Here is a 144179-nt window from a genome sequence, read left to right on the forward strand (position 1 = left end):
TTCCTGTCCCTCTTCCCTGTCATCCTCCCAAACTGTCCCATGGTTATATTCAGAATCTCTTTCTCTACTCTATGTATCTCTCTATATATCTATATACTATTATATACACAAATATACAATCTATCTCTTTATATATGTCATATATTTCTATATATGTATACACACATGTGTGTGTATTAGAGTGATATCTAGAGTATAAAGCTCAAGGATACTGTAAAACATCATATAATGTATGGCAACCCCGTCATAATAAAAATGAAAATTCTTGGGGCCCCAATATAAATGATGCCAAAGCTAGGAAACCTGATCTAAACTAACTAATAAAAGCAAGAAGACATGACTCCTAAAATCAGGAATAAAAGAAGAAATATAACTGCTAATTTATTTATTGTCAAAGTGATGTACAGAGAGGTTAGAGTTTCATACATAAGGCACTGAGTACATTTCTTTTCAAACTTGTTTCCTCCTCCCTCATTTTTCCTCCTTCTTCCCCCTCTTCAGCCCCTCCTCCCCATGAGTCGTACCGTTGGTTTACGGCCTACAGTTTTGTAAGTACTGCTGTTGCATTGGTTCATCTTTTATCCTTCTCTCTCCACTTTGATGTTCCCCTTCCCTTCTCTAGTTCAATAAATGTATATACAATGCCTAGGGTACCGAAATCAGTAACAGTGACATCAGGGGTAAAACCCTGGGGGAAAAAGACAAAAGAAAGTGGCATAATTTCAGATGGTACATTGAAAATAACGACGACAATGGTCATTTTTTTCAGAGATTAAAAGGACTATAAGTAGATATATGCTATGAAAAAATGTATGTTAATAAATTAGATAAGGTAGAGGACACACAAAAATAGGTTATTAAAAATTAATGAAACCATGTAAAGAAATGAACAATCTGAATAGCCCATAAGTAAGTAAAGAATTTGATTAGTAATGGAAAAAATCTTCCCTTATGAAAAAGCTAAGGCACAGATGAATTCTATAAAACATCAATTTTTTCAAGAACTTTTCTGTTATGGTTTGAATATACAATGCCCTCCTAAACTCTTATGTTGAAGCCCTGATTCTTAGCTGGTGGCACTACTGTGGGAGGCAGTGGTGGAATGTTAGAAGGCAGGGTCTGTTGGGAGAAAACAGGTAATTGAGGGCATCCCTTTGAAGGGTGTATCCGAGCTCTGATACCTTGCTGTTATCCTATCTGCCCTCAGGCTGCCTTAAGGTCACTCATTAGCATGACCTCTTATTGCTATGACATTTTGCCTCCTCGCAGCACTAAAGCAGTGGATCCAGCCACGCTTGGATTGAAACCTCTGAAACTGTGAGTTAAAATAAATCCTTCCTCCCTTGAGTTGTTATCCAAGGTTATTGCTTTACAGCAACGAAGACCTACAAAGTATGGGAATAGAATTCTCCCTACATAGGAAAGAATTCTCTCAAACTTTCACAAGGCAGTTATTATGCCAAAAGCCAGAGCCAGAAAAAATATCATAAGAAAACTACATGTTAATATTGCTTGTAGATGTAAAAATCCTCAAGAAGCCATTAACATATTGAATCTAGAAAGGATTTTATACCCCAGCAATAGCAAGATTTCTAATAGTGTGAGCTTGGATTAATATCTAGTTTAATATCAAAACTTAATTAATATAATATTAATGTAACAATTTGAATAAAGGACAAAAGATACATCCTATTAATAGATGCACAGAAAAATAGGATACAATCTAACATTTATGATTAAAAAAAACCTTGGTAATCTCAAATGGAAAATAATTTTCTCAACTCCATAGAGAGATTCTATGAAAAATCTACAAGTAGCATCATGTTTATTTTTGAAAGACTATTTTTCCTTCCAATTCTGAAAGACTTCATGTTAGATGATTTCATTTATATGAAATGTCCTGAAGAATAAATGTCTAAAGACAGAAAGTAGATGGAGAGTCACTGAGGGGAAGGCAGGGACTGATGTGGGCAGACAAGAGGTGAAGAAAGGGTCGTCGAGTTGGATTGTGGTGATCATTTTACAACTCAGAGTGATTGGATTCTACAATTAAAACGGGTGGAAGGCTTTGTTCCAGCCTTTCAACTTGAGTAGATATAATTAGTTTATAAGTACAAAAGTAAATATTTTCAGTGGTATTCAAGTGTACACAATTGCATTAACTGAAATATAGTAGATTTAAGGGAGAACTCAAGCAATGTATTCCTTAGAAAGGATGGTGTTTATTCTTAAAGTGGCAGGATAGAGTCAAAGAGAGGGACAGACAACTGAAGAAAAAAAGGGGGAAGAATTCAGTCAAAAATTCAACATATATATCCCACACAATTCAGAAAAGTGAAAAAAGTGGTGTGTGAGAACATTGAAAGCGGTGACATTGATCAAGATGCATTTTATTCATAAGCTACTTTGTTGAGTGGCAAGTATTTTGTACAACTATTTTAAGATAATAAAAAATCAACGTAAAGGACTCAGAATATGGCCTAGACGTAGCCTGCTTGCCTCACATACAGGAAGCCCTGAGTTCAATTTCTCAGCTCCACATATACAGGAAAAAGCAAGAAGTGGCACTGTGGCTCAAGTGGTAGAATGCTAGCCATGAACAAAAAGAAGCCAGGGACAGTGCTCAGGCTCTGATTCCCAAGCCCCAGGACTGGCTAAACAAACAAACAAACAAACAAACAAACAAATAAATAAATAAATGGTGGAACAATGGGAGAAACAATATTGTTACTTTCGCGTCAAGATACTATGCTTTCCATACTGCCTAAACTAAATTCAACAATGTTCTTTAAAACATTAATCACCATATGTAGGATGTCTGTTGAGGTGTGTAAGTGTGTCTGTGTGTCTGTGTGTGTGTACATTTGTGCCTGCACATGTGGAAATAAGAATTTCTGAAGGTGTGGCCCTTAGTCCTAGCCTGCTCTCTAATTAACTAGCTATCCTTGAGAAAACTACTTGATTGTTTTTAGTCTATTTCTCTATCTATAAACTGAGGGAGAAGGACAACTTGATTTCCTAGATTTCTTGGAAATCAAAGTCCTTTCATATGAATTGTGGTTCATGGGCAAGGTAACTAAGCATTTGAAATTACACCTCAAAAAAAGCATTCTTCTTTGCTTTAGAGATGAAGAGATTCATAGGGTAGGAGATGATCTAGAAGATAAATTAGGGCTTTGTTATCCTCCTCGTCAAGTGGGTTAGGACACTGTTTAGGTACTTATGTAGCCCCCAGCTGGGCCTGGGTGTATTTATCTTGACCCCTGCCAACATCCTTCTCCAGAGGAAAGTTCTCTCTGTGGAGGAATTTATAGAGTGTAAGCTTGGGGGAAATGAGGCAAGAAAGCACTCTTAGGTATCCAGGTGTGGCCATACCTTCATGCACAATGCTGTGAGGTTGAGTTGGCAGTAGTTGGGGCTGGGTGGGAAGGCCAAGGCTGTGCGCATGTCCAGGATTTACCTTCCACGACTGTAGCACATGCTTCTCATTCTCACTATATTTTCCCACTCATCTCTTCCATGAAATAATGTCAACATAAGCATCGACTTTCAGGAAAATGCCTATGTATTCTCCAGACATTTTATTCTTAAAATGCCACAGAAAGTGACTATGACAGAGGCCTCTTGTGTCAGTCTCTGGCCTGACTTCCCCATCCTACCCTGATTTTTTTTCTGGCCCTGAGCACATGGGACCAGAACCACTTAATTCTCCCCTTTCACAGTTCTTTGCTTCCTTGCTACTTCCTCCAAGCCAAGTGACAATCCATCTGCTATTGTGTGATTAGAAGCCTCACTATTGTATCAGAACATCCTTGAATCTAGACTGTTTTTTTTTTAAAAAAACTTTATTAATTAAATTTTGTTGACAAGGTGTTGTGCAAAAGGGGTACAGTTATATAATAAGGCAGTGAGTACATTTCTTGTGATATCTTATACCCTCATTTTTCTTTCCCTTCCTTAGATCAGGTAGGCATATATACAATATCCAGTGTACCGAAATCATATACAGTACCCACATAGGGTATGCCAAAGGAAATTCACCTAGAACATTACACATAACGACAACAATAGAATCCCCCTGTGTCCTTCTCTTGGAGTTCTTTTTGCTTATCCTCATCTTATATGATCATGTGTGCATAGCTGTTGAGCTATTGTGATCCAAGAACATTTGGATAGTGTATGTTGGAGGTACCAGGATAATAAAGCTCTCAGTACTAATGATTAGTGGTAGGAAGGTTACTCATTAAGCCCTACATAGTAAGTTGAATGTGAGGCTCTCATTGATGCATTTAATTCTCAAAATATGAGTCAGGTGCTGTTAACTCCCATTCTCATTGAAGCAAGGGAAACTCAGGAAAAATGGAATGTTGAGTATCACATCTACAGACAAGGTGAAGTCTTGAATGATTCTCTTTCTAGATGCAAGTTCTTAAAGTACCCATTACCCAGCTCTGTCCCAAGTCCACCCCATCCCAGCCCCCTGTCACACAGTGCTTACACATCTCTCAGCCACTGTGAGGTGACTGGAGGTCTGTAATGTGCAGGGAACTCACCCTGAGGTACCCACTGAAGACTTGAGTGACTTTCTGCGGATTGTAACAGCACTTGTGTCAGAACTTCTACACAGGCAATGTAAGAAATCACATGACAATCTCTCTCCCCTCCCCCTTTAGCAGTACTGAGATTTGAACTGAGGGGCCTCAAGCTCTACCATTTGTCCCATATCCAAATTTTGGGCTTTATTTTTCACATAGAGACTTGCATTTTTTTTTGCCTGCAGTTGGCCTCAGACCACAATCCTTCAGTCTATGTTTCCTATGTAGCTGGAATTGCAAGTGTGAACCATTATGCTCAACTTGTTGGTTAAAGTAAGAATTCACCAACTGTCTGCCAGGTGTGAACTCAGAATTTTGTGCTTGCTTGACAGGTGCTCTGTACCTTAAGCCACAATGTTAGCCCTTTGTTCTCTGATTACATTTGAAATAGGGTATTGTTTTTTGCCCAGCCTGGCCTAGACAATGATACTCCTATGTATGTATTGCACCGTAGCTGCGATGACAGGCATTTACTACAATGACCAAACTTTTCTGTTGAGATAGGTTTGTAGCTTTTTTTTGTCTAGGCTTTCCATAATTTGTTAATTTGTAGTAGGAAGAGATCAACTTTCAAAGTAGGCCAAAAACAGATAGATGTGGTTCTGCCCTATCCCTACTAAGACATAATAATTTTCTAAATCTGCCTGGGGACTCAAATTAGTTCTGGATGCTTTCCTGTCAGTTGGGTCGAAGACTTGTTCCAGGAATTAATATTTCTGGAGACAGAACTTCTTGACTATCCAGTTTTTTTAAACCACCCTGTAAAGTTGAATTTTAAAGCCCTACAAAGATTAAAAAAAAGCAAAACAATAAAAAGAAAACAGAATTTTTTTCCCCTCTCAGATGACCTTAAATCATAAGAGCATTTCTCCACCAGCGCCATGTCCTGTAACTCTACCTGAAAGTCAGTTAATCTGTGTTTAAGGTTGTTGCTATCCTCCTAAGGACTAGTGTTCTGGGTGATTCAGCAAGATGAAATCCGAGCCCACCTGGCATGTCTGACTTTTTAACACATGTCTAAAGCACATATTTAGCTGTCACCAGGAGATCTGACAGTTTATGGGAGAGGTGCTCGGCACAAAGGCGCAGCAGTGGGCATTCCCAGCACACACCCACTTAGAGCATGGTGTGATGCCAGCGTACCCTTCTCCAGAGCCAAACACACAGGGTGGAAAGGTGTGTCCACCATAGCAATAAAAAATAAATAAATAAGAAACAATCCTTTACAAGTCACTAGAGGAAGCCAGGGCCCTGCTTTTCTTTTGGGGACACTCTGCAAAGGCATCAATGCAAGTAGAAACAAGCATCCACATGCAAGTTTGCTCAACAAAAATATACTTTCCTGTTTTGGCTTAAGAAAGAATAAGGAATGTTTGAGCCCAGCCATCATCACAGATCCTGGAAACTGAACTCCCTTACCACTAAGACTTCTCCTTCCATCACCAAACTCCTAAGCATCATCTAAACACAAAGCACTGCATTTTAGTATCTTATCCAGTATTTCTAAATATCATGCAAAGAGGACATGTTTAGCTCTCTTTTAAAAGCAGGATAAGTAAAGCTCAGATGGGAGAAGGCTCTGTATCACATCCAAACAACTAGTGATCAGCAATGCCTAGAAAAATCACTTAATAGGCAATGGATCTCAAGCTTGATCTCTAGAGCCCAAGTTCTATGTGCACGAATATTTCTGGGTTCCAGGAGCTGTCTATAAATTTATCGTTTGATCCTCCTTTAAATACTCAAGGAAAGCTTCACATTTCCCTATTTCACACACAGGAAAACTGAGTCAGAGAGCTTGTCATTTATGGGTGATTGCAAGATCCATGACTGGAACTTCAATCTAATTCTGTTGTTTGGTCTCTCTTCATTCATGGGGTCAGATCCACATAGTGAAACAATGCAACTTCACTGCTGATGTGAAAGCTACAGGGAGAGAGTCTTCGCTGCCTCCTCTGCCCCGCCCTGAGTCAAGGGTCTTTCTTTACTGTCTCTCCAAAAATTCATGATTATCATTGAACCAGGTATCTCCTGCATGAATAAGAGCCCCTGCTCTTTCTGTCCTCTCCTCTTATGTAGGTCCAGAATGTCTCATTCCTGTTTGTAGAGATATGAGTATCTTCTGGCTTTGCTACTTGGTGGGCCCTCATTTGGGGTGGGTGAATGGAATACCATCACATTTTCAGGTGTTTGGACATTCAGAGCAGAGTTCTAGCTGGCTCAGTCTCTTCCTTCACAGAGAAAACAGTGGTCTTAGAATATGAAGGTACTAATCCTTATAGTGCCACTAATCTCTCCACACTCCCACCCTACCACACACCTCTGAGAGGGGGTAGAAGTAGGCCAGGGAAGTGACTTGGAACTGCCTGATGCTGTGGCTAGAAAATTGACTTACCCTGGACACCATAATATCAGTGGTGCTGCTCATAAAATATTTTTGTTTATACTTCTTGGGCTCCTTATAGTATGGTGGGGCCATGGGACTTGTGTGAGCAATTAGCAAAACTAAACTGATTCAAATTAAACAGCTAAGTGTCTGGGCATCATTTTTCAGTGTGCTCTTTCCTCCCCCATAGCCATCAGCAATGATCCAGATGGCTGTGACAATTCCATTGTCTGTACTCTGGCAGCTGTCAGGTGCCTGAGGTACTCCATGATGTGCTACAGTTTTTCCACATTTTTATAGAAAATAGACAAATGAGTTGGGTTTTGTTTTGCTCATATTGTTTTGTTCGAGGTACTAGAGCTTCTGTAGTGTAGTACCTCCCAGTGAATTGCTTTAACTGGTCTCAGGCAGTTCTTGCTGAGAAAATTGCAGTCAGCATTTACCTGAACCTTCAAACTAGCAGCTCTCTGAGTAGGGAACTCTTTGTTCTTTCCTTATTTACTTTCTGTACATCTCTTGTCAAACCTCATTTTTTCCAGCTACCTACTCTCCGTCACCCTCTTCTTATAAATTATTGACATGTGATATGGTTTAACACATGTGTCTGCTCTCCTCTTTACTGGAATATGAACTCCAAGAGCATTGACATTTTCATTTATTTGCTCAGTGCTGTATTTCCAATGCTTCAGATAGGACTTGACTTAGTATGTATTTATTGAATGAATGAAGGAATGAACAAATGGGGTGAGTGAGTAAATGAGTGATATCTCTTCCCCATGAGAAGTAGTAATTCAGAGTGATCAAATTTCTTTTCTTTTTGGTGGCACTGAGGCTTGGAATCTGGGCCTTATGCTTGCTAGGCAGGATCTCTACCCTTGAGTCATTGGTGGTTTTAGCTGATTATTTTTGAGTTAGGGTCTTGTTTCTTTATTCTAGAGCTAGGTGGTGCATCTGAATCATGCTGTGACTGTTTTAGGCATGTCATCTCATTCAGCCATCCAGTTTCTCTTCACTGAGAGAGAGTTTCAATGACATTTTTGCTTGGGGCAGCCTTGAAATTCAGTTCTTCCACTCACAGCCTGCTCTGCAGTTTAGTATAATAGGTGTGGGCTGCTACCTCCAGATATAAGTTGAGAAGAGGCCTTGTCAACTTTTTGTGTGTATGTGCCAGCCCCCCAGCTTGAATTCATGGCATGGGCACTATCCCCAAGTTTTTGTGCTCAAGGCTAGTGCTCTACTTGAATCACAGCTCCACTTATGGTTTTATGGTGGCTAATTGGAGATAAACATCTCCCAGACTTTCCTGCTCCCTCTGGCTTAGAATCACTATCCTCAGATCTCAACCTTCTGGATAGCTAAGACTACAGATATCGCTACCTGCTCACAAGAAGTCTAGCCAGAAACATAGGGTTCAGTATTACCCATCCAATGTCTCTGAACGTATTTTGAGTCTCTGTTTTACTCTCACTTCAGATTCACATCTTGTTTCTCCAAGTTGTAGTTTTGACTTCCTGCTAATTTTCAAAATTTGATTGCCTCACCTCTATATCACTCTTCCCATTTTAGCCATAGGGCATTTCCAACACAAATCTGCTAATGGCACTTCCTGGCTTATAATATTTCAAAGCCCTATTCTCTCAGGTTTAATGCAGCCTCTTTTTTCAGAATTGATTTATTTATTGTCAAAGTGACATACAGAAGGGTTACAGTTTTATATCTAAGGCAGTGAGTACATTTATTATCCAACTTTTACCTCCTCTCTCATTTTTCTCCCACCTTCCCCCACCCCATGAGTTGTACAGTTGGTTTACAGCATATAGTTTTGTTAGTATTACTGAAGCATTGGTTCGTCTTTTATCCTTTGCAGCCTATTTTTCGGGACATTCCTTGTGCTTATGTCTGGCTTCACTGAAGTCTGTAGCCTCACCTGTAATAGCCTTTTCAGAGCTCCACCTTTATGTGGTTCAAGAAACAGGACATTCCAGAAACACAGAGGAGCCTAGGGTGGGAGGAACATTCAGAACTGAAAATCTTCATAGACTCCAAAACAAACAGTACACAGATCTGGCTTTGTCCCACCCCGTTCCCTTCTGCATTCACACAGGGGCCATGTGTTTCCCTTTGCCAACTGCATACTTATCACCCTGGGTTCTAATTGTCTGCTTAGTCATTTCTCTTACTCACCAAATTGAGCTCCAGTGAAAGCGCTCTTCTCAGGTTAGTTTACTTAGGGTCTCAATGGGAGACTGGTACAGGGTGGGTGTAGAGGAAATAATGGTTGAAATGATGATAAGTGAATATAATTTTATAATTTATATAATTTTATATAATATAATATAATATTAATGTCATTCACATTAATTGAAAGGAAAATCCAATCACCTTTTTTTCAAGGTGGAGTGAAAATCAAGATAACTCATCTTCCTAATAAAATAACTTTCATGTTTTAGACATAACTTTCTCTAGGCCATGTAATATTATGGGAAGTACTATTTTTGAATGTGTTTATCTACATGTCTTTGTTTTAATTTTTATTTATTTATTATTATTAATAAAGGGATTACAGTTACATAAGTCAGATAAAAGTATATTTCTTTTTGAACCATGTCCCCCCTTTGCTCTCTCCCATTTTTTCCCTCCTGTCCCCACCCACAAGTTATAGCTCATTTTCAACATAGTGACTAGTCAGTACCACTGCTGCCTTTGTTTACCCTTTGTCCCATTATTTCTATGCCTTCCCCTTCCCCTCTCAAAGACAGAGAAATGAGCAAACAATATACTAAGAAAAAGGAAATAAAAACAACAACAAAGAAAAAAAATCCTTGTTTTTATTTCATGGACTGTCTTCTAAAGTGAAGGTAATATATAACTTGAAAACAGCCATCCACATCGTGCTCAGGCATTTAATCCCTGGGCTTTGGACACTGCACTGTGTTTTGTGTTGCTGGCGCAGGTGTGGGGCAGCCCTTTCTCTGGGCCACCTCCTCAGCATCCCTTTGCAGCATCCTTCCTTCCTGCCCTGGGTGGACAGCACTGACAAACGGAAGTCTCCAAGGTCAACTTAATCCTTGGCCTACTTACTAAATTTGCCAAAAAGAAGGCCAATGAGCTCCAGGTGTGGTGCTGAGGGCTTGGAGGCAGAAGCTCCCCTTTGGGAAGTTGCCTAACACCTACCTACAGATGGCTCCCACATCTTTACCAAGCCTCCCTCTTGCTTTTAGGCTGGGAAGGAAACTTTGCTCACTTGTTTTGTTTCAAAGTCAGTGTCCCATGTCTCCTTGAGAGGGAAGAATGCATTTGGTAATGTTCCTTCCACCACGTGAGAATTCAGTGCTATTTAGGTCATATAAGTGAAGTGAAGAAACTATCCTCTGAAATGTTAAATCACAAAGCTTACTTTTATTGAAAAAAAAGTGTTTCCCCCCTTTTACTGGTTTAAAAAAGACATCTGGGTTGAAGCTGGTATTGCCCCTCATTCATAGTGTGGTTCTTTTTTGCCCAAATGGGTGATTTGTCCCCAGGGAGAATTATGTAACAATTTCTTTCTCTATGAAGGAGCTTAAAGCAAAGCCATGCTGAATTCCACGTACTGTAAAACCCCCTGCTTAATGCTTTCCAGCAGAGAATGCTCATCTCATACACCCTTGAAATGTTCCCAATTACACTGTTCCTTTTCCAGCCCCTGGGAAAACCAATTTTACTATTAGTTATACACACTTGTGGATCCATGTTTTCATTCTTAACCAAAAATCATGGCACATTCTCAGGAGCTGATGTATATGTGGAGCACTAACATTGTTCATTCTTTCAAAAGCTCCCTGTAGTATCAGATGTAATACAGAATTCATGGGGGCAAGAAGGCAGCCCCAACTCCCTAAATGCCTGTGGCTCACTTCGTTCATCCCCCCTACTCCTGCCAGGCCTTCAGTCCCTGTGGTTTAAACAGAGGCCTGTGACCTCAGACTTGAACTTTGGGGAGATTGTCCCCACCCAGATATAAAGAAAATCTGTGAGGAGAACATGAGGATTTGATTAGAAAATGTGTTCAAGAGGTTGGACGGCTATGGACCAGGAAATGTATTCTCATTCTTATGTAGTGTATAAAACCAGTGAACAATTTAAGATTGATTAAGAAAGATTGGATTTCTAGAGCATATGATGAGAATAATTTTCAAATGGACAAAGAGAAAATGCCTAAATTATAGCACCCAATTCTAAATTAAAAATTAGATAAATTTTAGGCTAGGCCACCAGTGAGTGGCTCACATCTAGAATCCTAGCTACTCAGGTGGTTGAGATCTGAAGATCATTCTTTAAAGCCAGCCAGAACAGACAAGTCCACAAGACTCTTATCTCCAATTAGCCATCAAGAATCTGAAAGTGGAACTATGACTGAAATGGTGGAGTACTATCCTTGAGCAAAAAAATCTCAAGAGTAGCCTGAGTTCAAGCCCCAGGACACACACACTCTCTCTCTCTCTCTCTCTCTCTCTCTCTCACACACACACACACACACACACACACACACAAATCAAACACATTTAAAAATAGAATCAGGTAGGTATGAGTTTTCTGCTTCACAAACATCACAATTCTTAACCAGGTACCAATTCATATATAAATATTGACATGAACTCTAAAGTTTGTATCCTTATTGAAGCTGAAGTTAATCTGTACTAATTTTATAAAGAATGTCATGATTAAGCCACACTCTTATAATCCCACTGTATTAATTTTGGATATCAGTTTTTTCCCCCTGTAATTGTCCAGGATTATTTTATTAAGCCTATTTCCAGTAAAGTAACTCTTAATCTTTAGAAAGGAAGAAAATATAGAACATAACATAGTAGGTTCTGGGAATGTGGCCTAGTGGTACAGTGCTTGCCTGTCATACATGAAGCCCTGGGCTCGATTCCTCAGCACTACATAAGCAGATGAAGCTGGAAGTAGTGCTGTAGCTCAAGTGGTAGAGTGGTAGCCTTGAGCAAAAAGAACCCAGGGACAGTGCTCAGGCCCTGAATTCAAGCCCTGGGACTGGCAAGAAAAGAAAAGAGAAAAAAAAAGAACATAACATAGTTAACATGGTACAATATTTGTGAGAGAAGAGCTCCCTGTAAAGCAACTTGCTCCTATAACAAAATACCATAGGCTGGTATAAATATTAGAAATGTGTTTCTCACAGTTCAGGAGGTTGAGATGTCAACAATCAAGGTGATCAGGTGCTTAAGTGTCTGCTAACAGCTTCTCTGCTTCCAAGGTGATATAAAGCTGCTGTACCCTCTGGAGTTGAGGAACACTGTGTCCTCACAGAAGGATCAGAGTACAAATCCCCTCATATGGGTACCCACACCATTGGTGATGGTGAGGGTGGATTCTTCATAGCCCTAATCACCTTCTTAGGTGATAATAGCTCTTTTTTGGTAGTAATTTACTCACTAAAATATATGAGCTCCTACTTCAATATAAATTTTATTTAGGAAAGTTAGAATTTGATGGTTTGTGAAGTTCTTTAATTGAACAACATAAATCTAAGTGCTTTACAATAAAAGACAACTTCTGAAAGATTAAGTACAGATGGTAAAATAAGAATTATTTAGCTTATCAGTGTAGCTCTTAACACATGGAAAATTCTGGAGGGAAAAGAGCAGAAATGATAGGGAGACAGTTGTTATGCAGTAGTTCTTACAAAGGCATTTGAAACAAATTCATTTGAAGGACTGGGAATGTAGGTTTAGAATGAGTATATACAAATCTAGGTTTGATGTACAAAACAGAAAGAAAGCTCAACAGTAAGATAACATTACAATATTGCCCTCTCTGACAACAGAATTCATTATTTAAATTAGTGGGTATTAGAGAATTTGGAAACTTGGTCTTTTGGTTGTGAATACCAAGGAAAACAGTGAGATGCAAATTAAATTCAATTACAATCACATCCATTGAGTATATCTCATGCATCAGATTATTTTGGAATGAGGTGGAATGTAAATACAGTTTAATAAATCTAATGTGTAATTGAGCACAGAGTTGTATTTCAAACATGTAAAATTAACTTTGGGAAGATATTTTTCCCCTGGTAACATTTCTAGATGTCTACTCATCTTAAGCTTTGCTTACTAGTGAGATTTTTTAAAACATTTTCCTTTTTGTAAAATTAGCAACAATACTTATTTGGGAAATGTGATAAATGGAGTGATTATCTATAGAAATTGAGAACGGTCCCAAGTATTTAAATTGGGAGATGTGTCATCTATGGTACAAGCTCTTCATGACATGGATTCTCATCTATTTTGAGGCTGAATGAGATGAGATATTCTCTTTGTTTTAACTGGCTCTATGCCTAGTGTGTATTTTTAGAGCAAAGGTGTTTTCAAAATTTTATGCGTGTGGAAGAAGTCATCTGAATACATCAAGTACATCACAAGAAGATGTGAAAAATACTTGATTTATCTTGCAATAACATGCAATAGTTGGTCATAAATATTTTTGTCAAGTTCAGATCTATAATTAACTTTCTTTTTAAAAAATCCCTACCACTTTCTAAATACATTTTCATTTCCCTTTACTGTTGCATTTCTTCCTTTAGCTTTCTCTCAGAGCAATAGTCTGTCAGGCTGTAGAATCCCACCAGCCATAAATCCTCTTATTGGCCTGCTTGGATATCCTGCTCACTCGTCTCTCCAATATTTCAGACCCTTCCTCAGCATTCTCTGGGTCAGCAGAACACGTCTCCTGTTGGAGAAGACAAAGTGTGTTTTTCTTTGTTTTGGAGGTCAGTGGAGAACAGTCTTCCAGCAATAACTCACTCTCAACCTCTTCATCATCTACTGTACAACTCCTTTCCAAAAGCAAAAGTAATTGTCCATAGCCTGGCAGGTACACAAGCATCTCACAGGTTTGTTGCTTCTTTTTATAAAGTTCAGAGTAATGTGGTAAAAAATACTTTGGAGTTGCCAACCAATGCGCTCTCCTACTTTCCTTTATGCAAGTTTCCCCCTTTTCCTTTGCTTCCTTCCATTCAACAAGTAGAGAGCCTTAGTCAAGGAATGCAATAGGACTTAAATCTTTCTTGGATCTGTAATATTAGTTGAAGATGTTCTCCAAAAAACATGTGTTGGGGATTTGGGTGCCAGCTGGATTAATCCTCCTTTATGAATGCGTATGCCAACAGTATTTATTGGATGGTGGTGGACAGGTGGAGGTGAGAGCGAGTTGGAGAAGTAGACCACTGGTGTTGGACCTTGGAAAGGTCCTGGGTCCTGCTTATTATCTGATTCCTGGTTTCCTTGAGGTGGTCATGATTGCTACATCCTCTCACTGTTTGACATTTTTACCTTGGAGCCAGCCTGTCATATACCGAAACCTCTGAAACCCTGAGTTCAATCTTTCCTCCCTTTAGGTTATTTGCTCAGATATTACTCACACTAATTAAAAAAAACAACTAACATACTCTGTGTTTCAGAGACACACAGAAAACATTGAAAATTTTGCTAGGATTCTCCAAAGAAAACTCAAAAGAGAAGGAGCCTCTTTCAGAGTCCTCCTTTGGCAAGTATGAAATCTTCGCTAAGAAGCAAGGTAACTTCCATCTTCCCAGTGTACGTAGGCTAGAAAATAAACCCAGGAAGTGGGGTGGAAGTGGCAACAAAAGGATGCTACTGTCAGAGATTTAGAGTTATCTGTGCTCAGGGCTGAGAGCAAGCAAGAGAAGAGTTGGGCCTTACATTATTGTTGGCCTGTGAGTAGTAATGTTTTTCCTCAGAGCATGCTGGGGATTTTCCATAGCGGATATGGCCAGGAGTAGAGTCCAAAGCAAAGTTCAAGGGAGCTGTTAAGAGAGCAGGAGGAATTGTTCCCTGCTGCATAGCGGCAGATGACAACAGGTGAGTCTCCCTGAGATCTGTGCCTCAAGTGAAGAGTGGGAGAGTAAAAACCACCAGACAACAGGGGCCAGACTCACATGACTGAAGGCTGTTGCCCTGGTCCAATTGTGCTGCTATAACCAAATCCCACAGCCTGTGTAATTTATAAAGAACAAAAATTTATTTCTACAGTCTGGAGCCTGGAAAGTCCAAGTTCAAGAGAGTCGTGGAGACAGCAAGGAGAAATTGCTCAGGATTCATTTTCTGGTGTAAACTCTGTGTCCAAGAGCTTCCTTGGGAAGATAATTAAGCAGTGGACCGCGGTTGGAAATCCTCGTGTATTATAAAGCCTTCTCCAGGGCTCTCATCTCATGACTTCCTAAAGTGCCCCTTCTTTTTTTCTAAATGGTGTTTCTTTGTTGCTGGGGCTGATCTCAAAGTTTTGGGCTCAAATAATCTGGTGTCAGCTTCCAGAATAGTTGAAACTACAGGCCTATCCTAGTGCACCTGCCTAGATCCCTCCTAATACTGTCATATTGGTGATTAAGTTTTAGCATGTGAGTTTTGAGGTACATTCAGACCATACAGCTATAGCAGGATGACCAATACACAAATGAGTTCAAGATGAAAAGTTCCATTTCATTGGAAATAACTCCTCTGTAATGATGATACATGATTCTGAGCGATTACGTTTTATTAATCAAACAAAATTGAAGTGGTATTTTTTTGGTGCTGGTACTGAGGCTTGAACTTATGGCCTCTTGCTCTCATTTGGCTGTTTTGCTCAAGTCTGGGGGCTCTATGACTTGGGACATACCTCCACTCTGGCTCTTTGATGGAGATAAAGGGTGATAGAGACTGTTCTACCTGGGCTAGCTTCTAACTTGGGTCCTCAGATATCAGCTTTCTGAGTGGCTAGAATCACAGGCATGTGCCACCAGAACTCAGCATTTTGTTTTATTTTTAATTTTGACATGTAATAAGAGGTTTCAGTATTATAACAGTGACTTCATTTCATTAGTAAAAGTGATCAATACTATCACTACCAGTAATAATAATAAAAAAGCAAGCAATAAGTCATACCAAATGTCAACATCTGAAAGTAACCTAGTTTTGATTTGGAATGCCCCTCAAAGAGAAAATATGATCTAGCCCTTGGTGTGATACATTGGGAGATTGTAGAACCCTTAGAAGACGGTGCCTATTGGAAGAAAATTAGGAGATTATAGGTATGTCATTGAAATAATTATTGAGATCATAGTCCCTTTCTGTGTGGGTTTTTATTCCCAGCTACATGAGGGAATATGTCGCCATCATTTTATTGTGTTGCCACAAGGCCTTTCCTCTATTATTAACTTGATTATCTGAGATATTTTGTCACACTGGGACACAGCTGTCTAACCCACCTATGTTGAAAGTTGTTGCCCCTAATTCTAGCTACTTAGGAGGCTGAAATCTGAAGATTGAAGTTCAAAGCCAGCCCAGGAAGGAAACATTGTGTGACTGACTCTTATCTCCAACTAACCACCAAAAAGCCAGAAATAAAGGCATGGTAGAAGTGGCAGAACACTAGCCTTGAGCAAACAAAGCTCAGGGACAGTGCCTAGGCTCTGAGTTCAAGGCTCAGGACTGGCACTAAAACAACAACAACAAAAGGTTGTTGAGCCTCATTCCAGATACATCTACATATGTCATAAAGTGTGTGTATGTGTGTGTGTGAATTTTATTAGAATCAACAATGCATGTGCTACTTTTTTTAATCAAAGGAACTGTGGTTAATTTTATTAGAATTAATATTTAATTCATAATAAAACCATACTGTAAGAAAACCCAAAAGGATTATTATATACACATAGTTGCTTTGTTACTACAAAATTATACTAGTTTATGTACATTATTTGAAGGTTAAGGGAGAAAAATATTAAAGGTCAAAACTATTACTTCTTTAATATTGACATCTTTGGACTTTACAATGTGTACCCCGATTCTCAATGATAAAGATGAGATTAATATTTTTGGATTTCTGGCCACTCTGCTTTGCCCATGTCTCCTGTTGAGTTGAAGTCTCATCACAATGACTGTAAGCCTATCATGTTGATTGTGTTTCTTTGGCCAGTTATGTGAACTAGGCATGTTTGCTGCTTCTAAACAAGAGGTTTTACTATGAATATGTGCTGGGTTAGCTTTGTACATTGAAAATAGCATGTTCTAAAGCGAGCTGTTCTTTCAGTCTGGATTCAACAAGGAGAAGGTATGTGAACATCAACCCAACAGAGCCACAGCTGATGCCAGGCATGGTGTCACATGAGCATGATAAAAATACTCCCCATTTTAATCCAGTAGGATAATGAGTAACATTTATACTTCAAATACATATATTTTGTTTCATCAACACAATTTCTCCAAGTGTTTAGTCTTATTTTTGTATTTAAATGGGTTTCATGTTTTGTATCGATCTTTTTTTTTCTTTTTCAGATCTGGGGCTTTAATTCAGAGCATGTGTTTGCTAGGCAGAAACTCTCACCAGAGCCATACAATTCCAGCTCTCTTGTACCTAATTTTTACTATAATTTTTTGGTTTCTGAATAATCTATTTGGAATCATCTCTAAATTAGTTGAATTTCATTATCACTTAGTTTTTCCCAGGAAGTATCTATGGTTAGAGAGTTTTTCAAATTTGTGGAATAATTTCTTGTGGCCCATTTCTATTTGTTAGGTGGATATAGTATTCCTGGGTTATAATTAAAAACTCTAAGATGGTTAGGGTTAGGTGATAGTTGAATTCTTAGTTTCTTAGTGGTAGAGTGGCTGCCGAGGATACATAAAACCCTGGGTTCAATCTTCAATAGCACACACACACACACACACACACACACACACACACACACACACAAACAGAGAGAGAGAACAATAGTTTTTGATGGTATAGACAACATGAGAGACCAGAATGATATGTTTTTTTTCTTATACATATTTTCCTTTGCTTAAATAAGTCTATACTATTTGCTTGCTTATTTGTTTAAACTTCAGCATAGAAGCTAGGTAATGTCTCTACATGAATCACTACATTCCTGGTCTTTTTTTTCCAAAATCTTTTCCATTTCTAATTTCTTCATTTCATGGAGTTCTTTTCATATGTCTGGTTATCTTTTTCTGTCTCATTTATTGGATTGTCTACTGAAACCAAAGTATCCGTATTTTTGACTCATTTTCTAAGAATTTTTATTCTAAAAAGTGGTAGTAAATAGAAAAATGATTTTATTATGTTTTAAGGATAGTTAGAAAAATTAAATATTTGCCCAGTTGTGAAATTTACCCGCTATCCAATTCCAGAACATTCTTGCAAAATGGCATTCTGTTCTTTAAACACTTCCTCATTCATCCCTCTACCCACCTCTGCCAGTCATCACTGTTTTCTATGAACTTGATTACTTTAGGGAAGGCCTGTAGATAAAATTGTATTTTGCTCCTGTCTTATTTCACTTTGCATATTTTCACATTTCTTCTATGTTATAACATGTGTCAGAATTTTCTTTTCAAGTTAAATAATATTCAGTTTCATAAATATGCCACATTTTGTCTGTCCCTTCCTTTGGTAATGGGTTACTTATGCATTTTGTCATTGTGAACAATGCTGCTTTGAACATGGGTAAACAAATGGAATCCCTATTACTTCCAGATCTTTTCATGTATATCCACATATGGAATTGCTAGGTAATATGGTAATCCTATCTTTACGTTTTTTTGAGAAACATTCATGCCAGTTTTTATAGCAGTTGTACCACCTTGTATTCTATTAACCAGCAATATAGAAGGATTCTAATTTTTTCATATTCTCACTAACCCTGATTTTCTGGATTTGTTTTTAAGTAACAGCTATCCCATGTTCCAAGAGAATTGCTGATCCGATCTATCAACACACCATTTCTTCTTTGTTATAATTACTTTATAATCCTTGTCTTCTTCCATTGGAATACATCATGTCTTTCAGGGGTTTGCTTGCCAAGATTTGGAGACTTTTCCCTGAGATCTGGCTTTCTATTAAGAGAGTAAATTGAAAAGAAATAGTGTCAGGAGAAAATTGGACCTGAGGAGACTGAACAGTTGGGGTAAAGAATAACAGATCAACAACTCCCAAGATGCTAGGTAAGGGGAGAGAAGCCATGAGAGAGAAGGCAGGGGGCTCTGGTTCATGATGAAGTAGTATTAAGCTAGATTCTATGCTTACTACACACCTACTTTGTCATCCTCTCACACTTGCATCATTGTTTTTATCCCTCTTCCTCTTCACTATTCCAGTTCTACCTCATCTACATCCAGCTATACCAGAAATCTTAACACCAAAATAGGTAATGTAGAAGTAGAGCCTTGTCCTCCCTTCTCCCTCTCTCCCCATTTCCCTCTCCCCATCTCTGTCTCTCTCTCTCTCTCTCTCTCTCTCTCTCTCTCTCTCTCTCTCGCCTGTGTCTTTTTCTCGCTCTCTACTCTGGATGGAACCTCCAGTGATACACTCTTGCTAGGCATGCTCCCTGCCTAGTCCAGAAACAGTCTTTGAACACCACTGCATCTTTTTCATTTGTATGCCACTATATATTTACTTCTGTCCAGTATTTTCCCCAGGTAACAGGCTTTATCTTAGTCTCCTAATTGATGATTGGATCTGGGTGGCTTATAAATGATAATACAAATGCCTGTAAAGAAGTATTTGTGGCTTCAAATTCTGTTTAGTAATGCTCATACACAAGTGCTAATAGTCACTCAAGTTTTTATACTGATCCAAAAGGGAAAGTTCTGATAAGTGAAAAAATATCCATACTATATCTAGGTGATTGATTCAGTAATGGCTTTTTGTTATATATATAATATCTGAATTATTAATGCCTTTTGATATCATAAATTTTAGACATACTGGAAAAGGTCTCAGGTCTTCAAAACCATGACAACTCTGCAATGTGAGCAACCCCAAGCAGATGGGCCTGGGATTGCTGGCCCTCTGCTTGGGATTGCTGGCCCTGATGGCTCTCACTGAGGCTGTTCAGATTGTTGCCTATCAGACCTGGCCTTTCAGGATGGCCTTCATCACTTCACTGCACTGCAGTGAGACTCTCCCCTGGACGACCTGCTGACTGCACGGGTAATATCAACCCAGATTTCCCTCTTAAATAATGATTTTCCCAAGAACACACACTTCAGTCCCTTTCTTATCGCAATACAATAGAGTCTGGGGAGCCCTGACTGGGGGTGAGAATCAGGAAGGTGTACCGTGGATTGTGTAACCACCCATCTATCCTGTGAGCTGGCTGAGATTTCTCAAGAAGATCTGGAGGCCAGGTGAGTTTTCCCAGGATTATCTGGTCAATAGATCCTTTCATTTGAGATTATTTTTTCCTCTTACACTATAAATTTGTGCCCTACAGGTACCAGTAATGTAATAATGCTTCCGAGTTTATGGTTTCTGAAAATGTCTGAACTTATGGGAGTCATTAGGTAAATATCTCATCCCATCATTGGCAATATGTCCAATAAAATGTATTTCACTTGAGAGGATTAGGTGAGATAAGGCCACGGCCAGAAATCTGAAGCTATTCTATGATTACATTGATAAAAATGTTTATTTTAATAATGTTAATTATTATTATTATAAAGCATACCACATAGGGCTATATGAGGGTTAAATTAAAATAATTTATGCAGGAGCACATAGCATAGCTCCTAGCTTAGAATGCATTCAATAACAAATACAAAGATTTTTGAACATCTCTGTAAAAGGTACATGTGTCTATAATTCAGTCTTATTTTAAATAGCTAAAAAGTTAACCAACAGCAAACATGTGGGAGAGATTTCCTGAACCTACTATGTAGGCTTACATCTTTCAATAATTCATAGCAAAGAAATATGGTATAGGGGTACACTTATTATATTATATGCTATAATATATAATTATTTTCTCATTTTGAATATATAAAGTACTATATATGTACATATATATATATAAATGAGACAGGCTGTGCTCACAAATTATTTAAAATTCTGCTGCTGATTTATGCAGCTCTGTGTCTATGCTAGGCTTTACAGAAACCATTTCAACAGTGTGATCTCATTTACTTCTACATTAGCTCTTCCAGACAAGTGCCACTGTTACTTTTGCTTTGTAGATGAGTTGTGTTTGGGAGTGGGAGTGGGGGTGGGGTAACACATGCTCTAAGTGGAAAAATCTGGACTTGAACTCAAGCGTGTGGGAGTCTAATCCCAGTGTCATGATTTCCTAAGCACCACAGTTTGTTCTCTCCCTCCCTCCCTCCTTCCTTCCCCCTCTCTTTTTTTCTTCCTTCCTTCCTTCCTTCCTTCCTTCCTTCCTTCCTTCCTTCCTTCCTTCCTTCCTTCCTTCCTTCCTTCCTTCGTCGGTCATGGGGCTTGAACTCTGGGCCTGGGCACTGTCCCTGAGCTCTTCAGCTCAAGGCTAGTGCTCTACCATTTGACTCAGTGTCACTTCTGGTTTTCTGGTGGTTAGTTTGAGATAAGAGTGTCAAGGCCTTTCCTGCCTAGGCTACCTTCGAACCCTGATCCTCAGATCTCAGCATCCTGAGTAGCTAGGATTACAGGCACTTGGCTTGATAACAGTTCCTGTTGGTAGATATTTATTTGTTGGGCTAATCTCCAGGCTACCTACCACTCACAACTCTCCACTTGTCCAAGGACTTTTGATGTTGACTATAATGCTAAGTGTTTGTTTTCTTTCTCTTATTTGCTTTGTGCACTATGACCAGGTCACTACTAACATTCTCATCTTAGATTTGGAGAAACAGGTTCAGTTCAGAAACAGATTCACAGATGTAGTTACACACACAGCTTGAAGTGGCCAGAGCAGAGCTGACCATGAATCCAGTTCTGAAGTCCTTCATTTTTTTCTCACGTCACCACACCCCCCACATTGGGAATCTCTCCTCTGGGTAAGGAAGCCAAGAAGAGGGAGGCCACCTTGCCAGTTCCAGTCTCCTAGTCACACATGTTCTGGGCTTTAAATGAAGAGGAAGAGGACCAACCAGTGAGTCAGAGGTGTGGGTCTTTGGGGATGTCTGCTTTTGACCTTCCACTGTAGCCCAGACTTCCTAAGCCCATTAGACCTGACAGCTTCACAGCTGGAGATGTGGCCAGCCTGCCAGTGGCCTGATGGATGATTTTTGTGAAAGTCCTAACACCGAGTATTATTGTTTTAGCACTTCATCTATTTTCCCTTTTGATACTGGTCATGGAGACTTTCTTCATTGTCTTTTGATTAGCCTCAAGTACAGAGGAAGTTAGAAGCACCCAGCATGTTTGGAAGGATACGTAATAAGAAATACAGAATAAATCATATCTAACATAAAACCAGGGACTAAATTTAGGATGGGATGTATAGTTTCTCAGCCTGCAGTCACAGGCTGCTTGTGTTGGCTAACTGTCCAGATGTGCATCGATATCCAGAAAGTTTTTCCCAATTGGACAATAAAGTGGGAATCACATTTGGGCTCAACCCTTTGTATACTAAAAGAGCTGAAAGGAGGTTATTTGTCCATTCTTTGGTATGCCAGCTGAGGCAGGAAACTCTTCAAGGCTCCATATCCAATTAGCCAGTACAAATGCCAAACTGGAGGCTTTGCTCGAGTAGGAGAGGCCAGCTGTGAGCAAGAGAGCTAAGCAAGAGCAGGAGGGTCTGAGTTCAAGTGGCACACACAAGTGTGCTACTTCCTTGAGAATAAAACCCCCATTGAAGTCTGCCCTCTTCCCATCTGAGCACAAGGTGCCTTCAGGTCACCAGGTAGAAGAGTATGTATCAATTCTGTGCATCTTGTTTATAGGCCAAACTGTTTGTCTTGTTTTCCCTTTAACCTAAGCTAGTTATGTAAAGCCACTAGTATGAAATAGCAAACTCAGCAGTTTCTGAAGGGCATTATTTTTTCCTTCACAAGGTTCCCATAAACAAAGTTGTGGTTTCACAGATCATCTACCATCACCAAAGTCTACTGGGCACCTAGTAGTTGAGAATGCTTGAAGCAATTTCGTTTTTGGCCAGTGTCAATTTTTATTTATATAATATCTACATTGAAAATCTGTTATTCAATTGATTCTTGTCAGCCTCTGTCTTGCCTATATGTCAATCACTTGCAGCTGCTGTTTTCTTCTTCTTCTTCTTCTTCTTCTTCTTCTTCTTCTTCTTCTTCTTCTTCTTCTTCTTCTTCTTCTTCTTCTTCTTCTCCTTTTTCTTCTTCTTTTTCTTCTTCTTCTTCTTCTTCTTCTTCTTCTTCTTCTTCTTCTTCTTCTTATTATTATTATTATTATTATTATTATTTTCCATCATGGGGCTTGAACTCTTGGCCTGGTTGCTACTCCTGAGCTCTTTTTTCTCAAAGTTAGCACTCTATGACTTTGAGCACCACTTTTGGTTTTCTGGTAGTTAATTGGAGTAAAATGTCTCATGAACTTTTTGCCCAGGCTGGTTTTGAACTGTGATCCTTAGATCTCAGCCTCCTGAGTAGCTAGGATTATAAGCATGAACTGCTAGTACCCAGCTACTTTTTTTTGTTTTATTACCTTATCTTCTTCAGTAGGTTTTTTTGCTACTTCCTGCCATCTCCTTCTCCTCCCCATTCATCTTCTCTTTGCCTTCCTCCTCCTCTCTTACCAAGGTTTGAAATCAGGACATTAAACCACACCCTCAGCCTTTTTTGTTTTAGTTATTTTGTAGACAGTTCTCAAGCTTTTTACCTGGGCTGACCTCAAACCAAGCACATCCCAAGAGTCATTGGGATTATTATAGGTATGTGCTCCTAGTGTCCTCCATGTCTTTCTACAGAGGATGAGACAAGTTTTTCTAAAAACTTCTTCTGGCTACAGTCATGAACAGTCAGTGTTCGCGTTCTCTGCATTAGTTTGTTTTGTTTATTCATTTGATAATATCCACCTCTACCCTGGCCAATTTCATATTTTCAAAGAACGGAAAGAGAGAACCATTGCTTTCCAAGACAAAATTTATAGCTTCTTTTTGATTGCATTTTTCAACTGAGCAGCTGGGTAGTGTCTTATCATGCAAAGCATGTATACCCGTTCTAAACTCTAAACTCTAGACCAAGCAATCTCAAATGCACCTGTCAGCAATCTCAAATGCACCTGTCATCTTCCTCTCCTTAACATGTTGACATTTATGAAAATCCTAGAAGCTCATAACCCCTAGTATACGCATCTCCCTGAGAAGTAACCTGCCTATTGTGATTTCCTGTATCTTCCATCTATTTTCTGGGAATTTCCATCTTCGACTGCTAATAGGAAAGAAATGTGAGCAGGAAGGAAAAGAAAACAAACAACGGAGCCAAGTCTCAAAGTGTATCTTCTACAGGGAAGCAGGAGTAGATCATGTGTTATGTTTTTAATTCCATTTTCCCAATCTTGTTTTGAATAAAAATTAAAGCTCTATTTTGAAGCTAAGTTCTTTCATTCCACTTTTGGTTCTGGTATAAGTTTCCATTGCTTTGTTGTTTGTTTCTTTATAGTCATTTTATTGGATTGTTGGGAGAGGCTGAATAAAAGACTTTTAAGTCAGATGCCATTTTAAGCCCAAATTCATTCTAGTCATCATTTCTTAAAAGCAGAGAGCTCTTTATTCCAAACTATAGTTATGTTGATATCCTTGAAGATAACACATCATGTACATGACAAGAAAGAAAGGCCTATTCAGCTGGGACTAGCTCTGTAAGGCAGACATCTAATGAGGAATAGGTTTCGTGTAACAAAGTTCCTCATTGTCTGGGGAGACTGCCTTGATAAAAAGAAAGCCTACATTGATGAAGCCATCTGACCTTTTAACAGATCCACCTTATGTGGAGAGATGGTGTACATTATAATGACCTAATAGCGCAGCTTGGGAACACCTGAATGAAAAAGCTTGCAGCCCTGAGAGCAGATCGTACTTTCCTCTGCTCAGGGGTCAGTTATGGTGGATGCGGACCAATTCCCCCATCCCTCCTGAGGAGCAGAGCTGCAGCTCATTTCAAGCTTGTACACTCAGCCCACTATGACTTCATTACCAGGGGACAAGTCCCACATGTGGGATGGGAGGCGGAGTGCCTTCCTCTAGTCACAGGGATGTGGACAGAGCTGAGTCTTTGCTGCAAGGGAACAGTGTGTGGACAAATGTTTGGCACTGGATCAGGGCTTGGGCTCCAACATTTGAGCTGCTGAAGCCCAGCAACATCCTTCAGCCAAAACCGCAGAATCCTAGCATCTTGCTTTACAAAACCTGAAGTTTACAAAGTGACAGTCCAGGCTGATTTGATGGACTGCCCTGCACTCCCTGGCGATTTCATGGCAAGGCCTCAGGTTGGGTGGAATGAAAGATTGCTTGTGCCTTTGCTTCCACTGTCCTGCTTCTCTCTAACCTAACCAGAACTTGAGGACGATGAGCCTGGTTTTCCATTATTCTCGGCTGAGAGGCAGGGTCAAAAAACTGGAAATATGTTTTAAAGTCCTTTTTTTTAAAAAAAATCCTGAGTCCACAAACTGACTGATGGTTTTGTTTGTGGTTTTGTTTTCTGGCACTAAGCATATAACATGCTGATTTTGCAATGTCTTCAAGTAATTAGCTGTCACCAAGGTGCTAGTGAGAAGTTGGTGGTGGTCTACCTACTCACTAATATTCCATTGTTGGCATAATTCTTAGCTGAGAATCACAAACGTGAGAATACTAGTTCGACCTTGTCAGGGCTGGCATTTATTGTGTAGCCAATAACTGAAACAAAGCTCTCATAGAAAGCATTCTTAAGAACATGAAAATAGAAATGCTTGTCTGTATATCTGAGGAGATTCTAACAGTACTGCATGCCTTTCTATTCAGATTCATTGTTAACTTTATGAGCAATCTAACTGCCTTTCCTTTTCCTGTATTTTTCTATTTTACATTCACACCAAGGATTGGGGAATAGAAGGAGAAACCTACAATCAAGTCAAAGTCTTAAGCATACTTCTTGTGATTACCATCAGACCAAGAATAAATCCTTCCTATGGCATTTAGTATTCTCTCCATCTCCCAAGAGGCAGAACCCTGTGTGGACAGGATGTGAAAAAAATCAGGCCAAAAAAATCCTGTCCCTGATTTGAAGCAACCAGTTTACTTCATGTTGGTTGTGGAACTTTCCCTGATGTTATTTGAGTTGCTCTGGTGAGACTTACATTCTTGGTTGGTCTCAAAATCTTGAGAGCATGCTTGACATACTATCACAAGTTAGGGTTTTCTGTAGTAACAACCAATCTCAAGCTGTCAACTACTTCCCATAATAATCACTTACATTTTACTCTGGGTTTGGTAAGTCAGAGTTAGTCCTCTAACTCAACTGGGTTTATCTGGAATGGCTCCTAGTCTGTCAGCTGGGTTCCATGTATCTTCTCATCCACTAACAAATCAGCCAGTGAGTGACTGGAGTGCACTGTAGTTGTAGAATACAGTTACAGGAGTGAGAGAACATCTCCTAAATATCACTGCTAAAAATGGCATACTGATATTTCTATAGTCTGTTGGTCCAAGTGGTTAATTCACAAGGCCAAGTTCAAGAACTAAGGGCATGGAGAAGTACACAATACCTCGTAGGAGGTATGGGAAAGTTCCTTGGAAATGGACAGAGAAGTATTTTCCTTGTATAGTGACAGATCAAAAGCTGGTAATAATCCTTCCCTATGTAATGAACTATAAAAACAGATTTACCATATTTTATACCTATCTTAATTAGATGTCCATATTTTTCAGGTGATATTATATTAATATAACAGCAAAAGAACATACTTATTTTAGCTTTTGTTAGATCACTAGAACAGAATTCTCTCTCTCTCTCTCTTTTTTGCCAGTCCTGGGCCTTGGACTCAGGGCCTGAGCACTGTCCCTGGCTTCTTTATGCTCAAGGCTAGCACTCTACCACTTGAGCCACCGTGCCACTTCTGGCCGTTTTCTATATATGTGGTGCTGGGGGATCGAACGAAGGGCTTAATGTATATGAGGCAAGCACTCTTGCCATTAGGCCATATTCCCAGCCCCACTAGAATAGAATTCTTATACTCACCCACACACACCATCTGAGAAGACACTTTGGAACTACTCATTCCTCTATAGAAGACTTTTGTTGCTCTTTAAAAAAAAATTTTTTTTCTGGTCTTGGGGTTTGAACTCTGTGCCTTTGTATTGTCCTTGAGTCTCTTTGTGCTCAAGGCTAGTGCTCTATCACTTGAGCCACAGCTGCAGTACCACTTCTGGCTTTTTCTGAGTAGTTTATTGGAGATAAGAATCTCAGTGACTTTCCTGCCAGGGCTGGCTTCAAACGATGATTCTCAGATCTCAGCCTCCTGAGTAGGTAGGATTACAGGCATGGGCCATGAGCTCCTGGCTATATATTACTCTTTTGTAATGAGATCTTTTTTTAATGCAGACATGTATTTCAATCCAAGGAATTAAATATTTAAGGAACCACTCCTTAACAGGAATTAAGACTTAAGAATAATATCTGGCCATTTGTTGCTCTTCCAAATTCACAGGACCTTTTTTTTTTTTTTTTTTTACAAAAGTGAGTTGCATATTAAGTGAGATGGCTTATATAAATTAACTGATTCAACTCTTACAGAAATCAATTTCATTTCTCTTTTCCTAAATACCCTCCACCATTCAAGGTGAACTGTATATCACAATAATTTTCCTAAGAAATTTCTTTATGTTTATGTGTGGCCTTCAAGAAGTTTATGTATTACCCTTTACCTCTTGGAGTGAATGTAAAATGTTGTATGAATGAACTATATGCATAAATCTGGGGAGAGATTATGTAAACTATATTTGAACTCAAAAGAGCTGCCAAGCTCAGGTTCTAAACTATTGGTCATGCATGGAAGAGCCTAACTCTTATATAACCTTGTGTGGAGGTATTGCTTCCTATTATTAACCCTCTTTTTATTTCTTCTTTTCTTTCATGGAACCCAAGGTATTACACCTGGTAGGCAAATGCTTTACAATTGAGCTACATCCTAGCACTCTTTATTAATTATGACTTTCTTGAGGGAAATATTTATTTCTTTTTTTTTTTTTTTGCCAGTCCTGGGGCTTGGACTCAGGGCCTGAGCACTGTCCCTGGCTTCTTTTTGCTCAAGGCTAGCACTCTGCCACTTGAGCCACAGCGCCACTTCCGGCCATTTTCTGTATATGTGGTGCTGGCGAATTGAACCCAGGGCCTCATGTATATGAGGCAGGCACTCTTGCCACTAGGCCATATCCCCAGCCCAAACATTTATTTCATGGCTTATGTATCACTTATAGTTTGTAGCCCAGCCTGGACACTTGGTGGGGATTTACAAAATGTTCAAGAATTATTCAGTAAGGCTTAAAAAATAGCATCATCATACCCATGAAGGGTAAATCCAACCATTTAACAAAAATGTGTAAAGCACACTGAGTCAATAACAATTAAAAACTAAAACAGCAAAATCTTCTGGCATTGACAGAGCTAGCCTCACCGATATTGGTGCAGAATGCGTCTTTACATTGTGATCCTGGCTAAATGTGCTAACAATCCTTTGTACCCTGTCACATAGTAAGTGATGTGATTGAAACTCGTGTCTCTACATATGTTCACTTCATTTCCTAAAAGAAATAGGGAATGTTTTAGTGTTTATGAATAGGACTGTAGATTGGAGCTAGGACCAGGAAGCTATTGGTAAAGGAAGATTTTAAAGTGCGTTAGATTATATCACAGACCTATTAGAAAAGCCTCTGCTTTTTCTTTTTTTTTTTTTTCAAATTTTTATTATCAAACTGATGTACAGAGAGGTTACAGTTTCATACGTTAGGCATTGGATACATTTCTTTTACTGTTTGTTACCTTGTCCCTCATACCCCCTCCCTCCTCCCCCTTACCCTTTCCCCCCCTGAGGTGTTCAGTTCACTTACACCAAACAGTTTGGCAAGTATTGCTATTGTAGTTGTTTGTCGTTTTTTACCCTGTGTCTCTCAATTTTGGTATTCCCTTTCAATTTCCTAGTTCCAATACCAGTATACACGGTTTCCAATATACTCAGATAAGATTACAGAGATAGTGTAGGTACAACCACAGGAAGGTGATACAAGAATATCATCAATAGTAGAAGCTACAGATACACATGGGACGTTGAAAGTAGTTACAACTGTGATATAACAATTGTCTCCATAACATGGAGTTCATTTCACTTAGCATCATCTTAGGTGTTCATAAGGGCATAGCTATTGGGCCTTGTGATGCTCTGCTATGACTTGCCTAAACCTGTACTAATTATTCCCAATAAGGGAGACCATAGAGTCCATGTTTCTTTGGGTCTGGCTCACTTCACTTAGTATAATTTTTTCCACATCCTTCCATTTCCTTACAAATGGGACAATGTCATTCTTTCTGATAGAGGCATAAAATTCCATTGTGTATATGTACCACATTTTCCTGATCCATTCGTCTAACTGAGGGGCATCTGGGTTGGTTCCAGATTCTCGCTATGACAAATTGTGCTGCGATGAACATTGTTGTGCTGGTGGCATTACTGTGATTTTGTTTGTGGTCTTTTAGATAGATACCCAAAAGTGGGGCTGCTGGGTCATAGGGGAGTTCTATGTTTAGCCTTCTGAGGAATCTCCATACTGCTTTCCAGAGTGGCTGAACCAGTTTACATTCCCACCAACAATGAAGTAGGGTTCCCTTTTGGCCACATCCCCTCCAGCAATTGTTATTGTTAGTTTTCTTGATATATGACATTCTTACTGGGGTGAAATGGAATCTCAATGTTGCTTTGATTTGCATTTCTTTTATGGCCAGTGATGTAGAGCATTTTTTCAAATGTCTCTTGGCCATTCTCATTTCCTCATCAGAGAAGTCTCTTTGTAAGTCTTTAGCCCAGTTGATGAGTGGGCTATTGGTTCTTTGCGGTTTTGTTTTGGAAAAGGGTAATTTTTTTAGTTCTGCATATATTTTAGAGATGAGGCCTTTGTCCGTTGAATGGCTGGTAAAGATCTTCTCCCAGTCTGTGGGCTTTCTGTTTATCTTGTGAGCTGAGAAATATCTTCTAATCCATAGGTTGATAATTGAGTCCAAACATAATAGGAAAGAATAAATAAAGATAAATGAACTTATTGGTGCCTTTTTCTTCCGTCTCTGGGCAACAAAACAAATATAAGGTTGACATCATGAACCATAATACACCCCACATAAAAATATATTTCAGAAAAGTAATTTTTCCTTTTTAAAAATATTGTAAAGTGGGGCTGGGAATATGGTCTAGAGGCAAGAGTGCTTGCCTCGTACACATGAAGCCCTGGGTTTGATTCCTCAGCACCATATATATAGAAAATGGCCAGAAGTGGTGCTGTGGCTCAAGTGGCAGAGTGCTAGCCTTGAGCAAAAAAGAAGCCAGGGACAGTGCTCAGGCCCTGAGTTCAAGGTCCAGGACTGGCCAAAAAAAATTATATATATATATTAAAGTTGATGAACAGAGGGGTTACAATTATATGAGCCAGGTAATGAGCACATTCCCTTTTGAACAGTGTGACCCCTACCTTCATTCTCTCCTAGATTTTTCCTTCCCAACTTCTCTTCCCTTAAACTTCTATAGGTTATTTCCAACATAGTTTCTTGTGGGTCCCACACTAGACTTGAACTTGTAAAGTCATTACCAATAACAAACAACCACAGCAACAACATGCTTACAGCTGCAGCATGTTATTGGAAGTTCTGGGTAGGTTTGGAGGAGAAAGGGAGGTCAGGAATCTGTGGAAGCTGTAAGAGTATCATCAACAATGACTGAGCTCTGATTGGTCCTGTGGTTCTTTATATGATTGGTGATGTCATTACAGGTTCAAGTCTATTCCGTAAGGTTTTCAAAATGATTTTAGAAAACGTCAGCATCAAATGCAGTGTGGCCAAAGGAGTCTTGACACATTCTCCACATAAACATTCACAAACTTTCCTATTTACCAGTCAATCCTCTAACACTTTTGGAGGGCCAGATTCCATGTGCCTAGTAGTGGTTCTATTTGTGTGTGCATGTGTGTGTGTGTGTGTGTGTGTGTGTGTGTGTGAGTGTTTTCTCCTTCTCTACTTCCGTGCTAGGCTTTAGGGAATTAGCAGGACTTACCACCAATTGGATTGCAGTGCTTTTTGGCCTGGAATGAGGCTTGCTGTCACCAGGTATGTAAAATCTTGCCCAGTGTAGTCAGAAGTTAAAATCAAGCCATCATAAACCTGAAGGACTTAGGACCCTGAAAGCCCCAGGGGTGTTTCCTGGACCAGACCTCAATGGATCGTTGCCCAAAACCCCAAATGGGAAATATATATATGAACTGATTCTATGCAGTTTGATGGCTGAGGCTGCAGCAGAATGCTTTTATAGACTGATACAGTGATAGATTAGCACACATTTAATCCAGGGCTGGGGGTTTATAGTCTCACTATTCCCAGGGCCTTCTCTCCTCTGACAATCACCCAGAGTGCTGGGTTTACTGGTAATGGCCATTTTTCCACTGTGACACCATTGTTCTATATTTAAGCCAGTTAGAAAGCCATTCCATAAGAAAGGAAATACCATTATGATACTAGTGTGATTGAACTTTGCTATAGTATTTTAATGTTGGAAAAATAAAAGGAGACAATGGGTCATTCAATAGTTGTTTAGTGGCAAAAATAAGTTATCACATTTTCAAGTGTTTAGATATTGACTTTATGAAAGTTTGCTCACATAAAAACATATAGAACAAATGAATTAAGGACTTACTTATAGTATCATTGTTTTTGCTAGTGAAAGGTAAGTATGCTACTTATATTTACTGCATATTAGATTTGCCAATATCCAATCATTGGATAGAAAGCAATATTTTGTGAGAAGCAAGCTACTCTGAAAAATTATTAAAACAAAAAAATTACATAGAAAAGACACTGTTAGAAGTACCAATTTCTTGGACACAGTTTATTGGTGAAGAAAAGAACTGTGGGCTGTCTTTAGAAAAGTGGGATTAAGTGTCTGAGTGTGTGTGTGTGTGGCTGTGTATGTCGATCTAAGTAATGAAATATTTTGATCTTGGAAATGAGATGGCCACATAACCTGAATAGAAAATCTATAAGTCACCAAAGCTGTACAGTTTAGATCCCTATAAGATTCTATGCCATATTCTATATTCTATAAAAATATAAGCAAATAGTAACAAAAGGACTAAATTATATATTCCAGAGGAGTATCAGAAACCTCTTGAGATACAGAATTTGTCTCTAACAATAGCAAGGTCTTTGCAGTTAATATCTCTCAACAAACCCTTACCTTGACTTCTGGGCTTCAAAGTATCAGACATGCAAATATCAGTTACAACCAAAGACTTCTATCTCCTATGCCCATATTAATGGAAAATGTGAGCAAATACACATGTATATATACACACATATATTAATAAGTGAATAGAAATATATAAATAAATATAAAAATATTATACACATAGTGGGTGTGCCAGGAGAACTAGAAGCAATGAACTTTTCCTTCCCGGTGAATTGGGGAATTGCCGAGGTATCTACCTAGAGGAAGAAGCTTGTCTGTTTCAAAGTCTTCAATCTGACTTTTTTTTCTTCTGGGGGTTTTCCTCTGCCTTGTAGAAATTCTCTGGGTTCACTAAGTGGAATGAAAATCCCTAGGATGAGAGCAATGCTGTTCTTAGAGGTAGATTGAGTGGTCAGGTGCTGGATTTAGAAGGAAGACTCGTATTTCAGTTCGTAGATGGGTCCAAGAGCTCTATTTTTACATCTAATTTTCTTCAAAAGATTAAGGTACTCTGAAAGATTAAGGAGCTCTGAAATACACAGTAGAGTATGTAAAGTCTTTCCTAACCATAATATCTGGAGGAGTTGATGATGATGGTGAACACGCTCTAAAGAAGGTGGTGATGGTGTGTATTTGGGATGAGAAGCTTTCTCTTAGGACTCTGACTCTTAATTCTTGCAGAGTTCTGTGACACACCACTTTTTCCCTTCTGTTCCTTCTAGCATAATCTTATCTCATTGAAGTGTTCCAAATTTCTTATGTTGTATGTTTGTGTGTGCATGTGCACCGGTAATAGAACTTGAACTCAGGATCTAGGCACTGTCCCTTAGGTTTTTTTGCTCAAAGCCGATGCTCTGCCACTTGACCTCCAGGTCTATTTCTGGCTTTTTCCTGGTTAATTGGAGATATGCATCTTCTGAACTTTCTTGTCCAGGCTGACTTTGAGCCATGATCCTCAGTTCTCAGTCTCCTGAGTAGTTAATATTATAACTGTGAGCCACTGCATCTGGCTCATAATCTTTTCCTATCCAAAGCATATTGGCTGTGTAGGGAAGCCACATTGTGGATTGGTAATCAGTATTGCACAGTAGAAAAACAGAAAATGGAAATGCCATCTCAGATGATATTTACAGAAATCAGGAATTTTTGTTGCCCTCTGTTCCTATCTCCAACTCATTCATTTTCTTCCCCTTTTCTCCAATTCACTTACCTTTCTCTTTGCCTCAAGTTATCATTTATTTTATATAGAGATCAGTTTAGCGAAGTCTGTGTTTCGCTTCAAGCCCATCTTAAATTGGTGAACATTTGCCAGGCATTCATAAGATCTTGCGGGTCGAGCCCCAGCACCACACAACCCAAACTGAAACATTGTAGTTGTTTTCCAGTACACACCCAGATAAATCCTTTAAGCCTAAACAAAGATGATTTTTTTCTCAAAGGAATTCTAATAAGCAAGAATTAAAAATTACACTAAATGGATTATCATTTCCAGCTTTGGTGCACAGCAATGACTGGATTTGTATTGTACTTTTCAACACCTCTATAAGCCAGAGTCCTGGGGCCCTTGAAACCCATGTTCCCTCTCTCTGTGGATGTGTAAAAGCAGAGGCTCATGTTCACTGAGTCATGTCAGCTCTGCAAAGTGCAATTATAGAGGCAGTAGGATTTCTCCTCTGCTAGGTCTATCTTTTTCTGACAAGAGTAAGGAGAAGTGGGTAGGGCACATAGAGTCTTCTCTTCAAGTTCCTTTCTCAAATATCCTTGTGGTTCCAAGAGACCCATGTGCCCTGAAGCCTCAGCCTTGTCAATTCTTAAGGTGGGAACCAAATATACAACTGAAAAATGTTGCTTTGTCATCTTAATTAGGAACTGACAGCAATCAGCAGTACAAGAGCCCATCCTTGACTGGGATGATAGCTCAGTGATCAGTACGTGTCCAACATTCAGGAGCCAAACCCTCATACCTTTATCAGAGTTCTACAAGGTGGCTTTAGTTCATCTCAAACACTTCTAGTTGCAAAAAAGGTACATTTTAATAACTCTTTGTAAGCCCATTTATTCTTAGATCCTTCTTGACTAAGAGTTTAAACTCCATTTTCCATGCTGTATGTTCTTTTTCTTTAAGGTCATAAGTTTTATTATATGAATTACAGCTTATTAAAATACAATATACAATATATTGTATATATATATATATATATGTAGTTATATTCCCACCCTTTGTTTTAAAGTAAGACAGTGTCCCCATGTTGAAAGTCTACTGTGGTTAAGTTCTTCAAAATGCTCATGGCCTGAGTTAACATTAGGCTATAAGGTTTTGATGTAAGGGTAAGTGCTCCATTTTAGAAACAATTTTCCTTTGTTCCTTTGCTTATTGCCTCTGGCTTAGCCTTGGAGATTTTCATGTTTCAGTATCATCTTCAGTACAGCAGCTCCTCAAGAATGATTCATCTCCTAAATCCTTGGACATTTGTCAGCTTCTTGGCACTTTAACTTTTAAATTTTGTTCCTAGTGCCATCATAGCTATTTTAAATAAGCCTTTCAAAATTCTCAATGACTTTGTGTTCATAAAAAAGTAACATTTATCGGAAACAACAGCATCACAGTGTGGGCTAACAAACCAAAGAATGGCGGGCTGGGGATATGCCCTAGTGGCAAGAGTGCTTGCCTCTTATACATGAGGCCCTGGGTTCAATTCCCCAGCATCACATATACAGAAAATGGCCAGAAGTGGCGCTGTTGGCTCAAGTGACAGAGTGCTAGCCTTGAGCAAAAAGAAGCCAGGGACAGTGCTCAGGCCCTGAGTCCAAGCCCCAAGACTGTCAAAAAACAAACAAAAAAAAACACCAAAGAATGGCTGAGTCCAAAACACTAATGACAGCAGCTGTGGTAGCTAGCTGAGTTCACAGTACTTTGCTTTGGTATTTCCTTTGTGTATGACCTTGAAACTATTTATGCTAGGTATCTGTAAGGAGATGATGTCTGTGTACCTACTTGCTATTGAGATCTGTTTAATCTCTTGCTATTCAGAAACTCTTATTGGCAGAGGAGAGTCTAGGTCATGCCATGTTGGCCTCTGATGCATAACTAGCTTTGGAAATTGAAGCTCCCTTCCAAGGTGAACTCATGAATCCTATGCTTTGGTGTAGTTCCTTTCTTTCCAAAGGATATCCTTCTCGGATGATGGCAATGGTTTATTCTACCTTTCTTTGTTCAAATGTCTTCTTTTGTGACTCACTGGAAATTGGAACCAGTTAGAGCAGGTACAGTAGTCATTCTTAGAACTTCTGTGGATGTTTCTTTTTCCTCTTTTCTAGGTGGCCTAGATGCTTTGTTCATGGAACACTCCTGGTGGTCACACTGTTTATCTCAGAGCACCCAAGAGCGATTTCCAGTTTAAACTCATCACAGTCATTGCTATAGTGACAGGAGTTGCTATCAGGGCCCAAAATGTTTTCCTCCATTTTTCTCTAGATCCCTGCTCTTCTATATATCTGTGTGTCCCAGAGGAGTCACAGAAAAGAAGTAGATGCAGCCCCAGATCAAATCTTGGCTTCAGATGTTTGATAACTCATGGAACTCAAAAGAGCTCTTTTCCACTATTTTTTAATAGAATTTTGCCCTATAACTTAACCCAAGAGATGCCAAGTCTTTACAATAAATGGTTACCCTGGAAACTCAGGAAAATCCAGGATAAACCTAGAGAATGAAATCATTGTTTAGAATGTCCCTGGCCTGTTCTTTCTGATTTCCAGTGAATACTTTTTGGACAGACTCTCTGTTAGGCTCCAGAGGAGGCCTGAAACTATACACTCTATAGACAGAGGAGAAGTTTAAATGTTTCAGAGGGTACCCAGCTTATCAGTCAATGATTCCTGCTTTGAACTTCATTAAAACACCTCACTTAGATTTCATTTCATACCAGGTAAAATGTAACCTCTCTCTCCTGTGTTCCCTCAGCCTTATTCCTACTAATATTCTGGGTTTTTTTTTTTGAGTGGTAAACCTTCTTGGGACCCATTTTGCTTGAGGAATTATTGCATAATATCACCCTCATATAAAAACAAAGAAATAATAAGAAGAAAAGTAGTTAATGGCATGATCATTGTTGTCATTTCTTGAAATAGTTGTCCATCCTTTTACTTTTAAGCTTCTATCTTTACATCGAGATTTATCTCTTGCCAGTCCATCTGTGTCTGGTTTGTGTGTGAGGGGGGGTATGTGGAGGCAACTGACTGAGACTCTCCTTAACCTCGGGTACTGCCTCTGGTCCTTGCCTCAGCATCCTGAGGGCAGTAGAGGTGTGGCCCATATGCCTGCATGTGTTTCCTTGCTGTGGGCACCCAAGAAAAGGGGAAGAAGAGGATATTTCCCTTGGAAAATTAGACTTATCTCCTTGTGGACAATATATAATTAATTTTGCTTATAATCATGAAAATCTCTGCCCTACTATAGCTTACATCATTCACAATTAAAATGATTATTCATCTGACTAAATTTTAATCAACCATCTCACTGGTTTTTATTTATTGAATCTTCTTTTTATTCTTTATTTTTCCTCATTTTCTGTCTTCGTTTGGATTAAGAGAGAATTTTCATGATTTTCTCTTATAGCCACTATGGTCTTAAAAAGCTTATCAAACACACTTTGTTGATTTAGGTTTTAGTATTTTCTCTGTTTGCAAAGTTCTTTGACAGTTTTCACTTCCTATTACTTTTTTATTTATAATTTATTAGCCTATATGCAATCAACATTTATGATAATTCCATGGATGCATGTAGTGTGCTTTGAACAAATTCAACACCTTTATTCTACTCTTCTAGTTTCACTTGTTTACTCCTTTTTTCCAAACACTGTTAGTAGGGTTCATTATGCTACCTTCATATATACATGCATATATGTGTGTATATGTGTTTATATGTATGTATGTATGCATATATGTATTCTACCTTCATATATATGTATGTATATATGTAAAACACTTCAATTTTCTTCCCTCCTCTCAGTATCTTTTTTTCCCTTCTCTTCTCTGATTGATGATACCCCCTCAAACAGTTTCCACTTTCCACTCATGTCACATCTTTATTATTTTATTGTTCATTTTAAATCAGACTTTACAGCTATAATTAGGTTTAGGTCTCAGAGTTTCTAGGGACATGTAGCTTTACTAAGTATGTTGAACTGTGATGCTTTAAGCTACTAAGTTTGTAGAGTCTTTGTTACAGCAGCGGTAGGGAACTAATGCAGTTTTGGAGATGATAAAGTCCCTGTCTTCAAGGACTTCTATTAATGCTTAAATATTCCTGTGGGCCCATGCTAGCCAAACTTAATTCAGCACTATTTGTGCTACATTAACATTCCCCAATTGAATTCCTGCTTCAATGTCATGACTGGTGTGTGTGTGTGTGTGTGTGTGTGTGTGTGTGTGTGTGTGTGTGTGTGTGTGTGTATCCTTATATACCTGTACTTTGGGGTTCAGAAAAAAGTGCATTGCCATGTTACTACCAGCTTTAGTTTTTTTTTCCCCTTAGAAAATATTTTTGGAAAATCATGATTGAAGTGCACATTATTTTCTGTTGAAGTGTTTCGTGAAAGATGCTCATGTTCATCACAATTAAATTACAAGCCATCCATGATGTGCATCAGGATTTTGCAACACTTTAGTCATACTATAGTCATACTCTGCCCAGCATTTGACTAAATTTTCATGTCAGAACTTTATGTTGGGTACTGCAGCTTGCTCCCATGAATATACATTAACCAACACAACCATCAGCCAGTATAGCTGCAATGATAGAAGATGCCAGCCACTCAGACTCAGCTCTGCTGGCAGATGATGCTACTGTATCAGCATGTAATCAGCACTCCTGAGAAGTTGGCACTTTATGTATCTTGGAAGAGGAACACAATGCTTTGATCCACTTTAAAACATACTGTCCCATAGATGGTTCTCTTAGTCCCTTGTATGCTAATACTTTTCTTAAAGAAAAAATATAAAAAAATTGATTTTATGCCAACATTCAAACTCCTGGAATTTGGTGTTGATTTAGGTAAACTTGCCAAATCCAGGCATGTCCTAAATAAAACAATACACAAGAGACCGTGGAAGACACAACCTTACTGATCAAAAGATGTAAAGCCTTTCCAAATTTTCCACAGTTGGGGGAATGAGTTGGAACAGCATCCAGGAGGCTACAGATTGCAGCTTCAGCAACAATTACACAGATTATCAGACCAAGACTAAATGAATTTGGCAGAATTTTGATGATGGTAATTTTCTAATACTTCCCCCACCCCCATGCATGGTAAGTCGTTCTTGGACAATCTCTGACATGTACTATATTATTGGGGGTGGAGCCAGGTGAGAATACCAATCCTGGGGCTGCCAGATCTGGAACTCAACTCCAGGGCCTGGGTGCTGTCCTTTAGTTTTTCTGCTCAAGGCTGACACTCTACCACTCGACCTACAGCTCTGATTCTAGTTCATTTTTTAAAAATGTTTGTTAACTGAAAATAAGAATCTCATGAACTTTCCTGCCTAGACTGACTTTGAATAATGATCTTCAGAGCTTAACTAGAATTACAGGTGAGAGCCACTGGTACCTAGCAATGGACACAGACCTCTTATTCCCTATTGATAATGTGCTCCATAGCAAAGCTCCATAGCATAGCATAGAGGCCACATTGTGTCTCTGTTCTGTCTCTCTTGGTCTGTTTTAGTAGAAAGAAGACAGTAGCCATGAAACCTAAATTACATGTTTAGTCACACCCTTACTATATGAACTTAAACAAGGCACCAAGACCCTAAACTTTGCAACATTTTCTTCCTTTATCTATAAAATGACAATGATATCTTAAATTGTTTTGGTTTCAAATAAAACTATACTAGGAACAGAGGCAAGAATTAGTGTGAAAACCATTTGTAAATTCATTTTTTAATTAAACTTTTTTCTTTATTGTCAAAGTGTGGTATAGAGGGGTTACAGATTCATATGTAAGGCAGTGAGTACATTTCTTGTTCAACTTGTTACCTCCTCCCTCATTTCCCCCCTCCCTCCTCCTCCTTTCCCTCTCCCCCCCAAGAGTTGTCAACTGACTTACACCAAATGGTTTTGTAAGTATTGCTTTTGGAATGTTTGTCTTTTTGTCCTTTGTCTCTCAATTATGATATTCTCTTTCCCTTCCCCAGTTCTAATACCTGAATAAATAGTATCCAGAGTATTCAGATAAGATATAATGGTAGCAGGGGTACAACCACAGGAAGGGAATACAAGATAAACAAAACTAAACAAAACAATCAAACAAACAAACAGACAAGAAAAAAAACACAAAAAAATACAAAAGGTATGGTTTCACATGGCATGTTGATAATAATTACAACAGTGGTATAACTCTTGTTTCCGTAATGTGAAGTTCATTTCACTTGGCATCATCTTATGTGATCATATAGGTGTAGCTCTTGGGGTATTTTGACACCATAGGGTTTATGTTTCTTTGGGTCTGGGTCACTTCATTTAAGTGCCTCTGTTTATTCCATTGCTGTCTTGAAACTTATTGTCCTTTATTATCTCTTAAACTAATACCATAATTGGTAATTCCTTTTTTTTTTTTTTTTTTTTTGGCCAGTCCTGGGCCTTGGACTCAGGGCCTGAGCACTGTCTCTGGCTTCTTCCCGCTCAAGGCTAGCACTCTGCCACTTGAGCCACAGCGCCGCTTCTGGCCGTTTTCTGTATATGTGGTGCTGGGGAATCGAACCTAGGGCCTCGCGTATCCGAGGCAGGCACTCTTGCCACTAGGCTATATCCCCAGCCCTGGTAATTCCTTTTAATCTCACAATTGTGGGGAAGAGTGCAATAATCTCAGATCCATCTTAAGGCTCTTGTTAAATAATTTTTTAAAATGTACTATAAAGATGAGGTATCAAGGGGTTATAGTTACATGTCAGGTAAAAAGTACATTTCTTTTTGGACCATGTTACCCTTTCCCTGGCTCTCTTCTGTTTTTGCCCTGCCACCCCCAACCTCAAGTTAAATAGTCCATTTTCAAACTAGTGTGGAGTGAGTACCCCTGCTTCATTTTTGTACCTATTGTATTTGTCTTTATATCAACCTAGTCATAAAACTTAACTTTGGTGTGTTTTATGGAAGAGATAGCCAAGAAAGGCAGAAGTACCTAGGCAGTACCTAGGTACTTTTCCTTCATTGGTTCTCCCTGTAATTCAACCAGAACAGGGAATGCCTGATAAAGCAGGGAGCTCCACAGTCCTCTCCCCATGTTTAGTTTTGTGTCTGTTAGCTTTGGTCAAGGTCATTATATGGATCTGGATGATATTTATGACTGCTGTTTATAAATGTATATATGGATATATCTAAAGAAGGAACAGGAATCTGCCCACCTGAGTTCAGGGGAAACGACATGTAAGGAAACCTGACACAGAATAGCTAGGCCACATAGAGACCTGGAAAAGTATTAGAAACAATTCTAGAGATACTTTCTCCATTTTTAGGCTGCTCTCTTGCTTCCCTCAGTCTTTCACTCTCATGCTATCTCTCACTCCCTCTCTCTCTCTCTCCTCTCTCCTCTCTCCTCATTCTTGCTCTCTCCTGCCCTCTTAGAGTTCTGCTATTTATGAAAGCATCTCCTCCCAAGACTTTCTATGTTTTTCATTTAAAATTATTATGCAGGACAAGGCAAATGTATACTACTTACCCTACAGGCTGGGGAGAGAATAAGAATATGGCAGTTGAGGTGGTAGACCTGGTAGAACTTGCATACTCACTGCGAGATGTTATCTTTACCCTGTCCCTTGATTAACCAATCAGCACTAAAAATTTACTTACCTATATATCATTGATACTCCTGCCTAATATGGAGCGGACTTTTCATAGCATTGCAAATATAGTGCCTCTATTCTCAGTGGCAGCTACCTACTGGGCCTTGCTGTTGATGCCAGCAGGGATCATGCATGGCAAAGGCTCTGAGAGTCGGCCAATTTTTGGTGATATTTGCGCCTGAGCCCAAGCTAACTACTCAGCAATTGATCACTAGACTAATGTGACCACCATTTCTAAAATAATGAAAGAAAATAATTTTAAATGTGGAACTAGGATATATGTAGTCAATTTTGTATACTTTTATGAACACACATAGGACAGGTAGAGATGAGAGGCCATAGTCAATGAAATGGTCACAAAGGTCTGGATGGTATTTTTAGTTTAAAGGAAAGAACTATAAACCAAAGAGTATTAAGAAAATATGCCCTTAGAAAATGTTCAAGTTTGTAATGAAAATATTAAGAGATGATTTGCCATAGGAATTGACATTTTCTTTTTTTTTTTGTTCCTTTATTGTCAAAGTGAAGTACAGATGGGTTACAGTTTCATATGTAAGGCAGTGAGTACATTTCTTGTTCAACTTGTTACCTCCTCCCACATTTCCCCCCCTCCCCTTACCATGAGTTGTACAGTTGTTTATACCAAATGGTTTTGTAAGTATTGCTTTTGGAATCATTTGTCTTTTTATGTCTTGTCTCTTGATTATGGTATTCCCTTTCCCTTCCCCAATTCTAATACATGTATATACAGTATCCAGGGTACTAAGATCAGATACAGTGATATCAGGGGTAAAACCGCGGGAAGGAAATATGAGAGAAAAAAAAAGAAAAACAAGGGTACTGTTTCACATGGCATGTTGAAAATAATTACAACAATGATATGCCACTTGTTTCCATAATGTGGAGTTCATTTTACTTAGCATCATCTTATGTGTTCATACGGGCATAGCTATTGGACTATTGTGATCTGCTATGACTAACCTAAACATGTACTAATGATTCCCTAAGAGGGAAACCATAGAGTCCATATTTCTTTGGGTCTGGCTCACTTCACTTAGTATGATTTTTTTCCAAGTCCTTCCATTTCCTTACAAATAGGGCAGTGTCATTCTTTCTGATAGAGGCATAGAATTCCATCGTGTATATATACCACATTTTCCTGATCCACTCGTCCACTGAGATTTTCTTCTAAAGCATTTTCATGTCTTCTTTGAAATAAGCCTGCTTCAGCTTAGCCTCACTTAGGAAGCACTGTAATTTGGATTGCAAATCCATGATTTTGTGTGGTTAGTAGCTTCCACAGTCATTAATTTTTTTTTTTACTACTTCAGGACTAAATCAACAAACTTCACTGATTGCTCTGGGGAACCTGGCTTGTTCTAAGCATCCATTCTGAGAGAAGGGAGAAGGGACTCCCCTGACAGGTAGAGAGAATAAATAAGGTTTATATGGAAAATAAATCAAAGGTAGAAATGGGCTGAACATGAATAAAGATGGATTCTACAATTTAGTGGATGAGAATGACTTAACTGTCAACTATATATATATATATATATGAATGAATGGAATTGATTTATGAATTTCCTATTATATCTAAATATATGAAATTAAAACCTGAAGTCAGGGTCTGGTGGCCCACACATGTGATTCCAGCCACTCAAGAGGCTGGGATCTGAGGATCCTGGTTAGAAGCTAGCCTGTGTTATCTCCAAGTAAATACACACACACATGCACACACACACAGATGAGAGAGAGGGAGAGAGATAGAGATAGAGATAGAGAGAGAGCTGGAAATGTAGCTGTATATAAAGTGTTAGATTGCTAGCCTTGAGCAAAGAAAAGCTAAGGGATGGCATTCAGGCACTGAGTTCAAGCCCTAATATCAGCACAAAACAAAATAAAACAAACAAAATAACAACAAAAACCTTTGGACTTACAAATTTTATAGTCTACTAGTTTATGGAATCCATGACTTACCCAAAAAGATGAAGACAGCACTTGGATATATAAATTTTAATCTTTTCTTCAAGCAATTCTTTCCTGCTGATCATACTGTTTGTATATACAAAGAATGTTTTGTTTTTGAAGATCCCAGAATGTCCCCACAACACAGCTGGTACCAAATAACTTTATAAGGAAGGTTTATGTTTGAGAATAAAGTCTTGTGGAAGCATCCTCTCTTGTTTCCCCACAAGGATGGGAGAATATGGGAATGCATGTATCCTCATGAGACCACATGTTCTGCTGTGACTTGGCACTCTGCAGCTGGCTTACAGGTGCTCTGGCAAGTGGAGCTGAGAAGGATTGACTTTGACTTCTAATATCATGTGCACAAAGTGATTTCAATGTACTTTTTGTGCTGGAGTTGATACTGTAGGGGTTTCCTTTGGGCTGAGCACTTTAGAATGTGGTTTGCAGAAGCAGGTGACATTTTCATTTTCTTTCTTAATTTTTTGTTGTGGTAGTGCTAGGGATTGTTAACTGCAACTCTCTTTTCCTTTCCTTCAGAACTGAAGAAGGAAACAGAGATGAATGGATCACAAAGTTACCTTAGAATAGATGAGTATAGCAATGCAGTCCTTGTAAAATCTTTCAGGCTTCTGAACGTGGGTCCAGAAAAATTAGCAAAACCTTTATAAATGATGAAAGAATCATATCATATGCATTCCTAAACTTCTATCTGGGGGCACTCAGTGTTTGTTTTGAGTCAGTTTTTTTTTAAACAGCTTTTGTGGCTAGAAGCAATTAGCCAGCAGGAAGAAGAATAATGTAGCTGAACATAAACTCCGGGGATGTGGGAAAGCACTTTTGCCTTACCTAGTTGCCTTGTCGCTCTGCCTAAAATGTTTCTGCCCAGAACATGGCCATCTAAGGACTGATCTTCAAGCATGTGAAATAAAGAAATGAAAGAGGAAAAAAAATACGACTTATACAACCGTGCTGAAGGAAAACTGTTCTTCGTTAGATTCTGACCATTCCCTATTGTGCATTCTCCTTGGATGATGTAAAGGCGTTTGGGTGTGGGAAGCCATACCATGAAGCACAGGAAATAGCTTAAATCTTTGGAAATGTTTTTAAGGTTAAATAAATGGGGAAATGGCTACAGTTGAAGTTGCCAGGCACTTCAGAGTAATTTTTACTGGCAGATTGTTTCAGTGTTGGCGTTGCTCTGAAAATAATACATTACAATGTTCCCTGGGTGCATTGTACAGGATACAGGATAGGCTTTTCATAAAGGTGGCCATCTTTTCTTTGATTTCTTTCAGATTTAGTTGAGATGTGATCAGCTTTCTGGGAATATGGATCACCAAGTTAGTTACCTCCAATCGATCTGATGGATTTCTAAATGGATGATGATAAGCAGGTGAGTTATTTAGGAGGTTGGGCAAATGTTGATCCCCACTTCCAATAAAAATCAACAGACACAAATTGAAGGTACTTCAGTGGAAATATTGTACCTATTTTCTCAACTATTCAGCTACATCAAATGAAAAGAAATCATGGATGTGGCTGTTGAATGATAAAATCTGAATTCAAATAGAGCTAGAGAAACTTACAGGTTCAAAATGTTTGAAAAGCAGTACTGTTCTCAAAGGCAAAAGTAACCCAGGTGCTAACCTGGCTTAACGATGACCATTTTAGTGCAGTCCTCATGATCACCAACCATTTATGGTGTGGGTGGGGAAAGCCAAACTTCTTTCTGCTCTTCCTTTTTTTTTTTTTTTTTTTACAATTTCTTAATATTAGATTACTTCATTTCCGGGGGAATTAATCTTGAGGAATGATTTGGTTATATGTTAGATCTTATATAACTGTTTATGTGATTACTCTCATATATGGCATATATCATACTATTTAACTCTATATGAGCATCTCTAATAATCCCACTTGCAGGATTATCACTCCTTCAAGCTGAATTCTATTCTCAGTATCTAGGAGATTACTTATAAATAGTAGGCTCTTATGAGGTTAATATATGGCTCGGTGTCAACCAATTACTATGCCAACGTATTCTTTTAAAGAGCAACTTTATTGAGATAGAATTTTCATTTTCATGAAATGCACTTTTTCAAATGCACAATTCAGCACCTTCTAGCATCTCAAAAGAACTCTCATACCTATTAGCATTCATTCTCTCCTTCTCTTAGGCTCTAACAAACACTAATGAACTCTGGATTTGCCTATTCTGGACATTTCATACTATTATAAGCAAACAGTATGTGATCTTTTCTTTTTAGTTCTCTTCATTTAGCATATTTTAATGATTCATCAATGTAGTATCATGAATTAATACTTCATTGATTTATGGAGAATCTCATTATGTAAGCCAGGATGACCTCAAATTAGCAATCCTTCTGAATTTCCTTCTCAGAGCTGACATTACAGACACCCAAACTGTGCCCAGCAGCTCATTCTTTTTCTTATGGCTGAATTACGTCCCACTGTATGGGTATAGCACAGTGCATATACCTTCACCAGCTCACAAATACTTGGGATGTTTCTACTTTGTGACTGTTACAAATAATGCTACTGTAAGATTAAAAAATAAATTTTACTTACACATATGTTTTCGGCTCCTTTGGGTATAAACCTATGAGTTTATACTGACAAAAAATACTGTGTATTATATGATTCTAGCAGCATATACAGTGCACAATAGGCAGATGTATACAAATAAAGTACATTAGTGTTAGCTAGGGCCTGAGAGGATAGAGGGTTGCTTTTTGAGACAGTAAGTCATTGGGTCAACTGTCAACAGTTTTTAAGGAAATACCAATCTGTTAAAAAACAAAAAGCTATACTAGTTTATTATCCCACAGCAGTTCAGTTTTCTATGTCCTGGCCAATGCTGATTAATAGCTATGTTTTGTTATAGCCATTCTGATGTGTGTGAAGTAGTATATCAATGTGTTTTTTTTTACTTGTGTCTCCTTGATTAATAATGATCTTTTTATTGGACATTTGTTTATCAACTTCAGAGAAATGTTTACTACAACACTTTGCTCACTATAAATTGGTTTATGTACCTTTTAATGGTTTCATTTGAAGAGTTCTTTATATATTCTGGACATAAGCTCATTTATAAAGTGTGTGTGTGTGTGTGTGTACTTGGTATTTTTTCTCAGCCTGTGGGTTGCATTTTCATTTTGTTGAAAGTTCTTAATTTCTCATGAAGCTTAATTTAACCTAGTTTTTCCTGTGGTTTTCAATTTTGATGAAGTTCAATTTATATTTTATTGTTTGGCTTTTAATTTTCTTTTGGATGCTTGTGCTTTCATTGTCATATTTAAGAAACAATTACTTAACCTAAGATCATAAATATTAATACCTATGCTTTTCTTTTAGAAGTTACATAGTTTTAGGTCTTAAACTTATGTCTCTAATTTATGTCAATTTATGTTAGTTTTTGTATTTGGCATGAAATAAGAATCACTTTTTGGTGGTCTGACTTGCATGTATATATCCAGTGACCAAATATGCTCTTCATTATAAAATTAATGTATCTGCAAAATTTGACTGAAGATACAATAAAACTGAACAACTGAGATTATACTACATTCAAAACAAGTAATCCTTTGGATATTTTGTGTTAGCTATAAAGACTTTACCAAGAAAATATTTTAACAGACTTTCATAGACAGATGTTGTTAACACACACAGAAATTCACCTACAAATCCATTAACATTAAAATATCATTTATAATATTCATATATTAAAAATCACTGCACACTTCAGTTTACTGAGGCTCTTTGGATAGACTGATGAACAGAGACGTTCATCAGCAACTGTGATAAAGAAGGAGTTTGTTGTAATGCATTGAAAAGTTACCAGAATCCACGGCTGACGCCTGCATCCTTGAGCTGGCTTTTGGTACTTATTCAAATTAGGGAAAAAAAGAGGCCTCTTGATACAATATGATCTAAAAGCTACATAAGAAGGAGATTCCACATTAGGCCAAATGTCCTATTTTTCTTTAGATAATTTATCCTGGACCCTGAGTGCCTCTACCCTTCCTCCTTTCTCCAGTCTCAGGAATGTAAGCATTTCCATTCCAGAAATGGAAATGTAGCTCAGAGGATTAATAGGACTTATCTGTGCTTCACAGGACAGATAAGTTGTTAAGTAGTTAGATGCTATGGAAAGGGCCCAAAGGAGACATGCTGTACCCAGTTTAGGGCAGACTGTGTGACACCCATAGAGAATGGAACCAGGTTGGCATGTTGTAGGCTGACTTCTCTTAACCTTCCTAAATCCATGTGGATTCAATGTTATGTTTTTAATGCTATAGCCAGAAACCACAATGATTTTTTTTTTGTTTATGTAGAGACAAGGATGAAGTACAAGCACAGTGGGAGAGGATAAATTTCCCTCTCTAACCAGTTTGGGTGCTTAACATCTACCAGTAAGGTATGTAAAGAAAATCATTAGTCAACCAACTACATTTTCTTCTCTGATTATTCTTTCTTTTCCTGCTCATCTCTGACTCAAGGATGCTCTGTGTTTGGATTATATCAATACGTCTGGTTGCCCTTCCTTTTCTGAATATCTTCACATTTGACTGATCTCCAGAGATATGTGGAATTGGATATATTGAGTGATAGGATATATTATTGTTATAAATAATAAATTTCATTACGATATTTGCACATATATGTACAATATTCTTTGTTCGTACTTCCCATTACTGTCTCTTTTTTTAACTTCTTATATTGTCAAAGTAATGTACAAAGGGGTTACAATTACATATGTAAGGCAATGAGGGCATTTCTTATCCTCTTTGTTTTGCTCCCACCTTCCCTTCTCTCCAGTTCCCTCCCCACCTTCCCTTGAGATATACAGTTGGCTTATAGCATATTGACTTGTAGGTATTGCTGTTGCATTGGCTCACTTTTCACCCTTCATCCCTCCATTTTGGTGTTCTGTCTCGTGCTCCCTGTCCCACTAATCTCCCTCATGCTCAGTCTTCCTTCTATGTTCAAGTCTTGTTTTATAAAGTCTAGATTCCATGAATGAGAGACAGTAACATCATGATGTCCATTTACATCCATTTCCCCACAAATGAGCTAATTGCATTCCATCTTACATCCACTTTTCCATAAATGACATAATTTTGCTCTTCTTTAGAGTGAGTGATTCCATTTTCTATGTATACCACATTATTTACTGATGGGTACCCATGTTGGTTTTATATCTTGGCTGTTGTGAACAGTGCTTCAGTCGTCATGGGTGTGCAGGCATCTCTGGTGCATTCTGACTTTGATTCTTTTGGACATATATACCCTAGAGTTGGATCATATGGTAGGTCTATTTTTAGTTTTCTTTTTTCTTTTTTTAGGAAACTTCATATTGATTTGCATAGGAATGTACTAAATTTGCATTCCAAACAGTTTATGAAGGTTCCTTTCTTCCCTTGCATCCTTGCCAACAGTTGTTGCTGTTTGTTTTTGTGATAATAGCTATTCTGCTTAAACTGAGATTAACTCTTGGTGTCATTTGGATTTACTTGTGGATAAAGATGTTGAACACTTTTTTTCATGTATTTTATTGGCTATGTATACTGCTTTTGAGAACTGTCTGATCATTTCTGCTTGTCTGATTTGTTCTCCTGGTGTTTATTTATTCATTTATTTCTTACAAACCTGTAGTCAACATTATACTGAATGAGGAAAAACTGAAAGAATTTTCTTTAAAAGAAAAAATAAGACAGATGTGTCAGCTCTACACCTCTCTTATTCAAAATAGCACTTAAATTCTTATCAGAGCAATTAGGCAAGAGGAAGATATAAAAAAAGATTCAAATAGAACAGGAAGAAATCAAATTATCCCCATTTACAGACAGTATAATCGTATAACTAGAAGACACTAAACACTAGAAAACTTTTAGATATGATAAATATTTTCAGCAAAGTAGCAGGTTACAAAATTGACAGACAAAAATCAGTAGCCATTTTTTTGTATACGGTACCAATAATTTATGAATCTGCTGAGAAAAAAATCAGGAAAACAATCCTATTTTATGACAACCTTAAAACAACCTAGCACTAAACATAATCAAAGAGGTAAAAGATCTATATAATGAAAGCTATGAAACACTCAAGAAAGAAATGGGAGAATTCACCAAATGAAAAGCCCACTCATTTTCAGAGATTGGCAGAATTAATATTATGAAAATGGCTATTTTAATGCAGTCCACATGAAAATTCCAATGAAAAAATATTCCCCAAATTTTTATAGGACCACAATGGATCCTGACTAGCTAAAATAATCCTGAGTATAAAGAGCAATGCTAGTATAAAGACAAATACAATTGTATCAAAATAGTATTGGAAAGCTAGTGTTATAGATTTTCAAATTTAATGAAGAGCCATAGTAATAAGAACAGAATAGAATTAAGTCTCTTTTGTTACTTAAATGTCTGTTTCTCTCCAAATGCCTTCATTTTCTTCTTGCCTCTCACATTGTCTATTCATTCTTTTTTCTATGTGTTTTCTCTAAATTATGGATTCTGTACACTTGTTACAATCTCTAGCAATGTCTTGATAAAAACAAACAAACACCTCTATCATCCTTGATTGTCTTTTCCAGTGCCTCTGCCGTCTTTTAGCTTTGGTTTCCTGGCTCATTTCAGGGAATCACATGGATCCAGCTCAAAAATGTGTACGAGATCTCCTCTTGTATAACTCACCAGCTTTTTCACAGGGGTTGGGGATGAAGATTCATCCTTATAGCTAGCTATTAGGTTGAGTGTCATTGATTCTCTTGTTTACCCAGTTGTGGCTGTGTATTTGGCTGACAGGGCTTACAATTGGCAATCTAAAGGCCAAGGAAGAGGGTTAGCTCTGTGGCTTCCAAATCTAGTAACTGCTTATTAGACGGTGCAAGATAAATACATTCAACTTCTAGGTAAGAATGTATCAAGAATGTGGACAATTTTCTGCCTACATTCTCTTTTGGCTATTTCATCAACTGTGGTATGAGGGATTCTAACATGGCCTCCAAGATTCCTGTATCATTCCCTTTACAAGTTCTTCTCACTAATTGTTGGTGGAATTTGTGATTACCACATGGTATGACTCTTCTTGTTAACTGATCAGTTGGATTTGAAATAATAGAAGGAGATTATTTTGAATGGGCCTGTCAGTCAGCTGAGCCTTTAATAGAAGGTGAAACATCAGAAAGAGGTGTTCCTGCTGTTTGTAGAAAGCAAGCAACTGTGGTGTGAACTGCCTGTGGGAGACACATGTCAAAGACCAGAGAGCAGCTTCTAGGTCAGGAGCTGGGAGCAGTCCCTGGAGAGGAGCCAGCAGGAAAACAGGGACCTCAGTCATACAGCTGCAAGGAAATGAACCCTGCCAACAGCCAATGATTCTAGAAGAGGAGTCCAATCCTCAGATGAGAATCATGGGCCTGGCTGACATCTTGATTTTTGCCTGGTGAGACCCTGAGCAAATGACCTAGCTATCCCATCACTGAACTCTGACTTTATAGAAATGGTGAGATAATACCCAACTATTGTTTTAAACCATTATGTTTGTGGTATTTTGTTACACAGCAATTTAAAACATACAACAGTTGCCAAGCTTGCTTCCCTATGTCAGTATGCATAATAGGAATCTCTCATACTTACACATCGAGAAAGAACTCTTAAGTTTTCTCTGCTATTATGAATTTTCCTTTTCTCCTTTCAGTAAGTCACTCATACCTATACACTAGAATCACACTGATAGCTCTACTTCACTCAGATCTCACAGACAATTTATTAACACATATTATAGTTCTTGTTGTCATATGCAGTCTGTATCTGGTCACTTCTTGACATCTCTCCTGCTACCACCCTAGTCCAACCCACCTCTAGTTCCTGATTGGCCCCATATAACAGCTCTCCAATTTTCTAAAGTGATTTTTCCTTTCACAGTCGTGGTGAGTGAGTGTTTTCATGTAAATTGGGCTACTCTTTGTACATCAATGACTTCTCAGGACATCCAGTAAAATCTAAAATTCTCACTATGACTATGAGCCTAGGGCCTTAGCTGATTCAGTCCCCGATGGCTTAATCCCTTCTGGGCTGCTGTAATAGAATACCGGACTGGGCAATTTATAGGAAATAGACAATCATTTTTTGCAATTCAGAAGGCTGGGAATCTGAAGACCAAAAAGTCTGCACTTTCACGATGATGTCTTGAATGCTGCATCTTTATGAGAAAAATACTCTTCCAAACACTACAGGGATCCACTCTCTCGATAATGGCAGAACCCTTATATCCTAAGGAGCTCTTCATCATTCTACCTCTTAATACTGCTGACTGTCGCAGAAATATTTCAACGTGAGCTTGGGAAGGGACATACATTCAACCACCGCACCTAGTTACCTATCTGACTTCAATTCTAAACAGGGTATCTCAATGTGTTCCAGCAACACAGGCCTTTTCACTTTTCTGTCATGATGCCAATTGAGGTTGCTATTCCAGGACTTTTGTACTTGCTTTTGCTACTTGTCTGTAACATTTCACCCTGTATTTTCCTTTTCATGAAGGTTTCTTCTCAAATCTTCCTTCCTTTCCAGACCTTCCTGATTACTCTGTGTGAAATAACTACTCCTAAGCACTGCCCATTCCTTTCTATTGTATATGTTGTATTCTCTATGGTTGTTTGTATATTTATTTGTTTACTGCTTGTCTTTGGTGTTAGAATATAAGTTCTACCAGACTTTGATTTGATCATCACTCAATCTTCAGGCCTTAGACCAGACTCTGGCCTATTTTAAATAGATACTTAAATAATCTGCATTGAATTAAGAGCTTAGAGAAATATTGTAAGTTTACATTGTAAGTAGAATTGTAGCCTCTGTCTTTTCAAGACAAGTTCAGATCATGACAAGTTAAAAGCAAGAATTGAGAAATCAACTGTATTGAATTGAAAAATGTTTGTATTATCAAATTACATGATGTTTAGAGGAGTTTAATGCTATTGAAACAGTACTAATGGTATTGCTGATGCAATTCTTGCTGAAGTAAGGTTATGAGGGTTGAACTCTAAGACATAATGTTGTTTTCATGATGTCTTTTTATTTTTATTTATTTTTTTGGCAAAGGAAGGGGGTGATTTCACTAATCCAAATGCTGAAATGTAAATCCTAGCCCTGATGAAGACAGACATGAAAATGGAGCTATGCTGAAACCATGTCCTCTGTTAAATGTGGTCCTACAAATCAATTGCAAATTGAGCTAGAAAATACCCAAAATGTAAATGAGATGGAAAACAAAGTTGTTTGGAGTAAATCTTATATTTTAGATATCTGGATGAATCACAAGTTCAAGATTTCAACACAACAACTAGATGCCATTACAATGAAGCTTGATATACTGGAGAGTTTTGATCATCACTTAAGTGATCCAATATGCATTAGCTTTCAAGGACAAATTCCAGATTTACAAGGACCAGTTCATATGTCAAATCACATATCTCTATCTTTCCTTCTTACAATGGAGACTGCCTTGCCCTTAGAAGCAGTAAATAAGTAGATTTAGCCATGATTCAACGTCCTTGAGCCACAGAGCATGTCATATTGATAATAATGGAAGTCAGACCTATTAGGTGTGTTCTTCTCCATCTGATAGTTTGGGTTTTGTGCACAACCATGTGATCGGCTCAAATAGTACACTCACATCTTTTCTTAATCAGGTCATCTCCTTTGCCAACCAGAGACTTTGAGAACAATGGGACTATCATTTAAATTCTTAGAGAAATGTTTATTTTAATTTAAAATGGTTTAAAGAAGCAAATCAAGTTCAATTTCCTTCTAAATTGTCCTCAAAGAAAAAGAAACACAATGCAACAGTTTCTGCAAACTTTAAATGCAAAAATATTTACTGTTTACTCAAAGGGCCCTATTTTGAACTGTAGTCAAATATGGAAGCATGTCATGAATTAAAAATCTGATCTGATAAAAATTACACATAAATATTTCAGCAGGAGTTTTGGTCATAATGCCTGAGAGATGGCTATAAAGCTGCATGTAATTTGAAGCCTTTTTCGTTCGACAACTTTAGGGAGACAACTATTTGAGTATTTAAAAAGTTCTGCCCAGATTACTGTTAATGCTAATCTTAATGGTATTACTTAATAACTATGATTTTATTCCTTTTAGAAATGTGGTTATATTGCACATTTCTGCTCTGACTGAATTATGGTTTCTTCCATTCTACATGTGATAGTTTGAATGTGAAATGTTTCCTGCAGGCTTGCACGTTGAATGCTTTGCTCCTAACTGGTGGTAACTGGTGGTGCTATTTGTGAAAGCTATGGAAACCTTAGTAGGTGGGGGCCAGTTGGAAGAAGTAGGCCCCAGGGTGTGACTTTGAAAGTTATGCCTGGTCTCTAGTGTCTTTATCCTTTGTCCTTTCTGTTTTCTGTCTGCCAAAAAGCAAATAGCTTTCTCCTCCACATCCTCTATCATGATGGATGGTGTTCTGTGTCATCATGGGTCCAGAATTAATGGAGGCAAGGACTAAGGATAGAAAGTGTTCGCTGAAAGAAGTCTTTTTTTTAAATTGTTCTCTCAGGTCTTTTAGTTAAAGCTCCGCAAAAATAGCTAGCATAGTACACCTGGATGGAAATCATGTTCTGTTTCTCATTAAGGTGGATTTACTTCTCTCTGAATGAACATGATGAGAACATTATTTACTTTTAGTGAGCATCAGTGTTGTACCTATGACTTAAAAACATTCCAAGATTTCATGTAGACACAGAGACAGGCTAATATTTGTATGATGAAAATTAATGCTGACCAAAAATAAGCTATATTCAAACAATCAGTGAGTTACTAAACAACATGGTGAAAGAGAGAAAGTGGCCTAAATGTTTTCTACATTTCGTTCACATCACACAATAGCAATTATTCTTTGGGAGATGAAATCAATACAGACTTCTAGAAACCAACAGTCAACAATATTCGCCAACGTCCCCGCAGATCACCAGCAATTCTCCCTATGACTTTCCTATTCCCATACCTCGTATGGGTGAATAAGAGCTAGTCTTCCTGTTAACCTGCTATACAGAATAAGACATACCCTATGCCTCTTCTTTAGGCTGTAGGTTACTCTATAGGCTGATAATAACAGAATGAAAGTTGATACATTCCCTGGATATTGCTAGGCTTATGATGCAACAATCTGTTGAACTTCACACGTCAAAGACAGTATTTTTAGTCGAGTAGCACAGAATAAGTGCACTAGTCTTGTGTTGTCTTCTTTTCTGAGAAGTAATGGAGGCCCAGGCCTACATAGAAAATGATCCTCCCAATCTCAGCTTCCCAAGAAGTGAAGATGACAGGTAGATGTGACCCTGTCCAGCTACGGTTGAGAAACAATCATGTATGTATGCCCAGGGTGGCCTTGAACCATGGTTCTCCTGATCTTAGACTCTCAAGTACATAGGATTACAAATGTGAGCCACAAGCACACAGCTGGAATTTACTTTATTATGTAAATATGTTCCATTTTAGAATCAAAGATTGCGTAGTTTGTTATGTCAACAAGCGATTTTGATCATCCCCACAAATGGTAACCATATCACACAAGGAACCAGTAGTTTCTCCAGTAATTCCTTGTAGGGCATATTTAGGTTTAAGACCCTTTGTTGTAGTTCTGCTAAAATGCTGAGTTTTAATAAAATTGGCCATCAGGGTTTTCTACTAATTCTTCCTCACCTTCTTCACCCTCTTCATTTCTTCAGTGACTATGCATTGGTCACATGCCTATGTGTATCAGGTTTTGTGTTAGTCTACTATCACTCAAAGTCATGTAATACTTATCTTACGTCCTTTTATGATATCAAACTTTGATAAAGTAACATACATGTGACAAATGAAAGAGTGCATTGGAAAGAATAGTAGAAGAGTGTGCCTATAAAATAGGGAAACAAATTTTTTTTAATGGAAAGAAAGTTTTAATATAAAAAAATTTGAGAAATGTATATTCACCATAAAACATATTGGAAATAGCTATCCTGGAAAAAGAAATAGCTTAATTAGTTAGTATGTGCTCATAGATTGGAGTTTGGGGCAGGTGGAAGCAGCATGTTGCTGCTAACCACTTAACAGACACCGGAAGTGCAATGGGATTTTATTCTGTCACTGCTGCCTGCTTGTGGACCAAGTATAACTTGTGGTACTTGGAGGTGGGTTTCTGTGGGAGCTCTTGCTCTTCTTGCTATGATAGAGCTTTATACAATGTCCCATTCTGCTCCATGCTTCCTGAGGACTAAAGTCATTTGGTAAGTAGAAACATACTAAACATACTTAAGGGGAACCATGCAGCATTGTTTTCCCTCCCACAAAATAGTGAACATTTAAAACCAGGACAGATATTCGGTTCTTGTATTTGGAATAGATTGGAGTGGTCTCTTTAGGGAATGCCAGGGGAAAACAGGAAGTGGTTCTCTTATGGACTCCTGGGTAGGCATAGCATGGTTGTGTTTCCATCCAGCTGCTACAGTCTTGTAGTTAGAGTAACTTCTCTTCAAATTCTGGCAAAAGTTTGACTGGGATTACTGATTTCATCATTTTTTTTTAGTCTGCCTTTCCATCTGAATTATTGTAGGTATTTAGAGGGAAGTTTGGGAAAGTTTTATCAGAGACACATGTCAGCAGCATTAAAAACCCACTATTTTGTTTGGCTTGTGCAATTTAGAAAAGTCCCATCATGCTGGGCATTGATTCTCTAGTTTGCCACAGTCTCTCCTGTTTCCCTACTGTCTTATAGATAAGTTACCTATTCACCTGCACAGTTCTTGGACTGCCACTATTTACCATCTGTTTTATAAGCATATCCAAAGTGGAAAAAATATTGCCTGGGTAGGAGTTATACTGCTATCAGAGATTTTTAGCAGTTCTAACTTATAAGTCAGTAGGAACTAACAATAAATTTTCTGGAATCTTTTAATGATCCTTAATGGATTCTGAGATCTACAGAGAGAACTTCCCTGGTACCTGTAAAGCATATCTTTAGTCCTTGAATGAGAGAAAGGAATGTGAAGCCTTACAGAATTGATGTATGAAAGGATTAGAAAATGTAAGCAATCAGAAGTGACATGTCTTGGGAATCGTGCCAAGTAATAAAACATTCTCCTTTCAAGTCAGGCCTTGAGCCCAAATCCACTAGCTGAATCTTCATGGCTCAGATCCTCTTCCTGTGCTAACTCTCCGTCTTTCTATTCAGCTCTGATGTTTTACAAACAACTAGAAACTGGAATGTAATCCCCCAAAGTGAATCTCTGGATGGCTCCCCTTATCTTGGGAAGAAATAAAGCTTCAGGTTCCACAGCCTCTTCCTTGGAAAGCTCATCTCAGATTCCTTTCTGATAGCCCAAGGGACTGTAGATGACATCATCAAAGATCGAAACCCTGGTATCATTCAGATCAACCCAGAGATGGGTGAACCCTGCTGTTCTCTCCTGTGAGAACTCAGGTTAGATTGAAGTACCATGGGACATGGAGATTATTCTGCCATCTATTTGATCACACAATCCATTTCAATCCAAGCCTTTTGTTTTAAAAATACAACAGGGAAGGGAGGTGTTCAGATGTTAAACACCACAGACTGGGATTTTTAAGCATTAGATAGGAGTTGGAAATTCGCACTTTTCACAAGCAGGCAAGGTGATTCCAAGGCAGATGGTCTAGGGACTACCACATCTCAACAAGCACTAAGAATTTATTCACACCTGAAATGCCCCCGCAGACTTTCTACTGTGAAGTTTTAATTATTCTTGTTTGAGAGATAATTTATTTTAAAAAAATTTCTAATAGTTCAGGACCTTCCTGTTAGCCATTGACTGCAAGATTTCACAACCTGTTCTAAAAGGACTCTTCACCATAGCAAAGAAGAGAGGCAAATGTCAATGACAACCAAGTGGAAGATCAAGTCAATTTCATAACTGAGATCAAGTTAAAATTCATCTTTGGATGTTAATGGTTGAAAGGTTCTAAAATTCACAAGAAAAAAAAAACCATGTGATTATTCAGGATTTCCTCAGTGGAAAATGAGTACAAGAAAATAATTGGAAATGTGAGTTTCTGTATTATAAAACCAGAAGGAATGTCCCCAGGCTAGGTGCTGGTGGCTCGTGCCTAGAATCCTAGCTACTTGGAAGGTGGACATCAGGAAGACCAAGTTTCGAGGCCAACCAAGGGGAAAACATCCCATTGAATAATTGAGTGTGGTGGTATGTATGCCCTAGATCACAATCTTCCTATAGCTACTATGCTAGTAGCTATATGTCTAGGGCAGCCTAGGCAAAATAAAGAAAAAAAGATCCAATCTCAAAAATAACCAAAGCAAAACCAGGCATGGAAGCACAGTACAAGTAGCAGAGCATGAAGTCCTGAGTTCAAACCCTAGGACCAACACACACATACACACACACACACACACACACACACACACACAATGAAGAAAAGAAATTCTACATGGAATGAAATTTGAGGGACACAGTGATTGTGTGAAATCACTTACAGAAATGTAAACACACAGATGCAATATTGGTAAGGTAAATAAGGAGTAGAGTGTTTAATGTCAACAAGAGTAATATGGTGTGGGTTATAATTAATAAATATTTCTTAGGAGTTTTTTTCAGTTTGGGTATTGATTTTGTTTGAGGGCTGAAGAACTGAGGTCATTGGGAAATTGACTCTTTTCAAAATAAGATGTATGTGGAAATATTTAGGAAAGTGCAAATGTTGCATGAATGAGCAAATTCCTGAAATAATTCTCAACTTTTTCCTCTTACTAAGTATTCCTAGATGATTGTTGGGAAGGAACTTTACAATCTCTAATAAGATGTGCAAATCTTGAAAAAAATTCTGATTGTGGTTGCCTAAAATAATATGCCTTGTTTTCATAGCCAACATGATTGGCACAGGTAGCTTGATAAAAACTTTCTGGTGCTCTATGTAGCAGTGTTTGAGACACAAGGATTGCAGCAGGCTACTCTGTCTGCTCAGCAATTCCTTTTTTTTTTTTTTTTGCCAGTCCTGGGGCTTGGACTCAGGCCCTGAACACTGTCCCTGGCTTCTTCTTGCTCAAGGCTAGCACTCTGCCACTTGAGCCACAGTGCCACTTCTGGCCATTTTCTGTATATGTGGTGCTGGGGAATCGAACCCAGGGCCTCATGTATATGAGGCAGGCACTCTTGCCATATCCCCAGCCCTCAGCAATTCCTTTTGAAAAATCCTTTTGAAACAGGATGGAATTAGGCACAAATAACATTTAGTACTGAAGTAATCTCTACATATTATAGTTAAATGAATGAAGATTATGCTCATTCTGTGTTCTTTTACATTTCAAATTTATTTTTGCATTGGTGACATAATGTAAAAGTTAATCAAGGCTGTATTTTTTTCTATCTTCTCCCAGCATAAAGGCATTTAAAAATGTTCATTGATCACATATTTGTGTTACTATCTGATGAACATACTTCCTATCGAACTAAAAATGACATCTCATGTTGAATAGCTTCTATTATTGATGATCCTCTTGTATCCCCTTCCTTTGGTTGTACCTGCACTATCTCTGTATCTTATCTGAGTACATTGCAAACCGTGTATACTGATATTAGAACTAGGAAACTGAAAGGGAATAGCAAAATCGAGAGACACAGGATAAAAAGACAAACGACTGCAAAAGCAATACTTGAAACTGTTTAGTGTAAATCAACTAAACAACTCATGGGGGAAAAGAGAAAGGGGGAGGGGGAGAAGGGAATGAGGGAGGAGGTAACAGTACAAGAAATGTATCCAATGCATAATGTATGAAATTGTAACCTCTCTGTACATCAGTTTGACAATAAAAATTAAAAAAAATAAAAAAGATGTAACAAAGAAAGAGGTAAAGGTATAGCATAGTCCTTCTAAAAATAATAAATAAAAATGACATCTCATCTTTATCTCCTGAGACTTAGCAGTCCCCTCCCTCATAGTGTGGGGCTTGAGCTCAGGGCCTCAGTGTTGTCTCTGAGTTCTTTTGCTTAAGGTGCGCTCACTACCACTTTGAGCCACAGCACCACTTCCTGTTTTCTGATGTTTCCTGCCTGGGCTGACTATGAACTATGATCCACACATCTCAGCCTCCTGAATAGCTATGATTATAGGTGTGAGCCACCATCACCCAGCTACCATTTTGAGTTAAGATTCTCCTCCTTCCATTTTTCTTCCCCTCCTCCCTTCCCCATTCCCTCCATGAGTATATATCCAAACCTATTATATGGTAGTCACTTCCTGACTTGTGGATACATGGTAAAAGATGTAGCTCTTGATCCCAAGGATACTTGAAGAATAGACAAAGGCACAAGAAGTAAATAAGCAATTCTATGGGAGTTTGTGCCGACCACTATAGGGGCCAGTCTGAGAGGGGAAGTATATTTCGAGTGGGCTCACTGCAATATGTCAACCCAGTGTTGTGGAGGAAAAAGAGGGGAAATAAAAGTTTCTGGGAGACTCTTCTTGACACTGTTGCTAGTTAATGACCCTATTTTTTTCAATTTTTTCAAATAGCTCTTTACAAAAAATTTCAGTTTCCTGATGTTCTCTTAATTCTCTGAAAGTCTTCACATCTTTTTGGCCACATTCTGTTGACCAAAGTCTACCTCTTTGCTTAGAACAGATACTGTTTTATGCTATTGAGATTTAAGGTTAAGGTTTTTGCTAGCAAATATTATTTGTTCAAAGGGATTTTGGTGTCATTTTCATATGTGCAAACCTTGATCAAACTCTCCTGCTCTAGTTCTCTCCCTCATACCTTTAACTCCCCAATTCTTAAAACAGTTTCAACAGGTTATATTTTTCTGTTTTCATGCATGTAGATAAAAGACACCTTTTCATGGAGGTCTAGCTGATTGAAACTAGCTGTGGGACCTCCCAATACCATTTTTCTGAAGCTGAGTCTAGTGGAAAACTCAGACAAAGCCGGGAAGAATAGCCCTCTCCTCCCTCTCTCACCTGTCTTTTAATGTGGGGAACAATTTACACTCCTCTTTAGACACATACCCTCTCCTAACTTCAACTTCCAATTTTTCCCCTTTATTCCCTTCATGTCTTCCCTTTAAATTTACATGTGAAATTCGAAAAGGAAAGAACACATGTTTAAAGAATTTTACTACAAGTATACACTATGCCAATTATGGATTTATTAATTATTTTCCTATATAATTTTATTAATAACAATTATATGTTAATAGACTTAAGTGCATATGTGATAAAACGTATGTGAGGGGTAAAAAGACAACTACTAAACTCTTCTGTATTCTGTCAAGCCTTTATGCATGCAAATCATCTGACTTTTCTTTCTAGAATGGGCATGGCAATTTATCAGGTTTCATGACTCTGAAAGTTAAGAACTAAATCTTGGCTGTAGTTCTTTAAGCAACATAAATTTACTGATTGAAATTTAAGGCCATATTCTTGTTTTTCTTTCTCATCCAATTTCTTTTCAAAATGGAAATATCTTTATTGCTTTATTCAATTATGAAATCAATCCATGCTCCAAGTAACAATATTCAAACAATATCAGAAAAGCAAAGAACCTGAAATAACCCAATTACCCTCACAAAGTTCTAGAGAATGTTCTGTACTTACCTAGAGAATGTTCAGTACTTACCTACTTTGATTAGACATCTGGATATCTCTCTCTCTCTCTCCCTCTCTCTCTCTCTCTCTATCTGGAAATCTATTCCTAAGTTTCCTTGAATTCTTCTGGGATATAGTAGGATGTCACAGAATAATGAATAAAGATATTCTTAGTATAATTTTCAAAGCACTCATATTTTAGTTCACTTAATCTCTCTCTCTCTCTCTCTCTCTCTCTCTCTCTCTCTCTCTCTCTCTCTTCTTTGTTGGTCATGGGGCTCTGGGCCTGAGTACTTTCCCTGAGCTCTTCAGCTCAAGGCTAGGTACCACTTGAGCCTCAGCACCACTTCAGTTTGCTGGTGGTTAATTGGAGATTAAAGTCTCATGGACTTTCCTGCCCCAACTGGCTTTGAACCTTGGTCCTTAGATCTCACCCTCTTAAGTAGCTAGGGGGATTACAGGTGTGAGCCACCAGCACCCGGCTAGTTCACTTAATCTTATAAGCAATCTTCAAAGGCATTTTTCTTCTAAAGGCTTCATTGGTTTGACAGAATTTAATCTTTTGCATTGCTTTTGTTTGTTTCAGTGCTATGATGGGAAACAACTGTAAGCCATGATTCTCTTTTATATTTATATTCTTTTCAGTAGATGCAGGATCATCTGAAGTTGCACCTTGTAACAAGAGGGACAACATGTAAAGGTACATGGAACAGTAGCATTAGCAAAAAGGTATCAATCAGCTGAGTGCCTTTGGCTCATGCCTGTAATCTTAGCTACTCAGAAAGCTGAGATCTCAGGGTCTCAGCTCAAAGCCAGAGTAATCAAACAAGTCTTGGGTGACCATATCACTAATTAAAAGTGCCAGTTAGCTGTGAGGAGAGAAAAGCCAAGTGAGAGCACAAGGCTGTGAGTTCAAATCCCAATGCCAGTTTAAAGTAAACAAAAAAATATATCTATTGGTCACTAGTTGAGGGGCAGTAATAATTGCTTTCAAGTTATGTTCTATTTCAAAATATAGATTCTGATTCTGTGAGGAATTGTTTTTCTAAGTTGTGCATGAGAAGCAAACCAAAGTATTTGCTTTCCTATGTTTATTTTTGTTGTATGATTTTCCAGTACATTCTTCAAGACTCAGTGTTGAAGGTCTCATCCTTGTAGCAAAACTTTCAGCATAAACAAATGGCAGTATAATATATACTATGGCTTTCTATCTATGCCTAGAGGGAAGTGAGGTTGATAATTTTGTTCGAAACAGTCCTGTTTCCTTTGGTTTGTTTCACTGATTTCAAATAAATAACAAAAGGTGACAGTACAAGGAAGCAGGAGCTATATGTCATCATACAGCTCTGAAAGGTGGGATGTTGTTGAGAAAATAGGTGACAATAATTCACTGTAGTAGTGCTATAGTGAGTTTGAGTGTTTGTGTGTGTGTGTGCATGCGTGTGCACATGTGCATGCCCTCTGGTACTGGGGCTTGAACTCAGGGCCTTGCACTCTTGCTGACTTTTTCATTCAAGGCTGTTTTACCACTCAATCTATAGCTGCTTCATTTTTTTGTTTATTTGTTTGTTTGGGTTTTGGTTTTTGATGGTTAATGAGAGATACGAGTGTTTGGGGTATGTCTTCCTGAGGCTTCTTGAGTAGTTAGGATGACACATAAGAGCCACCAGTGCCCAGCAGTACAGGGATTTTTATAAGATGTGGGAACTCATGTCCTGTGAGCTGTTCTGTGGGCTTCGAAACCGTCAGGGAACTTCAGGTGCTCACTTGGACTGAGCAGCTACTCCTTCCAAAGGTGTCTGGGAGCAGAGAGCAGCAACTCTCACTCTACTTTATGATGTCCCGAAGCACAACATACCAAAATACAAAAACATGTGGATTTGGGGAATATAAGATTAAAGCCCATAATCCAAGTGGATGTGCCGAGAGCTACTTCCTAAACCACCAGTGCTTTCTGTGCATCTTAGAGCCTAATATATTAGTACTGTATATAAGTCAGGATTCTGATCATGGAAATACTCCTACCTATATTGGCTCTAGCAAGCTGAGTATTAATAGAGATGAGTGTTTGCTTCTCACAGACTTCATCAATGTGGCTTTCATTAGAAAAAGTGTTTAGTGTAGCCCAGCCAGCATTTATTGGGCATCCACCATGCGGTAGATATGGCAGATACCAGAAGGACAGTGAAAGGACCCCATGCTCTCGGAGAGCTTATGTGGTCCTTTGCTACATTGGTTGCACAAATCATTCAGCACATGTAGAAGGAATGAGAAATCTTTGCAAAAGGTTATTATTATATAAGATTTTCTGTGTGATAAAACCACACCCAATGGGCCTCACCCAGAAAAAGTTTATATATGTTATTAGACTCAGGAATGTTAAGTGTGTGAGATTCAGTCCCTGCTCTACAGTCATATGACACAAACAGCAACTCTGAAAGAAAGCCATAATATATGGCTTAACCTCTTAACAGTTTGTGATGTCATCTTTTATGTGGTAAGAAAAACAAATGCTGTCACATTTTATACTGGAGGCTCTTGCAAGCCAACATGGAGAGATTAGGTATGTGCATTACTAACGCACTATCATCCATGAATGCCAGGGATGGCTGTGAGCTCAACCACTCCTCAGTAACTCTGTCCCAGAGCAGAAGATAAGTCTGCTGAGAGGTTATAACTCTCTGGAGACACTCTATTTTTCCTTAGAGGAAAGTAGAGTTATTGTAAACATTTTGATTCAATGTTAATTCATAAAACTCCATTTGTCTAGGATCAGCTAATCTTTATTCTTAAGAAGTAAAGGGAGCAAAAATCAAGAAATCCCAGTAGCTAAGACTAAGAAAAAATCTACATGTCCATATAGAGCACAGAATTAGAACACAGGTTACATTGGGGCAGAAAGTAGAATCACTGGTTTCCAGTGTTTACTTTTTTGAAATATGGGTCTGAGTCATTTCTGTGGGGTATAAACATACTATTTTATTTTTCCTATCATTTTTTTATTATGCACATAATTTAACAGTTTGTAATAGTTGAAGCCACATGTCTTGGAGGACTGTTATATTGTTGAAATGGCTTCATTCAAGGGAGGAGACTTTTAACTATATAATTCAGGTACATATATTTTCTTTGAACAAAGTGTGTGACATTCAACTTGTCAAAAATGAACATTGCACTCGACTGAACAGTTCTACTCTATATTTTGTTTGTCTACTGAGGCAAATAAAGGCTGACAAGAAGGTATTTCTAGCTAAAGACCAAGAGATGAGTAAAGCAGGACATAAGCCAGTTATCAGACAATTCCTTTATTGCTGAACTTCCTTTTTTCTTTGTCAGTCATTGGGCTTGAACTCCAGGCCTAGGCATTGTCCTTGAATTGTTCAGCTCAAGGCTAGTGCTCTACCACTCGGAGCCACAGCACCACTTTAGGATTTCTTGTGCTTAATTGGAGATAAGAGTCTCAGGGACTTTCCTGCCTGGACTGGGTTTGATCCGCACACCTCAGCCTCCTGAGTAGCTAGGATCATAGGTGTGAGCCACCAGCGCCCAACATTTAATAATGTACATAGAATATTCATTAGAAATAATTTAGATTACTCTTAGCTCTGGGAACATGGATCTTCTCCCTCCCTCTGCATCTACGTATTTCTGTAAAAAGTGATCTTGTATGTTCCAGCGACTTTCTAAAATTAATAGAATAGCTTAAAGATTAAATAAATTAGTTTAAAAACAAAATAAAGTAATTTCTACCTTTTCTTATCTTCTCTTTATGGAGGACACTGAGGTCATGAGGAACACAAGTAGTTCTGTACCAAACATTGTTACATTTATTAGAAGGATATTGGCATGTTTTATTGGTATCTTTCATTATCTACTCAAGAGCTGTATGTGGAGTATGATGGCATATATCCATAATCTCAGCTACTCAGGAGGTCAGAGAAGTAGGATCAGCCCATCAAAGGAAAAATGTTAGACTCCTTTTCAACAAACAAGCTGGGCTGGGAAGTGTACACCCAGCCATCTCGCTTTGTAGCAGACATAGGAGATGGTTGTGGTCTGAGGCCAGCCTGTGGGTTGAGTCTGATGTCTGACACAGGCCCCGGAATTGGACCCTTGGGGATGCTTTTATGGAGATATCTTTTCTTATTATATGAGCACAAATAATGCTTCTTTTTATCCACTCAAGTTTTCTTCACTCCCACTTTTCTCTTCCCTATCCAGAGTTCATTGCTGGTTCTGGGTGTCTTCATCAAGGACAGTTAGTACCAGCATTTCTCTAGTTGATTATCAATCTCTGATTAACCAGCACAAAGCTGGGCTGGAGGTATAGCCCAATTGATAGAGTGCCAGCCCTGAGCAAGACAGCCAAGCAAGAACACAATACACTAAATTCAAGCCCAGATACTCGCCAAGTTAAATAAAAGTAAAAGCAGGGCTCTTGGACTAGATGGCCAAATTACTTGTGGTTTGGAGAAAATGGATGGACTAGATCTTTCTCGCAGTCTCTTAATTATTCTATTGCCCTCTTTCTCTCCAGATCCTGGTCTGCTCAAGCAGCTCCATAGCCATCAGCCTTGGTGATCTTTTGTCAATTCAAGTGAGTTGTTTGAGATTTCATTCAATTAGTATTGCTTAGCACTCTGGCCTGGCACACCACTTGCCCTTCTTTCTTCCAGCCTGGTGCTATGGATACCCCACCTGCTAACACTAGAACCACCTCACTACCTATAGCAGAATAACTTCCATTTTTCTGCTAAGCCAGTGGTTCTGTCACCAGAGCAGGGCATTTAAGTCCTTTTTTTTCTGTCTCTAGTTTGTGCAATGTGTTCTCAACTTTCATGCATTTTTGGGGTACTTTAAAAATTTTGTTTTGTTGTAAAGGTGATGTACATAGATAAGGTAATGAGTACATTTCTTGTCGAACGCTGTTATTTCCTCCCTTATTTTTTCCCACTTTCCCTCCCCGCAAGCTGTAAAATTTCCAACGAAGTGTCACGTGAGTATCCCTGTCATATTGGTTCATCCTTTATCCTTTGCCTCATCTTTTTAATGTTGCTCATTTAAAAATGTACTGCTTTTTCTTTTCTTTTTTTTAAACAATTAAATTTGAAATCCCAGCCTAAACCCCCTTAACAAAAAACTAAAAAAAATTTTTTTGACCTCTGAGCTTTAACTTTGTGGGACACTTAGCTCAAAGATAGATTTGTTTTTCCACTTATTATTTTTTTTCTTTGACACTTTGGGAACTCAGTAACCATGCACATTAACAGCTAAGAGATAAATCTGACAGTCTGCCTTCGTGATCACACCTGGGTACAAAGCTGCTATTCTGAACAGAAAAGGGGATCCTGGGGCATCTAGCGTTCATTTCTTCTAGGCACGTCTATGTTGGCTCTGCTCCTCTGCGCGGGTCTCCGTGGACGCTGGGCCCCTAAGCTTGAGCACGGTGCCCTTGGCAGCCTGTAGGTGAGGGGAACGGTTGCTAGGGCGGATGGCGGTGGCTTAATTTAATGCTGGGCTCATACCGATGAGCGCACGTGGGAACTCCACTGAAGTGATTTCACGAGCGCGCGGCTGAGTCCCCTTATCTAAGAGTTCAGTGAAGTGGGGCCAGCTGCCTGCCCCTTCCAGCTTCCCAGCCAAGTGCGGAGCGGGCGGAGTGGCCTGGAAGACGGCTGGAAGGAGGGTGGGGGTTTGCTTTCTCCTAACGATGTTTTGCGAGGTGGGCTCTCGAGAGCCAGGTTTTCAGGCAGAAATGGAGCGTGGGTCCCAATGGCAAAGAAGGACAGCTGGGTGTGAGGTTCATTTCCCAGGCACCGAGAAAGCCCCAGGGCCCCCGGTGTGGGTGTGATGGAAGTAAGGGGGCGCCCTAGCTTCCTCGGGCCGCCTCAGGTGCAGGAAGACCGAGTCCTCTGCCTCCGGGCTGCCCGCCGCGCTGCCCTCCCCACGCCCCCCCCCCCAAACTCGTCCGGGGTCCCCGAGGCGAGTTCAGAGTTGCACCTTTCCGGACTCACATCCGGAACAGGCCCCCACCGACGAACATCCTAACGTTCAGTCCCGAACGTGAGCGGGGTGGTGGATCTCTCAGTCACGGTCCCCAGCCCTGGCGCAGCTCCCTGGGCAGCCCCCGTCCCTGGAGCTTGGATCTCCCGGAAACACACTCAGCCGGTAGCCCGGGAATTGGCTTCTGGGGAAGCGCCAGCATTCCAGGAGACTTTGCCTCCCCCGAGGACTGCCAGGGTGGCGTTGGAAACTCGAGCGAGGTGGGCAGCGCGAGCGATCCTCCCGTTAAAAAAAAATGAATAGTCACCAGCGCGCAGCCCCGCTTCGACTTCCCCGACGCGCACACCGCGGCCGGCTGTCCGCGCTCCCCGCCTTCGCTGACCCAGGAGGGGAGGAGCAGGAGCTGGAGGGGGTGCTGGGGGCGGGGGGGGGGGGAGCGCAAACCAGCCAGAGCCAAGACAAACGGCACATTCACAAATAACGCTCCCTCCCCCGGCGCGCGCGCTCCCATTCAAAGCTGCGGGGCTGGGCGGCCGCACCACCACTGCTTAGAAGAGCGCAGCGCCCGCGGACCCCAACACCGCGCTGCCCCGCTGCGCACGCCCGCAGTTCCGCAGCTCGCCACAGCCGCGCAGCCCTCCGTTCCTGCACACTTGGGCGGCCACAGCTTCCAAGGAAGGATCTTACTCCATTACCCGACGGATCGCCAATGGGGACCACAGCACGGGGGCTGGCGCGATGCCCGGGGTTCTTGGCCCGTCTCCTCGGGGGTACCTGTTGCCTACTTTATGTCGCCGGCCAGGTAGGGCAGTCGGAGTGTCTGTGTCTTCTTGTCCTGTTAGAGTGCGCTGTAGCGAGGGTTCGCTTAGCCTGGGGTGCGCTCGGTTCTGAGGAGGTCCTTCTCCCGGCTGCGATGCCTCCTGTACAGGGACAGGTGGCCGGCAGCGCCGAGTTGAAGCTAACCCGGGCCCCCGATGGCAAACTTCTGGCTGGCTGGGCTCATCTCTATGCAGAACATCCAGAGCTCCTTACTTCCAGCCGAGCAGGCTTAGACAGGGAGTTAGCACCTTTCAAGAGTCCATGACCCCCATCTCTTCTGGACAACCCTTCCTTGGCGCCCCTCTCTAGCTCCTGAAACTGCTGGAACACCTCTTCTCACCATAGCTCTTCCTTGGACCTAGTGAGCTACTCCCACCATCCCTAGGCCGCTTGTTTTTGTGTGCATTGTCAGGTGTACAGACCATGGACCAAAGTGGGCTTCCTAGCCTGGTGACTCAGGTGTGAAGACCTGGCTGTGCTGGGCCAAAGGATTGATTGGTCTTGGCCACGCCCTCTCCAAATCCTCGGTGCCTTTCTCTGGACCCAGCAGAGTGTAGGAATTGGGGAGCCCTTGGCATTCATAGAAGGACCCCTAAAACAGAAGGTCTAATTCAAAGTTGTAAGCTGCTTAGGGAAGGGGTGGGGATCAAGTCTAAGTCAAATTGTGTGTGGCCTCTTTGGCTTGCTTTCCAGAGCCAGGTAACTTCTGATCAAAACACATGATTTAGACAGCTTTTAAGCAATTTATCCTACATAGATTAGCTTTCCACAGGATTATTTGGGTAATTCTGGGGAAATGCCCAAATACTCTTGGCGGGATTTATTGCCAGATAGCCTCCCTTTACTCTGTTTTGCTGATGACTTGTCCAAAATGGAGGGATTTCCTTTCCTTACTTTTACTTAATGTGTTGAAACTTGATTTTCCCTCTCTAGTTTGATTCTTATTGGATTGTGGTGGTGCGTTTCTAGAGGGAGAATTCAAGGACAGATGTTCAGAAGGGTCTGGAGCCTCCAGAACCCAAGGAGCAGGGTTTCCCTAAGCCAGAGACACGTGTTTTCAGCAGCTCTGGAATACAACGAGTGATTAGAAAAGCTTGTCTTAAATGTTGCGATTATTCCCATTATACTTTATTCTAAGATGAAGTTTCTCAATGATGGCCGCACAGAATGATTGCCTAAAGAAGCTCTTGAAACTTCCATTGCTGGGGGTAACAATGGTTAAAAAGAAATGAACTTACTACCTTACTTTTGTAACTATAACCCACCTGTTCATCATCTTTACAATAAAGAAAAAATAAAAAAGAATTTCCATTGCTGGATTTCCCCCACCCCCATCCCAAGTGAATTGCCTCAAAATCCTGAGGGAGGCTGGGGCCTGATCAAGTTAAAGATCCCAAATGAGTACAATGTATAGTGGTACAGCTAAGTTTAAAGCACTGGGCAAAATTAACCTGCTTCAATGTGATATGTTCTTAGGAATCATGGCCCTCACAGTAAAGGGAAAGGAAAATACTAAAGAAGGCCTAAAACAGAGGCTCAGGAAACTAGACATAGAGCTTTCAGTTCCAGCTTTCTCCCTATTGTGTGTTATTTTGGTCAAAGCTCTTAAACCTGTTTCTTCATCTGTACAATGACAGTGTTGGCCTGTGTTGTTCAAGATACTTCCAGCTAGCTCCCACAACACCAGCGAGATCCACACCTAACCAAATCAGAACAAGTCTGTCATATTTTAAATACAAACAGCAAAGAAATTTTATCTTATCCTTGAAGAGTTTTTGAACTAGCTGCTAAATGGCTCCAGCAAAGATGCTAACGAAGTGTGTGATGCGGTTTCTTAAACTATTAAAAAAAATACTTTCCTGCTTTGCTTTTCCAAGCTAGTTGAAGTCATTGGGGGATTTCTTGGTACTCAGGAAAAACTGATTTTCCTATTGGCACATACCAGTTGTTTCCTGTTGTGCTCATTAACCATTTCTTACTAGGTTGTTGTTCCATCATTTAGCCATGGCATTAGCCCACTTGCTGCTAGTTCTTTGGGACATGGAATCTAAAAGAGTCCTAGTTAACTTCTTCCCCAGTGGGTCTCTAATCTTGACCTTGAAGAGGTTACTCACTTAAGGAGCTAGGATTGGAGTCAGGAGACAATAGTACTCATCTGGTGTTTGTTTTAGTGAATTTTGATACAGAGATTTCATATGGAAGGGGAGAAAGTATTTGTTCACAAAAGGGAGCAGGACTTGCCAAAAGAAGGAGGCATGGATTTAGGGGAAACAGATTTATTATAAACAGAAAAAAGTTCAACATGTGTAAATTTACTTTGTCAAGTTACTTAAACTTTTTTTATTGTCAAGGTGATGTACAGAGGGGTTACTGTTACATACATAAGGCAGTGAGTACATTTCTTATCAAACTTGTTATCTCCTCCCTCATTTTCCTCCCACCTTCCCCCTCCCTAATCCACACCCCCAGCATATATTTTGTAAGTATTGCTGTTGCATTGGTTCACCATTTACCCTTTGTCTTTTCAGGTCTTTCCATTTTGATATTCCCCTTCCCTTCCCTACTTCTGTAAACATATATACAATACCCAGGGTACCAAAATCAGTTACAGTGACATCCGGAGTAAAATCCTGGGGAATAAAGAGAAAAGACAATGGCATAATTTCACATGGTGCATTGAAAATAACAATAATGTTATCCACTTATTTCCATAACTTGGAGTTCATTTCACTTAGCATCATCTTATGTGTTGATATGTACTAGCTATTGAGCTATTGTGATCTTCTGCTAGGATTCAGTTGTTGACATTTGATCTCAGTTGATACTTTTTACCAGTGTATTTCTGGAAGTCTGATTATATTTAGATTTTACTACCTCATTCAATTCAGCAAGAACAAAGATGACAGCTATAAGATTTTGTCCAGTTTGTTTACAAGAATTAATTCAGTTATTCAGTTGGTCAGTTCTTTGATTCAGCACATGCATAAGAACCTTCTGAAAGCAAAGGGCTCAATGTATGGTACTGAGTTCACAAAACAGAAGCAGAGATTTCCTTCCACCAAACATTTATTACATGTTTGGCCAAATCAATAGCTTGTTGAGGGTGTTCCACAGTGGCTGAAAACCCACAGTGGCCTTTGTCAGAAAGTGGCTTGGACATCTGTTCCTCATTTCCTCTGTACCTTTACCTTTTTCCACATGCTATTCCCTACTACTTGCCTCCGACCTTCCCAAATCCTTGAACCAGAAGGACTGCAATGGTAGGCTAAGTTTCTGAGCAAGATGCCCTCATATGAAAATAAGGCTTTGAAATGTTGCACTGACCAATGAGTATTATTTTAACCATTAGCATACTTGTTAGATTTATAAAAGAATCTTCTAATTCTTAATCTCAGATTAATAGGGATTATGTTTATACAGGTATAAAGGTCTCATCTTCTTGATTAAAAACACATTTTGGACCAACTTGTAATAAGCAAGTAGAGACTGCTCACAATGAAGAACATAGACATATGTGAAAATAAAACTAGGAAACTTGAAGGTTCTGGCAGAATCAAGATGGAGGTGAGGGAGAATGATGGAAAGGGTGATGACACTGATCAGGAGACATTGTACTCATAAACTGACATGAAATTGAAACTCCTTTGTACAGTTATGTAAAGATTTTAAAAAGTGTGTAGTAGAAATTAAAAGTATGGAGATGAGGTGAAGTGAATGGGAGACAGTTTCAATACTTATTTTTTAATACAAATTGTAAACTTTTCTTTTGTACTAAGATGATCTAAAAAAAATGACAGATTATAGAATGACAGAGTGGGTAATACAGGAATTACACCTTTCTTTTCTATTCTGCATATGACCTTAGGAGGGTAGAGCTGGAAGCAGACTTAATGAGTCTAATCTTATAGTTATATAAGTCATTTCTGCTACTAAGCCATTAAAAGATTGCAGCTACATAAGAGAAAGCTGAGAATCATTTTATTGCAGATTTCAGAGCCTCTCAGAAATTCTGATTCCATAGGACTAGAACAGGCCTAGGAATCTTTATTAGTTACAAGTACTTACCCATTTCTTAAGGTCTGGGAATATGACTTAGTGGTAGAGTATACATGAAGCCCTGGCTTCAATTCCTCAGTAGTACATATATAGAAAAAGCCAGAGTGGTAAAGTGCTAGCCTTGAGCTAAAAAGAAGATAGGGACAGTGCTCAGGCCCTGAGTTCAAGCCTCAGGATTGGCAAAAAAAAAAAAAAATACTATTACCCATCCCCTCTCACCCTCACCCACCATCCCTCACTCTTCTACTCCCATCTCTTCACCTACCCATCTCTAACCCTTACCCACCCATCCCATCTCATACTGTCACGTACAATCCATATTCCTCACTCATTCTCACCCCTCTATGCCTATCCCTTCACCCATGCATTCCATTTCCTCACCCACCTACTCCTAAAGTTCTCACCCACCCCTCCTAACTTTTCTCCACCCACATGCTCACTAAGTATTCATACATAGTTGGACCAGAACCCATTTGGAGAAAGGATGATCTGATATCCCTTATTTACAGACAAGAGAAACAAAATCTGGCAAGTTGAGTCATTTGTCCCAGTTTGGTAGTGGGAGAACTGGGAGCGAATGACACATTTCAGAACTTTGCTCAGTGCTTTTTCCCACTAGCACGTACACTATTATTTTAGTGTCCAGTTACATCATGAACTAAAGATATGAACCACAGCTTAAAGTGTCTTTATTTGTAGTAACTTCAGTTTTTTTATAAATGGTTTTCAGATGTTTGGGAATTGCTTCAGCTCACAGTCACTCTGCAGCAGAGAAAAGCTCAGGGAAGGGAGAGAATGAGAGAATGTACCCACCCCCCAACCTGCTGGAAAGAGCTTCTGTGTGTTTTCTCCTAGAGGCATGATGCCTCTAGGAGATTAACAGATACTGATTTAGAAAGACACCCCTAGCCTGCAGGAACCTGACACTCATGAGACTGGGGTACATGCTTCTGAACAACTCCCCCAGGTGCCAAATAGCAACTGTTGCTGCTTTCTTGTTGTTGCTGATAAAGAAGGAAATGGTTCATGTGCTATCATTTACCATTTTCTTTCCATCTATATACCACAAGCCAGCCAATCAAAGCATGCACACATACACACTCACACTCCACTGAGTCACACACTACATGAGGAAAAGGAGTGTTTTGATTACTTGATTACTGTAGCTGGTAGAATCCTGTATCTTTGATGAAGAATGGTGATTGTGAATTTTCTTTCAGAAATCACTTGTTGAGAAATGAAAGTCGTTTATTATAAGAGAGTGCCTTTATTACTGATGAAAGCTGAGATTTTCTTATATTCTATTATCCTTTTTAAACTCTGTATTAGTTAGGATGACATAGAAGGTGTTCAACCTTGTCTAGCACCCTCAAGTCAAGGTGGCCTAACACCTGCCAGGGTTACTTTGCCATAGCTCAGCGCTCCAGTTTCAGGAGTTCACGCTGATTGTAGCTACATCTTATAGCCTCTGGAGCCAAGAGGGGAAAGGAGCATGTTGCTCCAAATGAACAATTCTGCTCGGAGGTCAGAGAGGATGCTTCTGCCCATGTTTCATTTCTGCCAAATTGCATTCAAGAGAGTGTGAAGAATAATGTTATTAACCCAGGATGTTAGCTTCTTTGCTTTTCTTTCAACCTTAGTTGTTCCAAACTCTCAGACTTCCAAGATGTGGTCTAAATGTTTAAGTTTTCTGAGTGTGTGTGTGTGTGTGTGTGTGTGCGTGTGTGTGAGTGCATGTGTGCGTGCGTGCATGTATATATGTGCATAGCTGTGAACAGTTTCTCTGACATTACTGAGAAACTTAAATGATCTTTGATCTACTCTTATGAAATTATAATTGTGATAAAATATGTGTTAAACATTTTGCATCATAACCATTCTTAAGTTCAGCGTTAAGTACACATTGTTCAATCATCATACCACCATCTCCAGAAAGTTTTTTTTTTTTTTTTTTTGGCCTGTCCTGGGGCTTGGACTCAGGGCCTGAGCACTGTTCCTGGCTTCTTTTTGCTCAAGGCTAGCACTCTGTCACTTGAGCCACAGTGCCACTTCTGGCCATTTTCTGTATATGTGGTGCTGGGGAATTGAACCCAGGGCCTCAGGTATATGAGGCAGGCACTCTTGCCACTAGGCCATATCCCCAGCCCTCCAGAAAGTTTTTGATCTTCCTCAATTCATATTCTATAGCCATTAAACAACAATCTCCTTTTGTTCACTTCTCGGTGTCAACCATCATTCCATTTGTTCTCTTGAAACTGTACCATGTAACTCATATAAGCACAATAATGCAATATTTGCCTTTTTGGCTTAGCATGATGTCCATATGTTTCACCAATGTTGTAGCAGAATTTCCTTCCTTCTTGAGGCTGAATCGTATTCTACTGCACACATACATATATCACACATAAGACACGATATATATATATGTATATGTTTATACATATACACATGTATACACGTTCATTCACTGATAGTTGTGTATTGCTTCTATTTTTGGCTACTGTGATACTGCTATAAACATTTATATATAAACATGTTCGGATTCTTTTTCTGTAAAAAAGAGCATGCGCACCTGCCCCCTGCAGACTTCTAGATTCTATTTCAAGAAGCCTAAGGTTTTTCATTTAAATGTGCAGGTGATAGCTCTTTTGCAATCTTCTGTTAATGATTTAAAGAAAAGCTGAGCAACATTTCACCCACTTCCTATGGATCTACTTATATCCACAGAGACAAGAGATTTTTGTGTTAAGTCTTGCATATAATCTATGAGATAGGGGACAGTATGTAGTAGGACATTATTTTTCTTATAAAGATTCCAGGTCCTAGCACAGAGAAATAACACTGTGTTATTTTTTGAGCACTGACCCATCCTACAAATATAAATCAGCATGGAAAACAAAGACATCTAAACTAATTGCATGTGTGGAGGGGAAGGTTAAATTCTGGGAAGAGGGCTGAAAGGAAAGGCTTTCAGGATCCAAATTCTGCTTACTAGTTGCTAATTGAGTGATTCTAAATAAGTTATGTATTCACTATGTGGTATTAAAATGTATTGGATGAAAGACTTATTCTATACAATTAGCTATAGAGTTCTAGAAATTATTAATTTTTAATATAAAGTTTCCTTAGAATGTGGTTTATTTTCAGTTACTATAGTAATTATGTATACTTATAGGTTTCAGTGTGACGGTATAATTCATGTTAGCAATGTGTACTGATCAAATCAGAATACTTGACAAATCTGTTACTTTGGACATGTATCATTTTATTGTGCTGGGAACATCTGACAAATCCCTTTAGAAGCCATTTTGACAGATTTTGTTAATTGTCAACCATAGTTACTATTGATCATTAGAAATTATTCTTCCTACCCAAACCCTGTATAAAGTAATAAACCTTTCTGCATCCCTCCTCCCTCACAGCCTTCCAAGGCCCTTGGAACCATTATTTTGTTTCCTACTTCTTTGGGAGAAAATTTCAAAAAAAAAAATTTTTTTTTTTTTGCCAGTTCTTGGCCTTAGACTCAGGGCCTGAGCACTGTCTTGAGCACTGACTTCTTTTTGCTCAAGGCTAGCACTCTGCCACTTGAGCCATAGCGCCACTTCTGGCTGTTTTCTATATATGTGGTGCTGGGGAATAGAACCCAGGGCTTCATGTATATGAGGTAAGCATTCTTGCCACTAGGCCACATTCCCAGCCCGAAAATTTGAAATTCTACAACCCTGCATTCATATTTCTGTTGGTCAGTTAGTTCATGTAACACACAGGGCTCTTACACTCAAGATTTCTCTCCCCTTCCCACCTCCTCTTATTCTCTCTCTCTCTCTCTCTCTCTCTCTCTCTCCTTCCTCCTTCCTTCCTTCCCTTCCTTCCTTCCTTCCTTCCTTCCTTCCTTCCTTCCTTCCTTTCCTTCCTTCCTTCCTTCCTTCCTTCCTTCCTTCCTTCCTTCCTTCCTTCCTTCCTTCCTTCCTTCCTTCCTTCCTTCCTTCCTTCCTTCCTTTCCTCCTTCCTTCCTTCCTTCCTTCCTTCCTTCCTTCCTTCCCTCCCTCCCTCTCTCTCTGTCTCTCTGTCTCTGTCTCTGTCTCTGTCTCTGTCTCTGTCTCTGTCTCTCTCTCTCTCTCTCTCTCTCTCTCTCTCTCTGTTGAGGTTTTTTTTTTTTTTTGATACTTTTGAGGCACAGGCTTACTAGGTAGCCCAGGATGGCCTGGACTAATGATCCTCTTGTTTCAGTCTCATGAGTGCTCTTCTCTGTTATTGGGATCAAATTAAAACTATGGACAGAATTCCATGCCTTTTATGGATGAATCATATTTTACTGTGTATATATACAACACATTTTCTTTATCTATTCCTCTTTCAGTGGACACCTAGCCTGAATTCTCACCTAGGTTACTGTGAACAGTGCAGCTATAAACATGTCTCTTTCAGACATCTATTTCACCTACTAATTTCACTTCCTTTAGCTATTTACCCAGAAGTGGAATTGCTGGGTCATGCAACCATTTTCTCCTCCCTCCCTCCCTCCCTTCCTTTCTTTCTCTTTCTTTCTTTCTTTCTTTCTTTCTTTCTTTCTTTCTTTCTTTCTTTCTTTCTTTCTTTCTTTCTTTCTTTCTTTCTTTCTTTCTTTCTTTCTCTCCCTCTCTCCCTTCCCTTTCCCCTCTTTCTTTCCCTCCCTCCCTCTCTCTATCCTCCCTCCCTCTCTCTATCTTCCCTCCCTCCCCTCCCTCCCCCCCTCTTTCTTTCTTTCCTTCTTTCTTTCTTCCTTCCTTCCTTCCTTCCTTCCTTCCTTCCTTCCTTCCTTCCTTCCTTCCTTCCTTCTTTTTCTTTCCCTCCTTCCCTCCCTCCTCTCTTTCTTCCTTTCTTCCTCTCTTCCTTTCTTCCTTTCATTTTCTAGAAACTCTACATTCCTTTCTTCAGTGGGTGTACTAACTTATTCACAGCATGTGACAATTTTCTTTTCAGCTTTGCTACAATTTGTTACTTTTTTGTCTTTTCCATATTAATCATTCTGACTAGGGTAGGATGATAGCTCACTATGGTTTTGATTAGCATTTCTCCTATGGTTAGTGATAGTGAATTTTATTTTATATACCTGTTGGCAATTTGTGTGTCCTCTTTTGGGAAAAGTCTATTCAGGTGTTTGCCTATATGTTCTTGCCATTGAGCTGATCATATTCCTTATATAGTATGAACAGATCTCTTGTCACATGAATAGTTTGAATATATTTTCTTCCATTATATAGGTTGTATCTTCATTTTTTTTGTTTCTGTTAAAAATCCTACCTTTTCAGCACAATATAATCTTCTCTGTTAATTGTTGTGTTATTTGAATCATATAAAATATTTGCCTAAACTAATGTCCAGAACTATTTTCTCTATATTTTCTTCTAGTAGTTTCAAAGTTTTGTGTCTCTTGTTTAAGTTTTTGATCCTTTAGAATTAAAACGTTAATATGTGTCACTTTGAACATTTCAATAATATTCTCCCAATTCGTGAACAAAAGATGTCTTTTTATTGTGTGTGTTTTCTTCACTTCCTTTGGGACGAGGTAACAAACAGTACAAGTAATGTATCCAATGCCTAACGTATGAAACTGTAACCTCTCTGTACATCAGTTTGATAATAAAAATTTGAAATAAATAAAAAAATAAAGTAAAAAAATAACTAGTGTAAATGGAATTATATTCTTACTTTCTCAGATTTTTCATTATTTGCATGTTAAAAATCTACTGAGTTTTATTTCTATAGATTAATTGTTGATTGTTTGTAATGGGGCTTGAATTTGAGGCCTTCGGTTTGCTAGGCAAGTTTGCTAGATTTCCTAGGTCTATTGACAGAGCCATACTTCTATCCTTCTCTTGCTTTGATTGTACTTCAGGATAATTTCCCCCTGCATAGCTAAGATTACAGGCGTGAACTACAATGCATGGTCAGTCACTGAGTTTTGTGTTTTGTTTTTAATCCTGCAATTCTCATAATTTATCAGTTTTAATAGATTTTGGTAGAATTTTAATATACTTCTCATTTGTGAAGGAAAGCAGTCTTGGCACTTCCACCATCTTGGTTATTTAACTTATAAAAAGTATTTTGAACCAGAAAAAAATGTATATTACCTGTTTTATGATTTTTGGGGGGAGAAATAAATATTAGATTATGGCACTCTGCTACTTAAAGTCGACAGTGGCTTCCAGTTGCCTTTGGATCAGTATTTCTCAGCCTTGTTTTTCATTATCACCTCCTTAAAAAACCTTTTAAGATATTTCTCTCAGTCCACTCCAATCCTCATGAAATTTTAATTCCACAAATATGCTCTTTGTTAGCATGTGCTGTGACTTTTGTATTAAGGGTTCTCTCCTCTACTCCCAAGGACCCAGTGTTTACTCCTTTGGAGGCATCACTGCCCCATTGGGAATGCATACTTTTGGAAAGGATTGGAAATCTGTATTGTGGTTTTCAAGGTCAAGTCCCTTGCCAGCTCTTCATATGTCCTTTCTCATTGGTCCTTCCTCTTCTTTCTTTCCCTTTGTTCATGATGATTATTGTCAAGTTTTCCTTCCCTGGCTTTCTTTTCTTCTAGTTATTTAGTGGAGTCAAGTACATTCCTACTTTAGAAATTTGGCTGTGTATGCTTTCTGCCTGGAGAGCTCTTTTTAAATTCTATCTCTTCATCGATATCTACATATTGACAAACAGATATACACAGAGTTGTATATCTATGCTTGCTAGTTAGTATAACTTTCCCAGAAAAGAATTTGTTCCTCCATCTCTTTTACTGGTCCATATCATATCACTTTTATTTCTTACAGTACCAAGTTTGTTCAAGGATTTGTAATTATATACATTTGTATTATTGCTCTATGCTTATGTATCTTGTAAACGAGCCCCAAGACTTACTCATTAAGTTAGATGAATCTAACTCAATGTCTGAAATTATTGAAGCAAGAAATACTAGAAGCATTTTTGAGAAAATGTCCTAAGTTTGTATTGCTTGTAATCAAATTCATATTTTTCCTTTTTTATTACTTATTTATTGTCCAAGTGCTATACAGAGGGTTTACAGTTTCATACATTAGGCCATGGGTACATTTCTTGTACTATTTGTTACCTCCTCCCTCATTCCCCCCTCCCTCTTTCCTTCTCCCCCCATGAGTTGTTCAGTTTGTTTACACCAAATGGTTTTGCACGTATTGCTTTTGGAGTCGTTTGTCTTTTTATCCTTTGTCTCTTGATTTTGATATTCCCTTTCCCTTCCCTAGTTCTAATACCAGTATATACAGTATCCAGGGTACTCAGATGAGATACAGTGATAGCAGGGGGACAACCACAGGAAGGGGATACAAGAGGATCATCAACAAAAAAAAAGCTCCGATTTCACATGGCATGTTGAAAGTAATTACCACAGTGATGTAACACTCATTTCCATAACATGGAGTTCATTTCACTTAGCATCGTCTTATATGTTCATAAGGGCATAGCTATTGGAGTCTTGTGATCCTCTGCTCTGACTAGCCTAAACCTGTGCTAATTATTCCCTATGAGGGAAACCATAGAGTCCATGTTTCTTTGGGTCTGGCTCACTTCACCTAGTATAACTTTTTTGAAGTCCTTCCATTTCCTTACCAATTGGGCAATGTCATTCATTCTGTTAGAGGCATAAAATTCTATTGTGTAAATGTACCACATTTTCATGATCCATTTGTCTACTGAGGAGCATCTGGGTTGGTTCCATATTTTAGCTATGACAAATTGTGTTGCTATGAACATTGTTGTGCTGGTGGCTTTAGTGTGTTTTGTTTGTGGTCTTTTGGGTAGATGCCCAAAAGTGAGTCTGCTAGGTCATAGGGGAGCTCTATATTTAGCCTTCTGAGGAATCTCCATATGGCTTTCCAGAGTGGCTGAACCAGTTTACTTAGTCTTTGATAAAGGAGCTAAAAAAATAGGATGGAAGAAAGATAGCCTCTTTAACAAATGGTGCTGGCAAAACTGGGTCAACAACTGCAACAAACTAAAACTAGATACTTATATAGCACCCTGCACCAAAATCAATTCCAAATGGATCAAAGACCTCGAAATAAAAACAGATACCCTGAAAACACTACAAGAAGGAGTCGGAGAAACATTTGGGCTCCTTGGCACAGGACTAAACTTCCTTAATAAAGGCCCAGAAATACTACAAATCAAAGAAAGTTTGGACAGATGGGACTGCATCAAACTGCAGAGCTTCTGCAGTGCAAAGGACATAGCTTCCAAGATAAACAGAAAGCCCACCGATTGGGAAAAGGTCTTTATCAGCCATACAAGGGACAAAGGCCTCATACCTAAAATATATGCAGAACTAAAAAAATTAAATTCCTCCAAAACAAAACTGCAAAGAACCAACAGCCCCCTCAACAAGGGGGCTAAAGACTTAAAAAGAGACTTCTCTGATGAGGAAACAAGAATGTCTAAGAGACATGAAAAAGTGCTCTATATCACTGGCCATAAAAGAAATGCAAATCAAAACAACATTGAAATTCCATCTCACCCCAGTAAGAATGTCCTTTATCAAGAAAACTAACAGTAACAAATGTTGGAGGGGATGTGGCCAAAAGGGAACCCTACTTCATTGTTGGTGGGAATGTAAAGTGGTTCAGCCACATATTATTAATCATAGCAGCACCTAGTGAGTTAGGCGAGGTAACATTAGCTGGTAAGACAAAAATGAAATCCTGAAATCACAAAAAGTTTTAAGAAAATAAATTATTTCTCATTTACATCAAACTCAATTTTCAAGGCTCTATTAGAGTTCATTTAGACATCTTGTTAATGGCGCATCTTTTAACACCTGGCTTTCAAGGTCACCCTGGTCCCTGGGTCTGAATGACAGCTGGAGGAATGTTGAGACTTGCAGGGGGCTGAGGTAGTCTCAGAGATAGAATGTGTCACTTTTTGCCCACATTTGTTGCTGTTGCTGTTATTAAGTAGCCTCAATAGCCTGGCAGTCCTTATGGCCCCTTACAATTCAGGTTCATGGCCAAAGTTCTCAGTAAGAGAGGCTCTGAGGGGGTCTGTGAGCTCAGTATGTCACACAGCTAGCTGGTCTTTGCCACAAAATACTTGGAAAGTCCCACCAGAGCAAGTGTGTTGTTTTTGTTGGATGCAAATAGATTTGTAAGTCACTCTCGAGAACTTAGAAGCCCACTGAAGACAGGATCATGTTAGTTTCATTCTATAAGCCATTTTTGCTTGTCTCATTATCTTCAAAGATGCAAAGTGAGATAGTGTAGAGAATGGGAAAGGGTTAGAAACAGACTATGTGTGCCTAAGGGAACAAAAGAACTTATTGCCATGTAACAACAATTTAATCTTTCCAGGCTCTTCTTGTGTAGCTGTGCTCATGATGTGCCCAGATTAGCATCTTGTAAGCTGAATGTAAGCCCAGGTGGGGTTCTGGTTGAACTGCTGGCAGCATTGTCCTTAATAAAATGGGCCCTTTTAACCAGTGGGCTATTTTCAGTTTCCAAATCACCTGATAACTCCTAGTCTTTTGATGAACTACAAATAAAAACCAGTGCTCTGTCTCAGGGGGGGATGTTAATAAAATAGTGTTCTGTTTGTTTAAAGAAGAAAAAGACGTATTATATATGTCTGGTTCATAATACAACAAGGCAGTTGTAACTGATCTATGAAATCATGATCCTGTACTTCTGTCTGAGCCAAAGCTTACCTGGCCATCCTTTGGGCTTGCAATTCTTTTCTGTGCCAGAGAATGGGAAGCAGACATTTGAGCCAGGCTGTTTCTTTTGTGGAGTTCGTGAGTCTCTCTCTCTCTCTCTCTCTCTCTCTCTCTCTCTCTCTCTCTCATTCTTTCTCCATCTCCCTCTTTCACTCTCACTCTCCACTCTTTTGCCTTAGCAGAAAGAAAGCAATAATTCAGAGCTTGGTGTATTTAAGTGAACATTGTCAGCTCTGTTATTCTATTTCAAGTGCGTTGGAGTGCATTTGAGATGTGCCCTTTTCTTCTCCCTTTCTCACCCATCTAACACTTTTGTCTACCTCACCCAAGTAAGAATGTCTATTATCAGGAAATCTAATAATAACAAATGCTGGAAAGGGCCAAAACCCTAGTACATGGTTGGTAGTAATGCAAACTTGTTCAACCCCTCTGGAAAGCTGTGTGGAGGTTCCTAAGAAGTCTAAACATAGAGCTCCCCTATGACCCAGCAGCCCCACTTTTGGGCATCTACCCCAAAGACTACAAGCAAGACCACACTAAAGCCACCAGCACAACAATGTTCATCGCAGTACAACTCATCACTGCTAAAATATGGAGGAGCCAACCAAGATGCCCCTCAGCAGACGAGTGGATCAGGAAAATGTGGTACATATACACAATGGAATTCTCTGCCTCTATCAGAAGGAACGATACTGCCCCATTCGTAAGGAAATGGAAGGGCTTGGAAAAAAAATCATACTAAGTGAAGTGACCCAGACCCAAAGAAACATAAACTCTATGCTGTCCCTCATAGAGAATAGCTAGTACATGAATAGGCTAGTCATGGTAGAAGATCAAAATATCCCAATAGCTACACCCATATGATCACATAGGAAGATGCCAAGTGAAATGAACTAAACATTACGGAAACAAGAGGTATACCACTGTTGTAATTATTATTAACATGCCATGTGAACTCATACTATCTTTTTTCTCTTTTTCCTTGTCTGTTGGTTGACTGATTGGTTTCTTTAGTTTTATCTTGTACTCCCTTCCTGTGGCTGTACCCTTGCTACCACTGTATCACATCTGAGTACCCTGGATACTGTTTATATGGGTATTAGAAGTGGGGAAGGGAGAGGGAACACAAAAATTGAGAGACAAAGAACAAAAAGACAAACCATTCAAAAGGCAACACTTACAAAATTGGTGTAAGCCAACTGCAGAACTCTTGGGGGGAGAGGGAAAGGAGGAGGGGGGAAATAAGGGAGGAGGTAACAAGTAGAACAAAAAATGTACTCACTGCCTTTCATATGAATCTGTAACCCCTCTGTATCACACTTTGACAATAAAGAAAAAAATTAAAAAAGAAAAGTTGAAGAAAAACCCATGTAAAGAACAAGGCATAACCAAATTGAAAAATGCCAGATATTTTAGAGTCTAAAATGCCAAATAATTTAATTCCAAAATTGGATGTTACTCAAGAAGTATGAGTACTATCCATTCCTGCCATTTTCACATGTTATTTGTTTCACCCTTTCGGGAAAGGAAATATCAGATCTGCACTGTCCTGCTTCTTGTGCAGCATCTGAAAAGTTTTTGACTGACACTTATCAGAAAGGTTCAAGAATTGTGAACATAACCCCCAAAGTGGGTCGAAAAGTTCACATGGCCATCACTATTGATGCTTTGCTATGAATAGCAAAGGGATTTATGCTAAGGTTCAACAGTGCACCAGAGTTAGGCAGCGAAGAAGCTCTCAAAATCTCTACAGCATCTCAAATCTCTACAAGTTGGTGAATAACTTGGAATTCCTTTGTATTTTGAAAAATGACCTCATCTAGAACAAGATCTCATTATAGGTGCTGGGCAGGAAGGGTTCAGTCAGACCTCTGCTGTTTGAGGTATTGGAGTTTATTTTATTGTGATCCACTTGTGCATAGCTTTGGAAGCCCCTGGGGTTGACAACATACCATTACTCCCTGGGTTTTGTTCTAATTCTCCTTCAAAGCAGAAGCCTTGGTGTTGGGAAGAATGCTGGATGGGATTTGGGAGCCTGTCAGCCAACCTTCTCTGTGGCTATTGCATTGCATCTTAAGCTGTTGAGTCAAGAGCCACACCTGCTGGCAGCAGGGTTGGCACTTCTAGGCCCATCAGTCACCTTTCCATCAGCCATTCTAAAGAAGGGCCAGGTTGGGAAGTAGATAATGAATGTTAGGGATGTGGTTCTTTGAGGGTATCTTTGAGAGACAATAAGAAATTATAAAATTTAATATTAAGTGACTAGCCAGTTATAGTTTTAGTTATTTTTATTTTTTGTCAGTCACGGGGCTTGAACTCTGGGCCTGGGTACTGACACTGAGCCTTTTATTGCTCAAGGCTAGTGCTCTACCACTTGAGCCACAGTGCCACTTCCTCAGTTATAGTTTATCCTTAAGCTTTTTTGAGTTCTGCTTGCTTTTGTTTCCATTAGAAGGCCTTCTTAGTGATGAAGTCATTTTTGTTGTGGAAGGTACAGTATAATTTTTCTATCTAGAATTTTAAAGGATTCTCCTACAGAGGAATTAGCTTCTTGATTGTGTGTGTGTATGTGTGTGTGTGTGTGTGTGTGTGTGCATGCACACATGTGTGAACTGGGCTTGAACTCAGAACCTTATATTCTCATTTGGCTTTTTCACTCAAGGTTGTCATTCTGTCACTTGAGCCATACTGTCACTTAGGGCTTTTTGCTGGTTAGTTGCACATAAGAATCTTACAGATTTGTCTTCCTGGGCTGGCTTTGAAACTGTTATCATCAGATCTCAGCCTCTTCGCTTTCTTGGGTGATTTTTGAAGCTGGAACTTGGGAACTGATGGCAGGAAGCCCTTTCACAAGCTTATATCATTCATTTTCCAGTTTTTTCCGTGTGTTGGGTGGGGATAAATATATTCCCTTTAGTGCAGGCTCTCCTGGAAAAGGCTTTAATTTTGAATAAAGTGATCTAACTAGTCAGCTTATTATTCTCCTTGTTGTCATTTTGTTGAAACAAATACAAATAAGCTGCAAGCGTTTTGGAATTCCTGGATAACTCCTCTTGCACTGTGAGCTGAGGCACAAACATTTCCTCACATTTTAGGACACATTTCTTCATATGGTTTGACTACTTATTTCCTGAATCTGAGCTATGCCTTCTCTTAGATCAATGCAGGTAGATTGTTAAGCCTTTGAGGACAGGACTATACCCTCTTCATTCTGCCTAGCACCATTCATAGTAGATTCTCCTTAGATTAAGTTGTATGTACTTCCTTTGGAGGCTGAAATAAATTGTCTTTATATCACTTTGGTATGCTTCACCTCTTTCTGCCTCTTGCTAGTGATAGACTCACTTGCATAATCTAAGCGAATCACTTTGTATAAATATCCTATGTGTATTTGCAAAGACTACGTTTCCCTGTCTGGGGTGTAACATAGTTTGGGCAGCCACTATCAGTATACTACAACCACCATCCCATGTAATACTGTGGCTAGTCATTGGATCCTTAGCTATGTGTTTGCTTCTGTTTTATTTTGGCTATTTGCTTCAAGTCACTTCTGTTTTCATATCCTCTTCATGTTTCTTATTCTCTTGTCTACACTATCAAGTTACAGCACTGATATTGGCAATTTGTGTCATTAATATTGAGGACAAGGCATCAGAGTGAAAACCATTGTCCCCATGGCATTGAAAGGCAGCTCAGTTATCTCTCTGCTCAGACCATCATGAGTCATTGGCAATGCTCTTGGTTCTGCCATTGATAGTTAAAGATAACATTTTTCTTAGAACTCCAAGGTCACGTTTTGCGTTCCAATAATCTACATCTTTCCTAGACTTGACTTTTACTCCTCTCTGTGTAGAATCCAAGTGATTAGGTCTTTTTGACCCTCCATTAAAAATTCTCCAGTGTTTTCCTATCTCCTGTCAATCTGATCACTTCTGTGAGTTTCTCTCCTCCTGGTCTCATTTTTAGTAACTGTCTTCCAACTACACTGGCTTTTGTGCTGCTTCACTAGCAGGCCAGGCACATGCCTACCTCAACGTTTTGCATGTAGTATTTAGCAATGCGTGTACTTGTTGGGTCCACTATGTAGGCCTGGCAAGCCTCAGGTTTTGACCCTCTGCCTCAGCCCCTCGAGTGCTAGAAAGAAAGGCATGCTTCATTGCACCTCACCAATATTCAGCTCTTAAAATAAAACGGAGTGCAAATGATGTCTTTCTTTAGTCTCCTTCCACAGATCCCTGTTTGGGGGACAAATATACATGTGTATGTGATATGTTCTTCTAAGCACAAGTTCTTTAGTAAATAAAGTCCATTTCTTTCTGAGATAATGTTATATGACTCTTTGGCCTGATATAATTTACAGACTTTTGTTATATCTCCATTTTGCAGCTGTACAAAATATTTGAAATCCTCATTTTGTGTTCCTCTAAAAATATTGCATCTTATTTCTGTGTGAGTGTGTGTGTGTGTGTGTGTGTGAGAGAGAGAGAGAGAGAGAGAGAGAGAGAGAGAGACTGAATTCAGAGCCTTGTGCACATGCATGGCATTTTTCCTCATGGCTGGCTCAAGGATACCACTGGAGCCAAGCCTTCAGTCCAGCTGGCTAATTGGAGGTAGAATCTCAAGAACTTTGCTGCTTATTCTGTCTTTGAACAGAGATCTTCAGAGCTTGGCTTCATGAGTATTTAGGATTACAGTCACAAGCCACCACTTGCTTGCTATATCTCATTTCTTGATCATGATTCTTATGCTTTTACCTGTTGAGATACAGTTAGTTCTTATTGGCTTTCTTGAGATCGAAGATTGAAGTTCCTCCTAACATCAGCAGAAGCTCCCAAATGATGGACCATGGTGACAACCAGCCTTCTATCATCTAAGACCTATGGAGAGAGGGGACAGGGTGAGCCCTATGACCTATGATTGGCAAGGCACCCTCAGGCAATCCCTCAAAACCTCAGCATGGCTCTTTTGCCATCTATAAAGAGAAAGAGACTTGAACATTTGGTCTCTGAGGCCCTTTCCAACCTTAACAATCTGTGAATGTGAGCAGGGTCACCACTCACACCATAAATACCTGCTAGATTATGTTGTGTTCTCCCCTAGTCTTTATTGCTCATTGCCAACTTTCATGTTCAAGTTTTCCACCCACTAAGACCAGAGGCAAGTGACTTAGAAAAAGTACCACTGCTGATTTCTGCCAGGTATCTCCCTGAGCTAGCCATGGCCTTCACAGATGGGCTTTTGCCAGAATTTGGCCTGCTTTAGTCCCCTCCCTCAAATAAACTCTGAAGTACTCCCTTGAAGAGTGAGAAGCTGCCAGGGGTGCTGGCAGTGAGTTGTATAATTAATTTTTGATGTTTTCCATGTGACATTTGGTATGAGGGTAGTAGGTTAGGGTTGGTATGTGAGGGGCTTCCTGTGGATATGGCTGACGCCTGCTAACCAGGCCGGATGTGGAGTATGTGTGTTGGGGGAGCTTCTCGTTTCTCAGCCTTCCGCCAGCCAGCTGCAGTAAATATTGATCGCCATCTCTGAAGCTTTAAACATCACCAGTCATTGTTTGTGGCTCCTTCACAGCTTTGATTCATGTACTCTATTTAGACAAATGGAGCTCGGTCTTGAAAAAGTTCCCTAAAATAATGTAGGGATTAAAGAGGCATACTCATGACACACCTTGCTGTATGTATGTTGGGTGGGGTGTCCTCTACTGGTCTTATATTCCATCTTCACAATAGTCTTTCCAAGGGAATCTTTATTTCTTTCAGATAAGATGTTCCTTAGCAACAGAGAACTGAACTGAAGTTGAACTCAGACTTTCTACCTTCTTGGCGCATGTTCTCTCTGTGGCTCCATGCTCCATGCTGCCCCTTGGTTATAGCCAGGGCCAGGCTTCAGTCCAGTAAGGTGGATTCCATTCTGTTTGTTTTTGTTAGTTTTTTTTTTTTTTTTTTTTGGCCAGTCCTGGGGCTTTTTGGACTCAGGGCCTGAGCACTGTCCCTGGTTTCTTCTTGCTCAAGGCTAGCATTCTGACACTTGAGCCACAGCGACCCTTCTGGCCATTTTCTGTATATGTGGTGCTGGGGAATCGAACCCAGGGCCTCATGTATACGAGGCAAGCACTCTTGACACTAGGCCATATCCCCAGCCCTCCATTCCGATTGGTTAAGCAGGATGTTAGAACTCAATTCTATAACATTAGGGGAAAAGGTAGATTCCTATTTATAAATAAAATTGTTGGTAATGTGAACCATTTTTAGGGGGAGTAGACTTTGGTGTTTTGTTGGTTTGTGTTCTATGTCTTGATACCATTGGCTCCATGTATCATACAAGATGAAGACAATTGAAGTAAGTTGAGAACTAACTAGCCTACAAGGTATTATTGGCCATACTCTGCTTTCTCATTCCTTTTTTGGTAAAAATGAAAAAGAAAACATTACTCTACCAACAAATAATGTAACTAGAGGTTTGGAAAAGTGGAAAACGAATGCAAACGTTTTTGGGGGAGGGAGGGAGGCTTGAATCTCAGGGCCTGGGCACTATTCCTGAGTCTTTTTTTTTTTTCTTTGCCTTAAGATTGTTGTTTTACCACTTTGAGCCATAGCTCCACTTGTGCTTTTCTGGTGGTTAATTGAAGGTAAGCGTCTCATGGGCTTTCTTGCCTGCACTGGCATTGGACCCTGATCTTCGTATCTCAGTCGCCAGCTCCTGGTTCTAATGCAAACTTTTAAAGCACATGGATATTGAGGTTTGAATCAAAGTGCCAGTGTTTTGCAGTTCATGTCTGTTTAATTGCAAATTGGTACTCCTGCTTGCTTTTAAGAAAAGGAGCAATAGAAGTACAGGAGAGAGAAAATTGATGTGGATACCCAATTACTCTTCTCCAGTGATAGCCTGATGAGCTAAGCATAAATGAATCAGAAACAGATTATTTTTTCCCTCTGAGATACACATTGGTTTTTACAAAAAACACCAAGGGAAAATATGCTTCGAAAAAATGTTCTGTGTTTTAGTTCAAAAAGTTTGGATTATAATTTAAGATTTTCAGGGTTTCTAGCAAGTAGTTCTGTGCACTCATCTCTAATGTGTGTGTGTGTGTGTGTGTGTGTGTGTGTATGTGTGTGTACATGAGCTAAGCATTTAAACTATTTTTTGGAGCTGCTGTCAGGCACAATAGTCCTGTAAAGTGACATAAGGCACAAGGGTTGATGTGAAAACTCATTTCACATGGGTTCTTGGGTATTGAGTAACATGAGTTTCATGAAATTTGACTCTTCGAAGGTTTTACCTCAATCTCTGGGCATGAAAGTGGTAATCATTTCAAAGGGATTTCTTCAGGTGCTGTGCTGTGCATTTCTCCTCTCTGTTCTTCTGCCGGTGGTAGGCAAGCATACTCAGGAGCTTATGCTTAACTGATTCTATCATTGCTTCAGGTCAAAGCCCCGTTGCATGTGTTCTGAGGAAGTTGGACATCTCTGTAGAAAAGTGCATAAGAGTGTCATTTGGGCATGGGCAAGCCTGTAAGTACATGAGAGCTTAGCACTGTGACAACATCTTCTATTGTTTTCTTGGCTTGCTCATCCTGTCTTGGGATCTTTGCAGAACAGTTGGAATGACCCTTAGCAACACATTAAAAATTATGAAGCTATTGACTTTGAACATATCTATAGTATATCTCCTGAATGCCCATTGATTCTCCCTGATATTTCTGGCAGGGCCTCTTGTCACAATTGTAAACTGGACATGAAGAAGAAATTTCTTTTTTCACAAATGATTATTACCAGCATCTCTCCCTAATGCCCTGTCCTCGGTGGGAGAAAAGTTATCCTCCTTACATTGATAGGCTTTCCACACAGAACTATCATCCATTGTTTTCTCTTAGATATTCATTTGATTCCATCTTTTGTGTTCTATGTGTATTGTAATTTGATACTTTCTATGTGTGGGTTATATGGCAAAGTAAGCCATATGAATATTTTAATTTCTTCAATCTCCAACAATTCTGTATCTCCAAATTATTTTGCAGTTGTTCCTTACTTTCTTTCTTTCCTCTAGTAAACTTATTTCTCTTAGGATCAAAGTGGTGTTTGGCCAGGCACTGGTGGCTTATGCCTATAAATCATAGCTACTCAAGAGGCTGAGATTTAAGGATTTCAGTTGGAAGCCAGCCAGGCTAGGAAAGTCCACAAAACTCTTATCTCCAATTAACCACAAAAAAGCTGTAAGTTGTCGGGGTCTTTACCCCCCCCCGCCCCCCGCGCTCTCCTGACCTGCGGGAGAGATGGGGAAACACGCCCCAACCCTGCAAGCCAAGAAAGGAAAGGGTTGATGGACTGCCCATACCCAGCCCTCCCTCACTGGAGGACAAACAGATGAGTCCAGGAGCTAAGTCCAGTGCAAAGTCTCGTTTATTGAGGTAGATCCTTCTATTAAATAAGGCACAGAAGCCAATTAGGTCAAAGATCAGCAGAGGGCTGGGGATATAGCCTAGTGGCAAGAGTGCCTGCCTTGGATACACGAGGCCCTAGGTTCGATTCCCCAGCACCACATATACAGAAAATGGCCAGAAGCGGCGCTGTGGCTCAAGTGGCAGAGTGCTAGCCTTGAGCGGGAAGAAGCCAGGGACAGTGCTCAGGCCCTGAGTCCAAGGCCCAGGACTGGCCATAAAAAAAAAAAAAAAAAAGATCAGCAGGAAGGGGAGGGGTGTATGTGTACCTATCTAGGGACTGTGAGGGGCGGCCTGAGCTGTCCGTGAAAGGTGGAAGGGCTGAGGGACCAATCCTAAGAGGCGGCCTTATTTTATGTCACAGCCCACATGACTGCCTCCAGGTTAACCATCAGGCGCCATTTTCGCCACACATGGTCCCAAGGCTGGGAGGCGCGGCCAGCTGGAACCACCTTTTCCCTGTTCTGGCATAATAGCCACGTGGCTCCAAGGCTGGGAAACAAGCAGGGCCAGCTAATTGCCTCTTTCTAATGTAACATGCCCCAGCATGTCCCACAGTAAGTGGAACTGTGGCTCAATTGGTAGAGTGCTATCCTTGAGCAAAAAAAAAAAAAAAGCTCAGAGATAGACTGAGTTCTGGCATGCATACACACACACACACACACACACACACACACATTATTTTAATGTTGTAAAGCTTCTTCATTAGATGTCTGCTTTTTTAACCCAAATAATTATTGTCTAATTTCCAGGTTACTTGAATCTTAATCAAACTGATCTCTTTTTCTTGTTCCTCAGTTATATTCTGTGCTACTTCTCATGCCTGAAATACTGACTTTTAAAAACCTTCATCAATGTTTTTTCATTCAAAAATCTTTTAGGATTTTTTTTAAATATAGGGTGTACTTTGTTGCCTCAATGTGTCAAAGAATGACTGTTGACACACAAAACTCCAGCTCCAGGGAAATCTTATCTTGTATAATAAAATATTGTAAGATCATAATGAATTTTGCTGGGATGTTTTTCACCTAGTTTTTGTCAGTTTGAATCATTCATTCATGTACTTACTCAGAGGACAAAGTAAGAACATCCCCTGTACTAGGTTTGTGATTGAAAAATAGAGAGATCTATAAACTCTGGTTTTAGGAAGTGCACTACCTTGGGAGTATCAATGTGTGCAAATTATAACATTATAAAGCGTATCTACTATAATGAGTTTATTGTTACTGAAGAGTTGATATACAGAGGTATTGCAGTTACATGAATCAGGTAATGACCACAACTGTTTTTGGGCCATATCTCCCTTTTCCTAGTTCTCTCCCAATTTTCCTCTCCAGTCCACACCCACAAGATGTACAGTTCATTTCCCATTTTCCACATAGTGTCTAGTGAGTACTACTGTTGTATTTGGTCATCCTTGTTTTTACCTTTCTGTGCCCCCTGAACACTCCCACATACAAACAAACAAGACAGAAGGAAAAGAAAACAAAAACAGCAGCAATGGCAATTAAAAACTGAACTTATTTCAGGTTCTTGGAGTTCATTTCATGAAATATTATTTTATAAGATCATATGCACCTAGCTATTGGGCCTTTGTCAACCACTCCTTACACATATCCTCCTTTGGCCTTAGTATGTGAATGTCTAGAGTCCTATATAATTTATTATGACCCAGTGTGTGTATGTGTATTTATTTATACATTTATATACACACATATATACACATATATTTAATCATTCAGCAAATGGTGCTGGCAAAATTGGCTGTCTATGTGTGGAACACTAAAGCTAGATACTCATTTATCACCCTGCACCAGAGTCGATTCTAAATGGATGAAAGACCAAAAGTAAGGACAGATACCATGAAAAATGTTATAGGAAGAGGATAGGCACAGGCTGAAACTTCCTAAGTAAAGGTCCAAAAATAAGAGAAAAGATGATCCATTTGTCTTTCTTTCTCTGGCTTACTTCACTCATATAATATCCCATTTGCCTGATAATCACATAATTTCATCCTTCCTGATGGCTGCATAAAATTTCATTATATAGTTGGACAAATGGGGCTGAATCAAACTGCAGAGCTTCTGCTGGGCAAAGGACATAGCTTCCAAGATAAACAGAAAGCCTACATATTGGGAGAAGATCTTTTCTTTTTTCTTTTTTTTTTTTCAACTAGTGGTAATGGTTTATTTTCCACTATATAGTGAATACTTAAAGCAAGTTAACAAGCAAAGAGGCTCCAGGGGTGCAAATTTGAGGGGTCACATCTGGTGGCTGCCTTCTTGTTGGCAAAGTCCCAAGAGCATCACAGTGGAAGATATAGATAGGCAGTGCATGCATGTGCCTATTCTGGTGGTTTTTCTCTCCTTTTTTTTTTTTTCAAATTTTTATTATCAAACTGATGTACAGAGAGGTTACAGTTTCATACGTTAGACATTGGATACATTTCTTGTACTGTTTGTTACCTTGTCCCTCATACCCCTCTCCCTCCGCCCCCTTTCCCTCCCCCCCCCAGGTGTTCAGTTCACTTACACCAAACAGTTTTGCAAGTATTGCTTTTGTAGTTGTTTGTCTTTTTTTTCCCCTGTGTTTCTCAATTTTGGTATTCCCTTTCAATTTGGGAGAAGATCTTTACTGGCCATACAATGGACAAAAGCCTCATATCTAAAATATATGCAGAACTAAAAAAATTAAATTCCTCCAAAACAAAACCTCAAAGAACCAACAGCCCCCTCAACAAGTTGGCTAAAGACCTAAAAATAGACTTCTCTGAAGAGGAAATGAGAATGGCCAAAAGACACATGAAGAAGTGCTCTACATCACTGGCCATATAAGCAATTGAAATCAAAACAACATTGAGATTGTACCTCACCCCAGTAATAATGTCCATTATCAGGAAAACTAACAATAACAAATGCTGAATGGGATGAAGCCAAAAGGGAATGTAAACTTGTTCAGCCACTCTGGAAAGTCATATGGAGATTCCTCAGAAGGCTAAACATAGAGCTCCACTATGACCCAGCTGCCTCACTTTTTGGGCATCTCCCAAAAGATTACAAGCAAGGCCACACTAAAGCCACCAGCACAACAATGTTCATTGCAGCACAATTTGTCATTGCTTAAATATGGAACCAACCCAGATGCCTCTCAGTAGATGAACGGATCAGGAAAATGTGGTACATTTACACAATAAAATTTTATGTCTCTATCAGAAAGAATGGCATTGCCCCATTTGTAAGGAAATGGAAGGACTTGGGAAATATTATACTAAGTGAAGTGAGCCAGACCCAAAGAAACATGGAATCTGTGATCTCCCTCATAGGGAATAATTAGTACAGGTTTAGGCTAGTACAGCAGAGGATCACAAGAGCCCAATAGCTATTCCCTTGTGAACACATAAGATGATGTTAAGTGAAATGAACTCCATGTTATGGAAATGAGTGTTATATCAATGTTGTAATTATTTTCAACATGCTATGTGAAACCGTACCTGTTTTTGTTGATGATCCTCTTGTATCTCCTCCTGCCTGTGGTTGCCCCTGTCCAATCACTGTATCTCATCTGAGTACCCTGGATACTGTATATACTGGTATTAGAACTAGGGAAGGGAAAGGGAATATCAAAATCAAGAGACAAGGGATAAAAAGACAAAGGACTCCAAAAGCAACACTTACAAAACAATTTGTTGTAAGCCAACTGAACAACTCATAGAGGGAGAGGGGAAAGGGGAAGGGGGAGGGGGAAATGAGGGAGGAGATAACAAATTGTACATGAAATGTACCCACTGCCTTAGGTAGAAACTGGAACCCCTCAGTACATCACTTTGACAATAAATAATTATTCAAAAAAAAATCAGAAGGAGTAGGGAAAAGGAGATGGCCTATGAAAGAGTAATTTAGACAGAGTTGAATGTGTCCAAAGTACACTGTGTGCTTGTATGTGAATATTATGATGAGACCCTTTTGTACAATTAATGTATGATAAACATTTTAAGATGTCATCCTTTAATATTTACTAACACTTTTACACTAACAAGTAATAGAAAAATTAGCCATGATACAACATAACCCCCCTTTAGCTTTTGCTAAATAATTAGTAAGGATTGAATGGAATATGTTCCTCCCTGAAAATTCCTTTCCCCAATTTCATCTTTTCTTGAACTTCTCTGTAATGGAGCAATTGACAAGAAGAATCACTTTAACTAGGTATGATTTTTTTTTTATCTCTGAGTTTTGGGGTTATATTAGTGTGGACAGGTCTAACCAAATTTTATACTTTGTTTTTACATTTTAATCTCAAAAGACCATGTAAAATTGAAAATGCTTTACAGGAAACAACTATATATATAATGAAACCAAGGAGTTTTTAGAGAAGAACCACTGAATGGATAATGATTGAAGTGTGTTTTCTGAATGCAGATAAGCTAAAAGAATCATCTTTGATGTAGAAAAACAGACTCTATGGATGGATCCTAGCCTAACAAATGGTAAATATTGTTGAATTTTTTTCCTAGAATAAACACTGACAGATTGCCAACTCACAGAAAAAAATGTAAATAAAATAAAATAAACGTTAAAATAAGGGAAAAATTTCATAATATATATACATATACATACATACACTTACATATACACACATATATGTATGTGTATATATATATGTATATTTCTGTGTTGTGGGACATCTAGGCTCTTTACATAACTTGGCTCTTGTGAACTATGCTACAATGAACATGGGTGTGCAGATGCCTTTGTTGTATCCTATCATGCAGTCTTTTAGTTGAGAGAACTAGCTGATGACTCTTAATAGATATAACTTGTACAAATGGTAATGCATTTTTTCTGAGTTAGGAATATAGAAGAAAATTCAACTTGGGAAAGATAAAGTTTAGGTGCCCACATACTGAGTTAAAATTGGCTGAAGGCATCCAAGCAAAGGTGCCTGGCTGGCAGTTGGAAATACAAGGTGAGAATGTGGAGGAAGGACTGTGCATTAGAAATATCAGGTCTAAGATTTCCATGGCATAAGCATGCTCTTGAAAAGTATCTTTAAGAAGTTGTACGAAGGAGTTGCCATTTAACAAAGCAGTTAATGAAATGTGATGCATCTTGATCAATGTCACCCCTTTTAAAATTCTCACCCATTCTTCCCAGGCCCACCCCTTCCCACACTGTTCTTCATTTTGTAGGACATACATTGAATTCTTCACTGCATTCTGCTCCTCTTGTCTTCATTCATCTACCCTCTTTCTCCTTGACCCCACCCTACCCTGTTCAAGTACCCACTTCCTGGTATTTATTTTGTTGAGCTTTGCCTTTCTAAGGAATTACATTATTTGAGTTCTTCCTTGAATCTACCACTTTTATGAACACTTAAAATTACTGAGGACACATATTTTCACCTATATCACTGTTACTGTTCTCAACCATTTTCAAATTTTCTTGATAAACTGGTCATGAACGGCTATGACTACATATTTTAATGCTGATCCTTTTTTTGTTTGCTTTTTATACAAGTTGTGATTTTTCAACTTCAGCTTCAGATTTTTTTGGGAGGGTATATTTTGTGGGACAATTTCACTTCTGTATGTACCTTTGAATTTTTGGATATTTATTTATTTATTTTGCCTAACTATGCAGTTTTCTGACCAGAAATGTTTTCCTGATTCATATGCTGCTGTCTTTTGTCTGTGTCCTCACATAACAGCAGAGATGAGTGACTGGCCTAGAGTCTCTTTTACAAGACACAATAATTACTTACCCCACATTCTACCTTCTTAATCCCATCACCGTCAAAGTTAGCTTTTCAACACATAAACTTGAGAGGAGACATTCAGTCTGTAGCAAGTGCTTTGCAAATATATTGGTTCTACTCACTCATGTGAGGTACATAACACTCAAATTCATAGAAAATAAGTAATATTGAGTTTTCCAGGGAATGGAATTATTATTTGGTGGGTAATGAGTTTCTTGGGATAATAAAAAGTTCAGTAAGTTGATAAAGATGTAATAGTTGCAAAATATGATTATGTACTTAATGCTCATGAATTGTATATTTTAAAATATTGCTTTGTATTATCTGATACCTAGGGAAGGTCACATGCTTGTAATCCTAGAATTCATGAGACTGAGGTTTGAGGATCAATAATTCAAGGTCTGACTGGACTAAACAGTGAAATCCTGTCTCAAAAGTACTACTTATATTATCAAGTTATTGAAGCCATTTTTAAGTATTTGTTGATACTTAGAAATTGTTTATGGGGCTTTTTGTTTGATAAACCCTGTACCTGTCTGAGCGCTGATATGACACAGGAAATTGCAACCAATTCCTCCAATTCGCCACTAGAATCATATCCAGCTAGATTCTTGACAATAAGGCTTTTTTTTTTTAATGAACGAAACTGGTTTGGTGACCATCACAGAGAAGCCTGTCCTCCCACATAGCCTGGGAACAATCTCCACTTCAACCTCCACCAAAGTGTTACTCCCTATCTGCACAGTTCGTGCCTATTCTCTTTATGATCTCTGCAACACATGTGTCTTTGCTGCTGCCACTCCTGGGATGTGTCAGTGGTCAGTGGAAGTCACTCACATCTGCACTAGCCCTATCCAAGGTCTCATTGCCCACTTCTGTGGTTTCCACTGGTGGCATAATTAGGTAGCTCGTAATCTCTATAAACACATGATTTCTCCTTAGTTATTGTGGAAATATTTCAGTACTACTTTATTGCAAAGGCTTATATTCATGATGTTCATGAAAAATGTTTTGTAATGGCTTGTTTCTCAGAGCTTCACTATCATAGTTGAACCTGACCTCCAAAGTGCACTGACATCTTGCATTAGAGTCACTGCCACAGATTGTAAGGTGGAATAACGATCATTTTCACTTCATCATAGGTTAATGCTGAAAGCTATTTTTTTTTAAACGTGCTGAATAGTTTGTCTTGAACCTCAAGGTAAAAACAATTTTTTTTTGTTTTTTCTCAGCTAGACATATGTATGTCTTCTCTGTGTGAGTGCAAATTGAGTAGCTTATGAGTTGTGAATTTTGAATTTCAGCCATTTTAGGAAAACAAAAAACGCTGTGGAAGTTCCTTAAGATGTTTCCTAGAAGCATTCATCAGCTCTACAATGATAAATTCTGACTGTAGTATTGGACATTAAGCCAATTAGCATCCTTATGAAAAATCTTCAGGAAGAAAAAGCAAATATTTATTTGCTATAAATGATTTTTGTATGTATGTTCATAATTACGAGTCATGAAATATGAACCCTAGCATGTGAGTTTGGTTGTGTTTGTATGTATGTGTGTGTATACAATGAGAATGAAATAATATAGTATGACTGGTTAACTATATACTCACAAAGGATGTTCTGTGTTGACACTGGCAATTCAATCAAAAAGTCTCAACTTTACCATAAAATGCTGATGGTGATGATGATGAGGAGGAGGAGAAGGAGGAGGAGGAGGAGGAGGAAGAGGAAGAAGAGGAGGAGGACAACGACGATGACGACAATGATGAAGAGGAGGGGTTATTTTTTCTTTTAGCCAGTTGATATGTTAGGGTTCCAAAATTTTTCATTATTTCTGGAATAATCATAAACATTAAATATATAATTAAATTACTGATCATGAGTAAAGATAGTAAAACATTAAATATGATAGGAGTGGGGCTAGAACCTAGTGTCGCAGCACATACATAGTATGTGTCAGGTTTTGAGTTCAATCCCAAGCGGTTTGTTTTCGTCTCCCAAACTTGGATTTTTCCTGAAAAATCCAGTGAACAGATTAGTTTTGTTATATGGATTAATAGAATTCTTTGTCTAATCATCATTATTATAATCATCATTAACAACAACTAGTATCTCTATGCTATTGACAAAGTCAATGACTCAGAAGTCAAAATCTCCTGGGTAGGTACAATTGCTTTTGCTGTGGTAAGTGTTGAGGTCAGAGTCAGGGTTAGGGTTAAGGATAGAGTTAAGTTTAGGGTTAGGTTTAGGGTGAAGTTTGGTTTAGAGGTAGGGGAAGGGCTAGCAGTAGAATTAGTTGGAGAGAGAGTATTAAATTTAAGGGTAATGTTAGCAATGGGGTTATGGTTAGGGATAAAAGATAGGGGTTAGTGTTAAGAGTGATTGCCCCATTTGTAAGGAAATGGAAGGACTTGGAAAAAATTATACTAAGTGAAGTGAGCCAGACCCAAAGAAACATGGACTCTATGGTCTCCCTTATTTGGAATAATTAGTACAGGTTTAGGCAAGTCATAGCAGAGGGTCACAAGAGCCCAATAGCTATACCTTTATGAACACATAAGATGATGCTAAGTGAAATGAACTCCATGTTATGGAAATGATTGTTATATCACAGTTGTAACTACTTTCAACATCCCATGGTGTATCTGTAGCTTCTATTATTGATGATGTTCTTGTATCACCTTCCTGTGATCGTATATACACTATCTCTGTAATCTTATCTGAGTATATTGGAAACTGTGTATACTGGTATTAGAACTAGGAAATTAAAGGGAATACCAAAATTGAGAGACACAGGGTAAAAAAAGACAAACAACTACAAAAGCAATACTTGCAAAACTGTTTGGTGTAAGAGAACTGAACATGTCATGGGGGAAAAGGGAAAGGGGAAGGAGGGAGGGGGGTATGAGGGACGAGGTAACAAACAGTACAAGAAATGTATCCAATGCCTAATGTATGAAACTGTAACCTCTCTGTACATCAGTTTGATAATAAAAATTTGAAGAAGAAAAAAGAGTGAGAATAGTGCTGGAAGTTGAGTTGGTGTTAGGAATAGGATTATGTTTATGATTAGGGTTAAAGGTTAGAGGTAGGGATAGAGTTAGGATTAGGATTAATGTTAGGGTTGAGGTTAGGTGTAGGAATAGTGGTAGCATTGGAAGTAGTTTTCCTTTTAGAGTTTGGGAAAGAATAAGGCTTGGATTAGGGTTTAGAATACAGTCAGGGTTGTAGAGTTCATTTCAGGGTTCAGGTGGATTAGGTTTAGTTCTATAGGTAGGTTTGGGGTAGAGTTAGTTTTAGTGTTAAGCTTAGGTTGAGGGCTGGTTTATGATTAGGTGTAAAGCTAGGGCTATGGGGAAGGTTTGAATTGAATTAGTATCATTGATAAATTTACTGTGTGTATATCAGATAAAGTTAGGGTTAGGGATAAATTTAGGTGTAAGATTGGGGACAAATTTGTGTTTTAGATTAAGATTCAAATCAGGATTAGGGTAACTCCTCTATATCACCTTTACAATAAAATTTAAAAAATGTTTTAGTTTTAGGGGTAGAGATGGGTAGGGTTAATTTAAAATTGGAGTGGAGTTTGAAATAATATAAGGCTTAGGGTGAGGGTTTAAATTTAGGTGTAGGGTTACAGTAATGGTAGGACAGAGGTAATTTAAGATTTAAAGACTGGGTTAGGGTTTGGTTTAGGTGTAAAGGTTCATTTTAGCATTATTAATCCAATTAGGATTAAGAGTATATATATGTATATATATATTATATATATTAGGTATAGTTAGTTTTAGTATTACAGTTAGGGTTAAGTTTAAGTAGAAGGTTAGTGTTCAATTTATTGAATCAGTGAATTAGGGCTCCTAGAAGTAGTAATAGGCTTAGAGATAGATTTGGGGCAGGTATAAAGTTAGGGTCAGTGTTAATGGAAGGGTTAGTACTTTGTTTTTGGAAAGGGTAGGAATAGTATTAAGGTTAGGAAGTCAGGGTAGGGTTAAGTAGGGTGATGGTTAGGTTTAAATTTAAGTTTATGCTTGGGACGAGGTAATTTTATCATTAAAGATTTGATTAGTTAGGATTAGGGTTGAGTTTTGGGGTTAGGGTTAAGTTAAGGTGTAAGGTTAGGGTTACATTTAGGATTAGAATTAGTATTAATGGTATGGCTATCAGGTGAAGTTGCTTCTGGATTTAGGGTGAAGTTTAATTGTAAAGTTATGATGAATCTGAATATTTGGATTAAGTTCGTACGTAGTGTTCTATGTTTTATGTTAAGGCAGGGTAGAAATAGCATTATAGTTAGGATCAGGGCTACAATTAATGCTATGATGGAGGTTAGATTTCGATTTAAAGGTTATGTTAATGGTAATTGGGATTAAGTGGCATTTAGAATAAGTGGGGCATTTTGAATCCTTAGATCCTAGAAAGACAAGAAGACGTTGTTGCTGAGTCTACCTGTGAAAAAAATGAGAAAGTAGGTAGAGAAAGCTTGCTATATAGCAAGTATATAGTTTGCCTCATAGGCAGGTCATATGATCAGAGGAAAAGAAACAAGGACAGATTTTTAAAATTTCTTTTTTTTTAATACTGAAAACTTTTTATTTTTATTTCCAAGATCAAATATTATAACAGGACATTTACATGTATTTATAAAAAATGCAGCAGTTTAATTTATAGATCAGAGGTTTCCTTGAGTTTGGTCCCTCTCTCAGCACAGTGAGCTGATGTCTTCAAAAGACTTACCGTCCCCCTTCCCACCCTCCCCCACCCAGCTTCCCACCCACCCTCCCCAACTTATGTGTGATCTCTACCAGAGAAGTAGTTTAGAATTGAGTTGTTATTTATAATAGAAATTATGATGGCCTTGATTTGTTTTCCTAAGAAGTAATTTCATATGGTTAAAATTTCTTTTATGAGGTAGTACTTCAGAAGGAGAGTAAATATCTTATATGCAATAAGCATACACCCAGAGCATGGAGAGGGCTGTCTGGAGTGGGGGTGGGGAGTGTTGTTTTTCTCTTTGTTTATCAATATATTGCAATTTTTAAAGAAGGTCCTTCTTTCACTCATTTCTTAGAGTCGTAGCTCCTCAAAGCCTTATTACCCAGCTCCCAGTGGTCAGGACACACAGTGCTTTTCTGACTCATCCCCAGGGGAAGCTATACTGGTTTTGTGTGTTTCTCATAGCTGCTCATCCAGCCAGTATCAGAATATGTCTCTTTGTGAAGATGGCCAGTACATTTCCAGATCTCTCATGTAACTTGGTAAAGTGCTTCTAAACATGTAACTACTCTTCACTTTTATGCCCAAAGATGGAAATCCAGCCTTCATCAAAAAACCTTTATTGCTCCCTTTTACTTTGGTATTTGTGTTCATTAAGTTTTTAGAAAGACTTAAAGTATAGAAGAGAAAATTTATAATAAAGAAAATACTGTAACATATTTCTGTGCTGACTAGAGTTAATATGAATTGTATATGTATTTATTTTATTAAAGGACTAACAATAGCAGGGAAGTCATCTTTCAACATGTTTTGCTAATCCATTCTTTCCCAGAAGCATCTACTATCACAGATTCATGGGTTTTCTCTCCTCTCTTTTTATACTTTTGTCACATATGTTGTATTTTTACATTCTTATATTTGTATACATTTAACATATTCTGCATGAAATAATCTGTACTTTGGGGATTTATTTATATTGATATAAAAGAGGTCTAATTCATGAATTTTAATAGCTATGTAATAGTTCCATTAGATGAATATATCACAGTTTTTGTATTTCTCTACTGATAGACATGTAGTTTTATATCCATTGGAGTCACAATTGAAAGCAGATGGCATGCTAGTGTTTTGTAATTGGGGAGAGTTCAATAAAAGGCCTGTTTACAGGCATGTGGGCAGTGTTTCAGAACACAGTAAAGAGAGTGTAATATGCTACAGAAGCAACAGAACTTATTATCATCCTCAGCCTGAGCTGTGGCTGTGGGAAACACATATGAGCCATTTCCTTTACACAAGTCCTTTATAGAGCAATTTCTTTCATTTTCGTGTTATTCCTTTGAATGAGAAAGCAAGCATGCATGTTGATTAAATAATTTTCTTCTATTCTCTCTGCCAATATATCTCACTCTCTATCTTGTATCTGTCTCTCTATCTTCATTGGGGGAGGTATAGTCTAAGGAATTAGTGCCTTGCACATGCTAGGGATATATTTTACCACTGAACTAAGACTCAAACTTTTTTCTTTTTGAGACAAGGACTTGTTATGTATCCCAGGTAGCCAAGAATAAATGATTTTCCTGCATCAGTCTTTTGAGTGCCAAGATACAGGCTGGTACCATCATGAACACATCTTCTTTCCTTTCTTCTTTCTGACTTCATGGCTCCTTTTCATTCTTTTCATTGTATGAAGTCAGAAGAACATGGGAATCTTTGAGCTTTAGCTTTTCAGAAATACAGCATCATGACGGTAAGTAGACTGTGGATTTAAAAAGGGTAAAGATGGTATTTGCAGCATACTGTTGCTTCATAGATTGCATTATCCCTGACAATGTACTTCAGGGCCAGTTGTTGTCTTCCATTCCTATCCACCTGTCTAGAGGCTCCAGAGTGTATATATAGCTATGGGAGTTGTTTAGTCTTAGGATATATTTTTTTTAAACTTCACATATAATCATCTTGTTTTCCATGTTGGCCATATGCTCACCTGCTCCGCAAAGGTATCTTTTCCCCATATCTGCACCAACTATTTATGTTGTTGACAAAAAGATCCTTTTCTAGATGATATCACATTTCATCTTTTTTTAGAAATATATCTTGAACCCAGTACTTATCCACAGAGCTCTTTTTGTTGGTACAACCCTAACTGCATTACTTTGGATAAAGTGACATCTGTATGATATTGGAAACTAGAGCTGCCTTTGAACCACATGACACATGATGTTGCTCAAGGTTGAGGACATTCTTCCTGATGCCAAGTGCCACCTGGTAATTTGTTTGTCCATTCTACAACCTTTCATTAATTAAGAACATGGCTTAGGCTCTAGACCTGATGAGGTGGTGTGCTTGATAACTAAATAGAAACCCTACCCATAAAGAAAGTTTATTTATTAAAAAATATTATCATTATATCTGCATGATCTTTTCAATTGGAAAACAGTTCACAGCCATAGTTTTTTTTTTTTTAATGAAAATGTCATGAGAGCTGGGAATATGGCCTAGTGGCAAGAGTGCTTGCCTCCTATACATGAAGACCTGTGTTCAATTCCCCAGTACCACATGTACAGAAAACGGGCAGAAGTGGCGTTGTGACTCAAGTGGCAGAGTGCTAGCCTTGAGCAAAAAGAAGCCTGGGACAGTGAGTGCTCAGGCCTTGAGTCCAAGCCCCAGGACTGGCAAAATAAAACCAAAAAACAACAACAACAACAAAAACCCAACACACACACACACACACACAAACAAAACAACACACAATGAAGATGTCGTGAGATTGTATGACTTAGGGTGAGGCACGACATAAAAGTATGCTTGAATATTTAATTGTTCCTCAGTGTGCACTAAAGTGCTGGTGAATCAGAACCTAGAACAGCCTCTTGTCTTCCACTGACCCTAAATCACAGATACTCAGCTCTAGGAGTGCCATTCCTACTTATGAACATCCATCCCTTTAGGTGTTAATATATTGACAAATCCTGCTACAGGCATAGCAATCATCAATAAATTCACAACTTTTGGGCTTCCAGTATGCCCACTGCTATAGTTTGGATCTTGAATGTGTCCCCAAAGTGTCATGCATTGCAGGCTTGATCACTAGCATGTGGTCCTATTGGGAAGTTGTATAACTTTCAAGAGATGATATCTACTAGAAGGCAGTTAGGTCATTGGTGGAATGACCTTGAAAGCAGTATCAGAACATTAGCCTCCTTCTGTTTGGCACTTTGCTTCCTAGCATCCATGAAATGAGCAGGTCTTCTCAGATACTTTCTTTCCCCATGATGTGTAAGGCTGATGCAGGCCCAAAGCAGAAGTGGCAAATAACCATTGGCTGAAATTTCCGAAACTGTAGGCCAAAATAAACCTTTCATCATTCTAAGTTGATTGTCTCAGGTATTTTTTCATAGTAACAGAAATCTGAGTAACACATCCCTCCTCAAGTTTTCTTATTCCTCTTATGATTCTGGCCACTTTTCATTTTTACTTTTTACTTTTTGTTTTCTTCTTTACTGGTCCATCTCCAGTGGTCAGGGAAGTCATAACTCAGATGTGGCCTTTGTTGTCCATCGTAATAAGCCAGATAGCCTCCTCCAAGTTCAAAATCACTTAGGATCACTTAGGATGTAATCTTGTTTTTTTAAAAACTGTTTTTTGTGAGTTTAATGTAGCTAAGGTTATAGTGAGTTAGAGTGGAGCATAAGTCTAATGACAGGCATCCTGATGAGAGGAGGGAAGGACACAGACACCAGAGGCAGAAGGCTATGTGGAGATGGAGATGCTATGTGGAGATAGAGTGATGTAGTTATAAGTCAGGTTACATCCATGTATTCAGGATCCACCAGAAGTCAGGAAGAGTCAGACAATCCTTTTCTAATCCTTCAGAGTATACATGGCCCTGACATCTTGATTTCAGACTTCTCACTTCTAGGACTATAATTGAATAAATTTCTCTTGTTTTAAGCCACCGACCCAATATGACAGAAATATGACAGTCATAGGTAACACTGTACCGTACACTCGTACCCAGTTAGTCTCACTGTGTTTTATTTTTGTCTACGTTCTTTTCTTTCTCATCCAGCTTGCAAATGTCTCATCTTCTTTCTTGTATCTTCAGCCATTCTATATTCTGGTTAAGAAGAGATTTGCATATTTGGCTGGGGGATGCAACCCATCTTTTCACACAAGTCACCTTCAAATTCCTATTAACAGCAGTGTGATATTTCACAATGCAGAACAACAGAGTTCAGTAAATGATGTTCCGATCTGCCCCTCCTCCACTCCAGATAATGGGGAAAAGAAGAAACTTGTAAAAACATTCCCTCCATCTTGGGAAATACTTAGCAGTTCTGCTTATTGAATACACAGTTTTGTGAGCAAGTTTGTCACATTAATTTTTATTACAGAAAGTCTTTTTTAGTTGAATTCTTTCTTCCAAGAAGAAAAAAGAAACAATCGTGGTGAAGTGCTAACCGTGTCATAGGCTGGATCCCAAGCCAGAATAATTTGCTTATCCTTACATGAGAAAGGACTGATTAATTGGGCATTGCACAAAATGTTCTTTTCCTCTATTTGGTCCTTAATTACATTAATTAGCTGTGATTTCTATGCTTTGTGTATAACACATTTTAGAGCAGTTCAAGTAAGGTGATTTAAAACTTGGATTTGTGTATTAATACTAAAACCCGCATTTCTTCTGTGCCAAGGAAAGCAAAATAAACCTTAAACATTGCATTTGAGACCATGTGAGATCTTGCTTAACATAAACAATGTACGCCATTATACAGGATATTTGTATTAAATTCCATGAGAAATTTGGGCTTGATATAATTCCCAGCTGCAGTTAAAAAGAGAATATCATATCGGCTGGATAGTAATACTGTCATACTTCTCATTTATGCCTAGTCAGAAGTTAGCCCTGATTAATTACTTTTTAAAACCAAGACTCTGAAACTACTGAGTCTCTCCAAGTGTTTGCAGACGTTAGAACCTTTTTGAATCACTGGTTCTTCCTATACTTCAGTTTTCTGCCGGTGGGAATATCAACTTAAAGTAATTACTGCGATAATGCATTATACTATTACTTTCAATTGCCAAAACTTCTCTACATTGTTTAAAACATGAAAAAGAAACTTTAAGAAGGGATTTCTAAATGTATTGAATGTTTGACTTAAGTTCTCAAATAAGGTAAACTAAAAGTTAAATTTGTACCTAAACATTTGCCAAAGAGCAGAGTTTTAAATTATTCACTTACTTTGTCATGTAGTATGTGTTTAATGCCATGCATTCTGCATCAACTTTTGATGCTTTAGAGATCACTTACTTTTGGCTTTTATACATAATTAAATTTTTAATTGATATTTTAGAAACGAATGCTAATGACACCCCTTTTCTCCCTACATACAACTTTATTGTGTATTAATAATATATCATGATGGTGGTTTACTTGTAACCCAACCTGATTTTCTGTTCTATATTTTCTTCTTTATTTTTACTTCACCTTATCCTACAGTATGACTTACCCATAGATGGTTCTTTATGATCATCTGGTAATGGAAGTTTTCTCACTGCTTACCTTTTAAATCCATCATAGAACTAAATATAAGAAAGATAATCAGTATATTAGGAATCAATTTTTTTTGCCAGTCCTGAGGCTTCAACTCAGGGCCTGAGCACTCTCCCTGGCTTCTTTTTGCTCAAGGCTAGTAGCACTCTGCCAACTTGAGCCACAGTACCACTTCTAGCCTTTTCTATATATGTGGTGCTGAGGAATTGAACCTAGGGCTTCATGTATACAAGGCAAGCACTCTTGCCACTAGGCCATATTTCCAGCCCAGGAATAGATTTTAGACATACAGAAAGCCCCAACTTATAATGGGTTAAGATCAAATACAGCATTTATCTTTCTTATTAGTACTGATAGCACAGGGCTAGTTTCTAGCAACATGGCCTTTAATACCTCTTTCTCAGTTTTCCCATTTTCCTGTCTTTAACACATATTTTTAAAGTTTATTATGATTACTCTAGCTTGACTATTATGGTGACGTTCTATCATAGAGGTCAGAGGGATAAAGGAGGCCATGAACCTGGCAAGAAGGAAGTTGTATGTATTATACTCACTCATATCTTATTGGTAACAATGTGGTCTTGTGGATGCACCCAATTTTGAGGAAGGCTGGGATATGTAATTTTTATTTCATGTAGTTATTTTCCTATCTATGGATGTGGGTTACTTTACTTCTTAAAAATAAGGAATACCAAGAATAAGCAGGTTTTGGTCACTGAGGAAGTCTGAGTTCAATATTGTCCAACTTGGTGATCAACTTTTTGAGGACACCTGCTCTGGGAATCTGGTTTTAGTCATCTTTCATTATGTAGATATTAATTGATCTCAGTTTTATGTGCAACTCCATACTTGGTATGGCATGGATAGGAAAGCATTAGCCCTTTTTCCTCAAGGGCTGATAATCTAGTAAATGAGAGAGATGTTTTCTCTCACTTCCTGTGAGTACCTAGGTCTTTTGTTCTGCACATCTACTGGAACTTGATGGATTTTATTTGCTTTGTTCCAGGGCCCTGCATTCTTACCCCACACCAGCAACTTGCACAGCTCCTCACATGTAGAAGATGCTCAGTGAACAGTGATATGTCAGGCCTTTGGATTGTGCATCCTTTAGTTTCCTTATCCTAAGCTCATGTGATTCTGGTTCAGTTTCAAGAAACTTTGCTAAGTTTGTATCATTCTGGAAATAATTAGTTCACTTAAGCTACAAAATCACTTTAAAGTAAACCTTCACAATTTATTTTTGCTGTATATGATTTACCAGCCATTTGTTACATTTTTGGGGCAAATTTTCAAATTCTTTGAGCCACTTTTCATTCATCTTTTTTAATGAATAGCACAATTTTTAAGGGAGGAGGTAACAAATTTGACAAGAAATGCACTCACTACCTTACCTAACCAGTAACTGTCACCCTGCTGAACCTCACTTTGACAATAAAATTAAATTAAAAAGTAAAAAAAAAATAAATGTCACAATTATTTGTAAAAGAGATAATGAAGGATGATAGTGATACATACCTGATTTGAGCTATTGGTTTTTTTTGTTCCAATTGTTCTTGATAGTTCCAGTTGTTTGAATTCAGGAACTCATGCTCTTGCTGGGCTTGCTTAGTCATAGCTAGTGCTCTACACTTGAGCCATGCTTCTAGCCCAGCTTTTTGCTAGTTAATTGAAAATGGAATCCTATGGATTTTTCTCCCCATGCTTGGCTGCCAACTTATCTCATCCTCCTTAGCTATTTTTACAGGCATGAACCATTAGGGACTAGCTTGTTCCAATACTTTTGGAATGGATGTGTTAAGTGTGATGGTTGAGCTGATTTTGTTTGAGAGCACTGTGTACAGTACATGGTATATCAGTGTTGAGGCGTGTGTCCTGGGAGCAAGATCTCTATTGTCCTCAATTCTACCATTTCCAACTGGTTTAAGGAACTGGTAGCATGGACCAGTGTGAGTATGGTCTCTAGCTCTAGCCCATCCATCCTGAGAGCTGAAATAAAAATTAAAAAAAACTCCTTTTCAGAACTCTTGATAAAAATTAGAATTTTCGCATTTCCACCCATGAGTTGCAAAGTTCCCTTTCACCAATGTCTGGAGCAGCCATTGTGTTCCACCATTGCCCTTTTTCACCATTTTCCTCTGATTTTGTGAGAGGGCAGGGAGAGAATGATAGAACAGATGACATTGTGAAAAGAAATGTACTTATTTCCAGATGTATGTAAAGGTAACCCCGCTGTGTATCACTGCTAAAATGACAATAAAGTAAATTGGAGGAAAGAAATCAGAATTTTCATGTTAATTGTAGAAATTGTAATTATTTTATATAGTTTTTTCATGTAGTGACACATTGCCTCTGGCACTGATGTTTAGTTGTCTTTATTGTATAAAGTACAGAAGAAAAACATTTGGTAGAGATTACTTATCCTAACTTGTGAGGGGACACCACTAAAGACAGTGGCAGGGATTTCTCTCAGGTGTTTTCATTTTCACTTCTACTCCAAGTGTTTTGCTTTCTCCTAGATGACCAGGATAGAAAACAGAGCACAGGCAGGAACTTACCAGCTTAGTTACAATGTCTAAAGAGCTATAATGACATCACATTCTAGGACTGGGTGAGCAAGAAGGTTGGCCTCCAAATCTACCGCTGATTATGAATTTGCTTCCCTTGGCACATCTTGGGATACCTTCTGAACACATTCTTGTCTGTTATTTTTAATTTTATTTTTGTTATTTTTGCAGGTTTTATATTTTTGGTCTTTTTCTCAATACTGGTTATGATTTTTGTCTATGACAATAATCACTAGTTGAAAGTTAATTTTTCTGACATCTCCTGTTTTTTATCAACTGGTTGACCTGACATAGTTAATGTTAGAGCAAAATCCTAAAGCCTGCTGAATATGTATAAAGGCAGTTTCATATAGATAATGTTATCTGAATTATCAATGGCAACAATTGTGACACAACAGCAAAAACAACTAGGCTATGGTCCCAAATAGGCTTAGAGTTCAAACAACAGAGTTCTAGACTTACTCATGATTCTTTTTTTTTTTTTTTTTTTGAGATTTCCAGGATCAATTGCACTAATTCCCCTGTAAGATATTTTTTAAAAGTAATGATTCTTGACATAGTTGCATGTTTTCAAATTTTAAGTATGTTTTCATCTATTTTCCTTAGCACGTTCAATTTCTTTTCCTTTGAAGACAGCTTTGCACAGCATGTAGTTATTCTCGGGTTGAACGGTGACATCATACTAGAAGAATACCGCCTTGTTGCCAAGTTTCCTGGTGAAGTCATTGTCGGTTGGTATTCAAGGAGATACATCACTTGAAACTATTTCTCATGATGTCACTGTGTCAGGGCTTGGGTCCAGGAGATAGGATTCCCTCTGACCTTCCAGGCTCTGAAATGTGCTGCAATTAGCTACCTTCTGGCAAAGTGCCTTGGAGATAAATAAATGAGATTTAGAGGTCCATTTGAACAACTTTAGTAAAGTCTTCTTTTGTTTGTAATCTGTGATAATTGGCTCAATTGTTTCCAGTTCCCTTTCTGAAGCTGAAGGATTTTATTTTCATTTTGTTCTGAAGAAGACTTAAATCATATATCAAAAAATCTGTCACAAGATCTGTACGGTGCAAAACCTATACATCCTCGTAGAGAGCCTAGAAGTGACATTTCACTATTTTTGCTTATCACATTTGGTCATCTATCTACTCTTGAATAGGATATTTATTTATTTATTTTGGTGGTGGTGGTGGTAGTGGTTCTGGGATTTTAATCAAGTCCTTGTACTTGCTAGGCAAGTGTTCTACTATTTAAGTCAGGTCTGTTGCTTTTAGTTTACTTTTTAGATAGGGCTTCAGACTTTTTGGTTTCGTCATCAGACCATAATTATCTCCTTTCTGCCACCCAGGTAGCTATTCTTATAGGCATATACAACCATGCCAACCAAGCCTTGGATGGAGTTTTCAAACATCATTAATACTAACAAAGACTTACTGTTAGATTGGGGACATTTGGAAATTTTAAGAAAAATAAAGCATGGTTAGTTGTTATTCAAGAAGATACTTCAGTAGAGGAAGAACAGCTATTGAAAGATAACTATTGTTCCAGTACTAAAACTTGGTGGCAGTACTGGATCACATTGAGATTGAAGGTCAAAAAGCATTCCATACAACACAAGTTAGGGAATCAAGAGCGATCAGTGTGTTTTTCCTGCAGCTTTACACTCTGATACCATTCATTGTGGACTAAAGGGATAGACATTCAATTTAGGAGTCTGGATTCTAGTGGTTTCCTGCTTTTCATCTGGGTCATTTTGTTATGCAACAGCAAGTAGTCCAGAATGAAATCCAAACTTGAGAGGCACTAAAAATGCCTTAACCTTTATCTCTCTGGCCCAACACAAGATTGCTAATAGATCCTTTCAATTTTCCTGTTGAAAGATTCCCAGGAATAACAGAATTCTACTCCTTTTCCCTCATTTTCCTATTGAACAGCCAATTTTTTAAAAGGAATCTGTAATGATAGCTGAAAGAGTAATGCTGACTCTCACTTTTCAATCCCCCTTACTGAGAACTAGCTTTGTTTTTAATATACTAATCAAAAATTACTATGTTATGAAAATTAGACAAACTTCATAGAACAGAAAAAAGGAAAAACAAATAGTAAAAAGTAATGTTCTCTTACATTCCTTTTTGAGACTGTCAAAGTTTAGAAGGTTAGTTATTGGTGACAGACTATGCAAAGAGAAAAATGTCAGGGCAGTGAAAATAGTGTTTTGATTATGTGACATTGGGCCTCATGCTCGAAGTGGCTTCCTTTAAAAATGGCTGTTGTCAGGCTGGGTGCTGGTGGCTCACACCTGTAATCATAGCTACTCAGGAGGCTGAGACTTGGGGGTCACAGTTCAAAGCCAGCCCAGACAAGGAAAGTCCATGAGATGCTTATCTCCAATTAAACACCAGAAAAGTGGAATTGATATTGTGGCTCAAGTGGCAGAATGCTAACCTTGAACTGAAGAGCTCAGGGACAGCACCCAAGCCCAGGGTTCAAGCCCCATGACTGACTAAAAAAAAAAAAAGACCTTTGTCTATAAGTTATGTTTTTCTTGTGACATCCTATATTTTTGCCTATGATGTTAAATCTTCTTACTGAAACTATATATTGTCTAAACCTAAAAGTAATATTCCATAAGATTCCCTTTATATAGCATTCTTAAAATGATACAACTACAGTCATAGAGAACACATAGTATTTTTCCAACAGCCATAGAGAAGGGGAGAGGCAGTGAATGGATAATCTATATGACCTACGTGTGGTGATGATATGCTCCTGGGCCTTCACCATAATACTGGATGCATGAAGATATATCTGGGAGAAAACTAAATCAATCCAAATACTAAAGCAGTGTTATTGCGCTTTCCATCTCAATAACAAATATGTGAGATCTAATAGGCTTATAAGGAACAAAGGTTGATATTAGTTCACAGTTTTAGAGGTTCTCACTCAAAAGCCGCTTGCTTTGGGGACTGTGGAGGCCCATAGGACCCACTGCTTTCACTGCTTGGCAGTGATTGTGTTGGGGGCAGGGTAGCAGAAGTTCCCCAGTTCCTTGTAGGGCATTTTCAATGACCTGAAGACCTCTCCCAGGTCCCACCTCATAAAGATCTCGCCAGCTCCCAATGGCACCACCCTAGGGAGAAGCCTTTAACTCTTGGTCCTGTGGGGAAACAAGGAAGATCCAAGCTATAGCACATACACACAAATGAGCATAAGAAAGACTGGAAATTAAGGGTAGGAGGAGTTTATCAATACGTTGGATGTGATTTTTGATTCTGGATTTTTGTCAGTATTTTGACTATGATCCTGTACTATAGAGTTATAAGATGTTACCATAAAGTTAGACTGGATAAAGGGATGTGTGGATGTCTCTGTACTGCTTTTATTTTCTGAATAATTATTTATTTATTGTCAAAGTGATATGCAAAGGGGTTACAGTTTCATACGTAAGGCAGTGGGTACATTTCCTGTACGTTACTGCTTTTCATAGGTAAATCCAAAAAAAAAAAAGTGTGTGTGTGTGTGTGTGTGTGTGTGTGTGTGTGACTGTGTCTATCAGTCCTAGGGCTTGAACTCAGACCTGGGTGTTATCCATGAGCTTCTTTTCAAGGATAGTGCCCTACCACTTGAGCCATAGCTCCACTTCTGGATTTTTATTTTTATTTTTTTTGGTGGTTAATTGAAGGTAAGAGTCTCCCTGATTTTCCTGCCTGGGCTGGCTTCAAACCTCAATCCTCAGATCTCAGCCTCCTGAGTTAGCTATGATTACATGTGTGAGTCACCAATGCCTGGCTTAAAATAAATTTTTAAAATACAATTTTAAATTAACATTTGAATCTAGAAACAAAAGTGCTTATTTAAATATTTTATTCTATGACATTTGATGAGGAATGGGGAATGATTCCTTTATTTTAAAACAGGATGGAATGCACCTGATAAAATCTAGTACTTTTACAGTGGTAATGACATATATTGGATCACATGGAAAGTAAATGAAATCAAGGTGTAGAATTACACATACTTTTCCAACTTCATGGTAAGTCTTACTGATTTCTACCTATTTTGTATATTTTTAACAGGACACACAATTATTCTCTATAAATATTTTACAGAAGAAAAGCTTTATACTAAAAAAAAGTATACATTTTTTACGAAAGAAGAGAAATATGATATAAACCCAAATTAGGATTTTTTTTTACTTTGTGTCTCTGGAGGTTATATTTACAGAATAATAAATATTGATGAATTATTACAGACCATGAAGGCATGCATATTGATTTCTCATTGATTAAATACTATCACTGGCATTGTAAAACAAATATTCCCTCAATGATGATTACTAACTGATGTCTTGTATTTAGTTTGATTTAAAAATAATAAAGCAATCACATTAGTTACTATTTTAGGTTTATCTAATCATTAGAGACAAACCAAACCAATTGAGTCTTATGACGTGATAGTCTTAGAGAAATTTCCATGATACATGATAAATTGGGGTATTCAGAATTTTGACAACATCTACAACTAAAAGGAAATCACTTTCAACATTTCAATTCAGTGATGCTGGCATAATTGTTCTGTAGAGTTGTAGGCCCCAAAGGCATGCATGTGCCCTTCCATGTACCTGTAGTTGATTGTCTCTAGATTATGGGAATGGTAGATAATTTTGGCTTACTCAGAACTCTCAGATATCTTGTTCCTCTGGGTGATTGGACCCTATATCCAGAAATAAGGCCAAATAATTGTTTTGTTTGTTTGTTTGTTTTTGTTTTTATTTGGCCAGTCCTGGGGCTTGGACTCAGGGCCTGAGCACTGTCCCTGGCTTCTTTTTGCTCAAGGCTAGCACTCTGCCGCTTGAGCCACAGCGCCACTTCTAGCCATTTTCTGTATATGTGGTGCTGGGGAATCGAACCCAGGGCCTCATGTATATGAGGCAGGCACTCTTGCCACTAGGCCATATCCCCAGCTCTTATTTGTTTTTGATTACTAGACTTTTAATAGCTAGGGATTATACCTGCCTACTCATTGTGTATGGTCACTTAGGTTCTTCAGCCAAATTTTCATACAGGGAAAAGACACAAAGTAATACCTTAGTACTGAGAATCAATACAGAGTTGTAAAAAGGGAAAATTATATTATCCCAAATCTGGTTTGAAGTGTATACATTCTAGGAATGCTGAACCACAAGAGCTTCTAGGATAGAGCCAGTTAACATAGATGAAGGAAATCCTGAACATAGTGCTTCATAGTACTGTTCAAGCTTTAAGAAGAAAATCCTTAGACTGCACAAAGAATGAATGTCATTATTATCAGAACTATGTCACAGTTCAGTGATGTAAGGGCTTAATTCACTTAGTCATTTTGAAAGGGTCTTGTGCTTGTTCAGCTTGCTTGCTTGGCTAATGCTCTACCACTTGAGACATACCTCCAGCCTGGTCTTTTGCTGATTATTTTGGAGATGGAATCTAGGCCAAACTTCAACCTTCAATCCTGACTAGCTAGGATTAAAACAGGATTGCAGTTGGGAGCTTCTAGATTATTCTTACATTCTTGGTTTACACTCCTCTTTAAATTGCTTAGTGTAGCTGTGGTTTTTTAAAGATGGGAAGGGCTGGGAATATGGCCTAGTGGCTAGAGTCCTTACTTCGTATACATGAAGCCCTGGGTTCAGTTCCTCAGAACCACATATATAGAAAACGACCAGAAGTGGCACTGTGGCTCAAGTGGCAGAGTGCTAACTTTGAGCAAAAAGAAGCCAGCGACAGTGCTCAGGCCCTGAGTTCAAGGCCCAGGACTGGCAAAAACAAAAATATGTGAAATAATAGTAATGATAATGACAGTAACTTTTATTGACCAACTACCAGAGGGCAGGTATACTACATAGCACCTCACACATTCCTAAAAGATAGAGGTAAAATATCATTACATCAGTTTTATAGATGGCCACAAAGAAGATTGGGATTTGAATACTTTTGATATGGATTATATGTCTAATATTGGATTCTTGTCATATCACCTTATTAATGCCATTTGATTTATAACCTCAGCTTTTGTTTTTTATGGATTTCTCTCCTGTGTTTATAGAGAACATTCAGTATCCTATAGCTGTCAACTGGTTTTCTGAAATATTCGTTTGGTTCTTATGGTAAATCATTTATAAATGTATGCACTTGCTACATTTTCTCCACATGTTGCCTAATTTTCTTTGTTTTGTCTGGAGCCTTTTTCTTTTTATTCACCATGGGATAATGAAAAGTCTATGCAGAGGTAGTTGCCAACGGACAAGGTGTGTAGCTGGTTCTTGGTCATGCTCACTGCCCACTGTGAACTGAAAGATCTCGTTCTCTGTTTTACAACAGGAGAGATTTGAGGAAATTTTTTCTTACTCTCTCCCTGGGTCTCTGAACCTGAATTCATTGACACTAAAGACTACAAATCTTAGTTTATATTGCTAAGGGTCTCAGGTTCATCTTATCTTTATCCTGAATCTGCTAGTAGCTCACGTATTTATTCTATATCTTCTAGAGTGCACTACAACATTAGCGGTTCTTATTCTTCAGGCTTCTATGTGTGTGTTTATGTGTATGTGTGTGTGTGCATGCATGTGTGTATGTGTGCACATATCTGTGAAAATATGATTTTTTTCCTAGATCTAGTAGTTTCTAAGTATGCATCAGAAGAACTTAGAGAGTAGGATAAGAATAGCATATACTGTCTGTTTCAGATTGCTTCTGATTTTCTAGGTAATTCAAATCTCCCATCCAAAGGCTAGGCAACTGGGGGCAGATACATTATATCCCCATGTTCATTCACATTGGAGAGTGTACTTGATTTCAGCTAGCAAAGTAGACATTTTCTTACCAGTATTAGTTTAACTCCATGGATGTTGTAGTTACTAGAATTGTCTACCTGGCTCTAGAAGTGTGGTTTTCTAATCAATTGGCCTCTTCAACTATTTGAATAAATAATTTTTCCTGGATTTTCTAATAGAATTCTGTGTAATGGTTTGCCACATTACCCCATTTCATGTATTTTAAAATCCACACCCATGGGTAATTTTTTGGTGATTTGTTTACTTTAAGAGAACTTTTGATTATAACGTGTTGATAGCCCTTCATTGAGGCTTTTAACAAGAGTTTTTAGAACGCAGAATTGTATATGACTTTCTGATAGAGGCATAAAATTCCAGAATGACATTGCCCCATTTTTAAGGAAATGGAAGGACTTGGAAAAAATTATACTAAATGAAGTGAGCCAGACCCAAAGAAACATGGACTCTATGGTCTCCCTCATAGGGAATAATTAGCACAGGTTTAGCCTAGTTACAGCAGAGGATCACCAGAGCCCAATAGCTATACCCTCATGAACACATAAGATGATGCTAATTGAAATGAACTCCATGTTATGGAAACAACTGTTATATCACTGTTGTAATTACTTTCAACATGCGATGTGAAACTGTAGCTTCTATTGTTGATGATCCTCTTGTATCCCCTTTCTGTGGTTGTACCTGAACTATCTCTGTATCTTATCTGAATACATTGGAAACCATGTATACGGGTATTAGAACTAGGAAACTGAAAGGGAATACCAAAATCGAGAGACACAGGGTAAAAAAGACAAACGATTACAAAAGCAATACTTGCAAAATTGTTTAGTGCAAATCTACTGAACAACTCATGGGGGAAAAGGGAAAAGGGGAGGGGGAGGGGGAAATGAGTGAGGAGGTAACAAACAGTATAAGAAATGTATCCAATGCCTAACGTATGAAACTGTAACCGCTTTGTATATCAGTTTGACAATAAAAATTTAAAAAAAGAATTGTATATGACTACCTCAATGATGTTCTGCACAGAATTTTATTCCAGTTTCTGCCAGTTGTGATTTATTGAAGTTTCCCTTGGTGTTCCAATGTGCTTCACTAGTTCTTGGTTTTGAGGCATTTTTCTGGATCCTTCTCTGTGAGTCTGTGGGATGCAACTTGCCCTACCTTCCACAGCTTTAGGTACTTTTCTCCTGACTGGAAGATATTACTCCTTGGGTGGGCACTGGTGACTCATGCCTATAATCCTTCACCATCAAGGAAGCTGAGGTTTGAGTATTGTGGTTCAAAGCCAATCTGGGCAGGCAAATTTAAGTGACTTTCATCTCTAATGTTTCAAGTGGTAGCATGCTAGCCTTGAGCAAAAAAAGCTAAGTGAGAGTACGAAGGAAGACTGTGAATTCAAACCTCAGTCCCAGTGTTCACATGCACGTATGTGTATCTAAATGTACACACACCCACACACACAACACACACAGACAGAGAGAAAGAGAGAGAAAAGAAAAAAAGAAATATTTATTACACAGTACCTGAAATGTTTTTCTTCAAGTCTGTATGTTGAGTGTAATTTTAATAGGGAACCTAGTTTAGACATCAGCTCTTCAGATACATCGAAGACAAATAGGACAGAAATGGAGTGCTCATGAGATCACCAGATTAAATTTTACTACTATATAAAATCTTATTTCTTCATGCTATTGAAAGAGGTAGGCTTTATAGGGAATAGAAAAGGGATGAGATACGTGAGAATATTTCTTGGACAGTTTTTAATCCTTGTACAGAGGACAACATATAATGTTTCCTATAATCAAAATGAGACTAAGTTGAAAAGAATGAAGGTCTAAGATAAGAAGGGTTGACATTGCCCTCACCAAGTGTCTGGCTTCAGACATGTTATCTACCTATACTGTAAATGACAAAATGGAAATACAGTTAGTACTCAGCCTTTCACCAAGCTGAATGGCATATGCAGTATTTTTTTTTCCTTTAAATATCTTACCCCTTTTCCAGAGCTACAAAAATATACATGAATACTATGGAATATTAAATGTTCTTTGTTCTCTATAAAATGAGATCAGGAAAATATAGTAAATGAGGTAGAACACAGTTATAGATTAAAGACACATGTCTTATCTTCACATTATTTTTTGAGACTATTTCAAGTAATTTGAATGTAGGGTAATCTTTAAAGTTTAATATTTGTAGTTAACAGTAACAAAGTAGAAAATTTTATAGAGTAAGAATTATTTTATTTTATATTTTTAGTTTAATCATACTGAGATGTATCATACTCATAAACTGAAATGTTGGATAGAAGTTATTTTAACGATATGCAAACTTTTTAATAGTCCATACTATATGTTATATTAAAATCTATTGAGTTTCCTTGTAAAAAAGTAAATTTATAAAATCATTGACATATAGATAGCACAAAGATGAAAAGTCATAGTGTTGTATATGGCATAAGAAATAATGTCTGCTTCATCATGTAGACAACTTTGTACATAATTTTTGGTAAAGCCCAATCAAAGATCAGTTTGGTTTGTTGTATAGAAGGGCCAATCATTTAAAACTTAAAAGTTTGTGCATACACTTCTTGGAGGGAACATAAAGTATTATATTATTACACTAACATGTTATAAAGTACTTGGAATTTACATACATTAGAAAATAATTTTATTTGTATATACTTGAACAATCATGTTAACATCTGTGGAGTGATTATCCTACAGTGACCTCATCATGTTCCTTTGATTACCATTCTACAATATTGTATTCCTACTTCAATTCCTATTCTGACATCCCAGTCTTCCTTCAAGCACCAATCACATCTTATCCACCAGTCCTAAAACCAGCCAAACTCCTCTACCCTGCCTGCCTTAGAGTCATAAGAACAAGGAAGATTCTCCTTTATCAAAGCATTCATCAGAGCATTTTTGTTATTTTCCTATTTAACATCCATCCATGGTTTAACACTGTCCCCAGAGTAAAGTTGAGGCACTTGGACATGGAATATGGACTGTTTGGTGACCAGGCCTGTGCCACCTTAACCTTTCCCACTTTCTTGCCTTTCCTTTAACCTTTGGCTTCAGTGGGTCTCAGCTGTGTATATCATGAAGGCTACAATGAGGACTTCCCACCTGGGCGTTGGGGTTCCTACGTGCAGAGGACTTGCCTTCTCTACTCTACATGTTATTCTCATACTCCTCTAGGCTGAGTTCACACATCATCTTCTCCAGGATGTTGTCCCTAATCTGCTCCCCTACACATTTCGGTTGAGTTGTACCTCTGGGCTTCAAGAGACACTGCATGCTGCCCTGGCCTACATGCTCTTCTGTGTGTATCTGTGGCATTGTACTTTCCCAGAGTCATCGGTCTATTTGTCTTATCTGGAAAATCCCATGTACTACCAGGTCTCTACAACTCCACATGCTGAGGAGTCAGAGATTGGGAGGATTTTGCTTTAAGGAAATCCCAGGCCAAAATTTAGGAAGTCCTCATCTCTGAAATAAGCCAAGGTATGTATTAGTGGCACATATCTCTCATCTAAGCTACAGTGCAAGCATAGATATAAAGGTCTGAGTGTGAGGCTAGTACAGACAAGAAGCATGAGACTCTACCTGCAAAATAACATAAAGCAAAAGGGCTAGGACAGGGGAAACTGAAGTGGTAGATTTCTTTTCTAGCAAGCTTAGGCCCTGAGTTTAGTTGCCAGTATTATTAAAAGAAAATCCCGGAGTTCTATACCAAACTCTCATTTCCGAAATATGTCCCATTGACAGCTGTTTTGTGAGGGGATAAGAAAATAATACTTGACGAAAAATAATATGCAGCTGGAGAATCCTGAATTTACTCAATAAAATTTTTGATGAGGTTGGCCACCAAGGTAAAGGTGCTAGAAATGCAGGCAAGTCACTGCCAAGAGTTCTTTGAACATTAAAACAAACTATTCTGGAGCTTGGTATTGACTTTGAAAAAGACTTTGCAAATTCCTCAGAGCTACCTACTGCCCAGTAGCTTTGCCACTCCAATTTGTTTGGGCTTCTTAACCTCCAAGCGCCTGAAAACTACTAGCACTTCTTTAATTCAGCTTTTAAATAGACTTTGAAATCTATGAGACACAGAGTCACAGTTAATTAGAATCCTAGAAGTCTTGGGATTGGCATATAACTAATTGAACCAAGGAGTATGAAATTTAAAAAGAAAACAATCCTTAATCCACAAAATACTTATACTATTGCTGGAAAAGTAAATATTTATATGATTTTATTAAAGTAAAATTTTCCATGCCAATGGTTGTTTTAAAAGTGTACACTAAGTTGAGTAGCTTTATGAATTTTACTGAGGTTTTTATTTAATTATATGTAATAAACTTTAGTTACATTCTAGTGGTTCTTCTGTTTGCATACTTGAATATGATTGTTCACATACACATTTTAACTGCTTAAATATGACCCTGATCAGGAAGAAATCCTCATTTTTATTTCCTAAGAGGAAACCCCATTTAAAGCACATTTTCTTCCTGAGATTTTAGTAAAGTAGATATGGCATCCACATATATTTTTTAATGATTAAATGTTTATTTACATTTTCTAGACATTATTGGTATATAACTAATAAAAATGTTTAAATTGTCCATTATGAAGCTTTGTTATACATATACATTGCAAAATGATTATCACTATCAAGCTAATTAGTGTATTATCACCTCATATAGTGATTTTTCTCTCTGATGGAAACTCTTTTAGTAACATCCAAGTATATGATATAGTGTTATAAATTATAGTACATAGAGAACTAGAATTTGTATTTAATCTACTACCTTGCATCCTCTGATAAACGTCTTCCTCATTTCCTACCTCCCCATTATATCCACCATTGTACAATCTACTTTTTTGAATTTGACTTGTTTAGAGGCATCTCAGACCCAACTGGTTAAGTTGGAGTCACACACCCTGGCTGGCTTTAATCAATGATCTCTGTTTTGTCTCTGTTCTATGTTCCTTGTTTCCTAATTATCTGTTTCTCTTTTTATAAAGCCATTGCAAATTTCCTAGGGATAACATTGAAGTTGATTTTGGATAGTTTGGGCATTTTTATAATACTGGACTGGAGAATCTATTGAAATGTTATCTTCAACGTTTCTCACCAATGTAGTAGTATTATTGCACAGTTATTTCATCTCCCTTGATAAATTTATTCCTAAAAGGTATATTCTTCTTTGATCCAATCGTATGTGAGGTTGTTGGTTCTTAGTGCATAGAAACATATTTTTTGTATATTTACATTTGTTGCTTGCATCTTTATTGTGTTAATTAGGTTTACCTGGTTTTTATTTAGTTGGTTGTTGTTGTTGTTGTTCTGGTTCTTGAACTCAAGGCCTAGATGCTGTCTAGGCCTGTCTAGCCTGAGCTTTTGCTCAAAACTAGCTCTTTGCCACTTGATCCCACAGCTCTGCTTGCAGATGATGGTGGTTAATCAGAGATAAGAATATCACAAACTGTTCTTCCCAGGCTGTCTTTGAACTGTGATTCTCACATCTCAGGATTACAGGCATGTGCAGTGCCCAGTCTAACTCTTCTTTTTTTTAATGCTGCCTTTAGGGTTTTCTATCCATCTATAAGATCATATCATTTACACACAATTTTAATTCTTTCTTTCTGATTTGAGTGTCTTTTGTTTTTCTTGCCTAACTGTTCTGGCTATAACTTTCAGTACCATGTTGGACAAAAGAGGCAAAATGGGCACCCTTATCTTCTTTTTTATTCTGGAAGTAAATTTCTCCCCATTAAGTTTGATGTTTGCTTTAGATGCATCAATCATATGTAGGTTTATGATATCAAGACAGATTTCTTCTATATCTGACTTGTTGAAATGCTTTATCATAACCCATTGTTGAATTTTGCCAGATGTTTTCATTGTGTATATTAAGACATTTACGATTTTTCCCTTTCATCCTGCTAAATTTTATTAATTTGCCGATCTTGCGATATCCTTGCATTCCAGGGATACATCCCACTTGTCATGGTATATGATGCTTCTAACAAGCTAGTAATTTAGTTTGTGAGTACTTTGTTAAGGATTTTTGTATCATTTTGACCATCAGGGATATTGAGCTATACTCTTTTCCTTGTGCCCTTGTTAGGCTTTGTTGCCAAGTAATCCTAGCTTGATAAAGTGAATTTAGAAGTGTTTCTTTCCTCTTGCTATGGTTTGAGTGTGCCACCCAAAACTTCATGTACTGTAATCATGGCTGTTCTGCTCCCCCACCCCCACCCCCCACACCACCACTGTGGTGGCGATGAAGTGGTAGAATCTTTAGGGGTTATGGTATAGTAGTAGAAAGTAGTTAGGCCAGGAGATAACACTCTTGGACAGAATTAAGTTAGGGAGGGAATTAGTAGTCATGAAAATAGAATGTTATAAAAATAGCCAGCCAGGACCTTCTCTTCAGTTGGACATGTTGCCTCCTGTCTTGCCACATCAATCTGTTCTGCATAGGGTTGGAAGTATTCTGCTTCTCTTATCATGTGACACCAACAGAATACTTTAAACAGATGCCCATAGCATGTTCTTGAACCCGTAGTTCTATGAGATAAGTATTTTTCAAAAGTCCTCAGCTTCATATATTTTATTGTAGCATCTTAAAGGAAAAAAAGACTAACTTACCTTTTCTTTTCTTTTCTTTTTTTTTGGCCAGTCCTAGGCCGTGAACTCAGGGCCTGAGCACTGTCCCTGGCTTCTTTTTTGCTCAAGGCTAGTACTCTGCCACTTGAGCCACAGCGCCACTTCTGGCCATTTTCTGTATATGTGGTGCTGAGGAATCGAACCCAGGGCCTCATGTATACGAGGCAAGCACTCTTGCCACTAGGCCATATTCCCAGCCCCCTAACTTACCTTTTCAATTTTTACTTTTTTGAAGAATTTGAACATGATTTGTATTAGTTCTGTAAAGGTGAGGTTGAATTTCCAATGAAGCCATTTGGTTCTGGGCTTTCCTTTGTTGGGAAATTTATTGTTATTAATCAGTAGTATTATTCGTGGTTGGCTTGTTACAATGAACTTTTTCTCAATAATTTGGTCTTGCTTGGAAGTTTCTGGGAATTTTTACATTTCTCTTAGACTTTTTAAAAATTGTTGTCTAGCAATGGATACTTATGATCTTTATTTCTGTGGTACTAGTTGTGATGTTTTCCTCCTCCGATGATAATTTTATTGACTTTTCTTTTTTTGTTCTACCTAAATTTGTCAATTTTGTTATGTCGTAGAAAAATCAACTTAGCTTCTTTGATCTTTTATTTATTTATTTTTGTTTATTTCAGCTCTGATTTCTATTATTCTCTCCCTTTTTTGGAACTTTGGGCTTAGTATGTTCTTTTTATAGTTCCTTCAGGTATTTGAGAATTTTTGCTTTTCTTTTTTTTTTGGCCAGTCCTGGGCCTTGGACTCAGGGCCTGAGCACTGTCCCTGGCTTCTTCCCGCTCAAGGCTAGCACTCTGCCACTTGAGCCACAGCGCAGCTTCTGGCCGTTTTCTGTATATGTGGTGCTGGGGAATCGAACCTAGGGCCTTGTGTATCCGAGGCAGGCTCTCTTGCCACTAGGCTATATCCCCAGCCCGAATTTTTGCTTTTCTTTAATGTAGTAGGTGTTTATTGCTACAGCTTCCTTCTTGGTTTTTTTCTCCATCTGTAAGTTTTTGTATGTCTTTTCTATTTTTGTTTGTCTAAAGTGATTTTTAATTTTCATTTTGTTACTTTTCTTTGACCACTTGTTCATTATGGAATATGTTTAATTTGTATTGCTGGTGAAATTTCTAGCTTTTTTCCTATTATAGATTTCAAGTTTTCATGCTTGTAGTTAGAAAAGATGCAAGATATGGTTACAGTTTTTCAAATCTGTTAAGAGATTATATATGTATACCTTAATACATGATCTATTCTAGAAAATATTTTGTGTGCTCTTGAAAATAATATATCTTTTCTGGCTGGACAGAGTGTACTGTATTATTCTGTTTGAATATTTTATCTAAAATGCAGTTCAAATCAGTGGCTCCTTATTGATTTTCTGTTTGGGAGATCTATTTATTGTTGAAAGTGAGGTATTGGATCCTCTACAATTTTTGCATTGCTCTCTATTTCTCCCTTCAGTTCTGTTACATTTTGTTTGGTGTTTTGATGTGTAGTGCATATATATTTATTTATACTATATATTCTTAATGAATCAACCACTTTATCATTACGTAATGACCTACTTTATTTCTTGCTATAGATTCATTTTTTGGTGGTATTGAGGGTTGAATTCAGATTTATATCTTCTTGACAGGCATTTGACCATGTGACCCATGTCCCCTGCCATTTTTGTCCAGGCCAGCCTCTATCATAATCCTCCTATTTATACTTTCTCCATATGGCAGGTGCATACAACTATGCCCAGGTTTTTATTGGTTAAGGTGTCTCATTAATGTTTTGCATAGGTTAACCTTGAGCCATGATCCTCTTAGTTTCTACCTCATAAGCAAGCTGTTATTATAGGCATGTGTCACTGTCCCCGGCTCTTTTTATAGCTTTTGACTTCAAGTCTATTTATTCTGCTGTAAGTATAGCTATACCCTAGGTTGCTTTGGGCTTCTATTTGTATGGTGTACCTTTCCCCATAACTTTTAGATTGTATGTGTCAGTAAAGCTTAAGCGAATCTCTTGTAGCGTAACATGTAGTTGAGGTTTTCTTTTATTTCTCCTATTTTGTTTTTTTTTTTTACATGCAAGCATGTTCTGACTTCTGATTGGAGAATTTAATGTATTTAAATGTCAGCATTCAGAGAGGATTTTCATTTACCAGGCATTTGTGGGCACAGCCACTAGAAACTTCTGTATTTTTATGTACTTAGATTCTTTGGTCTACTCAGCCTGCTCATTCTTGGGATACAAATCTTTTCAAGCCTACTCTATGACCAAAGCTTATGACCACTGATTCTTAGATGACTTGTGCTTAGTTCTGTTTGTAACTTTTCATTTGTTCTTTACTGAGAACTCTTTCTCTGTAGGTCCTAGAAGCTGAAAAATTTAATTGTATTAAATTCCATTATGGGAATTCACAAAAATTTATATGAGTGGTATACCGTTGATAAGTTATTTCCAAACTTTTCTAATATGAATATGATGAGAAATGTATTTAATGTACATGTAGGCATGTATGTGCATGACTATTTCTATAACCTTAATTTCTGGAAGAGGAAACTGCCCTGAGTAAATCATCTTTAGATATATTATCAAATTTGTCTTTTGAAAAATGTTGTTACACTTGGAAGTAATCCTGTTATTGTTCTTTTACAAGTAAACATCTCTTCATCCCTTTAATCTCTTCAGGTTAAATCCTTTCATTTTATGAAATGAGTTGATGTCTATACACCAGTTCTGATTTGAGCGATGACTTAGTGATATGACTTTAAAGGCTTGAATCAAAATCCTAACCTTTGAGCTTTTAAATTTTATATGTTAAATTCTCTAATCGATACCATACACCATGTTTGTGATGAGATAGAACTAATCATATGTAGTCCTCTACTTAAAAATGTAACAGAATCTTACTAGTTACTTCCAGTTCTGTCTCACAGAATTGTGTAAGAGATTGAGACACATTTTTAAATTATTCTTTCTAACATTTTTGAGTATCTAATTTCCAATAATAACTTCAAATAAAATGTTATAGTCACCCTGATCACACAAGAACTACTTGAATGCTTTTCATTGGCTGAAATATGTTTTTAAAATGTTAAAGCTTTAAACGTTATAATGTTAAAACATTAACACTAGATAACTGGGAAGACCATTTAGCATAGCTAGAGAAGTGTTACTTTCCCTACACATGTTGTAAAAATTAAATGGGCAGATTTCATTACAGGGAAAATAAAAGCTTGAAAAGTACTTCATAGCTCTGAGTACAACACAGAGGTACTTGTGCTAAGATATGAAGGCTAAAGTCGGCATGCAGTATACAAGAAAGGAGGAAATCAGTTGTCAGATGCAGAAATGTATTGTCAATAAGTGAAGTGAGACCCAGGGAGCATATGACAATATGAGAGACAGTTGATGATGTCTTTCAAAAGTAAATTGTGGAGTGTGTGTGTGTGTGTTTGCGTGTGTGCATGCACACACACATGCACATGGGTGCATGAATGTGTGTGCATGTGAGAGAGGGGGAAGACATGTGGTGGAGTAATAATTTTGAGCCAGGCCTTACCTTGAGCCATTGTTCCTCCTACAGTGATTGGGACACAGGTTTGCAACCAGATTCAAATGCCCTGACAGTAAATTAACTTTCTGAAAATGCTCATTTCTTTAACTGCTCAGCTTCAATGACTGTTGCCTTTAGGATTTAACTACTGAACTTCTCTGATTATCCACATAAAGACCCATTCAGAACAGACCCATTCTGTCCACATGGCACAAATATCAAATCTTGGCAAGAAATACCTAAAAGAAATTGTTTTTACTATATCCCCAAGTAGGAAGTCGATGATATAGGGAAGGTCAGTGTAAACAGATACCAGAAAGGAAGCATTATCTGTAACCCACTGTCATAGGTAAATAAGTGTCCTAAGTGCTCTACCTTTTCTGTTACCTGTTTTTGTCAAAGATAATATGCATACTCAAAACTATAATGAATCAAATAGGATAGGGGAGATTTGTCTAAAGTTTGGTTTAATGTCCTTCCCAATATTTGAACATCCAGGTGAGCCCTCACCTTTTGCCCATGCTAAGCAAACCTTGAGAGTGTGGTAATGCAGCACAATAACTTATTTCAAACTCCAGGTGTGTGTGTAGTACCAGTATTTGGCCTTAAAGAATTTATTACAGATGTCTGGAATTGAGACTGTTGACTAGGTGCAAACATTACCTCATACTCCATTTGACACTCCCACAGTTGGGGGGAGATTATAAAGGTAAATAAAAATGTGCTAAAATGTAAGTGTGTGCTATTTCTTCAGCAAATTTGGGTTTTCTTGTTATAGCCATTTCAATGTTTTATGAGTCAGATAATAGAAATCTTGAAATTAAGTACAGATTTACAGCTTGTTAGGGGAGCAGTTTCTACTAATACTTTTTTCCCCTAATGCAAATAACTGCTTTTATATCCTGAGAGTTTTCAGGGCATATCTGTAATTTCTGATAACACAAAAGATTTAGTGTCTGTCTTATAGAGATGCCTTAGAGCATTTAAAATAAATTATTCCATTATCTCAGCATCCCTGTCCTGGTTCCTGGTCCTCCTGAGGTGGGAGAGATAAGAACTTTATAGTATAACTCTGATTTACCTGTGGAGAAGTTCCTATACTCCCAGTAGGTCTCTGAAATGTCAGCTCATTACTACTATGTCCTTTCCATTATGTACCTGCAACAAAGTTTTTTAACTTTTTGAAGCACAGTTAAAAATGAACATCGGTTCAGCGGTTGTGGGGGATGGGAGGGAAAAACTGGAAGAAAGCAAGGTGACTTATGTAACTGTAACCCCTCCGAACATCAACAACTAGTAATGAACATGCATAGTTATGACAATGCATTATAGTAAAAGTTATTACTTTCTAGAATTTTATTCTTACTATTTTTGGACCATGTTGGCCACAAAGAACTAATAATTGTAGGAAGTAAAAACCTCAGAATAATGGGGACTATTGCATTTTGGAGGGCCAGAGATACAGAGCAACCAGAACCATCAATATCACTTATTCATCAGCAGCAAAAGTGACTACAGGAAATCCAGTACCATAGCAATCTGACAGTGTTTTGTTATTGCACAGGTTGCAAAGTATTGCCCATATCTGATATGTGTGCCAAAGCAAGTAGGCCTTAAGAGAAATATTTAGAGAGGAATAAGATCCTTGGAATATTTTGGATCATACTGAACTTGTGTACTTAGTTTGTTTGAAACAGATTGTTATGCAACCTTTTTGAAAGGGCTGAGAAAGAAGAGTTATCTTAACTAATAAAACAACCGGATAGATGCCTGAGAAATACTTGGTATTGAAAACATTGATTAATCATCAAAGCTTGCCAAAACACTTCCAGCAGTGGCACATACCCTATTTTTGCTTGGGGTTCACTAGCACCTTTTCCTGCCTCTCCTCTAAGTCAGGAGGAATGGCTTCCCTAAATGTGTTGCTTGACTATCAGAATCAAATGCAGATTTAGTCATCTGGAGCTCATTTAACTTGTTAATCTCTGTGATACTTTGGGGTGTGCAAACTGATTTTTGCTGAGGCCTATCCCACAATCCTAGCTTACTTTTGCATCTCAGCTTTACATGGGTCATAACAAATATTTTTTGGTCTATGAAACTGATATTTGACCAATAGCACATTCCTTAAATAGCACTGTGATTTTTAAATGTATATTACCTGGTATTGACTGTTGATTAGACCGTTCTGACATTGGTGGTCATGTTGCATCTTGGAAACATGTGAAGCTTTATTGACATAGTTTTACTTTATAGATTCTTTTCAGAAGGTAAAATAAGAAAAATTGACTTAGAAAGACTGAAATATTCTAGTCTGTCCAGAGTATGACTTGATTCTAAGTTTATATGCTACCTTCTACTGATCTCATTGTCATAGTAACAAATGTTAATATTAGGTTAAAAGTACTTACTCAACAATAATTGTTTTCCACAATGAATAGTAACCAGTTAGTATAAAATTAGAGAGCACATGGCCCTCATGAATATGTTGTAACTTTCCCTAGGGATTATTACATTGATGTGAAAAAGCACGAAGGTATTTGTATGGGGCACATGTGTTACTAGTTATAGAATTCTTTTATATGGAATCCCTTTACTTTTTTTGAAAAAGAAATCTGTTTATTGGAGAAGATGGTCAAGAATGCCATCATTTTAAACATCTGACTTCACATACCAAGGGGAGCCAATTTGATATGAAGGTCTGTTAATGATTTAACTTTTCTTCTGCTGATGTCATCATGAATGTGTTACTGCATTCAGATAGAGAGAAGAACATTGCCCTTCTTTCAGAAGAGTGTTTACATTGAAAATATGTTAGAATCGACCAGGCCTAGTGGTTTACACCTATAATCCCATATACTTGCGATGCAGAGAAAGGAGGACCACTAGAGGGAAAAAGGTTGTGAGATCTTACATTAACCAATAAAAGAAGGTAATTGTGGTACAGGCCTGTCATCTCAGCTGTGTAAGAAGCATAAATAGGAAGATTATTGTGGTCCAGGCCAACCTGGCAAAAAGGCAGACCTTATCACAGAACCAGATTAAGAAGGGTTGGAGGCGTGACTCACCTGCTTAAGAATAAGGCTTTGTACTCAAACCTAAGCAAAAAAATAAGAAAAAGAAACAAAAGAGGCAAATTATATATGGTGTTTTACTTTCCTCTATTAAAATCTCTTTAACATTATTTTACGAACATTGGTTCAGGCCCAAAGTAAAATCATATAAAATCATTTTTATTCATTGAACAATTGCTTCATCATAAGTTATTGAACCAGTATCTGATTACTTGAAGGTTAGTTTTTTTTTTAAGCCAGCATTTACAGATCTATATTACTTGTCTAAGTAGCTCCTGTTTGAGTAAGTCAGATACATAGTACCTGAAATCACAACAGAAAAGGTAAAAAGCTACTTGAAAGTTCTTGGTTTTATTCTTACACAACGTCACACTGGTTGGAAAGGTCCAGAATATATTATCAGCTCCTCCCTCATGTGCACACTTAACTGTATGACTTCTACTAGAGAGCTTCACTTCATAGGATAAGGTGAACAAAGGCAACTTGTGAAAGGGAGGAAAATTTAATGTTCACCATGTCTTTTTCCTGTGACAGTGATTTTTACAGTTAAGCATTTGTTGGATGTCATGTTTGTACATGAATTATGCTTTTTGTGTAGCTTGCTTTACTAGACAGACTAATGCAATGGTTGATTGAGCTGATTCATCATGATTTCTTGCTTTAACAAGAAAGTGCTTCCTTGGGAAAGTGACACAGGGCTGTGCATTCACAATATGTCAGTTAGCCCTTGGGTTGGCGTAGCTCCACTTTTCTGCTACTATCACAGAATGTCACACAGTGGCAAATTATAAGCAACAAAAGAAGTCCAGGATGAAAGGCCCACAGTGCTGAGGGCCTTGTGCTGTGTCATTACACAGTAGAAGCCATCACATAAGGAGAAAGCATGGGCATAAAGATAAAAGCAAGGGGACCAAACTTCTACCCATAATCCATTTTTGTAACGAACCTTGGTATGAGGTCATAGCATTCATACATTCATAAAGGCAGAGCTCTAACGACCTGATAACTTTTTAAAGATTCTACCCCTCAACAATGTCACATTTCAATATGAGTTTTGGGGTGGACTTTCAGAATATATTACAGACTTCCACATTTCTCCTATGTGGAATGGAGAATTTCAAGCCTCAAGGACTCTGTGTACCATCTTTTATACAGGATAGTACTAAAATGTGAGATTACATTCTCTGTTCACTGTCCCTGAGTCCCATACAGGCTCTTCTCTCTTGAATCTATACCAGGCTCCATGCAGATGTTGGAGAGTGATCAGACTACTAAGAAAGTCTTTCTCCAGTAAGCTGTGATCTACAAATCTCACTTATTTTAAAACTAGACGTCTTCTAATACCCAGGATATTTTATTGCTTATAACATACATTTAATGACATCCAAACTGTTTAATCTCATTCTTCTCTGTTTTAAAATGATTTTTAAAATTTCACCAATGATGGCTTTGTTACCTTTGGTTCTTTTTAGGTAAATGCTTATACTTAGTCTCTTAAACAGCTGGGAATTCAATGCTGCTATTCTATCATTTTTGAAAAAAAAAAAACACACAAAAAGCCAAAACTCAAAACCTGATAGATCATATAACTGGGGAGCAAAGGCAAGATTGAAATCTAGGTTGGTATAATTACATATTTGTTACATTAGCCTTTCTTCAAACGTACATTGTGCACAACCATTTACTGAATTTGAAACTCAAATGGAAGGGAAATTTAAACTGTGGAGAGAATTTTCATCTATTGGACTTGGTTATGATAATTGCATTTATTGAAATGATTGGCCAATTTATGGTTAATAAAATAATATTTTCTTTTACTATGCTGAATTTAAAAATGAATATGGTAAACAATACATTCTTGCTAGTATGGCATTTAGTTCTCTAGAGACGTAACTAGCAGCTCTTCATGGAGAGAAAAAAATCACAAACATGTTAGTAGGTTATCTCGGGTGGAGTTGTAAGAATTATGAAATCATGCAGAAGGGTGTGGCACACATCTGGCCTTTTGTAAAGTTAGGAGAAAGTGTGACATTTGTTCTTATTCAACATGTTAGATTATATATTTGGGCATTTTTTTTCTCCCTCACTTGAAAGGCTTTTTTTTCCATGTATATTTGCTAAGAATAAAGGAATACCTCAAATATACTAGTAAAAGTAACCACTGAAGTTCATGCCTTTGAGTTTGCTCATAAACAGTATAATCAGAGCCTTTCAAAGCTTGCAGAATTGTACTCACATAGAAATTCTTTGGCTTGAAGTTCAGAGGCAGTTGGGGTGGACAAATTCATGTGACTTCTTATCTCCAACAAACCAGCAAAAAGCTAAAAGTAGAGGCATGGCTCTAATGGTAGATCCTTGGCCTTGCCCCCAAAAGCCCAAGAAGTGTGGAAATACCAGAGTTAAGTCCTAGTAGTAGAACAAGAACAAGAGGAACATGAAAACTTGTTTATACTCATAATTTTTGGCCAAAAATTTCTATCTTTTAGAAATCTATTCCAATCCAAAGCAATGTGGTTCTATCATTGTTACCAATCTCTATGTGGCTTCCATTAAATTTACATAGTAGTAGCTAATGGTGGTAAATGGAGGAACAGTTCATTGCTGATTTTTTTTCTAGTACAAATTGATATTTGATCATTTTTGTTAATGATATAAACTATTATATTTTACAAACTTTTGTTTGTGTTTTTTTTGGGGGGGACTTCTTTTTTATGGTACTGGGGCTAAAATGTGTTGTTTAATATTGACATATTTCCCATTGTCTCAAATTTTGTAAGTAGTTGTACTTGTATCAGTGTGATTTGACTATGCCTCTGTAGAACAGTAGTTAAGGCTCTAGGGTATTCTTAAAATAGGAATGCTCATGTTTGCAGGAATAATACCTTTTTGCCTTTCTCTATGTCTACATTCTTAGCAGTCAGAAAAGTCTTCAGAAATTTTATTTATTGAGTTTTTAAAATTGAATGTCTTCATTGCCCCATTTGTCAACCCACTCTACTATTTTACTGTGCTACTCTTCACTGTATTTATCTTCTCCACTTTGGCAGACAATAGCCCTTTTTTTGTCATTTCATATGGTCAGGGTCATCCTCAAAATATTTTGGTTCATCAAATATTATTGGTTCATCAAAGATAATCACCAATCCCAACAGCCACTATGACCAATGGAGAGGAATACCTTAAAAGAGCTGGAGTAGGGGTCTTCAAGTGTCTACTGGTTGACACTATCTGTGGAGCATCTGTATTAAATAACTATTCTGCCTTTTTGGTTTTTTTCATTTCAGTAACTGTGCAATCAGTATTATAGGTTATTGGAAATGTTGACAGAGACTCCATAGCAACAGTCATTTGAAGCAACACTGATGATGGAGCAATTATGGAATAGCTCTTGTCATTTTTCAAGTGGAATGTTAATGATAAGATGGTTGGATGCAATTCAGAAATGTATTTATTAGATCTTTGGTTATATATGCAGTTCTGTTTTCATGTTATCTTCCTTCTGTGAAAGCAACAGAGTTCACAAATATTAAATATGAACACTATATTAATGTTAACTATTATGTATTTAGGGTCTAGTTAACAAAGAATAGAACTTAAGTCTGAATGTTGTCAGGTCAGTGATAACTTTAGAGTCAGGGTTCAGGATGAGGCAGTTTACATGGTTCTCATGTCTGAGATGGACTCTTCTAGGTAGAGAAAAGAGTTTACTTAAACATTGAGGTGATTTATTGAAGTGGATACATCAGTATTATCCATATTCATGAAATCCTTGAGAGATTACACAATTAAAAAGGAATAGATGAGGCCTTATCCTTTAAAGCACCGAAATTCCCTTTGGCTAAAAGTAGGCTTGGAAAAAGATTAACCAATTTTAAAGAAGCATGCAGTCTGATCTGTTTATGTTTATTCTCCTTTTTATACCACACATGCTGTATCTCAGTGCTGTATCCCTTAGCACTACCCAGGGAATAGCAAGCTTTTTGGACCCTATTTTCTCCTTTCCTGAACAGAAGTTGAGGGTCAGAAATGTCTTTTCTCTCAGCTACCCTTTGCCTTTGTACTCATCTCCTTTCTGTTGGTTAAGCTGCAAGCATCATCAGCTACTTTTGGACTCCTTATTCCTAATGTGCATGAAAAGAGATGAGAAATGCTGTGATCTCCTCACTCCCTGTCAGCTCCAGTTGAGGCACGGGGGATCAAATTCTCCTAGATAATAAGATTTTATTTTGTTTTTAAATTTAACTTATTTTAATTGTAAAGGTGATATACAGAGGGATTACAGTTACATAAGTAAGGTAATGGGTATATTTCTTGCCAAACATTGTTACCCCCTCCCTCATTTTTCTCCCACCCTCCCCTAAGTTGTAAAGTTCATTTCTAACATGGTGTCTTCTGTAGTTTCTAACTTTCAGGTCTAACTTCCCTAAATCCCCCAATCTGGAAATGCTCTGAAATCTGAAAGTTTTTTGAGCCACCATCAGGATAGTGCAAAGAGTTTGGATTTTATAGCATTTTACATTTCAGATTTCCAGATATGGAATGCATAAATGGCAGAGTCTAGGCAAATATTCTCATTTCTAACAACAGGAACATCAGACCTACAAAATCTGAAAGACTTCTGGTTACAAGCATTACAGATAAGGGATATCCAATCTTCTTCTTTTTTTTTTTTTTAAATAATCCTGTCAGATTTTTTTTTTTTTCAGTCCTGGGGCTTGGACTCAGGGCCTGAGCACTGTCCCTGGCTCCTTTTTGCTCAAAGTTAGTACTCTACCACTTGAGCCACAGCGCCACTTCTGGCTTTTCCTATATATGTGGTGCTGAGGAATCGAACCCAGGGCTTCATGTATACAAGGCGAGCACTTTACCACTAGGCCATATTCCCAGCCCTGGGATAGCCAATCTTATATTAAGGGAAAATACTGTATTATCTCTGCTAGCAAAAGAAGGGGAGCTGTGAAATATAATGCAGATTGTTAAAAGTAAAACTATAATGTCCTGAATGTTTCTATAGGGAGGAAATTGCATATTTGGACAAAAGGAAATAAACTTTCAATTATAACAGTCTCATACCCTCCACCTCCCTTTTTAGGAGAGTTAATTAAGAATAGTTTGGTCTGAAGGCAGAGTAAAGAGCAAAAATTTAAGTACCTCCAGCTGTATTATTTTAAAATTTGTGGAAATTAATTTTAATTCTTGTTTTTGTTTCCTAATAATTCTTTATCAAATTGTTCCTCAATAGGAGGCCTGTAGGAATAAGTCTTGCCCAAATTGCTTAGATAAACAGAAATATAATTAGTAGTATTTATTTTTGTATTTGTTTTTGCCAGTCCTGAGGCTTGAACTCAGGGCCTGAGCACTGTCTTCTTTTTGCCCAAGGCTAGCACTCTGCCACTTGAGCCACAGTGCCACTTCCATCTTTTTCTACATATATGTGGTGCTGAGGAATCAAACCCAGGGCTTCATGTATATGAGATGAACACTTTACCACCAGGCCATATTCCCAGCAATTAGTAGTATTTGTATAAAAGGAATTAGAAGCATTAAAAAAAACTTATTGTTAGTATTTTATTTGTGGTTTAATAGGTAAAAATGCTGGCACTGGAGTCATATAGATGACCCAGCTTTAGATATTGGCTCTTCTTACTGGACTTATGACAGTGACTTGCACTCCTTTTCCTTCAATTTCTCTATCTCTACAGAAGTGTGTATAGCTAAGCCAGAGAGCTGTGCTAAGACCTTAGAACAGTGCCCAACCCAAAGTAAGTGCTCTATAAATGTGAGTTGTTATTACTAAGTAAACATCAGTCCTTTTATACTGCTAATATTTTTATCACTCCCTTTCTCATGAATAAACTTGTCTCATCTATGTTAAATTATCACATTCTAAATTACCAGTGTATTTTCTCTCTCTCTCTCTCTTTCTCTCTCTTCCCTTTCCTTTTATTTTTTCAGAAAAGAAAACCAAAATATTCAGCATGATTCCCATTGTTTTTAGTCGCTCAATCACTTTTCTCCACTCTCTATCCTTGGCCTTTATTAAAGGACCAAGAACAATATTGAAATAATAAGTACAGACCTTGAGTTATTTTTTCTGTTGAATATGTTCACTTCCTTGGCATACAGACCAAGACTTTAGACCAGATGGGTTTGGGGGAAGCAGACACCTTTTCAGGATAAGGTAGAGATGGTTGATTGAGATGCATTGCTATTTTCCATTACAATAACAATCTTATGACTTATTCAGAATGATCATGATGAGAAAGGAGGCAAAGATTATACAAAGAGATCAGTAGGCAAGGCAGAATTAACACACTAATAATACAGAAAGGTCAGCAAAATGTTCTTAATGTACTGGGTATTGTTTTCCATATTGAAGCACAAATGCTTTTAGTGCTTATTAGCTGCCAGTGGAATCAGAGTTTTTCAACCTGATTTTTCTTTTCGCTTTCCCACTTTCCTTACCCCATCTTTACTTTCATCTTCGATATCTCTGTTTTCTACATTTTATTTTCTGTACCCATCTTTCACAACCACTCTATTTTACATGTTTTTAATGGAAAATAAGAATTGTACACTGTAAACCCATTGGGATAATGGAGTTTGTTTTTGCATATCTTTTGGGTAATATAAGCCACAGAGAGATGATTAATATCCTTTTATTTACAAACAGTATGTAAGTAATTCCACTTAACTGGAGATAACAGTTTAGGTTGCTTTCTGATTTAACCTCCTTGCTATTTCAGATAAGAACCTACATAAGCTTTTATTTGAGCAGGCATTTTGCCTAAAAAATGACCCTTTGCTCAAGAAGGTCCCAGGATAGTTCTTCATTCCAATGGTGCCATTAGCCTTTAGTATGCATGTTGAAAAAGAGCCTATGGAGTTGGCTCTATCCCAATCAGTTTGGAATCTAGCTGAAACTTGTTCAAAGAAAAGAAACAATTGAATCAAGTCAACTGGTCTAAAAATAGGTTCTTCAATTAGAATTTGAAGGTTGGGGTTGAGGACTTTTCATTTTGATATTATTTATATCAAATTAGGGTGTTGATTACAATTTTATAATGCTCAATTATTCGGCTGAATAAAAAATGAAGCAGTGTTGGTTGTGATTAAAAATTATTGTGTCATATAAGTGGGTGAGGGAATACACATGTATTATATTATAAATGAGAACATTTGTCCCTCCTGAACACTCAAGCCAGGAAATTAATTCTTTGGAAGTCTTATTTACACATCTGTCTGTAACATTTATTACTTGTTTTTTCTAAATAAGTTGCTCTACTTTCATTAGAGACAACTACTTCTTTAAAAGTGCTTTTCAATATCGTGGTATTTGTGTGTTTTATTTTACCTTTGTAAATAAGATGCTGACACTTGAATTAATGTGGGATTATTTACACTGGAATTCATGTGTGATTATGTAACATATGAAAAAAGGGATAGTAATATCTAATCAGGAAGGGTTCTCTTCGATGATCATACATGTAATATAACCAATACCTTCTATATGCTAACATTTCTTAAAATGCTAATAGCAATTAGCATTACTTTAAGGAAACAAAGTTCCCATAAAGATAGATTAGTGGAAAAATAACCTTTTCCTTACTGAAACCCCTGTCATCAAGTACTCAAGTTAGCTATGGCCTCTAACTACTATCATGAACCAAGAGGCCATAATGACAGATATTTTACGGTTGCCTGAAGGGATTGGCCCAACTCTGTTCTCTTTAATGACAACAGAGGTAGTATTTTTCATTAATAAACATCTCAATTATCCATTATTAATAAAAATTGGATGACAAGGCATCTCATATAGGCCTAAGTTTCCTTTTTGTGTGTGTATATGCCAATACCTGGGGCCTTATTCTCTTGCATGGCTTTTTCACTTAAGGTTGGTGCTGGTTTCTTTCTTTTTTTTTTTTTTTTTTTTTTTTGGCCAGTCCTGGGCCTTGGACTCAGGGCCTGAGCACTGTCCCTGGCTTCTTCCTGCTCAAGGCTAGCACTCTGCCACTTGAGCCACAGCGCCACTTCTGGCCGTTTTCTGTATATGTGGTGCTGGGGAATCGAACCTAGGGCCTCATGTATCCGAGGCAGGCACTCTTGCCACTAGGCTATATCCCCAGCCCCGGTGCTTGGTTTCTTGAACCACATCTCCACTTCTGGTTTATTGCTGTTTGAATAGGAATAAGACGCACAGGGACTTTTCTGCTCATGCTAGCTTTGAACCTGTGAGTAAAGAAATGAGCTAGCAGTATCCAGGTACCCAATTCTTAATAAATCAAACAAAATAGTCAATTTAACTAAATAAGTGGAAACAGATATTTGTTAACAGAGTTCCTATTTCATATATCCACATGTGCTTACGAATGTATGTCCACACATGCATATTGTGGAGATTCAAGTATATGTATTTATGAATGGAAACCAATGTCTCTAGAGAAGTCAAAACATGTTATTCACAAAGAAAAGAGTGAAAAGAATGTGGTTAGCATATATGTGTAAGATGACATAGGAGTCATGGGTGGGGAGGCAGAGCTTAGACCCAGGAGGAAGGCTGAGTCAGATGAGTGGCTTGTTTGCTGTATAAGCCTAGGACACTATAGGCCCATCATACCAAGAAGAGTATAGAAATGGTAGAAGACTCACAGGTAAAACTACATGAACTGAGCAGCCTTTCTTGAGAAAAAGAAGAAATAAGTATAATGCACAAGTATGAGAATTCCAGTAACCTCAGTCTACTTATCTATATAAGATTCTTTGTCTTTTAATAATTAACTATCATAGTCATTTAAGGAAAGATAAATTTGACAAGGAAAGTGATAGGAAGTGGAAAAAGTCTTAAATGTCAGACTGTGAAATGGATTGGTAGGTTCTTATAAGTACTTACCTTTTTTTTATCTGGTAGGTAGATTCTGACTTGGTATCTTATGAGAAAGCTCAAATTGTTTGCTGTGCTGTCTGCTGTCTTTGTTTTATCTCCTGGGTGTCTAGTACAGTCTGAGAAGAGATAACAGAAAGCATGCATATGTTGAATACAAAGGCCCCATGAAATCTGCAAGTCTGCTGTGCCTCAAGTCCATGTAATTCATTTTTTTCAAGCAGATATATTTCTTGTTTACTAAAATCGCCTATCCCTTCTTTCACACAATTAATATCCTTCTCTAATGAAAGCCAATGCCATTTTGCCTGACCACCCTCATTGCTCTATTATTGCTTATGTTTTCTAAAAAAACAATTTTAGTAGGCTATACTAGTTGTACAAAAGGGGGGGTTCAATGTGATATTTCTATACATACATATGATATGCCTCAAACTCACCCCCTTCAAATCTTTCCCTTATCTCTCCTCTTCTTAAAACAATTTCAGCAGGTTTCATGGTTCTATTTTTTTCATACATATATATGCACGATGATTTTAAGTTTAATTTATCCTCTTCATTCGCCTTCCTGTTCATACCCACTCCCTGTTTTAATTTCATGTGATTTTTTTCAGTGCATATTAATTGTACAATGGTTCTTTAGCTTGATATATATCTTTCCTATGCTCCCAGAATCAGAAGAATGGGAAAGATGTCCGCCATAAGAGCCATTTCCTTTAGCACCCACAACTTACAATCTCTAACTTCTTGTATTAGGAGTTATTCTGTATTCCTCATCTCTTTTTCTAGAATATGTTTTCTATTCTTTCTGCTTCTGGAGATCAGTAGTCCCTTGTAAGTTGGAGAACTTTGACTCGAAAGTTCATTAATTCTTATTGAACCAGCAAACAAGTTTAAGTTAATTTTGTATCATATGGTGTTGATTGGCTGCAAACAAATAATCAAATAAGAACTGTATTGAAAGGCTGCGAGTTGACCCATTAAATGGTTGCAAAATATTAATATCTAGCTTTGGAGATTTAGGCCAGGAAGCTCAGGAGAATCAAAATGACAGAGACTAAAGCAAATATCTTTTTGGATATATCAGTGATTTATATTATCCCAAGGATTGAAGCAATTGTACACATACCATGGAATATGGAGGAGACATGGTCTCTTTTCAAGGATGAATACAGTTGTCAAAGCATAGGACTCTTGTCCGAAGTCCACTTCTTGTCTTAGAGCTTAGACAAGAGACTAAGCTAGTCTAAGATTTGTAGACAGTACCTCTCCTTAAGGAACTTGCTGTTGAGGGGGTGGGTGTTGGTAAAAGGGACTCTCTTGGAGGCGTAGGTAGATTTAAGTAACATAAATCAAAACTACTAACAAGCAACTGATATCACAGGACAAAGAGAAAGGATATATAATTTTACAATGGTAGACCGATTACAAAGAAGTTTCTGAGATGGAAAATCTGTTACTTGCAAAATAAACTATGGTGACTGCCTAGAGAATGAATTGGAGAGAAAGTAGAGTTGGAGGGAGAGCGCTGGACACTGTTACATCCTCTGAAGGCCATAGCAGAGGGCCAGTAGGGTGAGGAGTGAAATGTCTGTTACTCTTAGCAGGCTGGAAGCCAGTGGTACGATGGGAAAGAACAGTTTGGGTAGGGAAGTACAGGTAGTGTCTGGTACTGGAGATGTGGACCCAAACCTAGGTCTCAACTTCCAGTAACCTGGGGATTAGGAGGTAAAGAAGAGGTCATTATAAATAGCCTCAATTTTGTTAAAAAAATAAAGACTCAAAACATACTATTTTTTGTTGTTGCTGCTATTAGTTTGAACTCAGGGTCTTACATTTGCTAGTCAGGTTTGCTATGATCCCCACCCCCAAGCCCTTTCTGCTTGTATGTGTGTATGTGTGTATATGTGCCAGTTCTGGAACTTGAATTCAGGATCTAGATGCTGTCCCTGAGCTTTAGTGCTCAAGGCTAGTACTCTACCCGTTGAGCCCCAGGTTCATTTCTGGCCTTTTGGTGATTAATTAGAGATAAGAGTTTTAAAGACTTTCCTGCCAGGACTGGCTTTGAACTGTAAACCTAGGATCTCAGACTCCTGAGTAGCTAGGGTCACAGGCATCAGCTGGCACCTGGCTTGCTTTTGTTATTTTTGAGATCGGGTCTCTCTTTTTTTTATGTTTGGGACAGTCTGGATTGCAATCATCCTACTTATGCTACTAAATATACCTGGGGTGAAAGTTTCAACTTGATTCTACCTCCTTGACTTCTGTTTATGACCTGCTTGTGAAGCTCCAAGTGCTGACAGCCTGCATGCACAGGAAGACACCTGGGAGCAAATAAAGAATCTAGTTCACCCAAGTAAATCATGGTGCATGATTTACGTGCATGAGGAAGGTTGCAGATACATAAGGTTAACAATGCCTACAAATTGTAAGTATCGCATTGACTTCTATGAATATAACTGAAGAAAATCTGTTTCAACTAGTTCCAGTGAAACTGCACATCTGAGCATGCTCTCTATCTACTCACATCTGAGCATGCTCTACCTAATCATCAACCTTTTGTTCTCATTAACACGGGTAGCTTTACTGTAATATGAATCAGTGCATTGGAAACACCTAAAGATTTGAAATTTAACTCTTGATGATACAAGTCTGATCCTACTTCTTGTGGGAATCTCTGTTCCAAATGTTGTGTAACATCATGACCTTTCTTTAATGTATGAGAGTAGAACAGATAGACGTACTTAAGTATCAACACTCAGAATATTTCAAATTCCCCTTGCAATATGGCTTTACTATATGAAAAAAATATGAAAAACAGATTCTCCATATTTATAAATGAAGTTCTTTGGGGTCAGGTTTGATTTAATATAAATATACTTTGGTTTTGCATTCATAATTTTCCTACTTCATAGCCTTAAAGAGTCAAACATTGAGCTTGGAGAAAAGAATTCTAAATGTGTTTTAAAACAATTAAGTGGTACAATGTCAATATTTGTACACCCCAAGAGAAAATATTTCTTTAAAAGACTGTTAATGTAATCATTTATATACCAAAGAAGGGTCCATATGGACTATTGAATTTACTAATGTTTAAGGGAAAGCAGTTTTCATTCATTTGCAGAGGAAATGTTTCATTTCAACTAAGAATGAGAGGATTTATTTATTTATCAAGGAAATGATTTTACAATATGGGAAGTTTTGGAAAATGAAAAATCAGACCTGTTGAACAAAAGAAGAAGGAAGGATGGGATGAAGGGAGATAAAGGCTAAAGGATGCTGTCAGTAAGGAAGTGCTTCAATGAGGGTTCAATGGAAAGCTGCCTCTAGTAGCACGCAGGCTCCTACTGATAGCCCAAATTCAACCTCAAGATACAGACATGAACCTTACAAAACACTAAGGAAGCAAAGGCCCTAAATCCTGAAGGAAGTAATTAGGGGGAGTCATGGGCCAAGAGGAAAGCAGAATGGTACACAGAGGCAAGGCACACAGGTGTTTGTTATTCTCCATTATCTCACCACCATGAGGCAGATGCCAATTTTAAACCAAATGTATTGATTTAGGACTGGGCCTTTGACATCCCCTGTAACACAAGTAGGGAAGTGATGTGTGTTAGTTTCTTGGGGACTATAGAGTGGCCTCTGATGCAACACATGGTCTGATGTACCATTGACCAGAACTTGGTAAAAAAAATAAATAAATAAAAGGGAAATTAGGATCAGTGGTTGGAAAGAGGAATTTTGAGACAACAGGGCTTACAAAAGCACTGATTGAAAAAGGCCAAAACCAACATTGGGTAACAGAAATGATAGCAATAAACTAAATATGAACAGTAGTTTAAAAATATCCCATCAGCCTAGTGTCGGTGGCTCACACCTGTAATCCTAGCTACTCAGGAGGCTGAGATCTGAGAATCATGGTTTGAAGGCATTTGGGACAGGAAAGTCTGTGAGACTCTTATCTTCAATAAATTACTCAGAAAAACCTAGAAGTAGTGCTGTGGCTAGCCTCAACAACCCCCTCCCCCCAAAAAAAATCCCCTCAGATGTTCATTTACACAACACATTTCTTTGTGTTAGTCCTGGGGCTTGAACTTTGAATATTTATCACCTTTGATATCAGGATAATATAGTAAAATAAAAATTTATATAATTTAAATTTTAATGCCAGATATGTTTAGCAATTAGCTTTCAAAGTTGCTGATACTTTAACAATTGGCCATTTGGATCTTGTAGCATCTGCTTCAATGAATCACTGACTTATGAATGTCAGAGACATGGAAGTTCTTCATGTTTAAATCGTAATAAATGACTGCAATGCAGAAGATTTTAGTAAATCAACAAGTGGATGAATAAAGTAATGAGCAAATGCAAATGTAAAACCAAATTATTAGTTCATACAAAGACTTTGGGTATATTCTACAGCCTCTTGTGTCCTCAGTTTCCTCATCTGTAAGGTTAAGGGCTTGTTTTGATTTAGTTGACCTAAGGCTCTCCACAGATATCAAAGTTTCATGTTCTATTGACCAGAGTAGATTCTATGACTATGTCAACTTATATTGTGATGACAAAATATTAACTATCTCAGTTGAGCCTTACGTAGTGAATGGACATTCATAAAATTTACTTTTATCTTAAACATAAATGGATTACATAATTGTGTTTGCTTTTGAATAATTAGAGAATTTGTCTAGATTTTCCTGGATTAGGCATTATCATATGGCCTGCTATATGTAGCTTTAGTAAAAGTAACCTGGCTATTTCTTTTCTTTTTTTTTTTTCAAATTTTTATTATCAAACTGATGTACAAGGAGGTTACAGTTTCATATGTTAGGCATTGGATACATTTCTTGTACTGTTTGTTACCTTGTCCCTCATATCCCCCTCCCCCCTCCTCCTTTCTCTCCCCCCGCCAGGTGTTCAGTTCACTTACACCAAACAGTTTTGCAAGTATTGCTTTTGTAGTTGTTTGTCTTTTTTTACCCTGTGTCTCTCAAATTTGGTATTTCCTTTCAATTTCCTGCATCCAATACCAGTATACACGGTTTCCAATATACTCAGATAAGATTACAGAGATAGTGTAGGTACAACCACAGGAAGGAGATACAAGAACATCATCAATAATAGAAGCTACATATACACATGGGATGTTGAAAGTAGTTACAACTGTGATATAACAATCATTTCCATAACATGGAGTTCATTTCACTTAGCATCATCTTATGTGTTCATAAGGGTATAGCTATTGGGCCTTGTGATGCTCTGTTATGACTTTCCTAAACCTGTACTAATTATTCCCAATAAGGGAGACCATAGAGTCCATGTTTCTTTGGGTGTGGCTCACTTCACTTAGTGTAACTTTTTCCAAGTCCTTCCATTTCCTTACAAATGGGACAATGTCATTCTTTCTGATAGAGGCATAAAATTCCATTGTGTATATGCACCATATTTTCCTGATCCATTCGTCTACTGAGGGGCATCTGGGTTGGTTCCAGATTCTCGCTATGACAAATTGTGCTGCGATGAACATTGTTGTGCTGGTGGCATTACTGTGATTTTGTTTGTGGTCTTTTGGATAGATACCCAAAAGTGGGGCTGCTGGGTCATAGGGGAGTTCTATATTTAGCCTTCTGAGGAATCTCCATACTGCTTGCCAGAGTGGCTGAACCAGTTTACATTCCCACCAACGAAGTAGGGTTCCCTTTTGGCCACATCCCCTCCAACAATTGTTATTGTTAGTTTTCTTGATATATGACATTCTTACTGGGGTGAGATGGAATCTCAATGTTGTTTTGATTTGCATTTCTTTTATGGCCAGTGATGTAAAGCATTTTTTCATATGTCTCTTGGCCATTCTCATTTCCTCATCAGAGAAGTCTCTTTGTAAGTCTTTAGCCCACTTGATGAGGGGGCAATTGGTTCTTTGTGGTTTTGTTTTGGAAGAAGGTAATTGTTTTAGTTCTGCATATATTTTATATATGAGGCTTTTGTCTGTTGAATGTCCGGTAAAGATCTTCTCCCAGTCTGTGGGCTTTCTGTTTATCTTGCGAGCTATGTTCTTTGCCCTGCAGAAGCTCTGCAGTTTGATGCAGTCCCATTTGTCCAACCTTTCTTTGATTTGTAGCCTTTCTGGGTGTTTGTTAAGGAAGTTCTGTCCTGCGCCAAGGAGCCCAAGTGTTTCTCCTACTCCTTCCTTTAGTGTTTTCAGGGTGTCTGTTTTGATTTCGATGTCTTTACTCCATTTGGAATTGATTTTGGTGCAAGGTGATATATAAGGATCTAGTTTTAGTTTGTTGCATGTGTTGAACCAGTTTTGCCAGCTCCACTTGTTAAAGAGGCTATCTTTCTTTCATACTATTGTTTTAGCTCCTTTATCAAAGATTAAGTAGGCGTAATTCTGTGGGTCCATTTCTGGGTCTTCAATTCTGTTCCATTGGTCTTCAGGCCTGTTTTGGTGCCAGTACCAAGCTGTTTTTATTACTATAGCTTTATAATACAGCTTGAAGTTGGGTGTTGTAATTCCTCCAGCACTGTTCTTTCTGCTTAGGAGTGTTTTTGCTTTTCTCGGTCTTTTATTGTTAAATATGAATTTCTGGATTGCTTCCTCTATTTCATTAAAAAATGGTGTTGGGATATTAATGGGTATTGCATTGAATTTGTAGATAGCCTTTGGCAATATTGCCATTTTGATTATATTAATCCTCCCAATCCAGGAGCATGGGAGGTTTTTCCATTTCCTTAGTTCTGACTTAATTTCATTTTTCAAGCTTTTAAAGTTCTCATCAAAGAGGTCTTTTACTTCTTTGGTTAAGGTTATTCCTAGGTATTTTATGTTTTGGGGAGCTATTGCAAGAGGAGTTGCTTTCCTGATTTCAGCCTCGGTCTTCAGGTTGTTAGCATAGAGAAAGGCTGTTGATTTTTGAAGGTTTATTT

The 144179-nt window shown here is 38.2% G+C and overlaps 1 long non-coding RNA gene across 1 annotated transcript; it reads left to right on the forward strand.

The window, feature by feature from the left end:
• Positions 1-20034: 20034 nt before the first annotated feature.
• On the forward strand, positions 20035-45953 carry LOC125358579. The gene is made up of 3 exons (XR_007212339.1): positions 20035-20174; positions 20261-20330; positions 44268-45953. It is a non-coding gene; the product is annotated as an uncharacterized LOC125358579 (long non-coding RNA).
• The last annotated feature ends 98226 nt before the right edge of the window (positions 45954-144179 follow it).

This window comes from Perognathus longimembris, chromosome 1 (assembly GCF_023159225.1).
Source record: "Perognathus longimembris pacificus isolate PPM17 chromosome 1, ASM2315922v1, whole genome shotgun sequence".
Lineage (NCBI taxonomy): Eukaryota > Metazoa > Chordata > Mammalia > Rodentia > Heteromyidae > Perognathus > Perognathus longimembris.